This window comes from Brienomyrus brachyistius, chromosome 2, assembly GCF_023856365.1.
Source record: "Brienomyrus brachyistius isolate T26 chromosome 2, BBRACH_0.4, whole genome shotgun sequence".
Classification (NCBI taxonomy): Eukaryota; Metazoa; Chordata; class Actinopteri; order Osteoglossiformes; family Mormyridae; genus Brienomyrus; species Brienomyrus brachyistius.
The window spans coordinates 1,182,698-1,320,085 of record NC_064534.1 but is presented as its reverse complement, the minus strand read 5'-3'; the positions used below and the strand labels follow the sequence as shown (position 1 = coordinate 1,320,085).

At 48.0% G+C, this 137,388-nt stretch overlaps 15 protein-coding genes and 2 long non-coding RNA genes across 79 annotated transcripts in view; 2 read left to right on the top strand and 15 right to left on the bottom strand.

Annotated features, from left to right (window-relative positions):
* The window catches only part of LOC125723615 (paxillin-like), a 42,981-nt gene extending 25,744 nt beyond the window's left edge, over positions 1-17,237 (bottom strand). Inside the window, 1 exon segment of the mRNA XM_049000373.1 lies at positions 16,585-17,237. Coding sequence (XP_048856330.1) covers positions 16,585-16,597 — 13 coding nt within the window. The 5' untranslated portion in view covers positions 16,598-17,237.
* Positions 17,238-17,381: 144 nt separating this feature from the next.
* Positions 17,382-20,147, bottom strand: ctu1 (cytosolic thiouridylase subunit 1 homolog (S. pombe)). Its single transcript, XM_049000725.1, has 3 exons — positions 19,993-20,147; positions 18,489-19,020; positions 17,382-18,303 (listed from the first exon to the last, which is right to left on the bottom strand). Exons 2-3 carry the CDS (start codon positions 18,982-18,984, stop codon positions 17,768-17,770), a joined length of 1,032 nt encoding a protein of 343 aa, XP_048856682.1. The 5' UTR covers positions 18,985-19,020; positions 19,993-20,147; the 3' UTR covers positions 17,382-17,767.
* A 4,600-nt stretch (positions 20,148-24,747) lies between these two features.
* On the bottom strand, positions 24,748-42,292 carry LOC125723870 (uncharacterized protein KIAA1671-like). Of its 3 annotated transcripts, none has more exons than XM_049000716.1 (9): positions 41,807-42,292; positions 38,238-38,363; positions 29,832-29,944; positions 28,543-28,690; positions 28,255-28,429; positions 27,926-28,059; positions 27,566-27,708; positions 27,352-27,433; positions 24,748-27,070 (listed from the first exon to the last, which is right to left on the bottom strand). In XM_049000716.1, exons 1-8 carry the CDS (start codon positions 42,290-42,292, stop codon positions 27,358-27,360), a joined length of 1,401 nt encoding a protein of 466 aa, XP_048856673.1. In that variant the 3' UTR covers positions 24,748-27,070; positions 27,352-27,357. The 3 variants fall into 3 exon arrangements, with proteins under 3 accessions (XP_048856673.1, XP_048856674.1, XP_048856676.1); XM_049000717.1 differs by having other exon boundaries at positions 28,255-28,426; XM_049000719.1 differs by lacking the exons at positions 38,238-38,363; positions 41,807-42,292 and adding an exon at positions 36,762-37,080.
* Positions 42,293-42,848: 556 nt separating this feature from the next.
* On the bottom strand, positions 42,849-44,423 carry LOC125723623 (trichohyalin-like). Of its 50 annotated transcripts, none has more exons than XM_049000441.1 (4): positions 43,987-44,423; positions 43,579-43,908; positions 43,386-43,517; positions 42,849-43,331 (listed from the first exon to the last, which is right to left on the bottom strand). In XM_049000441.1, the coding sequence occupies exons 1-4, from the start codon at positions 44,421-44,423 to the stop codon at positions 42,851-42,853; spliced, it is 1,380 nt and encodes a 459-aa protein (XP_048856398.1). In that variant the 3' UTR covers positions 42,849-42,850. The 50 variants fall into 50 exon arrangements, with proteins under 50 accessions (XP_048856398.1, XP_048856575.1, XP_048856604.1 ...); XM_049000618.1 differs by having other exon boundaries at positions 43,579-43,662; positions 44,143-44,423; XM_049000647.1 differs by having other exon boundaries at positions 43,579-43,632; positions 44,143-44,423.
* A 44-nt stretch (positions 44,424-44,467) lies between these two features.
* Positions 44,468-57,910, bottom strand: LOC125723608 (uncharacterized protein KIAA1671-like). 2 transcript variants are annotated; one of them, XM_049000352.1, is made up of 5 exons: positions 57,276-57,910; positions 50,775-50,861; positions 48,658-49,934; positions 47,864-47,957; positions 44,468-44,992 (listed from the first exon to the last, which is right to left on the bottom strand). In XM_049000352.1, the coding sequence occupies exons 3-5, from the start codon at positions 49,917-49,919 to the stop codon at positions 44,468-44,470; spliced, it is 1,881 nt and encodes a 626-aa protein (XP_048856309.1). In that variant the 5' UTR covers positions 49,920-49,934; positions 50,775-50,861; positions 57,276-57,910. The 2 variants fall into 2 exon arrangements, with proteins under 2 accessions (XP_048856309.1, XP_048856316.1); XM_049000359.1 differs by lacking the exon at positions 57,276-57,910 and adding an exon at positions 50,939-52,404.
* Positions 57,911-58,836: 926 nt separating this feature from the next.
* rnf10 (ring finger protein 10) lies at positions 58,837-68,032 on the bottom strand. Of its 2 annotated transcripts, none has more exons than XM_049000334.1 (17): positions 67,470-68,032; positions 65,427-65,620; positions 64,972-65,177; positions 64,523-64,613; positions 64,087-64,271; positions 63,859-63,995; positions 63,289-63,449; positions 62,927-63,046; positions 62,623-62,788; positions 62,298-62,431; positions 61,361-61,478; positions 60,413-60,514; positions 59,929-60,069; positions 59,716-59,807; positions 59,391-59,448; positions 59,138-59,305; positions 58,837-59,043 (listed from the first exon to the last, which is right to left on the bottom strand). In XM_049000334.1, the coding sequence occupies exons 1-17, from the start codon at positions 67,630-67,632 to the stop codon at positions 58,964-58,966; spliced, it is 2,316 nt and encodes a 771-aa protein (XP_048856291.1). In that variant the 5' UTR covers positions 67,633-68,032; the 3' UTR covers positions 58,837-58,963. The 2 variants fall into 2 exon arrangements, with proteins under 2 accessions (XP_048856291.1, XP_048856301.1); XM_049000344.1 differs by having other exon boundaries at positions 59,138-59,302.
* Positions 60,452-61,350, top strand: LOC125723906 (uncharacterized). The gene is made up of 3 exons (XR_007387037.1): positions 60,452-60,588; positions 60,639-61,046; positions 61,264-61,350. It is a non-coding gene; the product is annotated as an uncharacterized LOC125723906 (long non-coding RNA).
* Positions 68,033-70,009: 1,977 nt separating the features above from the next.
* Positions 70,010-72,915, bottom strand: pop5 (POP5 homolog, ribonuclease P/MRP subunit). Its single transcript, XM_049004462.1, has 5 exons — positions 72,849-72,915; positions 72,197-72,339; positions 71,712-71,861; positions 71,479-71,562; positions 70,010-70,415 (listed from the first exon to the last, which is right to left on the bottom strand). Exons 1-5 carry the CDS (start codon positions 72,866-72,868, stop codon positions 70,309-70,311), a joined length of 504 nt encoding a protein of 167 aa, XP_048860419.1. The 5' UTR covers positions 72,869-72,915; the 3' UTR covers positions 70,010-70,308.
* A 3,101-nt stretch (positions 72,916-76,016) lies between these two features.
* LOC125720344 (uncharacterized) lies at positions 76,017-83,024 on the bottom strand. The gene is made up of 8 exons (XR_007385421.1): positions 82,924-83,024; positions 82,579-82,598; positions 78,985-79,171; positions 77,726-77,916; positions 77,004-77,096; positions 76,767-76,922; positions 76,393-76,610; positions 76,017-76,114 (listed from the first exon to the last, which is right to left on the bottom strand). It is a non-coding gene; the product is annotated as an uncharacterized LOC125720344 (long non-coding RNA).
* A 3,508-nt stretch (positions 83,025-86,532) lies between these two features.
* On the bottom strand, positions 86,533-90,184 carry si:ch211-170d8.2 (uncharacterized protein LOC571755 homolog). Its single transcript, XM_048992274.1, has 3 exons — positions 88,459-90,184; positions 87,967-88,102; positions 86,533-87,256 (listed from the first exon to the last, which is right to left on the bottom strand). The coding sequence occupies exons 1-3, from the start codon at positions 88,865-88,867 to the stop codon at positions 86,908-86,910; spliced, it is 894 nt and encodes a 297-aa protein (XP_048848231.1). The 5' UTR covers positions 88,868-90,184; the 3' UTR covers positions 86,533-86,907.
* A 125-nt stretch (positions 90,185-90,309) lies between these two features.
* On the bottom strand, positions 90,310-100,042 carry hps4 (HPS4 biogenesis of lysosomal organelles complex 3 subunit 2). Of its 6 annotated transcripts, none has more exons than XM_048992265.1 (13): positions 99,672-100,042; positions 99,130-99,274; positions 98,881-98,971; positions 97,342-97,485; positions 96,654-96,761; positions 96,360-96,476; positions 96,037-96,131; positions 95,586-95,655; positions 95,144-95,280; positions 94,147-94,786; positions 93,731-93,860; positions 92,434-92,560; positions 90,310-92,160 (listed from the first exon to the last, which is right to left on the bottom strand). In XM_048992265.1, exons 2-13 carry the CDS (start codon positions 99,159-99,161, stop codon positions 91,989-91,991), a joined length of 1,863 nt encoding a protein of 620 aa, XP_048848222.1. In that variant the 5' UTR covers positions 99,162-99,274; positions 99,672-100,042; the 3' UTR covers positions 90,310-91,988. The 6 variants fall into 6 exon arrangements, with proteins under 6 accessions (XP_048848222.1, XP_048848205.1, XP_048848212.1 ...); XM_048992248.1 differs by having other exon boundaries at positions 99,127-99,274; positions 99,672-100,041; XM_048992255.1 differs by lacking the exon at positions 99,672-100,042 and adding an exon at positions 99,490-99,664 and having other exon boundaries at positions 99,127-99,274.
* A 90-nt stretch (positions 100,043-100,132) lies between these two features.
* LOC125718459 (cytochrome c oxidase subunit 6A, mitochondrial) lies at positions 100,133-101,897 on the bottom strand. Its single transcript, XM_048992318.1, has 3 exons — positions 101,770-101,897; positions 100,761-100,903; positions 100,133-100,431 (listed from the first exon to the last, which is right to left on the bottom strand). Exons 1-3 carry the CDS (start codon positions 101,867-101,869, stop codon positions 100,342-100,344), a joined length of 333 nt encoding a protein of 110 aa, XP_048848275.1. The 5' UTR covers positions 101,870-101,897; the 3' UTR covers positions 100,133-100,341.
* Positions 101,898-102,220: 323 nt separating this feature from the next.
* On the top strand, positions 102,221-107,503 carry LOC125718429 (hepatic lectin-like). Of its 4 annotated transcripts, none has more exons than XM_048992301.1 (9): positions 102,221-102,388; positions 102,629-102,778; positions 103,476-103,662; positions 103,761-103,844; positions 103,950-104,045; positions 104,408-104,440; positions 105,218-105,357; positions 106,293-106,402; positions 106,814-107,503. In XM_048992301.1, the coding sequence occupies exons 3-9, from the start codon at positions 103,545-103,547 to the stop codon at positions 106,944-106,946; spliced, it is 714 nt and encodes a 237-aa protein (XP_048848258.1). In that variant the 5' UTR covers positions 102,221-102,388; positions 102,629-102,778; positions 103,476-103,544; the 3' UTR covers positions 106,947-107,503. The 4 variants fall into 4 exon arrangements, with proteins under 4 accessions (XP_048848258.1, XP_048848265.1, XP_048848242.1 ...); XM_048992285.1 differs by having other exon boundaries at positions 102,222-102,388; positions 106,290-106,402; XM_048992308.1 differs by lacking the exon at positions 104,408-104,440 and having other exon boundaries at positions 106,290-106,402.
* Positions 107,504-114,954: 7,451 nt separating this feature from the next.
* Positions 114,955-117,268, bottom strand: LOC125728228 (phospholipase A2-like). 2 transcript variants are annotated; one of them, XM_049005270.1, is made up of 4 exons: positions 116,924-117,268; positions 116,330-116,480; positions 115,721-115,854; positions 114,955-115,627 (listed from the first exon to the last, which is right to left on the bottom strand). In XM_049005270.1, the coding sequence occupies exons 1-4, from the start codon at positions 116,970-116,972 to the stop codon at positions 115,509-115,511; spliced, it is 453 nt and encodes a 150-aa protein (XP_048861227.1). In that variant the 5' UTR covers positions 116,973-117,268; the 3' UTR covers positions 114,955-115,508. The 2 variants fall into 2 exon arrangements, with proteins under 2 accessions (XP_048861227.1, XP_048861236.1); XM_049005279.1 differs by having other exon boundaries at positions 115,721-115,891; positions 116,330-116,413.
* A 2,211-nt stretch (positions 117,269-119,479) lies between these two features.
* On the bottom strand, positions 119,480-124,703 carry LOC125728238 (phospholipase A2-like). The gene is made up of 4 exons (XM_049005289.1): positions 124,653-124,703; positions 122,537-122,687; positions 119,927-120,060; positions 119,480-119,832 (listed from the first exon to the last, which is right to left on the bottom strand). Exons 1-4 carry the CDS (start codon positions 124,699-124,701, stop codon positions 119,714-119,716), a joined length of 453 nt encoding a protein of 150 aa, XP_048861246.1. The 5' UTR covers positions 124,702-124,703; the 3' UTR covers positions 119,480-119,713.
* A 5,484-nt stretch (positions 124,704-130,187) lies between these two features.
* Positions 130,188-131,690, bottom strand: LOC125728221 (phospholipase A2-like). The gene is made up of 4 exons (XM_049005258.1): positions 131,588-131,690; positions 131,097-131,247; positions 130,515-130,648; positions 130,188-130,407 (listed from the first exon to the last, which is right to left on the bottom strand). Exons 1-4 carry the CDS (start codon positions 131,673-131,675, stop codon positions 130,289-130,291), a joined length of 492 nt encoding a protein of 163 aa, XP_048861215.1. The 5' UTR covers positions 131,676-131,690; the 3' UTR covers positions 130,188-130,288.
* Positions 131,691-135,069: 3,379 nt separating this feature from the next.
* Positions 135,070-136,077, bottom strand: LOC125718355 (nematocyst expressed protein 3-like). Its single transcript, XM_048992163.1, has 2 exons — positions 135,826-136,077; positions 135,070-135,723 (listed from the first exon to the last, which is right to left on the bottom strand). Exons 1-2 carry the CDS (start codon positions 136,075-136,077, stop codon positions 135,103-135,105), a joined length of 873 nt encoding a protein of 290 aa, XP_048848120.1. The 3' UTR covers positions 135,070-135,102.
* Between the last annotated feature and the right edge of the window lie 1,311 nt (positions 136,078-137,388).

The following is a 137,388-nucleotide window of genomic DNA, read 5'->3' as shown; positions in this document are numbered from 1 at the left end:
TAACCAGGTAGGATTATAAGACACTGAGGCTACCTCGAACTCAGAACCCCAGCATGTGCAGATCATTACTGGAACCTGCACTGCCCTTAGCCTGCTGAAAGTGGCAGCACTGAGCCAATTTGTGAAGAGCACCAAGGTTGCAAGAACATTTTGGGGCACAGCCAAGGGGGAGGGAGGATTAAAAATAAGTTATACTTAAGGGCTACAAGCCAACAGTGCTAACAGGCAGCACGTTAGCAAGCACCCATCCTCATGTGAGAGTTACACAAACAGGCCTTTCACCATAATTACATCACCAGCTTATCACATTATATATGGATATAATCTTGATCATTTTTGTGGCAATTTTTTTTGGCTAATTATTTGCTTAGGAATGAATGTCACCAGCATTTAGTGGCTGCGTCTGCATGCTGCCCTCTCATCTGCTCTCCGCGTGACAGGCGTCTGCATGCTGCCCTCTCATCTGCTCTCCGTGTGACAGGAGTTTGCGTGCTGCCCTCTCATCTGCTCTCCACGTGACAGGCGTCTGCGTGCTGCCCTCTCATCTGCTCTCCGCGTGACAGGCGTCTGCGTGCTGCCCTCTCATCTGCTCTCCGCGTGACAGGCGTCTGCGTGCTGCCCTCTCATCTGCTCTCCGCGTGACGGGCGTCTGCGTGCTGCCCTCTCATCTGCTCTCCGCGTGACGGGCGTCTGCGTGCTGCCCTCTCATCTGCTCTCCGCGTGACGGGCGTCTGCGTGCTGCCCTCTCATCTGCTCTCCGCGTGACGGGCGTCTGCGTGCTGCCCTCTCATCTGCTCTCCGCGTGACGGGCGTCTGCGTGCTGCCCTCTCATCTGCTCTCCGCGTGACGGGCGTCTGCGTGCTGCCCTCTCATCTGCTCTCCGCGTGACGGGCGTCTGCATGCTGCCCTCTCATCTGCTCTCTGCGTGACGGGCGTCTGCATGCTGCCCTCTCATCTGCTCTCTGCGTGACGGGCGTCTGCATGCTGCCCTCCCATCTGCTCTTCGCGTGACGGGCGTCTGCATGCTGCCCTCTCATCTGCTCAAAGCGTGACGGGAGTCTGCATGCTGCCCTCTCATCTGCTCAAAGCGTGACGGGCGTCTGCATGCTACCCTCTCATCTGCTCTCCGCGTGACAGGCGTCTGCATGCTACCCTCTCATCTGCATGCTGCCCTCTCATCTGCTCTCCGCGTGACAGGCGTCTGCATGCTGCCCTCTCATCTGCTCTCCGCATGACGGGCGTCTGCATGCTGCCCTCTCATCTGCTCTCCGCGTGACGGGCGTCTGCATGCTGCCCTCTCATCTGCTCTCCGCGTGACAGGCGTCTGCATGCTACCCTCTCATCTGCATGCTGCCCTCTCATCTGCTCTCCGTGTGACAGGCGTCTGCATGCTGCCCTCTCATCTGCTCTCCGCGTGACGGGCGTCTGCATGCTGCCCTCTCATCTGCTCTCCGCGTGACGGGCGTCTGCATGCTGCCCTCCCATCTGCTCTCCGCGTGACGGGCGTCTGCATGCTGCCCTCCCATCTGCTCTCCGCGTGACGGGCGTCTGCATGCTGCCCTCTCATCTGCTCTCCGCGTGACGGGCGTCTGCATGCTGCCCTCTCATCTGCTCTCAGTGTGACAGGCGTCTGCAGCCCCAAATGTTCATACTTCAAGCAACAACGTGCCAGACGACGGTGTACTTTGGTGTCAGACCAGGGGTGGCGCTGTAAGGCAAAGCTGCTCTTAAAGGTCACATTTATGAAGGGGGGTATGGATGATATGAGAATAAAAATGAATTTTATTAAAACTAAAGCAAGGAAGCCAGGGTCATGAAATAAGATGAAAGTAAAATAAATCGACAGACAGACAGATGGACAGATAGAACTTTATTGATTCACGGGAAATTTAGTCTAAATGAAAACTGTGAACTTCTGAAACCAACCGAAATACAATTAAAACAACCATCAAATACTTCCAATTATCATTTATATACTATTTAGCTAAAGTAATGACTGGTTCATCTTTGGGCCTCTAGTGCACTTAAACCAGAAAATCACTGGCATTCTGCAGCAGTCAGCAAATTCCTGTCACTTTCAGCCCATCCCTATGAATTAAATTACTAAAACGTAAAGTAAAATATGTAACAACTACATAGATTTACATCTTTAAATGAAACACTAAAACTAAACCATATTTCAAAAGAAAAAAAATAATAAGCTCGAAAAGGTGCTTATATACAATCTTTGATTCAGCTACGTTCTGACTTCCTGCTACTTTCCCCCTGGCCAAAGAGCCCCCAAAGCTGGTTTGTGTCCCCTGTGGAGCCTCTCCAAAAGTGGGTTGCCTGAATCTCTATATCTAGTTATTTGGTTGCGGGGTTTTTATTTATGTTTTAGTTATTTAAGCCATTTTTTGACATTCCAATTCAAAAGTTTGGATATTCTGAAGAATTAAAAGTTCATTGCTGTTTGAAAAGGTGCACTTGCATTATTACACAATTATATTATCTTAGGGGTGGAAAGTTCCAGACCCAAGTTACACTTCAACCAACCAACTGAATATAAAGAGTGACTCTTGTACTCTGTGGCTGTGACTCTTGTACTCTGTGGCTGTGACTCTTCATACTCGACTGGTAGGTTGAAACAAACTCTAGGTCTGGATTTGTACTTTCTGAACACATTAGTGCAATTCATGAACACTATCCGTTTTCACACACATTGCAGATTAGCTGAGCAAACTTTACAGATACCACCCCCCCTTCCTGCAGCATAAACTACAGCATGTCCTCTTTCAGGAAGCACTACCACTCAATACAGTCATAAGGCGCTCGAAGAACATGCCATCCTGCAGGTGCAAATACCAAGAAGAGGAAGGGAACGTACATAAAATCACAAGCTCCGACTCAATAAACACTCAAAGCAGACTTGGTACAGGTGCATTCAGGAGCACTGGAGCGATGGATCCCGATGGAGCTGAAAGAGCAAGACAGCAGCAGAGAGAAAGACCAAGATGAAGAGCATCAGTGCCTGGTGAAAAGCAGTCGGCTGTGGGCGACTGTGTCCTAGTGCACAGAGCGCCAATGAGGGCTACAGGCCAAGGGGTTCAGCCAAATCTAAGCCGCTTCACGGTAGCAGCTACAATGCAGAGAGGCAAAGCACCACATCACTGCTGCTGCAGTACATACAGTGTCAGTGCAGTGCTGTACTCGCGCCATGTGAGACACAGCACTGCACAGTGTGCGATGCGGCCTTGGGGTAGTATCGCAGGCACGTGGGGAGGTGGCAGGGAGCTGAGAGTGCCTGAGCACCTGCCTCTTTTGCCCGATCAACTGACAGAGCCCCCTTTTGAGTTTCTAAGTGCCACTTAGAAACTGATGCACCAGGCGGCAAAATTTACCCCCCTTGTCAGCAAAACTTACCCTCATGCACCTGCCCCTTTACACAGCACTGACATATCCAGTCAGGAAAGTCTGCTGCTATAACCCCACTACTTTATTGGTACTGCATCAAATCCGAGAGACGACAGACCCTGGCAGAAGAGCAGGGACACTAACATTGTGAACACGGACCTGGCCAACGATCCAGGGTAGAATAACCGAAGGTCACTGTGCCCTTGCGGAGACTGACCAAACCCACATGAAAAAAAGTGAGCTTCACCGTAGCAGGATGTGAATAAAGCCTATTGTCTTCCTTTTGAAGGGCTTCCTGAAAGAATAAAATGCCACCACCTGCACTTCGAGCAGGACAGTCCAGTATTTCTGCGTGATGCACTTTCAGCAGTGTATGCTGTATCCTATATGATACTATAGTGCTGTGGTACAGGATTCTGTTGCTACATAATACTACATATGCAATCACATTTTCACCCCCGCTGTCCCACAGGCTCTTAACAGCATCTGTCTAAAAAGGAAGGCCAATAGGGCGATGGGGTTTCAGCCAATGAGGTTTCACTGCGGGGGGGGGGGGGGGGGGGAGTACTGTCCATGGCCTCATTTCGGACCAGATAGACATAAATGGGACAGTTTTCCCCACAGCAAACAGGCAAAATGCATCTGGATTTCTGTTAAACCAGGGAGCTACATGCATCCCTCCACACCGGATCCCAGAGATGTCCCAGCATACCTGCGGGGGACGGGAAAGCGATTGGGGAAACACTGAGGAGAGCGGCTCTGGCCTGCACATATAAATGCACATCTGCACATTAATGGACTAACACCAATCTGGGCATTTTTCACCATGACCCTAATTCCCCCCTTAAAACTACAGATGGCCAACACAGCCATGGAAAGTGAGGCAGGACCTGGGAGACGGGGGTCTTCAGGGCAGGCAGGAAAACAGGGCTTATGGGTTTCTTCTCTCAGGTGGCCATCTCTAGCGCTCATCGTCATGCGACCAGCTGTCACACTGTGAGTCATCGCTTTTCAACAGGAAAATGTTTCATGTTCAGGGCGGGTTATTTATAGGGGGTCATCGCCACCACCACCCTCGCTGGAGGGCCCTGGCTTGCCCCCCCAGCACTCAGATATCTGCTAGAGAGCATAGTCTTCACATGCTATGTTGTCTAAGCACCTTCAGGCAGTCATCATGTGGCTGTTCCAAACGAACACAAGCACCTTCAGCCACGGAGTCATCATGTGGCTGTTCCAAGTGAACACAAGCACCTTCAACCACGGAGTCATCATGTGGCTGTTCCAAACGAACACAAGCACCTTCAACCACGGAGTCATCATGTGGCTGTTCCAAACGAACACAAGCACCTTCAACCGTGGAGTCAACATGTGGCTGTTCCAAACGAACACAAGCACCTTCAGCATGGAGTCATCATGTGGCTGTTCCAAACGAACACAAGCACCTTCAGCCACGGAGTCATCATGTGGCTGTTCCAAGTGAACACAAGCACCTTCAACCACGGAGTCATCATGTGGCTGTTCCAAACGAACACAAGCACCTTCAACCACGGAGTCATCATGTGGCTGTTCCAAACGAACACAAGCACCTTCAACCGCGGAGTCAACATGTGGCTGTTCCAAACGAACACAAGCACCTTCAGCATGGAGTCAACATGTGGCTGTTCCAAGTGAACACAAGCACCTTCAACCACGGAGTCGTCATGTGGCTGTTCCAAGTGAACACAAGCACCTTCAGCCACGGAGTCATCATGTGGCTGTTCCAAGTGAACACAAGCACCTTCAGCCACGAAGTCATCATGTGGCTGTTCCAAGTGAACACAAGCACCTTCAACCACGGAGTCATCATGTGGCTGTTCCAAACGAACACAAGCACCTTCAACCACGGAGTCATCGTGTGGCTGTTCCAAACGAACACAAGCACCTTCAGCATGGAGTCATCGTGTGGCTGTTCCAAGTGAACACAAGCACCTTCAGCATGGAGTCATCGTGTGGCTGTTCCAAACGAACACAAGCACCTTCAACCACGGAGTCATCATGTGGCTGTTCCAAACGAACACAAGCACCTTCAGCATGGAGTCATCCTGTGGCTGTTCCAAACGAACACAAGCACCTACGGCCACGGAGTCATCATGTGGCTGTTCCAAACGAACACAAGCACCTTCAGCATGGAGTCATCATGTGGCTGTTCCAAGCGAACACAAGCACCTTCAGCATGGAGTCATCGTGTGGCTGTTCCAAGCGAACACAAGCACCTTCAGCATGGAGTCATCGTGTGGCTGTTCCAAATGAACACAAGCACCTTCAGCATGGAGTCATCATGTGGCTGTTCCAAACGAACACAAGCACCTTCAGCATGGAGTCATCATGTGGCTGTTCCAAACGAACACAAGCACCTTCAACCACGGAGTCATCATGTGGCTGTTCCAAGCGAACACAAGCACCTTCAGCATGGAGTCATCATGTGGCTGTTCCAAACGAACACAAGCACCTTCAGCCACGGAGTCATCACATGGCTACTCCAAACGAATTCAAACGCATTCTGCTTGGAGTTATGATGCAGTTGCTCCAAATGAATGCAAGCATGTTCAGCCACAAAGTGTCTCACTGAGAAGATGGTGTCCAAAATGACCCTTTTAGATTTTTTCACTGCTTTTGTCATCTGGTTTTAGTTAGGATCGCTAGAGCACCGCCATGACCTGGGCTGAAAGTGACCCCATGTGCCAATATTATGAGGCAGCCTGCCTTAGTCCTGCTGCCAGCACACACCCGAGCTGACAGGCGTGAGGCCCAGCTTTTCAGCAATGTCATCTTCAAAAACAAGACTGCAAGACTTGCCAAGTTCACTGGGGTACAAAACCCCACAGGAACACCAAGCACCAAGTGAAGCAGGTTAAAATTCGCAAATTCAAAAATCGTCACAGTTACTGGTATACAGACAACAGTGGGGGAATGGTGCCCACGCTCCCCCCCTGTGCCATAAGTCTCAAACAGTCAGCTTTACAGGGGGCAGAGCAGCGGTGAAATGCTGACTGTCACTCTACAGACTGAAACCTGATCCGTCCACAGCCAGGGGTCTTATTTATATGGCCGGGGGAAAAGAGAGACTGTGAAAAGGAGCAGGGCCAAGAAGCAAGTTAGAAAAGCGAGAGGGAAGCACTCAGGACCGAAGGGAGAGATTTAATGGTGGGTGAGGGCCACAAGCACGAGGGGGGGCTGGACAGGCAGCTGCCTTTATGCCCCTTTTCTACCACTCAAAGGGTGAAGGAACAATTAGAAAACAAACTGTTATGCCGCAAAGGATGATAGGCCATTGGCCGGGAACGACAGCCCCTCCACACGATGATGTTCCTAAATAAATAAATCAGCAGGATTCAAATTTTCAGTCATGTTCACTGGTGGACTCAGGGCGGAAGGAAGGGGGGAGCAAGTGCCCCCCCCCCCCCCCCCCCCCCAGTGCCCCTATGGCTGAAGAAACATCGCTGAAGTGCCGTTTTGAGTGGCAAAAATGCTGCTATTGGCTGCCCTTCACATGATTTAGCCTTCATGTGAGGAGATGTGCCCTACAGAGCAACACAATATGATGATGTCTTAATGAGAGCTCTTCTCGTGGAGAGAATGTGACACGATGAAGTGCCTCTGCAACGGTCTAAGCAGCTCCTACGGATACCCTTCTAATGGAAAAGGGTGCGGTTATGAATTACCCTTATAATGGAGAAAAAAAGCTCTCTGATGGCTGACCTTCCAGTGAAGAAGATGAGATATGGTGCCCCAGCATGAGAAGCAGTTTCCCGTACATGCAATAAAAGACGCAGATGAATAATGTATCCTCTGTGCTCCTAGGCATAGAAAAGGTGATGTCTAGGTTGCCTCTGTAGTCCATAAAACATTAGTTGAACAAACTTAACCATGGACTACGTCACCAGACACAGAACATCACAGTACATGTTTGGGAGGGACACACATCATGCTATGGACGCCCTCCAATCAGCCAGTCTGTCAGTCTGTCACTGCTCAGACTGTCATTAGAACATGTTCACTCTGGGATTTGGAATGAAGACGTAATGTTCCCAGGAATGATTTCCATCGGAGGAGCCACTCCTGCTCTGTTTCTACGATTCCAGTCCCAGAAAGCGAAGCTAAAAGCAGCATGCAGCCTGCACGCCCCATACAGGCCAAAGAGCAGGCTAACAGCCCCCTGAATTCCCCACGCTGACACACCTGATTAGGGGTCCCTGAGAGTGACCCGTGGTCACCAGAACATGAGAGAGACGCAGATGATGCTCATCGCAATCAACGCTGACTGATTACCGATACTCAGCCCTGTCTGTGTGCTTGTGGAAAGACAGGATAGATCACAGGGGACACAGAACCAGCTGTGCACGCAGCCACCTTGCACCCCGCTCACTGTCTGAGGGACAAGGCTGAGCTTCACCTTGGACACATAAACCCACATAGACCGCCTTATTCAGACCTCTACACACTCAGACCTCCGCCACACACACTCTGACCTACACATACACAGATACACACACATAGACACTCATATCTCCACACGCAGACACACACTCAGACCCCCACATGCACAGTCACAGTCAGACCCCCCTACACTGTCACACACGCACACACCCCCCCACATACACAGTCACAGACCCCCTCACACACAGACACTCAGACCTCCGCACACACACCCCCCCACATACACAGTCACAGACCCCCACACACACAGACACTCAGACCTCCGCACACACACCCCCCCACATACACAGTCACAGACCCCCACACACACAGACACTCAGACCTCCGCACACACACCCCCCCACATACACAGTCACAGACCCCCACACACACAGACACTCAGACCTCCGCACACACACCCCCCCACATACACAGTCATAGACCCCCACACACACAGACACTCAGACCTCCGCACACACACCCCCCCACATACACAGTCACAGACCCCCACACACACAGACACTCAGACCTCCGCACACAGACACTCAGACCTCCGCACACACACCCCCCCACATACATGGTCACAGACCCCCACACACACAGACACTCAGACCTCCGCACACACACCCCCCCACATACACAGTCACAGACCCCCACACACACAGACACTCAGACCTCCGCACACAGACACTCAGACCTCCGCACACACACCCCCCCACATACATGGTCACAGACCCCCACACACACAGACACTCAGACCTCCGCACACAGACACTCAGACCTCCGCACACACACCCCCCCACATACATGGTCACAGACCCCCACACACACAGACACTCAGACCTCCGCACACACACACACCCACATACACAGTCACAGACCCCCACACACACAGACACTCAGACCTCCGCACACAGACACTCAGACCTCCGCACACACACCCCCCCACATACATGGTCACAGACCCCCACACACACAGACACTCAGACCTCCGCACACACACCCCCCCACATACATGGTCATAGACCCCCACACACACAGACCTCCACACGCACCTAGACGCAGACACACACACATAATCACAGGTGGCTTCAGTGCTAAAGCTGAAATGCAGATCGCTGCACTGTATCAAAGTCCCTGCAGGACAGCAGCTCCTTAAGTCATCAGAGCTGCTGACTGGACACCCCAACCCGCCTCGGCGAGCCTAGACTGGTTACTGTAAAGAGTGGGGTATTAAAGAGTGGGGTATTAAAGAGTGGGGTATTAAAGAGTGGGGTATTAAAGAGTGGGGTATTAAAGAGTGGGGTATTAAAGAGTGGGGTATTAAAGAGTGGGGTATTAAAGAGTGGGGTATTAAAGAGTGGGGTATTAAAGAGTGGGGTATTAAAGAGTGGGGTATTAAAGAGTGGGGTATTAAAGAGTGGGGTATTAAAGAGTGGGGTATTAAAGAGTGGGGTATTAAAGAGTGGGGTATTAAAGAGTGGGGTATTAAAGAGTGGGGTATTAAAGAGTGGGGTATTAAAGAGTGGGGTATTAAAGAGTGGGGTATTAAAGAGTGGGGTATCCACCAGGACGATGTGCGTTGGGGGGGGGGGGGGGGCAGCTGGGCAGAGACCTTGAAAGCAGTGTACTGATCTGCTATCACTGAAACAATCAGAACGGTTCCAGAGCCAGGGACCCCGGTCAATGACGGAGGGGGCGTGTGTGGGGGGGGCTGTGGGAAGGACAAAGGGGCAGAGCTAGCAGAGGTCGCCTCATGCTAATGACACACTTCCTGTTTTTCATGTAATGTAACGGCCAACAACGGCACACAGCCTGAGAAGACATGCAAACAAACTGATTATAAATTGCATGCTGTGAATGTTCTATACATTTACGGCTGGATTTCCAAGGGCCGATTCCTCCACTGTTTTCCCAGGATGCAGAGCTGGCAAACGCCCTCTCAGAGCCCAAGGCGCCATTTTCCTGTTTTTTCTGGAGGGGGATTCCAAGATGACTCATTTACTGAAGGCTGTTTCTGCGCCCCCGCACCCCCGCGCCACCTCTGTTACCCCCATGCTTCCTGACCGGACCCCCCCTGGACATCAGAGACCTGACCTCGCTAGGACACCTTTTCTCTGGCACAATGACAACATGCTTACCAGGGGATCAGGAGGTCCACTAAAAATTTCACTGTACTGACTACAAGGAAATTGTGCAGCTTAGGGGTCAAAGGTCACTTTGTCCTGCATAACAAACGAGGCAAAACGCTTTTTTTTTATCAAGTAGAAGAGGAAATGAAGAATAAAGACAGAAGCTTCTGCACTGGGCAGGAAAGCAGCCACTCCCTACATCAGCAGCCACACCAGCAGACACTTACAAGCACTCAGGGGATCAAATTCCAAAAGTAAAGCAGCAGCGATGCCCCTGAAAAATGCGATTTGCATCCACGGCATGAAAATGTCAAATAAAACATTGAAAAGCAGCAAGGCAGGGGCAGAGCAGAGAACTGCTGGGGAGGGTAAGAGAGGGAAGGCAGGCAGTGGCAGTCCGTTAACCACCGCGCTACCTGCTGGATATCGTGGGTCCTGTCAGTGTTCTGGAAGCGAGTAACCAGGGGGCTTTTGGACAGGAGCCGCATACGGTGGGCCTGTGCAGGACAAGGGCGCAGCATGGGAGGCGCAGCATGGGAGGCTAGCATGGGAGGCGCAGCATGGGAGGCGCAGCATGGGAGGCGCAGCATGGGAAGTGCCACATGGGACGCGCCGCATGGGAGGTGCCGCATGGGAGGCGCAGCATGGGAGGCGCCGCATGGGAAGTGCCGCATGGAAGGCGCAGCATGGGAAGTGCCGCATGGGAAGTGCCGCATGGGAGGCGCAGCATGGGAGGCGCCGCATGGGAGGCGCCGCATGGGAAGCGCAGCATGGGACGCGCCGCATGGGACGCGCCGCATGGGGTATAGCTAGATCCAGCGTTCATGCAACGACAAAATAAAAACAGAATGCGGCTCTCCCAGAAAAGCGGAACGACCATCGTTATGAATGAAAACATCGTCTCTTTTTCAATGGAAACGGGGCTCAGGCTTCTGCTCAGTGACAGGGAGTCGGGTGGCTGCGACACCAGAGCCCTCGCAATCATTTTAGTGACCAGCCAACCTCAGGCTCAACCTAAATATAACCCAGCGAAGCTTGATACCAGCTTCCCAGAATGGATTTTATAAATTAGAGGAAAGACACTGACAATTTTATAGGTAAGAAATAGCTTTAAGTATAGCGGGCATATGAAATTTCATGAGCTTGTTTTTTACCACTGGAGAACGGTTATTTAAAGAGCAGTATTGTATTTACCCGAGATGCCTTACCTTTTAAAACAGCTCCTGGGCATTATGTAAACCAGGTAGAAAACAAGTCAGAAAGTGTCAAGTTTGAAACTGAGTTTTTAAAATACCCACCCATTCTAGAAAATTAAACCTTTGCATAAAAATGTCGATTAAAAAAAAAGCTTTACACATCAGGAAAATAATTCCACAAGTTCCCTGCAAGGGATGTAACGACACACTCAACTCACGATTCAATACGATTCACGGTGCAATTTTCTCACAATTTTTTTTAGCAGAATAAGCTGCAGACAAATTTATTCAAAAATATTCCTTTATTTATCTTTCTAAACTGTACAAAATGTGTCCGCTTCTTAACAGTGCAACTGAAATTGAATAAAATACTGTTTTAAAAAAAATGCCAAATCAAAATAAGTAAATAAAAAAAATCTTCAAATAAACTTGCATGTGCAGCTCTTTAGCGTGGTTTGCCCTTTTAATAATCTCCGCTCTGGCGGAGGTGAATTGAGCTCACTGTGGTGCCAGTGGACATGCTGAAGCGTGTTCGCTGTGCTGTTTGTGTTTGTTATCAGTCTTCTACAATGTCTGCACACAGTGATTGTCCTGTCTCTGCTTTTCCTTTGTGATGACCGGAAAGCTGAAATGCTGCCACACCGCCCATTTAAGATCAGGTGTTGCGTCCATCCATCCATTTTCTGAAACCGCCGAATCCCAACTGGGGCTATGGGGGGAGGGGGGGGCTATCATGGGAACAATGGGTGCATACGGGAACCAACCCTGGGCAGTCGCCAACGCACCACAGGGCGCACGCACTCACACACACGCACCCACACACACGCACTCACACAACTACAGGGCCAATTCACCAATCAACCTATCCTGCACGCTTTTGGACTGTGGGAGTAAACCGGAGGCCCTGGTGAAAACCCACACGAACACGGGGAGAGCGTGCGAATTCCACACAGCAAGGGCCAAGACCGAAGCCAGGACCTTCTTGCTGTGAGGCAGCAGAGTTAACCACTGTGACACCGGACGGTCCTCAATTTCAAATTCGCTCACCATCTCACATTCGGTCAAAACCAAAAACTAACGTACGACGTGGACGTGATATGAGGTGACATCTGACGACAAACTGACGTTGTGAAATCAAATGTAACATTACACTAGTTTTTCTGTTAAAGTACCGTGAAGTTCTCCTAAAGTAGCGATTCGTTTTCCTCGTCAGCCGGTTTAAATCGTCGTACATTTGCATCGATCTTTAACTGATTCGCGATTCATCACTACATGCCTATTCCCTGCTCTTCCCCCAAAATAACTTATTCATGACTCATTCAATAACTCAAACATTTCTGTTCCACCGGGTACCTAAACCAGAAGGTTGTGGGTGCAGCCTGCTCTGTTCGGGACACGCCTGCCCCCCCCCCCGCATGGGAGCAGCACAGAGTGAGGGGGACAATGTGGGCGGCAGCAGGGATCTGCTCCACATAAGGTTCACAGGACGACGTGACGGACAGCTGCTGCCTGGAGGTGCTGCCTCAACACCGCTAACATTTCCCAGGTGGCTCTGTCACCTGTGTGGGCTTTACCCTCCCCAGGACCAGCAATGCAGCCTCTCTACATCAGTACTTCTGCCAAGGCCATCCTGGTCTGATGGAGCTCGTGGCAGAACCAGAAGCACCACAAGAGGGAGGATCATCATAGGCTGGTCCACAGAGGGGTCTGCAAAAACCCAGCAGGTCTTCCTTTAAGAAGACAGAAGCCTGCAGATCAACTGAAGGACTGCAGCCGGTACACAGACTAGAGGCGCATTTACACCAAAAGGGCACAATTCTGGACATTTCTACCAGTCAAAGTCACCACAAATGGGCCGGGCTTGGACACTGAACCCAGATGTGTTCAAACCCCAGCACCAGCAGAGTAATGTCATGCTGGGCCCCGGACCTGGGCCCTAACCCTCACTGCTCCAGGGACAGGTCGACCCGCTTTCGTTTTGGACAAAAGCGTCTGCTAGATAAATGAAACATATTTAGAATTTGGCAGAAACACAAACACGAAACACACAGGTTGGTTCCATAGCAGAAATATTTCAACCATGGGCCTTGATATTGATTACATGCAGATTTTGAAATAAAATCTACAGATCTAAGTACATAAAAGGTCTGCAGGTGTCACCACTGAAAGGGGCTGCTGTGCACATATGAAACGTACACCTACCTCTCACCAAGCCCAGTAGCGTCACCATCGATCTGAACCTCATCTAACAGAAAGGCTAAGAGCACACTGAGGACAAGCAGCTATTATGCTGCTCTGAGTTCCAATACAGCAAAGGAGAGAAGGAGCCAAAGGCAGAGTGTGTGTGTCTGTCTGTCTGTCTGTGCGTGTCTGTGTGTGTGTCTGTGTGTGTGTGCATCTGTATCTGCGTGTGTGTGCATGTGTGTGTCTGTGTGTGTGTGCATCTGTATCTGCGTGTGTGTGCATGTGTGTGTCTGTGTGTGTGTCTGTGTGTGTGTGCATCTGTATCTGCGTGTGTGTGCATGTGTGTGTCTGTGTGTGTGTGCATCTGTATCTGCGTGTGTGTGCATGTGTGTGTCTGTGCGTGTCTGTGTGTGTGTCTGTGTGTGTGTGCATCTGTATCTGCGTGTGTGTGCATGTGTGTGTCTGTGTGTGTGTGCATCTGTATCTGCGTGTGTGTGCATGTGTGTGTCTGTGCGTGTCTGTGTGTGTGTCTGTGTGTGTGTGCATCTGTATCTGCGTGTGTGTGCATGTGTGTGTCTGTGCGTGTCTGTGTGTGTGTGCATCTGTATCTGCGTGTGTGTGCATGTGTGGGTCTGTGCGTGTCTGTGTGTGTGTCTGTGTGTGTATGCATCTGTATCTGCGTGTGTGTGTCTGTGCGTGTCTGTGTGTGTGTCTGTGTGTGTGTGCATCTGTATCTGCGTGTGTGTGTATGTGTGTGTCTGTGCGTGTCTGTGTGTGTGTCTGTATGCATCTGTATCTGCGTGTGTGTGCATGTGTGTGTCTGTGCGTGTCTGTGTGTGTGTGCATCTGTATCTGCGTGTGTGTGCATGTGTGGGTCTGTGCGTGTCTGTGTGTGTGTCTGTGTGTGTATGCATCTGTATCTGCATGTGTGTGTCTGTGCGTGTCTGTGTGTGTGTGCATCTGTATCTGCGTGTGTGTGCATGTGTGTGTCTGTGCGTGTCTGTGTGTGTGTACAGTCGTGGCGTACAGTCCAAACTCCATGCAACATGCACTAGACACCATCTCTAGTCTGTATTAATCTTTTGGTCTTCAGGTCAATATGAAGAAAACTGAGATTATGGCTCAATTCATCACTCACCCCCCTTCACTATACAGCTTCCATATTCATGGCTGCCCACTTAGCCTTGTCCGTCACGTCACCTATCTTGGTTCCACGCTCACATCCGACTGTTCTCTTGTGATGGAAATAAATCACCACATCAGTAATGCTTCCTTTGCTTTTGGGAGACTAAGGAAAATGGTATTTGACAACAAAAAACCTGAAGATCAGCACCAAAATTGCAGTCTACAATGCAGTCTGCATCTCCACTTTTCTCTATGGGGCAGAAACATGGACCCCATACAGGCGTCATAATTCAATATGTTGTTCCAAAACAGTTTGGAAATGTTTCATATTAGGTGCCTGTAAAAAATTCTCACTCTATCTTGGGAAGACAGAGTCCCTCACACGGACATTCTGTCATTAAGCAATACCACCTGCATGGAAGCCACATCATTCATGTGCCCAGCCATCATCTTCCCCGCCAAACTTCCTACGGGCAGCTATACTCCAAGCGGGCTGCAGGTGGCCAAAACAGGCGCTATAAGGACTATACTAAGAAACTTCTGAAGCGCTTCTGAACATCGACCCGAGCCAACTTGAATCACTAGCACTTAGTAGACAAACCTGAAAATCCATCTGCATCCAGGCAACTGAAAAAATGAATAACATTTTTCTTCAAAAAAGAACAGAAAGACACACCGAACGGCACCAATGGGTGGCTGGTACCGGCCCAACATCAGGACCTGTCTGCTCTATCTGCGAGCGAATGTGTGGTTCCCGAATCGGCCTCCATAGTCATATGAAGTGGCACCAACGCCAAAACCATTGTCCCCCCCCCCCAATCCTGCCCCCCACTGCCTGGAGCAAGCGTCGTCATCGGACACGATGGATAGCTAAGAGTGTGTGTGTGTGTGTGAGTTACAGACTTACACAACTGGATCATGCACTTTTTTACAATAGAGAGAACTAGCAAGTAAAACATGGCAGTTAAAGCGTTTTTAAATTTACAGACACATGGAAAAGACTAAATTTGTTTTTGTCTGAAGTCATTTAAAACTTAATGTATAAGGCACGCGCACACACTCACATACACACACGCAAAACCTCCTATAATCGTTTCGGTGATCTCAGTGATCTTAATCTTAAAGGAAATAACCTCTGGACAAAAAAAAGGGCAAAGAGTATTACATTTTTGTTCCACCACATCCAGGCGATTTCATACTTGCAGATACATCAGTGAATATATATTTTGAATAATTAGTATTTCAATATTAATATATTATCCTAATGCATTGTCGCAGTCCGGAGTGGGACGTCGCCAGACTAAAATACTGTGTTTTAGGGGTTAGCGCGGTAAGAAACCCCCTAGGCGTTTAACCAACAGCCACACATCGTAAAAATGTTTAATCAACAGGGCATTTATTCCCACGGTGATGAAGAGCAGGAGGCCGAGCTCGGGGCAGCGCATCGCGCCAGGGGGGCGCCGTTTTTACGGTGAAACGCCGCATGGGTCCGCCTCCCCTCACGGCCGCGAAGAAGCGTCCAAGGCTCGCCGGTTACGGGCATAATTGGAAACGGGACGTGGCCGGTCCAGATAACTTACTTTGTATAAGTTAGGTTAGTGAACTGGACGACGCATCCCCCCTTCACACACGACTCTGTGGCACATTCTGCATTTTTGGGACCGGCCACAGTCCGACAAAGCAAGGCAACGGTGCCGAAGGGAGCGCGCCCACGTCCGGCCACGACGCTGGCCGTGGCCCGGTCCGGCAGAACCGGCGGGAACCCGATCGGGTGGGTCGGATCGAGGTGGGCGAACTGTAGCCCTAGATCAGTCAGAAACCCGCAGTCATCAGCTGTGCAGAAATGTGGGATTCCTGCTAAACTTACGATTAAAACGAAGCGCGGTCCAACCAGCCCGGCTGGGTTAACTGCTCACCCGCATCCCCATAGCCTTCCTAAACTAATACTGCACAAACATCCCTGCTTATGCTTATTTATTGGAATAAAAATAATGTGACTGGGAGTTTATTATTCGCATATCCACACCCCCTATTTTCCGCTATCCAACCATCCAAAGGACATTTTAAAAGAAAAGAGCCCCCGCGGCACGCAGTCTTACCGAGATCATCCATTGTAGTTCGGTAAAAGGAACCGGGCCGGCGGTGCTGCTCGCTGCTGCCTCTCTATCCTTTGCCTCCACGTAAACCCAGTGCTATCAAACCCTTATGATCTTAGCCTAGGGCAACGTAGAAGTTTCATACAAGTCCCGTGTGCGCGCGCGCATCCCCGCGGCGCGCCGCCGGCGGAGCTCCCGGCGCGGGGTTGGTGAATGATGACCTCTAGCGGGACTATCGGGAGCGTTTTGAATCCGACAAATAAAACTATTCACCTTAAATGTGGATCCATTGTCCTGGTTTGACTGACAAGAAGCATATGGAAACGTGTTTGGACAGATCGCTGACGTCTTATATATTTTTTAAAAAGACCCACTTGCTCAAAAACTGTACTCAGTCATGGCATGAGGAATGTGGGGGGGGGGAGCCGTGGTTAGACAGTGAGGCTCCTGGGTTTAGTTACAAACTGCTGTAAGCTGAGCCTTTGCTAACAGGGCTGGTGAAAAAAGCGTGTCAGAAGGCAGAGGGCAGTGACCCAGGGCGGCCCCTCGGACCGAGAGCCCTGGAACCGCAGTGCGTGGGTGGCAGGATATTCATGGCACGACTACCCCCCACCACCGGAAGACATGTTGCAGGCCCACCCAGACCGATGTTGGCTACCTGAAAGCCCTGTGCTGAACACAGATTTAACTTGCCACTTTGTCATGGAGGAAATTCAAACGACATCAAAGGCTATTAATAACAAGGGAAAAGCCGCTTCCATACTTCTCGTCATGCCAAGAACAGAATAACTAGACCTTCCTTTAAAAACAAACGACACTTTATTAACTTAGGTACCAAGAGCTTTTGCCCACGCAGACACACCAGGATCACGTTGTGTGGGAGAAATTCTTCCCAACCACAGTTAAAACTTCAGTGGACATTCAAAGCACTTATTTGCAATAACAAAATGAGCTGTCAAAATCCTAACAACAAAAGGGCCGCACTGTCTGTGAGACATGCCATTTAAAATAATTTGTAAAAAAATCATTTAAAAATGCTGAATATTTAATCTTTCATTATCCTAATGTGAACAGCATTATTCATTTGTTTATGATTTTAGGTCATTTTTCAGGTAGTATTTCCATCCCAGCCGGAGGACTCACATTCACATTTAAAGCCCTTAAACTAAAAGCAATCAGAAAGCAATCAGAAATCCACTGCCTTGAGCTTGCGCTCCTCCTCCAGGGTGAGCGGCTGCTGGGCTAGGATCTTGCCGTGAAGACGGTGGTGTTTTCCAATGCCCAAGCGTGGGAGGCCACGGTTCAGGCCCTCCAGCAGCATGCAGGACTTGCAGAGCGCCTGGCTGGAAATGTAGCCGCAGCGGGTGCAGGTCCCCTGCACTGGCATGCGCACGCCCTCGCGCACAGACAGGTTCTCCCCGGAGTGGATGACATCCATTATGGCGCTAGGCCGTACAGCCTCCAGGTCCTTGAGAAAGGCACGGGCGTGGCCCCGGTACGCGTTCGGGGAGTAGATGCACTCTGTGGAGAAGTAGTCCAGCTTCTTGAAGTAGGCGTAGAGCACAATCTCCTTCTCGTAGGTGTACTTGAGGGGCTTGCAGCGAGGCACGGCTCCCTCACCCTCACCCGATGTGCAGATTGCTGTGCAGCGGCGAAGTCTTGCAATGTCACCGCGCAAAACGTTCATCAACACAGTCTCAGCGATGTCATCCGCATTATGACCTAGTGGGAGTGGAATTGGGCAAAGTCAACTGAGCAGGTTCTAGCTGAATATCGTCTAGTATGAACGGCCCACTTCTGGCTCAATAATATGCCAGATATTACTGATTAAAAGACAGGGTTTTAGACCAACATTTTACTCACGTTACTTCCATAACGAGAACCACCCGATGGGCAGAGAAGCTTACCTGTGCAGATCTTGTCCACCTTGAGCATCATGGCGCCACGATCGAGGGCCTGGCGGCGAAACACCCCGCAGAAGGTGCAGTTGTTCTTCAGGCCCACCTGCTTGACGATGGCATCCATGGTCCAGCCATACAGTTCCTCATAGGACACGATCTTCAGTGGCAGCTCATACTGCCTCTGGTTCCTCCGCACGGTCTCCAGGGAGTCATCGCGATAGCCAGCGATGCCCTCGTCCACTGATAGCAGAATCAGCTTCAGACCGTAGTCGTAGCGACCATTGAGCACTTTCAGGACATGTGCCAGCACGGTGGAGTCCTTGCCGCCTGACGCCCCGATGCCCACCGTCTCGCCGCGGTTGAACAAGCTCGCCGACACGATGGTCTCATGCACCTCTTCCTCGAATGCCCAGAAGAAGCACTCCCTGCAGAGCGAGTGACCCGTCTTCGGCCGCTTCAGCATGGCGCGAGCCTGTGCACAGCAGCTGCACAACACCGGCATGGCCGTCGCCGTCGTCCGCCCGCCCTGTAGTGCAACCTGGGACATGCAGGTCAAAGCAGAGTCACAGGAATGACGATGTGACTCATGCTGAACAGCCTCTAACAGACTCCCTTTCACATGCCACTATCCCCCAGATGCATCTGCTAAGACTCATATTCATACACCCCCACACCCCTAACCTCCATCCGACGACGACCACTAAAGGCAGCAACATCTGTCAACAGACAAGCTCAAACATTATAAAACCATTATGCTGCCCTTCTGAAAGAAATGCGCTGATATGACAGATTAGGATGGCAGGTATCATATCAGCCGATTCACTGATGATGCACCCGAAGCAACGAGATGGTTGCAGATCCATGGAAAATTGCTTTGTAAACTGCAACCGACATTTACATGTATTTGACAGTCAACTTTCTCTCCTGTTTTAAGCAGAGTGATTTGCAATATTTCCCACAAGCTACTTAGTTGTCCAACAGCAACCAACAACACATTTCATTTAGCAGCAAAGTCCACCTGGCTGTTAAATGAGTAAAACATTGTTGAAAAGTAAAACGTGTTTAGTGCGTCGTAACAGCGACATTCACAAATACTCCATCCCCGGATTCTGGCACCTGCGATACTGTCATGTACTGAAATCCATGACATTATATGCGTACTTACCTTAAGGACTGGAGAAGATACTTAATTTAAAAAACATTCACATAACTACACACGACAGCAACCTCTTACATAAATGACTTGACAAGGTCCTGATATTCTACATATTTGCTTCCTATCAGAACATACAATTAATTGTTTTGGTACAAACACAAATATACTTATTGTACATATATAACATATTATAGTGGGTTAGTCAGAAAAAAAATATGACACGTAGTTGTCCAGCATATAATTCATCTAGAAACGAATCCTTTCCTGTAACAGGCACGGAGCTCCTAACTTAACGCGACTTAGTGTACCGGCGATTTAAAGATTTAATTTTAAAGTATAATACAGTAGTGTTACCTGAGCAAATAAAATGCTTTTAAAACGCAGAAACTGAGTTAAGCAGAAGGTGCGACGCTCGCAGGTGAACGCGGAGAGCTCGTGCGAGCTACAGGGCGCGCGCCGCCATGATTCGACCACACGCACTTCCTGCTTCCGGTGTCGCGAATCCTGACGCGCAGTATTTACACCGACTGCGTCGCTGGCTGTAGCTTATATGCGATGTCCCCGAAAACTATAAAGCTTAATTTGTGTAATTGCTGGCTAATAATTGTATGACGACATTGTACAGCTGTACATGGATTACCTAATGTTCAGTGTTGTGAAACTAATTGTATTATGGGCTACCACAGTGATACTGTCTTTTTCAGAAATACAACTGTACCCTCTCTCATTCGATACAACTGACAGGAGACAGGGGGCTTTAGCTATTGGACAGAGATAAACAGGAAGCTAAATGAATGGAAGTAATGAAGAGATAAATCTACAGAGATGGAGGAAGTGAAAACAATGGAAGGGAAATTATAACTGATAAACATCAACAACAACAAATTTATTTTTATATAGCGCATTATCACAACATTACATTGTCTCAAAGCGCTTTACAGCATCTGCACCCAAAGCCCCCAGTGAGTAAGCCATAGGCGACAGTGGCAAGGAAAAACTCCCTAGAAGGAAGAAACTTTGGGAGGGACCAGACTCAAAGGGGGAGCCCAACCTCCAGGGGCCGGCAGGGATAGTCAAATAGAGAGATGGTTGAGTGCCAGAGATGGGGAAGCGCCAAGTCACATTGTCCCAATCATAAGATTTGGGAAATAACTGGAGAGCAAGGAAGATGACAAGCCAATGTCGATGCCGAGTCTCCTTCCAATCGCCAGGCAACCAGAGGTGAGGCAGCGGGTCATACATGGAGGATCAGAACGGCGAGCTGACATCATAGTTCATCCATCCCTCCATCAATCCAGTTTCTGTAAAAGCTTATCCTGTTAAGGGTTGTGGGATACAAAATGAATCAGCTGTTCCTGGAAGAAGAGAGGCTTTGAATCCATGAGTGGGTGGGATTTATTTGGGTGCTGCCATATGATTGGTTTAACTCACATTCCATTTAGCGCTGGGCACACTGTCCTCCACGACAGTATCCTGGCTGACTTCTGCCAGAGAGGTGCAGACGGGGGCAGGACTTGGGGAGGAGCTGAAGCAGCAACATCTGAGATGGAAAATCGCCTAGTGACCCGAGCACCGGGGCTGAGTGGTTGGCCTGGTCCTGGAAGGGAGGCCATGGAGGTGACATGGCTACAGCCACAGGAAGGGTGATGCAATGTGCTGAAGCACTAGATTAACAGCGTGGATACAAAGCAGCATGATGGCTAAAGTGTTTCATCCAATAATTATCCATTATCCCAGTGCAAAGCAATTTAATTAACTGTGATCTACAGGAGAGTAATCAGCCTTAAGACAAAATCTGAAGATGCAAACTCCAGTCCAAAGACATGCATGCGATGTGCCGCATGTTAACATGCGACTGGGAGATGCAAATTCCAATCCAAAGATATGCATGTAATATGCCGTATGTTAAAATTTGACCTGGTGGTGCAAACTCCAGTTCAAAGCTGCAGCTTTTGATATAGGGTCCATTTTTCAGAACCGTCTCAAACTCAAAGTAGTATTCTGGTGTGATCATAACATATACTTACTAAGTGAGTAAATGCTGTTGCACGGTTAGAGCAGTGACATGAAATTCTTTGGTTTCGAGTTAGTTATGAAAAGAAAATATGGTTTTGTTGTTACTTTGCTGTTTTATACTCCCTTAATTTCATAGGTTTTCTTCAGCCCACCCATCTCACTTGCCCCATCTTTCCTCACACCCCTCCTCCAAGTGGCACCCCGTCAGCCCATGGTTTCCCATGTCATTCTGGGTGGGGCTGGGCTGCTGCTGTCCACAAAAAAGGCCGCGGCAGTAGGCGGCCATGTTGAACCAGATCAATTGTTGGACAGGATGTCAAGAAGCAGGGCCGGCAGGATTTGCCCATTCATTCCAACCACGTTGTCTCATGTAATCAGCATTTCTTGATATGGTAATACTCTGCAAAGCAGGACACACATATAGAAACTCAAACAGTCACATCATCTGCTCAATTTCAGCACAACAGAGGAAGGTGCATGAGAGTGAAGAAACAAGATGCAAACAAGCCTGCAAAACTGTCAGTGCTAATGCTAATGTGAGAGCATCTCCTCAGGTTTCAAGTTCCAATGTGCTGTTGAAACATGGAGCTCATACAAGGAGCTAGACAGACAGACAGATGCTGTACCCTCATCCAGTACCTGTACCCTATACCAGTGGTCTGGTATATACAGTCAGGCCCAGAGGGAAAACCCTTCCAATGCTCCATTGTGTACAGGCTGCCTTCTGGATAAACCCCCATTAGGTGGTGTGGATAGTAGTGATGGTAATGAGACCACCTATATTGAATCCAATTCAAGATTAAGTCCAAGTCAAGACCAAGACTTTGGATGGCTGAAACCGAGTCAAGACCGAGACTTTGGGGGGGGGGGGTCCCAACCTGGTCAAGACTGAGACTTTGCAGGGATCGAGTCCGAGTCAAAACTGACACTTTTGGGGAGGGGGGGGGATTGAGACTGAGTCAAGACCAGACTTAGGGAGGATCGAGACTGAGTCAAGACCAAGACTTTGGGGGGGTTGAGACCGAGTCAAGACTGAGACTTTGTGGGGTATCAAGATTGTTGAGACCATGGTTTTAATTAAACTTATTTACAATAATCATCACCAATGCTAATATTAAAACACAACATTTTATTATTTACTCATAATAATCTGTTAATCTCAAATATTAGTATTTAATCTGATACACCAAACGCTAGGCAGCAGAGAGAGCAGAGGGACACAACAGAAAGGGACGTCTGGTTCAGAGCATCCGGAGCAGAAAATGGCCTTTTTGCCTTTCAGTGGACCTGACAACATAAGCACCACAAGCTATCCGAACCCCGGCGAACTGAGAGAGTGTTACGTAATCTGGATACAATAAAAAGTAACTGTATACATGCACTTTACACAAAGTTGCACAGGCACATCAGTTGCCAGCATTTCAATACTACTTCTACAAATTAACGCAATACTGTACCATACTTTAGTTTTATTTGTATAGCCCAATCACAAGAATTCAGTTTTATTTGTATTGCCCAATCACATGAATTCAGTTTTATTTGTATTGCCCAATCACATGAATTCAGTTTTATTTGTATTGCCCAATCACAAGAATTCAGTTTTATTTGTATTGCCCAATCACAAGAATTCAGTTTTATTTGTATTGCCCAATCACATGAATTTAGTTTTATTTGCAGAATTGCAATTCAAATGGACAACACACACGACCCCGTGTGTCCTTAACACCCATATAGGACAGGATCATTTCCTCATTGCTGTCATTATTATTAGGCCAAACTGCATTCCATTGTATGCACCGTGTTCCGTTGTTCTTTACTGTGTCTATAGGGGAAAAATGCCATGTGGAGACGAATGTGGACACATTTTTTTCCTAACGTTGTTCCATAACAATGTGTGCGTGTGTGTATGTGTGCGTGTACAGCAATACTAATTAGTATTACTATTTCTTTTTTTGACACACGTTCTGTTGCCTAAGAAAAAAGTGATCTTTCTGACATTTCTTTAATTAATTACTATTCTGTTCCTGTTGAGCAGATATCTTTTTAGAAGACCAATTGTTGTCCAGCATTTCGAATACATTCCTCCTTTGTCAGATTGTATGGGCCTGTCTGCGTCGGAATGCCACCTTCTTGCGGTCCTTGCTGCTTTCGAGTGTTTCTGAATCCTGGCAGAGTTAGGAGAACTTTCCTACGATGAGAAAATTAATAAAACACCCCTACTCTTAAAAGCAGGACCGAAAGTGCGTCATTCTGAGGCTTTTGGGCCGCTTATGACCTTCTTCCAACTCTGAGACGCTTTATAATTATGGCCACTGATTACCTTTTGAACTGAATCATATAACAATAGACAGAATGAGCTGAAGTTTAACAGCCTTGATTTCATTTCCGTGTGAGACGTATCATCAGCCCCCGGGTAGCAGGGAACAATTATGGCCACTAGACCAAACTCCTGTCTGATCACTAATAATAACATTTGTTTGTGCTGATGATGTCTTCAAGGCAGAAAAAAAGCTAAAATGAAGGGAATGGAGACAGGATCATCCTTCTGGTAAGAGGGGGACAAGTGGAGAAAGGAGGATGTCAGAGGAGAGGAAGGGAAGCCTAGGATGGGACAGGTGCTCCACCATCTAGCCTACGGGTGGCCCCACTGGGAATCTAACACCTCTTTTTCGGGACAGCAGGAGAAGTGATAAAGTGCCAGCACGCCTAGTGACACGGCCCTGGGCCCCGCGTCACGCCTACCGCGGCGGACTGAGCCTCCCAACACGGCCCTGGGCCCCGCGTCACGCCTACCGCGGCGGACTGAGCCTCCCAACACGGCCCTGGGCCCCGCGTCACGCCTACCGCGGCGGACTGAGCCTCCCAACACGGCCCTCGCAGAGTGAGTCATCTAAGTCACATACTGTCCCTGTGAATCTTTTGCTGCATTTTGGGACATTAAGAAAAAAAACTTAATGTTAAAGAAGGCAGAGCTGCACTCCGGCAAGGTGCAATTTGGACATAAGGATGCAGAGCTGGGCTCTACTGGGCCACGTCTGTATTTAAACTCTGTTTAGGAGCGAAGGCTGAGGGCAAGCAAGTCACTACAACAGACAAAGTTACAGGAAATTTTATTTAGGAACAGACACATTTTGTAATATCACAAGGTAAGGAAGTTTCCCCCAGACTGACAAAATGGCACTAAGGAGTAAAAACACATAAGTTATACATGCGAGACGGACCACAAACTCCAAAGGGAAAGCAAAACACATTGGCAAGGCGAGATTGTCAGCATTCCAACACCTGACGACCAGCAACATGGAAGGCGGGATATGCTGCTGAAAGAAGACTTGGTCACTTCTGTTGTCAATCAACAGCTTCAAAGTGCTTACTGGAATTTTCAGAGCAGGAAGGGGAGGATCTGCAGCTGTTTTCTTTGGAAAGCATAGCAGTAAAGTCAATAGTCAAGAAAATTAAACAAGGCAGCAAAACAATTAGAAGTTAGTTTTAATCCCAGGCCATCAATCTATACATTTCTTTTGGACAGATATTCAAGGCATTTCTCTCTCTAAACTTTATGGTAAACTTTAATAATTTATAGCATTCGTACTGCACCCAGTAGCAGTCAGCATATTATTTTGCAAATAAGTCCCTGACAATGTAGCCTTTTCCCATCCAGGAGTTACAGCAGTCTGGAAGTCTTGTAGCTCTAACACAGACTCCGTCATCGCCCGGGTGCTAATGACGCACCGTGATTAGACGCTCACAACCGCCCGCAGCCTGATTCCTGCCATCCACTCCCTGGTGCCTCTCAGTCACGCCTCTGCTTATTAAAAAGGATAGTAACAATATACATTTTGACATCAGGCAGTGCGTACAAAGGGTGGCCCACTGGTAACCCAGCCAGATCTGTGCATATTGTTTAGCCCATTTATTAGACTAGCCACTAGGGGGCTCTGTTGCATAATCACCAAGGACACGATTTGCTCGCTGTCAGCTGATGAACCCTAAGTGCAGTAACAGACCAAGAGTTAAGGCCACAGCTTATGTCAGTCCTATGGCCCTGTAAACTAGTTCCTAACTCTGTGGTCCGAACTCCTGCCATAGCTTCCCTTCAGATGTGGTTTACTGTGTCAAATGGTTTCACATATATTCTTTATGAGGGCAGCGCATCGTGAATTTGGAATCATTCTGCAGTATAAACTGCAGCAACATGATCATTGCCTAATGTCACAATCACTTAATTTTCAAAGAATGTTGCTATTGCCTCCACATCACCACTTTTGCTAAACAAAAATTACATCCAAGAGCAGGCAAGAACACACACTGCCACCTGCTGTACTGGGGTGGTAACACACATGATCAAAGCCAAGATGCAGAGTGTCAAGCCTTCCGCTCACTATGGGTCACATTCAACTTCCCTGTGAAATAACGTCACAGCACAGGTGTAATCCAAACCTCACAAGCAGCCCCCATACTCATGTCTGTATCATGGAAGAGCCTCTGAAGCTGTCCAGACGCTGTGCTCAGCTCACCATTCTCCATCTTAGCTAGATTCCTAAAGGAATAACAAACTGACCAGGGTCCCAGCATACAGCTCTTTATTTCTCTTCAGAAGCGGAATCAGTTCATGACAAGGCAGCCATTTGCTTCTTGTACTAAAGCTAATTTTGCTTGGTTGCATCTGAGCGATAAAAATCACTAATTCCTACTGCGACAGTTACAATGACTGCTATGGATGGTTCCATTATAAACGTATTTCACTGGCTACATTTTTTTCTGCATTTGAGTAACATTTACACTTTTAAATCAGCAAAAAATACACATACAAAACAGCTGACAATAACAGTTATTACATTTTGCTGAACGCCAGGTTGTTATGCCGCTGATTTCTTTCTCTATGACATAATAAAAGAGACTATGGCAACTTGGTGTGACCATTCGCTGAACAGGCCAACTCTCACCCACGAATATACACCAAATGTGCACATTTAAATCAAAATAGAAAACAAAGTTTTTTAAGTTTCTGGAATGTGGTTCCAGTTTGAGGAAGCGCTTGCGGGGGACGTGGCATCAGGGCCTTCAAGCAGACCTTCCAGAACTGCAGGCATACGCAGACAGGAAGTGGCTCAGCCTGGTCCTCCATCCCACACGGCGAGAGAGCAAAGTGGCTTGGAGATCCTTCCCATAGTAAAAGGATCAAGGAGATTCGGCGTGGAAAAATAAAAGCAGTTTCTGGTTTTACTCCAACTTATCTCGTCAAAAAAATATATCTTTTAAAAAAGGCACCATGCACGTATTTCAGACATCCGACAGGAAGTTAAAGGACATGGAGGTCACGTCAGCAGCAGCACAGGTCTGTTCACATCCAGGTCAAAGGTTAAGGCTTCTGATGTCACTGTTCTGTAGCTTCTGCACTCTCTAGTTTTAAGGCAACCTGAAAACATTTCATTAAAAAATGAACAACACACGCCGATAAGATTGAGGTAAATGTACAAGTTCACACATAACCTAAGAAGAGATACCTATAGCAGGCAATGGATGAGCAATTTACACAGGTAAGTCTCTGAAAACATTTTTTGATAAATTGCTCACTCATCTGAGGCTGCATTCATTGAAATGAAGAGACCGCAAGTGGCGAGAAAGCCTGGTGCCGTAAACGGAGTGACAGGAGGCGGAGGAGCTCGGAGAGGCGGTCGGAAGAGCGGCAGAGCTCACCGTCCATTAGGCCTCATTTTCGTACTGACTAAAGCGCTTCTTCGACTTCAGCTCCTTCAGCCACTGTGGAGAGGACTCCTCCCTGCAGCACACACACAAACCTCAGACGTCAAAAATGATTCTATATTTTGTGTCATTTGACAAACTCAGTTTAACCAGAAGGACTGAATTAGTCCTGATAATAAGTTAGACAAGATCCATCTTAGAGGCATACTCATTATCTTTTCCACCAGCAGGGGGCAGCACTCTGGAGGCCCGGGGGAGGAAGGGAGATTTGGGGGAACGTGACAGCTGAGAAGGGGCAGGGGTAGGCCCATCAGTCTGATTGTCAGGGTCCCCGCGCTTCTTGAGCTGAACCTGCAAGACAAAGGCCAGCAGGGGGCGTTGAGGAGCACAGGAATTCTAATGAAGTGTGGTGATGAGAGTGAAGGCCCAGTGCAGCGTCCTGCATGTATACCATACATCTCAAGAGCTGATTAGCAGCACAGATCAGAAATGCTAAAGCCAAAACCAAAGTATGGCAGACTATGACTGGGACTATGGAACAAAGCATTTGAGTGGTGTGGTGCCGCACTTTGAGAGCAGAGGGGTCCATGCCAGGGAAGAGGGCTGCTCTGTGGGGCTGGGAGCTGGGCGTGCAGGACACTGTCGGCCGGAGCGGCTCCTCCGCGGCAGAATCTGCTTGCTTGGACCGTTCTGCCTTTTCCTCTGGGGGGAGATGAAGGACACTTATGACCACAAAACATGACTGTAGAGGTTACATGGTAATATACATGAGGTTACATCATCATCCCCATCATCCTCCTCAGGTTGGCTCTTCTGGCTGCTCCACCATGGGCTGTCAGTCAGGGAGGGGCCCCAAGACACCTTATTACCGCCGGCATTGCGGGAGTGCACCCTCACCAGTGGAGTCGCGGTACATCCAGTCTCGGCTGAGGTCTGAGGCGCCCTCCTGGACCATGGACAGCGTGGCGCTGTGCCGGGCTGCGCGCGAGGGGAGGGTGCGCCGACTGCGCCGTTTGCTCAGCTGCACCCGCGAGCGCAGGGCGCTGGAGTCCAGCAGAGTGGTGGAGGCCTGCTGGACACGTACGTGCACACGCACAAACACAGTAACGATGAGCAAATGACCTGAACAAACACGCCAACCACCAAAGGGGGAGCTTGGAATTATGGGACAAGGGGTTGACTGACCTCAGGGAAGGTCAGAGGCTCCGCCTCCCCCTGGGGGGATGCTACTGCTGCAGCAGTTGCGTTGAGCTCACTGGGTGTGTGTGGTGGGGTGGGCTTCCGGGGGGAAGGGCTGGCGGTGCTTTCGGAGGTGGGGGTGGCGGGAGTCAGGCTGCGGGGATGGGGAGGGAGACCGCCAGACAGTTAATAACGGCAAAGCAGCGGACAGCAGACAACTCACTGAATTCCAGGTGCAGGAGGCAGTGTTCAGCATTAAGTGCATGAGTGCCGTTTAATGCACGGCCCGTTGGAGCTGCATGTCATGAGGGCCGAGCCCCCGTATAAACAAAGACGAGTGCACAAGGACAGTGCGGAGCATCACACTGGGCATGACAATCTGCGAAACTGATATGGTCACAGGAAACCGTGCCGTGATCATGTGACCAAACACGCAGCTGAGGCCCAGGCGAGAGGCATGCGTTAATTCCAGAGGGACGGCTGCATCCCGCCCAAGTCCCGTCGCACTGCGGCGCTTCGATTTCCCGTGTGCCGTCCAAGCAGGTCATCCGGGAGAGACCGCCCCGTCCTGCCCAGCGAAGTTAAAAACAGCAGCCCCCCAAGCCTGGCCAAGGCAGGGTCCATCTGACTGTCTAAGTATTTAGGAGCTAAAATAGAAAGGGAACAAACTAATGAGGCTGACAGAGGTTTAAAATATAATTTGCCATGGAAGAGCTACAAGCAGAACTGGTTGAAGAGCAAAAGCATTTTTGATTCAGTGCTGTGTCGGTGTGCAGTCTTTCAGGCTTTAACAGGTAAGCTTCTAAGCCAGTGGCTGAAGGTATGACACAAGGAAGACTAGGGGGCAGCAGACTAGCAGTGGAACTGCAGCAGATCGTGTGATGCCGGAGCATGGTCACTAGCTAAGCGAAGCAGAGAGACTGAGTTCTGGCACAGGGGGCCCAAACAGGAGCACATGAGATTAGGACAGATCCTCACCCTGAAGTGTGCAGGGCTCACTGGCCCCTTTTACTTTAGAGCGGCTCTACCCAAACCCTCACACGTCGAGGTAAGGCTAATTTATACATCTGAGTAGAGTCTGCACCATCGGTAGCCACGTACCAAACGCTGTGCGCCGAACGCCGCATACCCTACGCTGCAGTCTGCCTCCTGCACACACCCAGAGCTGCCCTGCTTCTGCCGACATGCCAGGTCACTGCAGGGAACCCTTCCTGCGTAGATATTTCTTCTGTCTGACACCTTGTCCAGAGCTGGCCTGTCTGTACTGCTGCACATGAGAGCGCAGGCCGACCCACCTGTCCTCTGTGTGCAGGCCTGTCTCCCAGGTGCCGTACTGGCTGTCCGCCTCACGGACCAGCGTGGTGGTGTCCCTGCTCTCCTCGCCGCTTGTGCACCTCTTCAGCTGCTCCTGCAGAGATGAAATGAAGTATTGTAGAGAGCGAGCCAACAAGGGGCATTACGGGAAGCAAAATGGCAGGAGTAAAACTGTGGAGTAATGCCACTGCAGCATTTGGTGGCCACCTCGGCCTGTTCAGGTTAATTTGGAAGCTGACAGGAAGTAGAGAGTTAAGCATCTGAGCCCGTGATCAAAAGGTCATCGGTCAGCTGGACAGTCACATCTTCGCTGGGCCCTTGAGCAAGGCCCTTAGTAAGCTGGATAGTTAGCCTGACCTTGCGTTCCGACTCTAAGCTTCGCTCTCAACTGTATGTGTGTGTACATCTCAAGGAGAGCAAAATAGGGCACGAGCAAAGCAGCAGGACAATGTACCTGTGCAAACAGAGAATCCCTCTGTGTATTGCATGAACCAATTTAGAAAAACGGGGTTGGGGGTTCCAGTTTAAGGTGTCCCTGATATCTCTCTCACACTCACACACACACACACACACACACACACACACACACACACACGTTCCTGCAAAGAGGAAACTTGACATAATACCATCATTCAGGTTGTAGCAATTGTGTTATTTAAAGGTTTCATTTCCTCTGTTGAGCTCTCCGACTCGGTCACAGAACAATACCAGGGTGGGAAGGGAACAGGCAACGCAACAGGGTTTTTGCTGAGAGCAACTTTCCCGTGTGACAGACTCCGTGGCACGTGGCAGCTTTTAACAGAGCAGGAGGCTGTTAATGGTGCCATTTCTTCCCAGCACGACATGGAAGAGCAAACTGCAGGGGCCAGTGAGCTCAAACACATGCACAGGCTCCTCCCATGAGACAGGGGGCGATAGCGGCCTGCAGGAACTCAGGGGCTTCGGTGACAAGAACCCCCACCTCAAAAGAGAAACAGAAGCAGGGTCACCGGTGCCCCACCCTGCAGTGACTAGGCAGGAGGGGCAAGAAGAACAGGAGCAGAAGCTCAGCTGCGCCAGTGCCCCACTGCCTGCTCGCACAGGAACAATAGATCATAATACCAGCTTGCTCTCCAGGGAGACAGGACATTTTAAGGAACGTGGGACAACACCAGTGACTACAAGCAGTTAAAGCGGTTCAGAACCACACTCGGGGCTGCGCGATGCTTGAAATAGGAGCCCAGCATTGCAGGGGGGCTACTGCCCCTCCCCCAAACCCAAAAAGTGCCTGAGTACTGCATTGCTGCAGGGCCATCTACCTGCAAAGACAGAAAGCAGCACTGCACAGGAGCTTCCGTTTTCACGGTTCTGTAAGCGTGTTGAGAGCTGGGCCAGTTGCCCCCGGAGCAAATTAGGGGATGGCTCAGGGACACAACAGTGACATCACTCCGCCATCCCAGGGAGAGACAGGCGGGCACCGCAAATCAGGAGCAGCACAGAAGAATCTGTCCTGATGTAGGAACATGCCAGATGTGGATAAACAAACAAAGCTCACCCACGTGCAGCATCCCCATAAGCTGGGGGGCCTCATGAGGAGCCAGACAACAGCAGGCCGACCTGAGCGCCGTCAGCCGCAGCATCATGCCTTGGCCATCGCAGACATGCTGGCGGGGGTGACACCGCCCAGCTGCGCTGACACTTCTGTGCGTCCACGTATAATCTTACTGAGGAAACGAAAGCACAGAGCAAGCGAAGGGAGGCAGTCCGGTGGAGGTGGGCCCTGTATCACACACACCCTCGCTGCTGGAGGCTCTCTTAGGACCTGATTCTTCACTGGGGACTGAAGAAAAACAACTTCTCCCTTCCTCTCCTACAGCAGAGCTCTCTGTCCTCGGTCACCCTCCCTTCCTCCTCTGCAGTAGTACTCCCTGTACACAGTCACCCTCCGTTCCTCCTCTGCCGTAGTACTCACCGCACAGTCAAGCTCAATTTCTCTCCTACAACAGAATTCTCTATATGGAGTCACCCTCCATTCCTTCTATGTAGTGGTACTCACAGTACAGTCACCCTCTGCAGTGGTACTCGCCAAACACAGTCACCCTCTGCAGTGGTACTCACCAAACACAGTCACCCTCTGCAGTGGTACTCGCCAAACACAGTCACCCTCTGCAGTGGTACTCACCATACACAGTCACCCTCTGCAGTGGTACTCGCCAAACACAGTCACCCTCTGCAGTGGTACTCGCCAAACACAGTCACCCTCTGCAGTGGTACTCACCAAACACAGTCACCCTCTGCAGTGGTACTCACCGTACACAGTCACCTTCCATTCCTTCTCTGCAGTGGTACTCGCTAAACACAGTCACCCTCTGCAGTGGTACTCACCATACACAGTCAACCTTCCATTCCTTCTCTGCAGTGGTACTCGCTAAACACAGTCACCCTCTGCAGTGGTACTCACCGTACACAGTCACCCTCTGCAGTGGTACTCGCTAAACACAGTCACCCTCTGCAGTGGTACTCGCTAAACACAGTCACCCTCTGCAGTGGTACTCACCGTACACAGTCACCCTCTGCAGTGGTACTCACCATACACAGTCACCCTCTGCAGTGGTACTCACCATACACAGTCACCCTCCATTCCAGCACTACAACAATACTCACAGTACTCGGTCACCATGCGTCCAGGTGTGACCCATCTAGACACCCCACCCTTCCCAAAGAACACTCTGCTTGGTGCATTTTACAGTTAAAAAAGAAAGATAAACCATCCTGAAGATTGAGTTCAGCACCAGAACCGAAACAGGCACACATGCCCCTTGGCAAAAGCGAACACCCCAGCAAGCTGCATGTGGAAGGCGGTATCCATGGTGACAGCCCTTCTCACATGGCCCGAGCATCCATCTGACCCCCCTCCCTGAAGATTTAGACCTGCTACAGAAGGAACACCAAACTCACAGTCGATACATTACCTACATTGAAACCCACTTTGCACAGTGACCTCAGCAGAGGTGTGATTGCATGTGTGTGTGTGGGGGGTACAGGATCCCCTGCAGGTTCTATGCATCACGCAGAAGCCAAGGTGCACATGAGGGTTCAGACACACCAGCACAAATGGCTTCAGCCTCAGCACCTCTAACAGAAGCCCAGTGTCACACAGTCTCAGTCACGTGATCCACGAGATCTGCCTGCCGGTGCATCTGCAGAATCCCGCGCTGATGTCAGAGCCCCGAAAATCACGACGAGCACACGCACACACGCACACACGCAGCTGTGTGCCGCGCCGCCGGGAGGGTCACGGCACACGGGGACGGCTGACTGGAAGGTGACCAGAGCAGGTCATGAAAAAGAGCAGCGATGCCATGAGATGGAAGGACGGGGGGGCGTGTTCCGGAAAGAACCGAACGGACAAGCGGGAGCGGAGCACGAGACGTTCGGGGGTCTTACAGGGGACAGTGCACCGGGGTCCTCAGTCGGGTCGGCAGAGCGCTTCCGTAGGGAGAGCCTCTGCTGGCTGCGGAGTGAGAAGCGCCGGAAGGACTCTCTACTCCGAGAGGCCAGGCCCCGCAGCGAAGCGGCCCTCTTGAACCCGCTGCCGTCTGGTGCCAGGCCCAGCGCCCCCTGCAGGGAGCGCCGCACACTGCCCACCCAGCCGGACACCTGCATGTGAGCCACCGACAGCTTGTCCCCGAGGTACTCCATGGTCAGGCTGGGGGGGTGGGTTTTCACCAGAGGAGGGGCTGCGCTACAGGTCCACAGATCCAGTTCAGCTGCACCGTAAAGCCCAGCCCACGATGCTGATCCAGAACGTGGTGTTCAGGAAGCAGAGGGAGCCCACAGTCCATGAGAGTGTGCAGAGTGGCAGGTGTTCACTCTCCCGGGGCCCAGGGTACGGGGCCGGTTTCCGCAGACAGAGTGTGACGCGGTCACGGTCTGAGCAAGGCCGCAGCAGGCAGAGTGGTCCTAAGGGTTTACGGTCCCTGACCCGGCCAGCGGTGTCCTTTTTCTGTGCGCACGCTCCAGAACGTGGCCCAAATGCACGTTCAGTCAGGGAATCGGGTTTAACACGCAGCTGTAGCCAGACCAGCAACGTCTGACCCCCAGAGCACACAGACGGGAGCACGTGCCTGACGCACGCTGCAGAACTGATCCTCTGACCCAACGGACTCGGCAGAGCACACGGGCTCCTCCTGGACTCGGTACGCAGGCTCCTCCCAGGAGAGCAGCAGCGGCTCTCTGTCACCCTGAAGAAATGCTCCTAGGTCGTCCTTTTTTAGGGTCCCCCGCGGCACAGACAAACACGTCAAGCTCAGATCCGTGCAGAAGAAGCCCGATCACAAAAACAGACAGCGGGACGAGGGATCCAGGCAAGTGGGCAAGCGAGGGAGGAGGAAGGCAGGAGGAGATGCAGCCTCAGCAGGGTGAGAGTCTGGCACACTGCTGCCAGAGCGGGCAGGTCCACCGCTACTGCGTCAGCACTGTGTTGCTCTGTTGTGAGTTCCACGGGGCTTAGGCTTGTGTGCGTGTGTGTGTGCGCACGCGTGTGAAGGGAAAGCGATATGCGTTTCCTGGCGATAACAGGGGTGGTGATGTATACTGGGGGTGCCTCTCTCTCCCTGCCTGTTTCCGAGCATCACTGTAGATTTTGCGGGGTGGGGGGGGGGGGGGGGGGGGGGGGGCTGCGACATGGGTTTCTAAGTCAGAAGGGATGGAGAGAGAGTGTGAGCGAGCGAGAAAGAGAGTGTGAGTGAGAGAGAGTGAGGGGGGAGGGAGAGAGAGGGGCGGGGGAGAGGGCGGGAGAGCAAAAGGGAGGGAAGGAGAGAGAGGGGATGAGAAAGAGAGGGAAGAAGTGAGAGGGTGAGAGAGACATAGAAAGGGAGGGAGTAAGAGGAAGGCAGAAGAAAAGAGAACAACATTTATGTAACGCTGATATTTATGAAAGATACTGAGAAATGGAGGAGGAATCCATCACAGCAAAAAGCCGTCGTCCCTGACAGGATGCAGCATCCTGCCACTCACTGCTGCCGCGTGCCGCTAACACTGGGATCCTCGTCCAGCCGGGTAACGCGTCACAGTGAAATGGAGCACAGAGACGGGGGGAAAGCTGAGCTCAGGAAGAGCATGCTGGGGGGGGGGGGATGTAAGAGCCCGGGGGTGAACCACAGCACCCACACCCCCCACCGATGAGACGAAGCTTCAACCCCAGGATACACCAGCAACCCCAGACAACAGGAGATGTTATTTCAGCCGAGTCGCAGTGCCGCACTGCCGCACTGCTACACGCTCACGATCGACAGGAAAACCTCAGCCAGGGGCGCCCACACAGAGGGGCACATATTACGAGGCCGCAGCCAAACCCGAGCCCCAGAACTGTGGGAAGAGCCATCGGGGGCAGCACCACCCCCCACGGACATACAGGCCACCATGATCAGCCTCACACCCTCTCGGATCACACATGTCGTCGTTCAGGGGGGACGGGGGCTTCACATCTGCAGCCTCCACCACTGGCTGATGTTGCAACAAAGTGAAAATGATACATTACTGATCTGCACGTACAGTGATCGTGGGCATCGTTAGCGGTGTACACCAACGTGAGATGCGTCCCAAATATGGGGGAACAGAGAATTTAGTGATCAGTTGTTGACACACCACAGCACACAATGCACAACACCGAAATGTGTCCTCTGCATTTAACCCATATGTGACATAGCAGGGGGCAGCTAATTCAGCGCCCGGGGAGCAGTGCTGGGGGGTGGTACCTTGCTCAGGGTACCTCAGTGGTGGTCGGGGATTTGAACCAGCGATCTTTCAATTACAAGTGCACTTCCCTAAACATCAAGCCACCACTGCCCCCAGTGAAGGGAGACAGAGGAACATCGACAGTTTTTTTCTTTTTGAGAGAACACAGCTATTATCGCATGACATTTCCCAAGCACTGCATGTGAAGTAAGAGTGTGCTCATCATGCCCGTAAGCTGGGCAGTCCCATCAGCTTCACAGGCCGAATGTCAGCTGCTCAAGTGCAACTTCCTGCGAGTGGCTGGGCACATCTAGAAAGTGGTGCTTATTAGCATTAATTCCCATTCAAGGGTAAATAGCAAATTCTATAAATTCATGCAACATCCAGTTTCAGTTTGTTTAACTCATTGTCGACTAACAGAATATTTTCGGTTTGTGTTAAATGTATTTATTTACTCATTGACAAATTTAATGTAGATCAGTGACTACTGAGCCAAATGGCTGATAAGGGTGTGTACTTCAGGGGCAGTGTTGGACAATATTACTGTTTAATTACACAGAGAAAGTTGCATGCCGGTCCCCATGATCTGAGCGAGACCCAGACTATTTCAGAGCCCCCCACCCCACCCAAACAGTGCCCCACAAAGACCACGAACGTCCAGGGAACACAAGGCCTTCGGCATTAAGCTGAGAGGATGTTTGTGGGCACGTGAGACACGCAGGCGGAGCGCAGCAGCTTCCCCTTACAGGACGCCTCGCACCTGCAGAGCCAAAGCTATTGTAACACGTTTATCTCCAGATCACCGGCGATGAAAGATCACAGCGGATATTTCCAGCCCTGCAAGAACCGAACCTGCTGCCTGGTGCTGTACAAGCTACGCCTGTCCACCCAGGAAAGGTTTCGCCAGCCGCCCGTATGCTGCACCCCACCCTCCCGATCTCACCCCACACCCTGAGGACCAAAAGCACTTCTCAGCATCATAGACCTTTCTCACAACATCCCAGCATCATGAAAACACTGTACACAAAGCAAGTACCTCCGAACAGCACCCCCCCTTTGGAGGTGTGAAGGAGACCAGCCTCACAAAAGCCAGGATAAAGACTTATTTTTAAACGGACCCCCCCGGGATCCCTCTGGTCCACCGTCGGGGGCTTGCCTGCCATTCAATGGCTCTCTCTCGCTCGCTCACTCACCCACAGCCGCTGTAGGGGCCACAGGCAGGCCGGGCATGCATAGTACGCCATCCGGCTGACGCTCTGTGCACCGCGCCTGCTATTCCTGCCTCTGCACGCCCCGTCGACCCTGCCCGCACGCGTCACCCTAGGGAACAGACACGCTCAGGCACTGACACCAGAGGGGCAGCGAACAGCGGGCTGTTCCAACTGAGGGCGAGTGAGTGAGAGACAGAGAGAGAGAGAGAGAGAGAGAGCGAGCAAAAACACAGTGATGCAAGGGAAGGATGTATAATTTAAGAGGCGCGTACTTCCTTTCAGAGACCACAGATACAGAGCGGCAAACTCATGATCAGGCGCGCGTACGTGTGTGTGTGTGTGTGTGTGTGTGTATGCGCACACACACACAGCCAGAGGACAGCTATTATCACGCAGAACAATCATTAATGACCTGATATGAGAATCACGAGTCACAGGAATCCAATAGGAGACACCTGACAATTACGCCAACCGACGACACCATCCCCTAAACTCAATCTGTCACAGATCGGACAGGACTCACGCAGATTGGACAGTGAGGAAATATAAGGCAGGAAGTAACTGCCATTATGCCCGTGCTGCACTTAAAGCACTCAGCATGCAAACTTCATTCTGGCTGGACCATAAATAAAATGCAGAGCCCGTTATATCTGAAGATGGCCAGCAGAGGGCAGCAGATAGTCACACGCAGCAGTAAAGCGGGAAGCCCACAACCTGGCAGCCATTCAGAGCTGCCTTGGCAGGTCTCCATTACTGGAAAACCCCATTAGCATGAAGTTGGTAGTCAGAGTGCCCCTCCCCGGGCGCGCTGGCCTCCGCTGGCCAGGACTCCGTAATCGGCAAACCCAAGGGGTCCAGGGGGCACGTGGAGTTCAGAGAACCGAGAGTGTGTGTGTGTTTGTACGTGTTTCAAGTCCCAGAGCTGACCCACGAACGCCATCCAGATCTGCATCCTGCCAACCCAGTAGCCAGTGTGTTTACTTGACCTCCCTCCACCCTGGCAGATCGGAATATTCCTCCATTGGCTGGACGTCTCTCCTTCAATGCTGTCCAGCTGCAGAGCATCTGAGCGTAAAGCTAGCAGAGGAGGAGGAGAGGAGGGAGGCCATGCCTATTGCTCAGCCACCATATGCAAGCGCATACACACACACACACACACACACACACACACACCAGTTTGAAAAGATGATTTTGTTTCCTTTGTATATATGTTTATCTCCAAACAGGAGTTAGAGGTTTGCGCATGCACACACACACGCACACAACACAGGCCACGTGGAAAAAGCTTGTTGACAAATCAGTTGTTGCATCATACTGCCCTCTGGTGGCAACATGAGATTGACGCAGCTGACACAGGACCATGGCTGAGTAAGAACAGCCACTGAAGTGAGTGGCCTGAATTGGTGGGGGGGGGCAGAGAGGGGGTGGGTAAGACTCTGAAGGCAGCCGGAAGCTCACCCAGGTGTGTTGGCCCCTCTCTCGGTGGGCACTGCGGCTCCTCATCCTGGATAGGGGCCCCTCTGGGCTGCTCTCCACTGGCGCCGACCTCCGCGAGACACTGCGGGATCGCATCCGCAATGCGTCCTGCGCACAGAGCCAGCAGTGAGTCCAAAGTAACCAACTATGCGGTACTTCAAGGCATCAGTTTTCTGCTGCCATAATAACTGGTACCAGTTGTTTTGTAGGCTACTGAATTTAAAAAAATGGCTGTAGAATATTACAGGGCCAGACAATATGCGATGTTAATGGCAACATCGCATGTCATGCACATGAAATTCTTACATCACTAGTCAAGATCAGGCTTTTTCTTAGCTTCATACTCTACAGAAATTGTAGTGTAGGGAATTTAAGCTTCACTAAAACATTTTTACTCTATCATAGAACAAAAGTAACAGCAAGTTTTGCAATTTTAATGGTTATTCCTTTTTAAGATTATCTAGTATATATAAAATCAGTTTAAAATTTACCTCCACTATTTGCATGAGCACAGCATGCATTCTGAGACAATCATAATCACTTTCATCCTTACTGTTTAAGTCAGTCCTAGATGGGTTTGAGAGCAATTTGCCGAATTCCTTTTTTCACTTTATAAAAACATCAATGTTTATTGCAACAAAATCACATTGTGATATTTTCCAACAAAGTGCTGTCCTAGTATTTTATACAAAATACCTCTTGTCATGCCACCCTGATATTGTATCTGTTCTTCTGACCAGACTGCAGTTTAAGCCTGGATCTCATTTCTCCACACATCCATTATTATTAGTTTTATTTAATTTTTTTACTTCATTTTCTGAGTTTGCACCTTTTTTCAAGATGACTGTTGTGTTTAGAAGCAGGCTATTTACATAACCAATCAACAATGAAGATGTTTGCAAACCCCGCCCAAGAGCACCAAAAGTACCACAAGTACCAAAGAAGTACCCCAGCTACTCTGGTACTTTAGGTACTGGAACTTTTGGTACTGGTACTTGACCGAAAGTCATTGGAAAAGGGAAAGTACCAAAAGTACCAAAAAGTGCCGGCAGTACCACTGCACAGCTTTGCAGAGGTGTTGGTTCATTTCTAAAAATGAACTAAACGCTTTTATAACACTTCACGTTTGCATGCTTTGTTCGTGTCAGGGAAAAACACCAGTGGTCAAACTTATGAAAATTGGCACTTGATCTGCCGACAGGTTGGGAGCCTCAATCTTACCCTCTAAAGTCAAGATAACCATGGGTAAACCACATTTCATACACTAACAGAGACAGGCCTGCAGAAAGAGCTGTCAGTTAATCCAAGGAAGCACTGACCTTGAAAGCCCATTTTTTGCATGAGCTTGATCCATTTTACAGACAGACTGACAACATAGGGAATTTCAGACACTGTATTACAACAGCTGTGTTCCGCCAATCAACTCTGAATTCATGACACTTAACTTTAATTTCAACATTTTCTCATTGATTTCAAGTTTCTCATTCACAAGAGCTGTCTGTCCAAATCTGTCCAAAGAATCTATGAGAGAGTGAGGTTTATTTCCACACCCCAACACTGAAAAGGACATTTCCAGTACTGGTTTTGTAAAACATCCGATAATAATCTGGGGCTTTGGCCTGGACAGAGGGAGGGTCACATTTTAAAAGCTCCTGTTTTCTTGTCATGCAGGAAAGTTGTTTGATAGGTTGTTTGTGTTGTCACAGAGGGTAACCAGCTGCGTGACTTGATGTAACGCCTGAGCTACATTAGTTTGCACCCTTCTCGTATCAAGTCCAGTTAAGATTGTAAGTTCCTCTACCCTCTGTGACAACACAAACAACCTATCAAACGCATCTACTGCTGATACCCGATTAATTTCCATGTCATCTGCTAAGGCAGAAATATTTACTGCAAGCTCTTCTGCCGCCATTACTCATTCTAACTAAACGAACAAATCCGTTGAATGGTAGCGAGGCCCTAAACAAGGAAGTGACGTCGTTAATGAAGGTCCACCTTGATGAGCGGTCTGACAGTTGGGAATTGCAAATTGAGTTTTCTCCCCAACATGCAATGCAATTCCCGGGGACGCCATTGCCATTTGAATAAAGAGGCAAAAAGCCCATGGCAAAACGAAATGCAATTCAGTGATTTGTTATTCTATTTGTTATTCAAAATATTTTTAAATGAATTAAGGATTTCATAAGCACTTTGCACATTGAAATGCCGATTGCAGAATGTATTTTCAAATTACATGCACAGATTAAATATTGAAATGACAAATGCATGCTCTGATTGAATATTGAATTGACAATTGCCAAATGAATTGCCATTTGAATAAAGAGGCAAAAAGCCCATGGCAAAACGAAATGCAATTCAGTGAATTGTCATTCTATTTTTTATTCAAAACATTATGAAATTATTTAAGGATTTCATAGGCACTTTGCACATTGAATTGCCGATTGCAAAATATATTTTCAATTACATGCACAGATCAAATATTGAAATGACAAATGCATGCTCTGGTTGAATATTGAATTGACAATTGCAAAATGAATTGCCATTTGAATTTTTGTGCTTATAATCTTCCATATGGGACTAGTTCATATCATTACAAAACAAAAAGGTGGTTTTACACTGTGCAAAATTCGATAGCATACTACACGGGCACCAGCGCTATGCACGAGCACCAAAAGAGAAAAAGCACTATTCTGCATGACGGAACGCTAGAATGAAAACCTTTTGTCCTTGCATCTGCTAAATACACTCATTATTAAAGCTGTATAGTCATCTGCCTGCTGTCTCAGAACCTCCATTGAATAAGTGTTTTTGAAAATGTTTAGGTTAAAATCTGGGCTTATTCTACACAGATTGACGGTGCCAGTGTGCGTTTGTGCTCATTAGGCTTCTTGGAACCCGTGTTGTTTATTGTAAACTAAAACCGAAACAAAAACGGACACTAAATAAAAGTAAACTTGTGAACCGAAATAAAAATGAAAACTTTTTTTTTTGTAAATAAAGTTGGACTTTAAATCAGCTAAATGTAGCGCCACACCACTGATGTCTTTTTACCTTGTTCATCCACAACATCCCCTCTTTTAAAAGAGGTTTTAGTTGCTGACCTGTCCCTTACTTCACCGCCACTTCAGTCACTATCACTTCCACGATTTACCAGAAAAACCGCATGCGGCGAGCTCCGCTAACCAAATCTAATAAGGATACGCCGAATTTATGCAGATTACTAACTTTTCAGTGTCACAATATGCATCTCATTAATATTTTAGGCATACTGCTAATTTGCTAATTGAACTGTGGGCAAAAATAATGTCTGCATAGATCTAAAAAGCTGGCGTCCATTATCCAAAGCCCTGCAATAACATTCAGTTTGTTGTCGTCAAAAGAAAATTCACTTAAACTATTTGATTTTCTGGAGGAAAATTAATCATTTACATTAATCGAACAATTGGTAATATAGTCAATAGATTAAACAATAGAAAAAGAGTCGTTAGTGGCAGCCCTAATCCCAGCATCTCACCCACCCGTCATCCATCCCTTCCTCCTCCATTTCTCACCTTAGCTGGAGAGTCCTGCTTTCTCTGGACACCTCCCTGCTCCACTCCCTTCTCTGTGGGCACCCTGGAATGTTCTGAAGTAGTATGGGTCAGCCGACCTGGCTTGTGAGGATCAGGGACCCTGGCTGTCGAGGCTTCCCAGCTGGGGGAGGAGTTGCAGTTATCCAGAGGGGCAGCTTCAGGTGTTCTGGAGTCCTCGAACATAGTAGACCAGCGGCGTTCCTGTGAAGCCCTTCCGCTCCCAGAAAACCTCTCAGTGTGCCGCTGGAGAAGATGCTCAAGGCTGAGCTTGGGGGCCATTTTGGCAGAAGGAACACGGGCCAGAAGGCTGCTGGGTGTCTTGCTGTGGGACATAGGAGACGATGTTGGTGCCCCCTCCACCAGTGAGGTCTTCTCTGCCTGCCCCAGGAATTCTATCTGAAATTGGGTTCTTGGGGGCTCAGATTCCCCTGTGGTTACAGCTGGCACACCTGGCTGTCTGGGCATGGTGGGCTGAGGCCGAGGTGCACTGTTCACACCTTGGATGTCGACTATGAGAGCTGACTGAGTTTGGCCCCGGAAAGAGTCAATGTCCAAGACGGCCACATGGTAGAGTCCGTCTGGATCAGAGGATGGCTGTTTCGTGAGCCGCTAGGGCTGCCCGCACAGTGCCGGTACGGGGGGGACATGGTGTCCAAGTCCAGCACCTGGGGACGCAAGGATGCAGCTTCACCTCGGCCCTTGGCCACTTCCTGCTGCATAGCTAGTACTCTCATCCTCTCCTTTTCCCAGCCCTTCTCCAGCTTCTCCAGTTGCACCAGACGCTGCTTGTCCAACTCTTGGAGCCGCTGCTTCTCCTTCTGCCTGCTGAGTTCCACCCTTTGCTCCTGCTGCTTCTCCAGATCCACATCAGCCTCTCTGTGCCTCTGTCGCTCCTGCTCCTCCTTGATGTGTCTCTGCAGCTCTAATAGTTTCTGCCTTGGCCTGTCCAGCTCAGCTTGTGCTACCCCCATGCTCTCTTTTTGTGATGGCCTCTCTGCCTCTCGTTCCATCTCCCACGCCACCTCACCACAACTTGCCAAGGCCTCGGACTCTGAATCCTCTGTCCAGCCGGCAGCCCACCCCCCCACGAAACGCAGCATCCAGTGAAGGGTTCCTACGCAATGAAGTCACCTTGTGTTGGGAGCCCCACCTACCAGAGCCAGTGGAAAAGTCATCAAAGGGCAGCTCTGTGCCTGCAGCCTTGCTATTCTCACTGTCACCCTGGGTTATGGGGTCCTGGATCTGTCCAGTTAGGGCGAAATAAGTGGCCCTGGGTCTGCAAGACTGCTCCTCAGCCTCCAACATTTTTAAACGTTTGGGTGCCCCAACATCCTCTCTTTCAGTTTCTGGCATTTTCTTCCACTGCTGCTCTTTCTGCCTCTCGATCTCTTGTAATCTCTCCTTCTCCAGTTCAATCTGCCTCTTCCTCTCCTTCTCCTGTTCAATCTGCCTCTCCTTCTCCAGTTCAATCTGCCTCTTCCTCTCCTTCTCCTGTTCAATCTGCCTCTCCTTCTCCTGTTCAATCTGCCTCTCCTTCTCCTGCTCAATCTGCCGCAGCCTCTCCTTCTCCTGCTCAATCTGCCGCAGCCTCTCCTTCTCCTGCTCAATTTGCTTCTTCCTCTCCTTCTCCTGTTCAATCTGTCTCTCCAGCTCAATTTGCCTCTGCCTCTCCTGCTCAATCTGCCGCAGCCTCTCCTTCTCCTGCTCAATCTGCCGCAGCCCTCTCCTTCTCCTGCTCAATCTGCCGCAGCCTCTCCTTCTCCTGCTCAATCTGCCGCAGCCTCTCCTTCTCCTGCTCAATCTGCCTCAGCCTCTCCTTCTCCTGCTCAATCTGCCTCTTCCTCTCCTGCTCAATTTGCCTCAGCCTCTCCTTCTCCTGCTCAATTTGCCTCTGCCTCTCCTGCTCAATCTGCCGCAGCCTCTCCTTCTCCTGCTCAATCTGCCGCAGCCTCTCCTTCTCCTGCTCAATCTGCCGCAGCCTCTCCTTCTCCTGCTCAATCTGCCGCAGCCTCTCCTTCTCCTGCTCAATCTGCCGCAGCCTCTCCTTCTCCTGCTCAATCTGCCTCAGCCTCTCCTTCTCCTGCTCAATCTGCCGCAGCCTCTCCTTCTCCTGCTCAATCTGCCGCAGCCTCTCCAGTTCAATCTGCCGCAGCCTCTCCAGTTCAATCTGCCGCAGCCTCTCCAGTTCAATCTGCCTTAGTTTCTCCTGCTCAATATGCCTCTTCCTTTCCTTCTCCTGTTCAATCTTTCTCTCCTGCTCAAACTGTCTGAGCCTCTCCCTCTCCTGCTCAATCTGCCTCTCCTGCTCAATCTGCCTCTTCCTCTCTTTCTCCTGCTCAATTTGCTTCTTCCTCTCCTTCTCCTGTTCAATCTGTCTCTCCAGCTCAATTTGCCTCTCCTTCTCCTGCTCAATCTGCCGCAGCCTCTCCTTCTCCTGCTCAATCTGCCGCAGCCTCTCCTTCTCCTGCTCAATCTGCCGCAGCCTCTCCTTCTCCTGCTCAATCTGCCGCAGCCTCTCCTTCTCCTGCTCAATCTGCCCCTTCTCCTTCTCAATCTGTCTCTGCCTCTCGGTCACCTTCTCCTTTCCTCCGAGCATCTCCCTGTCAGTCTCAGTGAGCCACTTCTGCAGAGCTCCCACCCTCAGAACACGGGGCTCTGTCTTGGGGCCCAGGGACAGAGAGGGTCCCTGTATCTCCTCTGACGTAGTGGGTTTGAGCAAACTTTCTGTTGCACCTCCCCGCGAGATCGCAGGGTCATGGCCTTCTCCTCCAACTGGGCTATAGACACGCGCTCACTCGTTGCTCTCCGCTCACCCACAGCAGGCACAGTGTCAAACATGTGATCCACACGGAGCGAGTTGTGAGCTCTTGCTTGTTCATCCCCGTACCGCAGAGAAAGGCTCCTCCGAGGCCGAGCTGCAAACGTGGGATCCTCCAGCACTCGCACACTGTGCCTCTCCACCACATTTTCAAACAAGGCAGCTCGTACCGTCTGAACCACAGTTCCAGGTATACCCGGCACTATTCTGCTCTCTGTCTGGCTGCCGCCCTTTGTCCCCTCAGCTGATAGTTCTTGGCGTTCCTGGAGGAGCCTGTCACTTGGATTAGGGAACCTGTCTTCCCCTTCCTCTCCCTCCATTGGATTAGTGCTGGCAGGGTCATCCAACTGAAAATAAAGAAATAAGAGGTTATCTAACTTCAGCCTGTTTCAAGTGCTCCAGGTATAAAGGCTGCAGCTTAAAGGAGGTAATTCACTGTATGGAAGTTTTGCTCTGTTCATTAATGATTTCTTATAAGCAACGTACTTTCATGCTACATCATTTGGTAGAGCAAAATGGCCAACTCCACAGGCACCTGAGGGATGGATGAAGCTACACATACAACAAAGGAGCGATCCTAGGGCCCCACCCTGATGATATGGCAGTCTGCGGGGGGAAAGGGGGCAGTCTGCGGGGGGAAAGGGGGCAGTCTTAAGGGCGATGCACTATTTGCATCTGTGGTAAGCCCTACTGACTGAAACTGGAGACAAAAGGTGGAGAGTGAAAAAGGAGGAGGCTGGGGGTGGGAAAAGGTGAAGGGACAGAGAGCGTGCAGACTGGACAGGAGACCAAAGACAAAAAGGATGGGAGGAACAAAGAAAGAGGGATTTAGCAGCACACAGACCTGGAAAACACAGATCCACCCTCTCTTTGTCAGGCCCATAAAAGTCTGGGTGTGGAGACACTGTAACCCAAGCAGGAGCCTGCTGACCTTTCCCAGCCAGTGCCAGTTCCCAGGGCAAACCAAACACCCCACCCCTGGTGCCGAAATGCTTGGCTGATGGAGTGCCTTGCTGTGTTTCGGATGACCCAAGCACCAGAAGTTTTACAGAAAACACACACCCTCCTAAGAAAAGTAAAGGTATGGGTGGCGGGAAGCCAACGAGAAAACTGAGACTGTAATCAAGCGGAGGTGGACTGGAGTATCGGCAGAATGGCTGTGGAGTTTCAGGCAGAAGGAAAAGAGCCAGTTGGTAAGTATGGGAAAAACAAACAGCCCCATGTGAGGAAGTGAACAAAAAAGAACTGCTGCGTTGTAGGAACACCAAGCGGGAAAAGCTAACGACAGCTAGCATCCTAAAAGAGCCAGCGGCAGCCTGTGACGAATGTAAAGCTGCACCGTGGAAGGGCTCAGTATGAGGCAAGCCTGATTCAGGTACCAGGGCATAAGGGCCTGGGCAGTCTGTGATAAGATAAGATAACCTAGGATTTCCTCTGGAACCAGTAGTGTAACGGCAACCACTGGACTGAGCTTCCAATGAATGGCTTTTAACAAGGGGAAGTTGGCACAAGAGTCTAACAGAAGCACTATTAAAATCAAAGGCAAAAATGCAAGAGCTTCAAGAGTAGTCAAGACCAGTTAAATCGTAGCAGATGAAGGCTGGGAGTGCAAGTGTTCCTCACAACCTACCATGGAAGTTTACAACAGGCATCAAAGGTTAGAGACAAAGGTCTCCTGCTTCAGTCCTACCTGGACTTTTAAAGTAAGTGTTAAGCCAAGAACCAGCCAATGGGAAAGGAGCATTGCACTGATATAATGGTTTATGGGACACAGAACATAAAACACACACCCAAAGATATATCCACCCAGCAAGGCAGAGCAACAAAAGCAACCGCAACCTGGGTTCGTGACACTGATACAAGAACAGTTTGCTATTGGAGAACCAGCACAGCTCCTACTCGAATTCCACTAGCAAGGTCAGATGCCGCTCAGACTGTCGATACATGATGGGCACACAATAGGGGCACTTGTGTGCCACCTACCCACAGAAGCATGGCGTGGCTGCCTTCTTCCCACTGCCTCAGCGCCACAATATTCCGCCACAGTACAGGGAAGCCACAGGAAAGCAGTCAGCTGGACAATATCTGACCTTCCAGCAAACCGAGCCTTCCCTGCTGACGACATCACCATCTCTGCTCAGATCTTTGCCTCCCTCGCCATCATTGCAGCCTACAGCAGGGATCATCTCCAGCTCCAGCTGTAAAGACCGGACTTCTTGTCTTCCCTGCCAGCGCGACCATCCACCGTGACATGACTGTTCGGCCCAGAACATCCACACTGTTTCCAACAAAGCCAAGCAGAAACCTTGGGGTAATGATATACAACCAGTCGTCTTCTGCTGGCCACATAGCAGCTAACTCCTGGTCTTAACTCTGATCATCTGACGTTGAGGACTTACTTATCGGCGTATGCAGCACATCTTCTTGTCCAGGTACTTCTCACAATTAGACTACTGCAACAATTTCTTAAAAATGCGGCAGCACGACAGATGTTTAACCAGCCTAAATACTTGGAAAGAGCCAAGGGGGGGGGTGTCACACGTCGATTGACACGTGTGTCAAGGTTCTTGGTGCTTCCTTTCAGAGCCATTAATGGATAGTGTCCATCAAGAGATTCTATAAGATGCATGTCCAATGGCGGCCTCTTTAGTCAGCAAACCAACACCACCCTCCCCCACAAGAGAAGTGTCATGCTTCTCATGTGTGGTTCTCCAGTGGCAGAATGAACCAATGAAGCACATCAGGTCATCAGATTCCCTCTCTACCTTCAAAAAACACCTCATTCAATCATTCTGCTGAATGATTCTTTTGTCTTATAAGGTTCTTGCTTTGTTTGGAAGATGTTGAGTAGTTCCTGCTCCAGTACTGCATACACTTATACCTCGGCATTCCTTAGAAGCTCAGCCTACCTACATATACGGTTAGCTAACTCAGCCTCTAAACGAGACATTGTCCAGCATCTGATCCTGGTGTTTTGTTAAACTGGGGTGTGAGTAGGAGGAAGAAGACCCCTATCAAAAGGTCACTACTCATATGTTACTTGGCCTTGTGAGCACATGAACGCCTTAAATTACACTGTTATTAATATGGAATAAAAATATGAAGAGAGATGGTCCAACAAGGAGGAAGACTGGTAACATTCAAAGACGCAGGAGTGCCAGGCCACTCCTGCAGCAGAAATGCAAGCAGCCATGCTGCCGTTCCTTCCCAAAGCTCACCTTCCCGTCGCTCCCACTGCACGGCTTCGGCATCTCCCTCCCCTGAGGGCTCGGTGGAGAGCAGCTCAACTCCTCCGACTTCTCCACAGCAAAGCTGGAGGGGACACATGGTTACAGTCACCAAAGCACATGCACAGTCATGCAGGTTCCCGCGTGCGCACACACACACCCACCCACACACACACGCACACACACGCACGCACACACACACACACACACAGAGACAAATGTACTCATATGTAACAGCATGACTACGTAAAGGTAACAAAGTCTTGAATGTTTGCTTAATTCAATAAAAATATTGCAAAGGTGTTTCTTTTTATAACAAAAATCATCACTTTATTCACATATGATTGTTTACATAATATATTACATTAGAAACAACCAGAAGTTTTAAGTAACACATTAATTTCAGGTAGTAATAAATTGAAACCCAAACTAATATTCTAAAAGAGCTGTTCTGAGTCTAAAAGTTCATTGACAAGCAGTTTAAATTAGTAACACCTTCGATAACAATAACATAAAACACGGAACATTTCTGTTTAGTATCTCTTTGGAAGCCAATGACAACTGCAATTAATATCAAAACAGCAAGAACAGACTGAATGGGTCAGTCAAAAAAATGAGACAAAATGTCTGTGCAGATACGTTAACCGCTGTTTGTCAACGGATCCAATAAATGAAACATTTAAGAATTAAGGAAGCGTCCCAAGACTTTCTGAGACCACAATATATGTAACGTATTTTAATCTGAAATGAAGATGGAGTGGCAGGAGGCGGCAAACTGTCCTTACCGTTTGGTGAGGTCGGGGGGTAGGGGGCGGGGCTTAAACAACATCCTCGGAGTGGGAGCTGGAGTGGACGGCGAGTCTTCGGTCAGCTTCTGGATCCTCTGCTTCACGCCCATTGGGGTGTTCGCATTCACAGCGGACTGTGTTGGGGTTCGAGGCTCCCCAGCAGGCAAGGACTCGGCAGCTGGGGCCGGGAGGGCGGAGTCAAACAGAAGGGTGATCCTCCTTTTTATGCCGTCACTTGTCCGTACCTCCTCTCGGATGTCCTCCTTCTCATTCTTCCTTTCAGGCAAGGAGGGTTTGGGTCGGTGTTCTGGGACAGAGGATGTCACAGACTCTGCCCCTTTCTCACACTCCCCCCTCCCTGAGGGCATGCTATTGTCCTCACTGACCCTCTCTGGAGTGTTTTCCTTGGCATCGGTTCTGCTGGGTCGTCGGTGCAGTGAGAGACCGACAAACTCGAACTTGGCAGTGAGGTCCGTGGACAGAGGCCGCCTACCCTTCCAGCGGGGAATGGGATCGGGGGCTATGGTTTCTGCCTGGGCCTCTGCTGGCAGCAAAATGGCAGAGATAGGCCGTGGCTTAAGGTTCTTCCAGGTTCCTGACCTCACTGAAGTCACACCCTTGGCTGAGGAATCCTCAGTGACCTGATCTTTGGCACTGTCCCGCTCCAGATGCGAGAGGTAGCCCATGGACTTGGCTCTGACGATGGGCCGCTCGCGACTTCCTGGCTTCTCCAGTGCCTGCCCCCGCTCTGTGGTACCGGACCACTCTGCTGAAGTAGGAGCCTTGGCCTTCGGTTGTCTGAAGTCTGCTCCCTGCGGCCCAACCTCTGCTGAAATAGAGGTTGGCCTGCTGAGGACATGAAGCCTCGGGGTTTGTGTGAGGCCAGGCTTGGGGGTGGGTGTCATCGTAGCTGGAGCAGGGTAGTTAGCCAGGGATGCTGAGGGTTTAGGGGTGCTGGGCAGGTCTGACTTGAGGGAACCAGGTTGGGCCAAGTCAACCCGAGTCTTGGTGTTGGGCTTGGGAGCAAGGATGGGCCTCACTGTGGCAGTCTTCTCTGACATGTAGGGTTTGGGAGTGAGGCGTGGCTTAGGCCCCGGCACAGGCTTAGCTGACTCCGGGCTGAGGATGAGGGAGCCTGGACCAGAGCCCTCCACGGGGTTCTTGTTGCTGGAGTCCGCCAGGGGACTCAAATGCAGACGCCCCCCAAGACCTCCGGCTCTCCCCACATCCATTGACTTGACTTCCACCTGTGTGGCCATCACCTGACTCAGCACCTGGAACAGGAGGTACGTGGGTCAGTTTGTGTTGGGAGTTTGCATGTTCTCCTTAGGGTATGCCAGTTTCCTCCAACAGCTCAGAAATGTACACTAAAGGGAATCGGCGACTTTGAATCGTCCCATTTGTGCCCTTCGACGGACCTTGTCAGTGTGCTCAGTGCACTGGGGAAAGGGACCAACTGTTTACAAAAAAATGCATGAATGCAGAATGTTAGGATGGTGAGTGAATTTTTGGATCTGTTTAGAATGGAGTTTAGAATTGCTGAATTGCTAAGCTACCCATTGCGACAGCCCCCCCCGTCTCACAGGCTTCTCAGAGCATAACAGCAGCCAGCTGAAAACAGAACACAGTAGAATACAGGAGGAGCAGATTAACCGGCACCAAGGAGTAAAGGGGAGTGTGAATGGTTCCCAAAAAGTAACAGAAAGTAACAGAAACACAAGCTGATTGGCCATTTATTTAGGTTGATCCCAGTTCAGCAGGAACCATTAGGGATCCAGAGAAAAGCTGAATGACCTCCCCCCGGGGGCCACATCAGCACCGGCATGCCACCTGCCTGAGTGCCATCACTGTCTCTATAGCCAACATCAACTAGGTCAAATTGTTCCTCTGGCAAGATGCATGTATTGGCTGGAATCCAGAGATTTAGGATCAGTTCTGGGCTTGTGGAACATCTGGCTTAGGCAACAGGTTGCCAGGCTCCGTGCCCACATGACCTGGCCAGGATTTCACCTCAGAATGGGCATATGCATACCCTAGCCATACATACACATGCACAGGCAAACCAAATCTGCCCCCACACCACTCCACATTCCCCCCTGTAATATCCCACCTACCTGGACATCAACCGTCTGCACTGGGACGCTGGTTTCTATGGTAACAGCACATCGATGTCATCACAGTAAGCAGAAAGAGACTGTGTCCTGAAAGGAAGGGATAATGTCAATATCTCTGTTTGATGCCGTATTTCCCAGGGACCGAGCCAAGCGGGATACCTCACATTAATTCCAGAAGTGCTGGGTCTCTGGAGAACCTCCTCTGTCCCCGATCCAAAATGATCCCGCTCCCTTTAATTACTCCACCTCTCTGTTTAATTATGTGCTCTCCTCTGTGGCAGCAGTCTTTTAGAACCTGGCAGCTCCCTGGTTCTGAAAGCTCCTGTGGTATTGCGGAGCAGAGGAACCCTGATTACTGCCTATATCATCTCCGACATCATCAGGTGCCCTGACCGAATGAGTCCCGAGGAACGTCTGGCTGCTGAAATCTTCTGCAGAAACACTTTTTTTTTAAAAGTTGAGCCAAATGCAGTTACGGCAGACCGGCACCAGGCAATACCACACTTCAAGAAGCAAAGGAGCTGCACCTTGGAATCGGCAGAACCGCCCAGCCCGGTTCTCAGAGCCTGATTAGACGTTCCAGCAGCAGGCTTGGGAAAGCCTTCCGTAAGCGAAGCGTCAAATCACCCTGTAACCTATCAGATGCGTGACTCAGCCTTTGTCCGGTTACTACGGCCCCTCCCAGCCCTTGCAGCCAAGCCCGCAGCTGCGGGTCGCGGCACGTGAGTCTTTCCGGCACAGCAGCATTCCCGCACAAAGGAAAACAAACAAGTCTGACAGAACTCGGCAGAACTTCCGTGAGCATCCCGAGGGAAGATACCGCTGACAGCTGCGCTCCCTGTCGAGGGCCAGCACGCGCTGAAGCAAGGCCGGGATCGAGAGGGATGGAGACAGCAGCGGGAAGCAGAGATCAGGCGTGCAAGTCTGCCAGGGGTCTTGTTGACAGGAAATGCCTCCGCTAGGCTGGAATGCCAAACATTCGCTGTGGGGTGGGCAGCCTCCACACAGGCCTTCCCAAAACCGCTTGGATCACCCCCTGGGATCACATCGAGAACACGGCATGATGGGAAGACAGCTGCCTCTGGACAGCGAGCCTGCCCACCAAGTCAGCATGTCCCATCCAAGAGAAACAGAGGAGACAGACTTTTTCAAATCTAGACACAGCACATACCTCACAGTAAAACGTTCCAACAAAGCAACTCAAGAACCTCATGTAAGATATACCTCCTAGACTAGGACCGGCTGGTTGGCAGTCCAGTTACTTAAACCAAATAAATGACTGTCAGTTAAGCGGAAACAAGTCGATGTTGGTAAATCCCTAAAAAGCTAAAAGAAATCCTGAACGTTTACCCCAGTAAGCAGCTCGCGACCGCTGCCGAATATGGGCGTCGTTATTGCGGCGATTACAAGGACGCAGGCTTCCTGCAAGTGCAAGGCGGCCAACCGGCTGATTACCAGCCACTGTCCCGTTGGCCTGGCAACCACATTTACCTGACCTGACACATGGCTTCGCTCACTCCCACGCACACACGCCTCCCCCCACACACGCACGCACACACACACACGCGCACACACACACACACACACACAGGATGAGATTAACACCCCGCTCAAGCAGGCGGGTAACATTTCCTCTGGTCCTCTGACACGAAATGCGGGGAAAAAGATAGAAGAGGACAAAAGAAGGGGGGGGGTGGAATGGAAAGGGTATGGGGGGGGGCTGACACATAAAACATGCATGATCTTGGGGACATTCTCCTGACAGGAACTGAACTGACACGAATAAGAGGCAGGGGGAGGCAGCTAGGAGGGTCTGGACCAAGTCAAAGAGCAAAGGAAGGAATGAGGAAACCAGCAGAGAGAAAAACGAAAAACAGGGAGGACAGGACTGGTTTTACAGAACAATTAGCTGCCCTGAGAGGGACATTATAGCCCCGTGGTTAGTTCTGAAAATGATTTACAGCATGAGTTTGAAAAAGGGGAGAAATTACATTAGCAGTGGATAATAAAGGAGGAATGAAAAGGGAAAGAGTACCAGAGAGATTACAAACAAACACACAGCCAGGCACAAGCACACCAGCACAGGCACACAGACACAGGCAGACAGGCACAGGCACACCAGCACAGGCACACAGACACAGGCAGACATGCAAGCAGACAGGCACAGGCACACAGTCAAGCGTGCAGACAGGCAAACAGACAGGCACAGGCACACCAGCACAGGCACACAGACAGGCACAGGCACACCAGCACAGGCACACAGACAGGCACAGGCACACCAGCACAGGCACACAGACACAGGCAGACATGCAAGCAGACAGGCACAGGCACACAGTCAAGCGTGCAGACAGGCAAACAGACAGGCACAGGCACACAGACACGGGCAGACAGGCAAGCAGACAGGCACAGGCACACAGACACGGGCAGACAGGCACAGGCACACAGTCAAGCGTGCAGACAGGCACAGGCAGACAGGCACAGGTATTTCGCACAGTCAGTGAAATGAGAATCAGGGACACTGTCTTTGAGCTAAGCCCCTCACAGACAGTGGGAAGACTGATGGCCACAAGGTGAGCAAACTTCCCGGGTCAAAGCGCAGGTCCGTGATTCCACAAGCAGGCCCACACCCTGACTCTCTGATTATCTGCCATTTATCTTTTAGATACTCCGTTTCTATTCTATAGGTCCTTGTTGAACTTTGCTCTTTGCAAATCAGAGCAATAAAGTCAATGAGGGCCGCGGTTATTGGGGGAAGAGATTTGCCCAGAGGGGCTTCCTGGGGTCCAGGGAGCGCAGTTTCCTCACAGAGTTTAGCTCAGGCTCAAACGAGAAATGAGACAAAAATTCAGTGTTTAAATTCTTGCCCAGTGTGACATTGCTAAAACTGGATGCCATAAAACCTCAACACAACAAAGCCAGGAAACAAATTTGCATGACGTCCAACAAAAGCAGCACGTTAGCAGCACCCAGGAAGACAGCGTGCAGGATAAATGCAGAAAAACCTGATTGCTTTTGACATTAAGTCACAAGACTTTTTAAAATGACAGCAAAAGCAACACTATGAGAAAAGCCCCTTAAGCACAATGTGTCTGTTGCTAGAAATTCCACATTTAAATCAATATCTGCTTTTATTGGGCTCTTTGAAATAATACAATGAAATCAACCTTAAGTCATTGAGATAGAAAATATTCATGATAGAAAAGCTTGTCATGTTTCTGATAATTGAGATGAGATAGGATCAGATAACCTCAGCAAAAAAAAAAAAAAACAAGCAAAAAACTGAGAAACGTAAAGTTTCCCAACGTAAGCAGCCTTGCATAAGGGCTACAGTCAGTTGAGGTGGATACGCTGAATGGCCTCACCCATCCTCTGTACTACAAAAGGAGCAAAACAAGACACTGAAATAAACCTTCAGCTGTACAGAATCTACGTCAGCAAGATACACAATAAGCTGCTGTTTCACATCACGAGTGGGTGGAGAATTAGGAGGCAGCCATAGAAAAGGCTGAAAGCAGAGCTTTTGGGGGAACTGCCTTCCCAAAATATTGTTTAATAATATAATGGGACTGCAGCGTCAGTTCAAATGTAGTGAGACAAACAGCACAGATTCACATTCTACAGGTGGCATGTTTACAATTTGGGCTTGTTTTGTAACTCAATTTTGCCTGAGAACAAAAAAAATAAATCACTGAGTAAGGAAAGCAATAAATCTGAAAGGTGAACATCTTTAAGAAAAAGACAATGTCCAGATAGCCTTTTCAAATCAACAGCTAGCTGAACACATCTAGGGAAGGATTTGTTACGTAGTTACAAAACTGTTAGACCTTGCAAGCCAGAGACAACACAGATGTCCACCCAGATCATCAAGGTTATAGGGTGCAGTGGAATGAATAATGGTTGTTACTGCACTGCCCGTTCCACACGTTTAACCGACATTTTTTACACAAACCACACAGAGAACATGGGCACGTTAGGCACTGAGCTTGCGCCGCAGATTACGCTACAGCCTCAGATCTATAACTATTCCATTGCTTTAAAAAAAATAAAGCAATATATAAAACTGCTGCTCAGTCTAGACATTTTTTGAACCCAAAGTGTAGAGGCAAGCAGTTGTATCTCTTGGTAACAAGCAAGCTCAGCTAGACCAATCAGAGCCGGTGATTCAGCTACTGGGGTACGACATACTTTATAAAAGGAGCAGCCAAGTGCAAACGGTTAGTGTAGCCATATAATGAAGACCAGACAGCAAAATCTTAGAATACCTGCCCCCCTCCCCCCCCACCACAACAGAGCAACAATCAAAGGAAGAATTAGTAAGCATAAATCAGCTTCATAAAGGCTTGGAAGACTATTCCTCTACCAGGCTGAGTAGAATCTAATAAAAGAAACAAGAAACCAACTAGTGCAAAGGTAAGCATGCTTCACACAAAGACAGGATACTGAGGAATATTACATTCAAAATTAAACAATCAAACAAAAAACTGGTTCATGCGAGACACATGCAGCAGGCATGGAGCTTCATTGCTAACAAATCTATAAGCTCTCAGACTAAGAATGCTTAAAGCCCCCCCGCTCAGTATGGCAGGAGAAAGTCTAAACGGATTCATGACGGACAGGCAAACAAGAATGTAAATGAACAGCTCTGGGAAATCACTGCACGCAGGGATCTAGCCGGCACCGAACCCACTGCGCTCTCTCGGCCCCCTCCCTGGCTGCTTTGCCTGCCGCCTCAGTGGACTCCGCTCCCTTCCGAATTCATGCAGGGGTGATCCAGGGCTTCCCCATGTTGTGCCCATCATCATCGTCACATATTCCAAGAGATGCTCTTGAAGTTACATGGGCTGCTTTGAGGATCCTTCCCATCCCCCAACCGAGGAAGTCAAACTGCTTGACTAAAGAAAACACTGTTGGTTTTACCTTTGCATCAATGGCACAGATCCAAAGCTCTGTGTTCAGGACACAGCTATCCGGGCTTCCAGTGACTCCACACCAGCCCTGAGTCTCCAGACAGACATCTTACGCTTTCAAACGATTAAGAGATAGTGTATGATATACTGCAAAATGAGTATACAAAACTAACGTAATGTTTCACGTTTTACATATCTAATGCGAACAGTAATTCAGCAGTAATCAAAGCTTAACTGACAGCTTACATCCATAAGCACATGTCATTTTGACAGATGTTTACAATCTCTAATCCCCTGACAGCTAAAAAGGGGACCCAGATCTGCGGTCAGAGGCACACGTCAGCCCAAACAGCCGGCAGCGACCCGGAGTGACTGCAGCCACAAATGCTTAATGCTTCCAGAGACCAGAGACATTACTGCTGCTGGGGGAAAGCAAAACGTTGTACCACTGCACAAAAGGTCAACTGATCAAATTCGGTTTTGCTAGAGTGGGACTGCAGTCCAGGCAGTAACATCACCCCCCCATCACTGGTTTCACTGTTTCAGCACCCGCGACCAGCTCTGACAGCGACTTGCCAGTGGTGTTCGGCGAAGACGGCTGGCAGGTGACACATCCCTCTTCACGTGAATTTCCATATGTGCCACACACACATACAGACACTCTGGTTTTGTACAAAATCCTGCTTGAATAAGGAAAGGCTGAGAAAGCCAGAGAGGATAAGGCGATTCAATAGTCTGTCCCCATAACGGCGGTGACAATGATACTCGGCTCTGTGTGTGTGTGTGTGTGTGTGTGTGTGTGTGTGTGTGTGTGTGGGGGGGGGGGGGGGGGGGGGTTTAAAAGCCACTGAAAGATAAAGCAGCGCCTTTCAATGGACCAGGGGCCAGTTCAATTGCCGAACGTATCCCAGTACATAATGCTCGATAATAGCATAAAGACAACTACGTGTTGCATTGGGAATGGAGAGATGGCGAGAGGAAGCGGGGAGACAAGAAGCAAGCGGGGATGAGCGAGACGTAAACAGCGGCTGGAAACCTGCATTAGCATCAGAAAACAAAGGGCGTGAAAGGCAGCGCTGCCTTCCGGAGCATACAGAGCCCCAAATGACACGCAAAGGGCCACACAAAGGCCCCCCGGCGCCGCTCTCGGGGATGAGACCGGCGCATCATTTCCCAAGTAAATCAAAGGCGACGACCGCCGTCGTGACTTCAAACAAATGGCACGAATTGGTACATTTTCCTTCGCTCAGGAGGGTGACCTGACTACGAACATGTCGCTCGAATCTTTTTTTTCTGCGCTGCCGTCGCTGACCGAGGCCCGGTTCTACAGCCCCGGAAAAGCGACGAGAGGCGCCCAGTGTCCGAACTCGGGGTGCGGAGCGTCGGCTCCACGTCAGGCTCAGATCACGGCTGAAACTCACAGCCAAGCCGCCGAGCTGCGCTCCGGTCCAGACGAGCAGCGTCCGCCTCCGCCTCCGACTTTCTTTGTCCCATTGTTGCGGTGATTCCTTTGTTTCGCCCCGGCAACAGCCCCGAAGCCGGACCCAGCTCACCCCGGTCCCGTAAAGGCGGCCGCGCGAAGTGCAAGTCTTACCTGACAGGAGCGAAAAGTTTCTGTTCGCTGCCTCCTGCCGAAGTCAGAAAGTACCGCGACGGGCGGCCGGTCAGCACCGCCGCTCACCGAGGTTGGCCGACGGCACGCACTGTCCGGGCGCCGGAGAGGAGCGGCTCGGCTTCTCCGCCGTCTTCTAGCTCCAGTGAGACATTGCCGTACCTGCCCGCTACCTCCGCCTCTCCGGCTCGCCTCTCCCGTGCCAACGGCCTCGCTCCTCCGCCCCGACGCGAGGAGGCCGGTCCTGAGCGCTGGTGGCGCCTGGCAGAGGGAGGATCCACCAAAGGAACAGCGCGGCCCCGCGATCGCACCCGGGGGCGCGGTGCGAATAAATACTTATAAGGCGGACGAGGACTGTTCAGCGCCGACGAGCGGGGAAGCCGACGGGGGAGGGCGCACGCGGGCTCCGTGGCCGTACTCCCACCCACTTCATGCCGCACACAAGCCTGTTTACGGCCCGCCTGGCCAATAGAGCGCCAGCTCAGCTGCGCCCAAGACAAGCTGCTTTGTTTTGGTCTCCAGCCCGGAGGCAACCCGAGGAACGCCGGAGCGCAGGGCAGGGCGGCGGGGGCTGGGGCCGCGCACGGCGCCCCCTGTGGTCTGTCTCAAACCCGCAATTCAGAAAGCGAACCGGCAAAGTTCTCTTTTTTTTGTTACGTTTCCACCATTACAGCACTTAACATATTAAAACGATTCGCTGTTATAAGCAAACATTCCTTGACTTCTTCCTGGAGCCAACAAATGAAGAGACTGCTTTTGATTGCGCACAATTATTTATTCAGACTTTCAGCCGTTTCTTAGCTTGGGGGAACAAAAAAAAAACCCAAACACTTGCTTTAGAAACATATTTTGCTTTACATAGCAATATTTCACCTGGGTATTATGGTACAAACGAACTGTTCAAGAATCGGCGATTCTCAAGCTCCAACTATGTTAAAATATCTCCGCAACACTTAGAGACCAGGGCGAAAGGTTATGAAGCGAACTCTACCCTTACCTATACGATCCTGGGAGGGGTAAGAAATAAATGAAATTCAGAAATATACACACTCGGGCCATATAAGCTTTACCCATACAACCCCCCCAATACGTTTTTCCCCCAGTGTCTGCCGTCGGGGGCTGAAGGCTGAAAGGACTAGTGGGAGTTTAGACAAACGAAACCAGGATCAGAACAACCTGTCATACTGCTGCTAAATAAATGCAAAATGGCTAGGAACATTTAGCTGCAAATGAGGGCGCTGCTTGTAGAAATGTCACTGTAAATGATTCATGGTTCAGGGACGGTTGAGGTGTTCAGGGTGGGGACCAGAAGGTGCATTGTGAAGCTGGAGGAGACCTGCAGCTGGCTGACTGCTACCCCTAAATCAATGACACTTCTGGGGGCAAACTGTGGTAGGACATTAAGCAAGACATGAGGTTGCACACCCTACTGGCAGGGGCGTAAAATTCAGACGGTTTAAAGCACCATCTCTTTATGTTAGGTTTCCAAGGTGTTATACGATGCATTTGTAAACAGATTCCCTTTGAGGAAGTGACAGCAGAAGGGGTGGGGGTGGGGTGTTGACTGCTTTGGCAAAACTGAGCTGAGCTTAAGGCTGGGACTGATTAATGTGTCAAACGCTAAGAAGAGTGGGAAGATCGCATGTGGCAGACGTTTGCTTCAGTGTCGGCTACTTGGTGTGGACCATGGAGGTGCTGAATAGGAGCTTCTGCTTCTTCTTCTTCTTCTTCCCTCCTCCCTTCTCCTCAGCTGGTAGGATGAGAAACCGAAGAGGGCCAAGTTAGGCCAGAGAAGGTTCATTCTAACACGGCGAGCTGGTGAGCCGCGGTGAGTGCTCACTGACCAGGGATGAGGACGTGCTCGGGCGGGCCGGCCCGGCCGTGGTCCAGCTGCAGGAGGGCCTCCTCGAAAGCCTGGCTGAAGGAGTTCTGGAAGCTGGGCACTGGGACCCGGTCCGAGCTGTCACTCTCCCCGTCACTGTCGCCTGCTGGGGGGGCCAGCATCGTCTCTGCTGGGGGGGGAGGGGATGGGAGGTCTGATGTGAATGCGGCGCGGACGCAGGACACAGAGCAGGGGCTGCTGGCACGTTGACTCACCTTTCTTTGGGACGGTCTTGGACCCAGGGTCAGCTCGAGCTTTGCCGTCTCTCAGCATCTAACAGCAGATCAGGTGGGAAAGGCCACATTTCATACAGTCACGTATCCCGGCTGGTGAAACAAATCACACGCTAATGACAGTTATTTAGGATGAACCCATATTAACACATTTACACACCTTCAGTATTGTTAAGCCTCAAATTGTCAAATTGCCTTCACAGACAACCTCCAGCTTGCAGGTGTTGATTACATCATAGCAGTTCATGGCCCTTTAGAGTAACTAGTTCACTGTTCATTACTCAGAGCACCGGTGCTGCACACTGACCTGAGCGAAGGAGAGGCAGTGGGAATCGTCGTCGACACTGCTGATGCTCAGGGCCGGGCTGGATCCACTGAGGGACGGAAACATGACGCCATCTGGGGGGAGGGGGGGGTACAAGTGATTTACTGGCTAGAAGCCAGCTTAAGACTGCTGAATTCCTTCCAGCTACACTAGACCATTTCTCACTGTCCACATCGGCGACAGCAGCTCACTCACCGGAGGCAGGGCTGCCGCTCAGGGGGGAGGCCGACGGTCCCAGGGAGAGGTCGGCCGGCAGCACAGGGTCCCCACTTTGGAAGGGCGAGCCGAAGGCCGGGAACTGCTGCAGGTTCTCAAGGCCGATGTGCACCTCCGGGTCTAAGGGGACAGCGGCCCAGTCACGCAGCACTACTGGGGCCCCAACCGAGTTTTAAGCCTTCCAGGGTGCCCAGGTCTCGCACTAACCGCACTCATCATCTGTGATCTGTCTTTACTACAATTACGCAATGGCACATTTATTTAACAGCTTCTGTATTGCCCAGTTCCCTATTTACACTGCAGGCCACTGCACCCTTCAGATCACACTGCTCCCTCGCCAGCAGGCTCACTGCACGCTTTCTCTGCATTTATCCCGGTATAGCTGGGGTGTCTTACAGAAGCTGATGAGGCCAAGGTCACGCTGAGACAGCGCGTCCCTGACCCCCCCCATCCCTCTGCTCACATTTGCCCTGTTTCTTGTTCTCCTCCATCTCAATGCGTCTCTCCCTCCTTTTCTCCTCCCTCGCTTTCTTCTGCCGCATGCGCCGTCGCTTCTCCAGTTCATCTGATGGGAGTACAGGAGATGTTCAGAGTGAGGAGGCACCAGGAAAACACGGGGAGACACGCCCCAGAGGGGAGGTGATGGGGAGGTGACCGGGAGACACGGGGAGACACGCCCGAGAGGGGAGGTGACCGGGAGACACGCCCGAGAGGGGAGGTGACCGGGAGACACGCCCCAGAGGGGAGGTGACCGGGAGAAACGCCCCAGAGGGGAGGTGACCGGGAGACACGGGGAGACACGCCCCAGAGGGGAGGTGACCGGGAGACACGGGGAGACACGCCCGAGAGGGGAGGTGACCGGGAGACACGCCCCAGAGGGGAGGTGACCGGGAGACACGCCCCAGAGGGGAGGTGACCGGGAGACACGCCCCAGAGGGGAGGTGACCGGGAGACACGGGGAGACACGCCCCAGAGGGGAGGTGACCGGGAGACACGGGGAGACACGCCCCAGAGGGGAGGTGACCGGGAGACACGGGGAGACACGCCCCAGAGGGGAGGTGACCGGGAGACACGGGGAGACACGCCCCAGAGGGGAGGTGACGGGGAGGTGACCGGGAGACACGGGGAGACACGCCCCAGAGGGGAGGTGACGGGGAGGTGACCGGGAGACACGCCCCAGAGGGGAGGTGACGGGGAGGTGACCGGGAGACACGGGGAGACACGCCCAGAGTGGAGGTGACCGGGAGACACGGGGAGACAAGCCCCAGAGGGGAGGTGACCGGGAGACACGGGGAGACAAGCCCCAGAGGGGAGGTGACCGGGAGACACGGGGAGACAAGCCCGAGAGGGGTGGGGAGGCCACAGGAACCCCCAGTCCCCACCCCGCAGGATGAAGCAGGTAGTGGCTCACCGGCGAAGATGTCCAGGGTCTCTTTGGACAGAATTGGCGGCTGCAGTGCCAGCTCACAGATGCTGAACTCGCAGGTGAGTGGCAGGTGGGACAGGTAGCGATGACGGCGGCGTACCTCCTGGGTGGGGGTGGGGTGGGCACTTAAACTCTCACACAACACTGACTATTATAATACATTTTTACATATAAAGACTTATTTTTATTTATTCAGCGGCATATTTTCCAGAAGCATCTCAGGCATAACAGACTCAAACTGACCAGTCAGGTTACCAGACCCACTGAAATGAAAGGTTCTCTTTTCTGTGAAGTAACATCCAGATTTTTTGAAAATACAGATGCTCCTCCGCTTACGATGGGGCTATGAATCCATCGTAAGCTGAAATATCGTAAACTGAAAATGAATGATAGGACGCATAAGTAACTAGCGGGTGAACATTTTAAAATAAATTTCAGGAAGCACTTCCTTACACAGCGTGTAGTTAGAGTATGGAATAATCTTCCTACTAGTGTAGCGCAAGCTAAAATCCTGGGTTCCTTTAAATCAGAGATAGATAAGATTTTAACAACTCTGAGCTATTAGTTAAGTTCTCCCCAAACGAGCTTGATGGGCCGAATGGCCTCCTCTCCTTTGTAAATTTCTTATGTTCTAACTATGTGATACATTGTTAAACACTGTATGGGATGTTTACACTCACAATCGCTAGAGAGACTCGGCATCAGCAGAAAGTCTCCAGCAGAACCGTACAGCACATCACCAGCCCGGAAACAGAATTCAAAGTTTGGTCTGATGATTACTAAGAGTCATCAGCTATCGCAGCACCGTAAGGACGAACACGTTAAGCCAGGAGCATCTGTACTCATGATAAGCACCTCCCTCAAATGTTACAGATCAGAGGCCAGTGCACAGCTGAATCTGCAGCGCACCCCCGCTTCGCACCTCAGTGACGGTGTGGCCATCGATCTCCACCACCGTAGCAGTGATGGACTGGGGACTGGCCTCCAGGCTGCCGTACTCGCGCATCAGGCAGCGCACGTTCACCGGGTGCAGGAACAGCTGCTGGCCGTCTTCCGCTGTGAAGGGATGGGGGGCAGGGAAAGGTTAGTTGGCCAGATAGCCAGCAGCATGAGCCCAAACACAAACTGTGACCTCACTCAGAGGACTGGGGGGGGGCTGGAATAAACCAACAGCGCTCTTACTATAACCAGCCCTGCGTCTGGGGTTTATACACAAAGACCTGGTGGCTGGGGGGAGTGCACCGTACCCTGGTAGAAGTAGTAGCAGGGCCCATTCTCCACGTTTTGGGGGGGTGTCATTTTGCTCGGGCTGGAAGGGGTGTCCTCCGAGGACTGGCATTGCAGTCTGGGGGACGCTTTGGGTCCCCCACCGTCCCCAGTCTGCCCCACCTCTCCAGCCAGGACAGACGAGTTCTGCAGTAGAGGGGGGGGGGCGTGTGATCACAGCCATCTAGCTGAAGCACCCACCCATTTACAAAGACCCCTAACTTTCCCAGTATCTAACAGAGGGTGGCAGACGTCAGTCTTTAATGGGCCCCACCCCTGACCCACCTTCTTACTGCCAGGCTGGGCTGGCGGCTCTGCCTCTTGGCTGGGGGGGCTGCACAAGCTCAGGCGGCCCAGGCTGAGGGCATCCTGGGGGCTGGCCTTCCTCAGCGCCTCTTCACGCTCCTGGAGAGCACCACAAGCAAAGGCTGTGACAAGGCCTCACTAACAAGTTCCTCCTACAGAATACTATGACACATCACTGGCAAAAAGGTTTTAAACACAGTGAGTCACAGTCCTGCCCATTTGCTACGTCGCTGGAAAAATTATGTACTGGGACTCACAACCTACAGGTCAAAGTGCCTGCTACGTGCCATAACATGACAGTGACTAGCAGCCCTGTGACAATGACTGTGAAGATGGCACACCTGGAGCAGCTGCAGGGCGGCCTGGATGAAGCAGGCCTGGGCCTCGTGCTCGTCCTCCACGCAGAGCTGGGCCTGCAGCGCCACCCGCTCCTCCCGTACCAAGCCCAGAACCTGCTCGCGGGACGCCAGCAGCAGCTTAGAATAGGGGCTGAGCGGTGCGTCTGCGGCACAGGAGAGCGGGGGAGACCCCAACATGCCACATCAGACCGTGTTATAGCCAGCCAGCATCGTTAACAGTGGGGTGGAAAATCCAGCCGATTCGTGGCATCGCGTCACCCAAGCCGCAGACTGATAAAGGCTGTGTCACCCGAGCAACGTCTCTGCCACTCAGATACCTGCCGGCCGTTCAGCACTCACCCAGAGTTCATGCCTGCGGTCTGCTTTATGCCTCTAATTGGACAATGGGAGCCTCACAGCCAAACAGTTGCACACACTGCGCCCTGAGGCTGAGAGCTGACAGCACGCAGCGCAGCCAGTCACAGCTGCTGGACAAAGGCCACAAAGCCCGAGGATCCGGCTGCTGCGTGCCGGTGGGGAGCGACTGTGTACGTGTGCGCATGCGGGTCTCACCCCCCAGCTTAATGGGCTCCTCCAGCTTCACCCACTGGGAGCTGGGCAGTGCAACCAAAGCACCCTTCTCTCGTCGCATGAGCTGCATGGTGATGAGGTCACCCACCAGGTACTGCCGGGTCTCCATGGCAACCACACTGCGGAGAGAAGAGATCTGGGGGGTCACAACAAGTCAGCAAAGCAACCACGGAAGACAGAGCGGAACCCAGAGACGGCCATCCTGCAGACCTCTTGAGGTCGCCGCCGTGCACGGCCTCATAGCAGATGGGGCACTTGGACCAGCTCTTGTCGCTCAGGGAGAGGTAGTGCAGCATGCAGGACCAGCAGAAGATGTGGCCACAGCGGGTGATGTGGGCAGCCAACGGCGGGTACAGGCAGATGGGGCATGAGGGCACCTCATGGCTGTAGATGCGCTAGACAGGGGAGAGACACGGGGGCAATCAGCATGGCGGGGGCCGGAAAGCCAAACACCACACTAACACTACACCAGGCACCACTGCGTACAGCGGAAGGGCCTCTTTGGGGTCTGAAGGGGCTTGATGCTGCACCCCTGGGAAAGGCACTGAACCCTGAGTACGGCACACAGCTAAACAGTAACAGAAGCATGCTGTAAAGGACGGGCAGAGTGGTGGGGTGCCGGGCCGGGAAACGACAGCACACTCACCACCTGCTGCACACAGTCCCAGCTGACCAGCGTGTCCGGGTCAGTGAAGTGTGTGCTGTAGTCCTGATCTTCAGAGACCACAAACTGGCAGCTGGAAGGGAAGAGAAGACGGGGCGAGATTAACACTGGATTTTCTAGCCACCCCCCCCCCCCACCCCGCCATCCTCCATACAGTCATGCTGCAACAGCTGAACCTGGGTGTACGTATGTGCAACAGATATTATACTTAAGTAGGGTGCATGGCCCCATGATATGGAAACACTGCCGGGCTCTAAGAGCAGGAAGAAGGTCTGACTGGTGCCAGGTTTTATCAAACAAGGACCAAACCTCTGACTGCTCCGTAAGAGGGAGCGAGTAAGCTAAGTCTCTACATTCAGTTCCAGAACATTCTGCAGGACTTAGTGGACTGAGACCGGTGGAGGTGTATGGTTCTAGGTCAGTGCTCTCACTTGGCTTGCAGAAAGAGCTCCTTATTGAAGGGCTTGTGCTTGTGGCCCCACTTGTTGCGGCGCCCCCAGCTGGTGTGGCCGTCTCCACCGGCAGCACCTCCAAGGCCCCGCGGCTCAAAGGTGAAGTTGAGCAGGTGATTGAGACTGATCTTCTTGGGTCCTGCAAACTGAGCCGGGCTGAACTCGGCCCGGCGAGCCTCTGCTACCTGAGAGGGGAGCAGGAGGGGGGGGGGGGCACTCAGATTCAGCAGGAAGAACGCAGATCTAAACTACAGTGCATCTGGAGACAGTGATGATTGATAAAATGAACTAACAGGCATTAATGTCAGTGCCATCCCCACATCCTGTCTGAGAGGCTGAATGATGAAGCAATTAAATGTCTCACAGCAGCGATGTAGCTAACCGGGCATTTCCAGCGGAGAGCTAAACACACAGTGAACCTCCTGCTTCCTCACCTCTTCTCTTCTACCACCACCTGTGCCGCTGTACTGCTTCCCATTACCCCCTCCTCCTCTCTGAGGGGGTCTCTTGTCGAAATTCTTGCTTTTCTGTGGATTGGGGCGCCGTGGGCCGAGGAAATTGTCACTCTTGGGGAAGGCGGGCTCGCGCTTGCGGTTATAGCGCTTGGGCCCACCACCATTTTTAGCATCTGGAAAAGAAAAGGGCACAGAAATGTGGCCTGTCGGTGCCGTTCATCATGCACTGGACCCAAGCTGCCCAACCAGCTCTTTGAGCTTTGGTCTGTAGCCCTGAATTCAACACTGAACACTGGAAAGGCAAAGTTAAACAAGACTGGTCACACATTAGAGAACTTTTAAGATGGAGCGATCAAAGTAGCGTTGGTTCAGTGAGCCAATATATTATGGAAAAGCCAGAACTTAATTTAATATACGAGTGTAACACTACGAACATAAACTGCTTAAATTGTAATTAAAACTATTTTTGGTTTCACAGTCAATAAAATTAATACTGTCTGAATATTCATCTAATAATTTTTTTAAAACAAGACAATTTAAACTAACTGTGTGTGTGTGTGTGTGTGTGTGTGTGTGTGTCCACGCGCATGTTTCCTCTCACAATCAAAACACATGCAGTCTGGGTGTATTCAAGACTTGACACAGGCTCTGGGCCACCTGATCATGGCAGGGAAACCATGAACAGCAGCTGTAATTAACAGCTGCCTAATGTTAACATCCAGTTATGCTACAGTTAGTTTGGAACCACATTCAAGGTTTTGTTTAGGATGACATATAACAGAGTGACAGGGCTCATTTAAAATGTCGGAGTCCACAGGGGATTAAAATGTCAGCCTTGGGTGTGGTGTCGAGATCTTTATGACTACTTCCCAAGCACACTGACTTGATCTTGCCGTTCACATTTATCAGTGAAACCCAAAAGGGTGTGAGCCTCACGCATGCGAAGATACTGAGCCCCTGCAGTCAAAACAACAAAGTCCCAGCTACCCGGGTGGCTCACATGCATACAAGGCAGACATAGGCATTATTTTTAATCACTGTATAATGCAGGCATCATCCCTCTCGTCACAGGCAGCCAACCCATAAACTGCTTTGCAGCTGCACTACTCAGCCTTAATGGAAGTGCTGTATCCAGTCACAGCCCTGGCCAGTTTACCTCAACTCCCTAATTGAACTAAAGGCTTAGCCAGCAAAATATATACATGAACAACAGCCAAGCCTATGAAACAAAGACGAAACTGGAAAATTCATTTGCTTTAACATTTTATGAAAATTACTACCAGGAGACTTCGTCACCCTGTTTAAAAGTGAAAACTATTCAGAGAGGGGAAAGAATCTAACCCCCCAATGTTATTAGTTACTTAAATGATCTTACATTAGTGGTTAGTGTCCCAAAAGCTGTTTTTTTGTTTTAGGGTCTCTGCTTTTAGAGAAGCTGGGAAAAAACAATGAGACAGACAATACGGGATTGTAATAAAATATGCCCGCGCTGAATGTTACTCAAAATAAAGGGGCTTGCTGCTTTGGTACGTGACAAAACAGCAGACCGTTATTGCTCAATTTAAACAAGTGATTTCTGTTGACAAATGTAAAACAAAAAAAGGGGGTTTTAAAGCACGGATACTGCACTGAATAAAGGATCGAAAAAGCTTGAAGGTGAAAGCCGTAAATGACATGATCCATGCAGGGAAAATAACGTTTTAATAGAACAATGTGTTCAGAAATCAAAGAATTGAGTTCTACTTTTTATATTCAAGAATGAATAACGAATATGCCGAGGGGAAAGTAAAGGGATGGATGACATTACAGCAGCTTTAAAACGTACAGAAACTGATCAGCAGAGTATGTTCGCTAAAACCAGCTTCTGTCACAAGAGGTAAACAATCCCGCCAGTAAGGGCCTGGCTGCGCTGTCAAGCCTCGGCCTCGAGTTGTCGAACAGATAGGGCAGCTGGTACCTGCTGTGGCACCTGCACGGCAACTTATCAGCAACAACGACGCTTCCCCCCACCGACATAACTACCTGCTTTAGGTTTAGACTCGCCAGGAGTTGGGCCGGTCGAACCAGAGCGAGGCGGTCCCTTGTTGCTGGCGTTGCTGCTGGGTGTTTTCTCCATGTTGGCGCTGCTGCTTTGCGGATGCACGAGGCCGGACTCCGGGCAGAGAGCGTCCGAGCTCTCTAACATTAAACGGGGAACGGGGGGAGGATAACGGGCTGCTGCGAGTGCGGGTCAGGCGGCTAAGGCCCTGGCTCATTTCTGTCACACGCGGAGACTCCATTACGGCGACATCTTGAGAGCAAAACAAACCGAGAAAAAAAAGAGACGGATCAGGCGTCTCAGTGCAGGAAGAACCGAGGCGGTGGCGACGGAGTAAAGGAGCGCTCACGCTTCGGGGCCGACACCCCGAGAAACCCGAGCGTTTCCCTCGCAAGGGAGCACCGAGTCCAAAGAAAAGTTGTTAGCCGCTCTCCAGTGAATGGAGAACGGGCAAATTGTCGCGTTTATTTTTTTAATCGTCCAAAGAATACCCCCGTAAGGACGAGCAAATAGTAATGGCGACGAGTCGCCAAAGTGGAACCACTGAGACCCGGATGAAGCTTTTATTTATAGAGTTTGCTGTCCGTGCATTATGGGAAATGAAGTTCAGCATGCTCGCTTTTGCGTTATGGATAATGTAGTATGATGCATTGTGCCGACCATTTAAAGCCATCTGAAACAGACGGGAAGGGCGCCAGTGATGTTATACGTACTAAAACAAGAGGCACACCGAGCGCCAGGGAGATTACCGGAGATTACCCAGTAGATATGTCCCAGAAATGAACTGAACAACAACAACAGTTTAATTACGGTCTAACTAAAAATGAAAAAGATCCGCTCAGCTTCCTCAATATTAATTAAATTAGTGCCCAATCTTGTTAGCAGATCTGTTCAATCTCTCAAATTGCTTGCAAATTGTCTATCAACTGCAGTTTATAGTTTTGCCACAGACTCCCAGTTGGATTCACATCAGGACTCTGGGCCATTCTAGGCCGCTCGCCCCAGGGATGCGTGGCCCGTTACGCCGCTCCCACCCCGCGTCAGCGTGGGGACGGCCGCTCGCCCCCAGGGATGCGTCACGCCGCTCCCACCCCGCGTCAGCGCGGGGACGGCCGCTCGCCCCCAGGGATGCGTCACGCCGCTCCCACCCCGCGTCAGCGCGGGGACGGCCGCTCGCCCCCAGGGATGCGTCACGCCGCTCCCACCCCGCGTCAGCGTGGGGACGGCCGCTCGCCCCGGGGAAGCGTTACGCCGCTCCCACCCCGCGTCAGCGTGGGGACGGCCGCTCGCCCCCAGGGATGCGTTACGCCGCTCCCACCCCGCGTCAGCGTGGGGACGGCCGCTCGCCCCCAGGGATGCGTTACGCCGCTCCCACCCCGCGTCAGCGCGGGGACGGCCGCTCGCCCCCAGGGATGCGTCACGCCGCTCCCACCCCGCGTCAGCGCGGGGACGGCCGCTCGCCCCCAGGGATGCGTCACGCCGCTCCCACCCCGCGTCAGCGCGGGGACGGCCGCTCGCCCCCAGGGATGCGTTACGCCGCTCCCACCCCGCGTCAGCGCGGGGACGGCCGCTCGCCCCGGGGAAGCGTTACGCCGCTCCCACCCCGCGTCAGCGTGGGGTTCTGCTTTACCTGGCTGATGTACTGTGTTGAGTCTGTACCACACATAACACTTTGCATGAAATCCAGTCTCAGCAGCCCACAGAGCCTCTTCTCATTTTGCCCGATTACTCTGGTGTTTTGTTGCAAACACTTTGGGTGGTGAATGTTTCAGTGGGCCAAGTCTCTGTGCTTGTTAATAGAAGGTCACCAGTTTGAGCAAAGCCCTTGACCCCCCAGCTCCAGGGATGCTGATTCTGCACTGTGACCCCCATCCTATGGAGAGCAGGGCAGGGCAGTTGGAGATAATTTTCAATGTCCCCGATCTTATACAAGTAAAACGGATGTTCTCTTTGTTGTTGAGATGGGTTTTTAAGCAAGATCCCCTTCTTACAAAAACACTGTTTTAAAGATGATTGCATGGCACACATTGTCTCTCACTAAATTCAATGGCTCAAGTGTTCAAGGATTCAATGTGTTTCGTTTAAAAATCAAGATATTATAAAAAAATCTTCATATTACTTTCAAAAAATAAAATCTGATAACCAAACTAAGCTATCGAATTTCTAATCATATTTCTGACCAACATGGCCAATCAATCTGCTCAACATTGAGTAATCTATGTAATGATGGGGTTTGTGGCACCACGTGATGACATCATCAGGCAATGACATCATAATATCGTTTAGCAGATAAAAGAAAATTGGCCACTTCCATCATAAACCGCTCTTGCTGATTTCCAGATCAGGCACCCCAAGCTTGAATTATGTTGAAATACCTTTGATGTAAAATAACTAATAAAATTCACACAGTTGCCAACCTCCCAATTGCCATATTTAGAAGACATATTTTCCATCATATATAACTCAGTTTTAAAAGGTGAGTTAGTCTCTTTCATCAAGCTTCATTAATGGACACATCTCTAAGTCTCTTCGAATAAAAGCATCATTTATTTAGGTGTACAGACAACCTTGATACATGCAATAAAATACTTGTAAATTAAACCACAGAAGTAAATGTCAGATTTGTATTCTTACTGTAAATACAGAATAAGCATCTTATGTGGACACAAATACATATATACTGTATACGCACCGTGGAACAAAGTTCTCAGAAAAAATATGGAATACTAAACACAAAAAAACTCCCTTTAAATACAAACTTCACACAAATGGTCAAGTACAACCAGGAGCACATTGAGGGTGACACTATTCTGCCGAATCTGCTTACAAAATTGATTTATCTTCATCCCACTGGTCCTCCTCCTCTTCCTCGCGTCTGCTACACTTAAGAGAGCAGCTTTGGACTGCCCTCTGCACCTCCAACCGCTCAGCTGTGGAGTCAAAGAAAATACTCAAGATACCTCAAGTCATCGATCATTAATGGCATTTTACTTTGCTAAATCTGTATTAAACCTATGAAGTGGAAACCGCTTATAGTGGTTATAGTGATCAACCTCTTATGGATCAAAAAGCTGTCTAAATAATTTGCTTATAGTAATCAAGTAGTCCGCTCAGTGAAATGAACAGCATTCATTTTGGGCCTTTTTATACTTGACAACATATAGAAAAAAATTTGAATTACTGTATTTTTTCTCTACTTTGATAAGCCTACTCTGCCTAGTGGTAATGACCCCATCTGCTTCTGGTTAGCTGCCTGAGGCTAATGCCGTGTGCACAGAAAACATGACGGGAAAAAGAAAGTCATTTTCTCTCAATGACGAATATACACTCCATCCATCCATTTTCTGAAACCGCTTATCCTATTAAGGGTCACGGGGGGTCCAGAGCCTATCCCAACAACTCAGGAGGGGGCGCGAACCCATCGCAGGGCACACTCACACACCATGCACTCAAACACTCACACCTATGGGCAGTTTGGTAACTCCAATTAGCCTCAGCACATTTTTGGACTGTGGGGGGAAAGCAGAGTACCCAAAATTTTCCTGTTTATTGAAAGATTTTTTTGCCCTATATAGCCTACAGTGACATTGTTTCTCATGTTTACGTTTGTTTTAAAACACAGTGCATAACGTTCAGCACATTCAACTTTAATTCCATATGAAGAATAAAATGTCATACGTCGCCTTCCAGTAATAAACAAACGGTTGGCAATTCATGATACTCACTCACAATATTTCTCCAGTGCTGTTAATAGTTATTCTTATTGCTATACGTGTAAATAAATAAAGCTGCACAATTAATAGAACACTATTTAAAAGTTAAATGTCTTTTGAACATGGCTCAGAAAAGCCTGATGGGAGCTTCCTATTCCTATTACTATTTAGCCCATAACCAATGATATCCCCCCCCCCCCAGTGATTACTTAACCAGAAGGATGCAGTGTTTAGTCTGTAAAATTCACATCTGCTTCAACTTGCACGAAGCACTGCTCACCTTCGTTCCGACAGCGGGGAAGCATGCGATGGAGCTGCTCAGTGTTGTAACGGATCAGGAACTTCTGGCATGTTCTAATCGTTCCTGAAAGAAAAGAAAAATCATTTTCACAGTGCCTTTACATTAACATTTCAATTTTTATAAAGCTGATCTATCACATTCCCAAGGACGTAATCTGACAGACACGTGTTACATCCTGTGCTTATATCCAAGTCAGCAAACTCATGTCCCACCTCCTACATGTAGGCAGTTGAAAAAACAAGGGATTTTCTTCCCTCGACTGTCCAGGCTGGTGATGAAGGCCAGGGCTGACCAAATCAGTCGATAGTATTTCTTTCGGCAGCGCAGAAACACCACACCAGTGTGAGCGTTCACGTACTTCACTGGGGAGACAGGGACATACAGTCACGAGCCTGTCTGTGACGTCAGATCGTTCTTATCCGCAGTGTTCAAAGCCCGGGACAGGGAGGCTAGCTGTGCACTTTCAGTCTACCTGCATGATCGAAAACAGCTATTGCATAATTTGGACCTGTTTAGCTTTCTGGATATCGTGTCAGTCCTGAGAGTGCATTCATACAAACTAGGTATGCCGTTTTAAAAATGTGTCTATGCCAAGTAAGTCGCAGAGACCCCAGCAGACAAGTAAAGCCATTAGTTCTTGTTTCCCGTCTCGGACTTTGTATAGACCCCATTCGGTGGTCTTTTGTTTTAGTAGCACCTGCGAAAGAGATGCTGGAGAGCGCGGCGCCGTAGTCTCCGTGGGCCCGGCATACGGCCGCTTTCACCGCCGTGTACACGGCTCGTTCGTCCAGCAGCTGCAAGCTGGCTGGCTCCGGAACGCCAATCTCGCACAGCAGATACCTGGAAAGAGGGAGCAGCTGGAGACGGGGGTTGATGCACTTAGGGATCGGCGTGGAGTCTCTGAGTCTCCCGGGGTAGTGGATACGGACAAAGTGCGCTTATTACACCAAACGCTTAAGGAATAATTCAAATATGGAATTGGTCTACGTTTGATTTATAAGACTGTACATAGCTGTAATGCAGTTTACACGTAAAGATAACCCAAACATGCGAATGTTTCCCAGTGATCAGTGTCGCTTCCGATTCTGTTTTGTCCTAATACTCCTCAAGCAAAAATATGATTATGTCATCATCGCGACTGAATCCGAACCCTTTATCCCTAGAATTTAATCATTTTATGAACCGAGCTTCTAGCAAATGTTGTAAATAACTTCTTTCACTTTTAGCACACTTGCGATTTATTGCTCACTTTACAAAATTACTAAAGGCGACTCAGTGTTTAATTGGCTCTACACGTTCAGTAACTACTAGTAACTATGAAATACAATATAAATATACAAGCCCCTCACCTGGCTTTCAAACGCACCATACTCACGTGCTTCCCGTCCTGACCAAACTTCCGCTTCAATGTGTAGTTCGCCCAATAATTTCCGACAACGACTCGTGAGGCGGGCTTAAGCATTGATTGACATCAGAATGGACCAATTATGATGAAATCACCTTTGTGCTCGCTTATAAAAGGTTTGCGGAACCGAACACACTACATAATATCTGTTTATTGTCATTAACCTGTGAATTTTCAGTGGAGCAAAGTGTCTCAGTCCTGCCTGGAAATCCTAACATAATGACAACTAATGTGTGTATGAGCGATCTTACCAAGCAGACTTGAAGATGAAATATACTTTGGGCCAGACAGGACACAAGTGACATTACTTGCAGGCATCATATACTGAAGTAAGTTTTCACTGGTCAAAGCATTTAATCCCTCGAGTCATGACATAATAACAACCAATGTGTACACGTGCAATGTTCCAAGGTGATTTTAAAGGTAAAAGCAGCTTTCGGCCAGACAGGTAACGAGTGGAATTACGTTCAGATATCATTCTGAAGCGAATTTTCAGGTGCCAAAGCCCATTAAATTCCTAGGCTCCTGCCTGGAATCATCATATAATGTTAACCTTATGAGAAGTCATGTTTTTATATAGATATATTATTTTATATAGATAATATTCTGTCTGCAGATATTCCCCAGATAGCAAAAATCATTTGGCCCAGATCTGGCCCAGATCCTTCCTAAGTTCTGGGCCAGATCTGCACAACGGACTTGGGCCGGTGTCCTTTGGCACAACGGGCCAATACCGGCGCGGATCCGGTTTTCTTTACCTGGACCAGAACTGGGCCAGCTCCAGACCAGATGAGGATTCTTTTATAGTGATTTGGCCCAAATCTGGGCCAAATGTGGACCAGTTCTGTAGTGAATCTGGTCCACATTTGGGACAGATCAGGGCAAGTCTGGTCCAGATCCGTATTGAATCTGGACCAGCTCATTTCGTGGATTTTATAAATACTTAATATTACTAGTAAAGCAAGTAGTAGCATACATTTGCTGAATGTCAAGCTAATTTTATTATGCCACTAATTCAAATTAGTAACTAAATCACCACTAGGAACTAGATGCTTGAGGAACAAACTCCTTTACGACAATAAAGTGGCAATTCTGGGAATTTAGCAACATGACAGCACCACCTTGTTAAAATACATTTATATTTCAGATTGGAAACGTAGCATTTCTGGCATTATGAAATATGACTCAAGAAATTTGAACATTTGAAATTTATTACAAACAAAACTATACAAAATTACAATGGTTTTACATAAACATTTTGTTTCCCAACGTAGTGCTTAATCCCCAAGAGGCATCTGCAAACAAAAAGACCAAGAAAAAAAGCTGTTAGTTGAATATTAAAGATTTCAGCCAAAAACAATAAAATTTCAGGGCTTCTTAAGTTTCAAAAAGTTAAATTTAAGACTAAGATCTCTTTAGACCTCTTTGGAGACATTTCACATTCATACTGGCAAAAAAGTACAAAGGCTATGAAACAAAAGTGATCTGAAGTTTTAATCAAATTTGATTTATAGGTGACATGAGGGAGAGGTGGGTGATTAACCGATGTTCAATCATTTCAGGTAAATGAAGTTTTGATGTCGTCCAGCTCCTGTTTCTAAAAGGGTTTACACGGGTCCTTAAGTCTTAAAATATCTTATTTTTATAGTTCTTAAATGTATTGATCATGTCTTACGAACATGCTTTTTAATGTTATGTAAACTTTACCTCTATAATGTTGCATTAAATGACGTGACACCTGTGAGCTAATTCAGGCAGCCACACCTGAATCCTGCACTGTGCACTGCATTCACATGGCACTTCCTCTCACTGAAACATAAAACATCAAAGCTCATTAACCATGGCAGCCAGGTAGAGCACTGGTGTTGCTTTGTCACCCGGGCCCAAGATAACGGTGCATTTTGCTGGTCCACAATACAATTTACGGTAGGCTAAAGTTTCGCTCAGTGTCAAGTGGCTGCATGACCCAGCTACAGACAGCCGTTTAGGAAATACATTTTGTATGGTTATACTGTAATATTATATCTTGCCATACAAATGTGCTGCAGCTGCATTCAGGGAGCACTGTTATTGTAGCAGGGTATGACATTAAATGCTAAATGTCCTTTTCCTTTTGGAGGTCAGCACCTATTGCTCAGAATATGATTCCACATACTTACTGTACTATGTTGTGAACACGAGTCAAGTCTAAGTCTCAGAATAACCAAGACAACCCAAGTTACATTTTTAAAATTGAACCAAGTGCAAAAATCAAAGCTAAAAAAACACACACTGCCATAATGCTTCTTCCATAGAAATTTCACCTCAGTTGATGCCTCTTTGGCTCTTGCACGTTCTTTCCGGCCACCTCCACGGTCAGACGCCAGGTTAAACCAACGGATGGTGTAAGAATCGACCTCACTATCTGCTACACCGGAGGAAGACTGGTTCTTCCTTACAGCTCCTGTTGAGAGAAAACATGCAACACTTGAGAAGCATCCCCAAAACCCCAAGCTAATAAGGCCTTGATTGAAAGCTCTGGTGTGATGTAGATCAGGTAAGGAAAAAACAGCTATGTCAGTGATTAAAATATAAATTTTAATTGATCAAAATTGATCACATGATGCGCAACTTGAGGAAATACTACACATGATGAATTACTACATGCTGTGCCTTTCTGTTTGCAAGGACAGAGTTAGAGGTTTATGGACTCGGGTTGTTTTGCTCTCCAGGGCTAATTCTTTTGGCAATGAGTTGGTTCACTATATTTTACCTGTACAGAAACTCTGTATAGAAATAGAAACTCTCAACCATCAGTCAACTCAAAGACATGCATAACCTAATGCTGAGACAAAACAGAGCTGCCCAAGAAACATTTATAGCCAATTGTCCAATTATTTGAGTTCTTGCAATGTTGAAATGTTTAAAAGAAATACTAACTTGCATAGTTAAAAAAAACTGTTTTAAAAAAGTAGCATCTTTGCCCCATGTACCATGAAATTCACATCTTTTATAACAGTCCTGCAAGAAAGGTGTCTAATACCCAGCTTCTCTGTATATACCATACTTACTGATCAACAGACTTCTTGTATGCATTTCTTTAAAGCACTTTTTCCCATTAACTCCTTTCCAGTTAATTTTTTTGGCTACTGCATCTGAGAAAAGCCTTGAAAGTATGTTCCATGTGACTCGTTTAGCGTTTTGTCCTCCTGTAGCACCCAGAGCAGAAATCTGAAAAGACAAAAATATTTCATATAAAAAGGCAAAGATAAGTATACATACTAACTGAAAACCAACTGTAGAAGATCCTGATCGTACATCAAATCATGTCATACAAACAATTCAGGGTTTATTAAACCTAATTTATTATTCGGTTTTGCTGTTTTCATTAACTATGTTAAAGTTAATCGATGTAAGAAGTCAGTTTTCAGAGATCTGATACAATAAGCAGTATATTGGCCCAGCAATGATTGTTTTATTTAAAATTAAAATTTAAAAAGTTACAATACCATGTTTTGCTTAGCCTGCGAGTTTCTTGAATCTTTAAGCCACTCCTCCAACTCCTCAACTTCAGACATGGTGGCCAGTGGCAAACTGATATTGGGAGGCATTTCAGCCACAGCAGTGTCTGTCGCCATACGTGCAGCAAGATTATTAACGATAGCAGCAAGCTGCATCTGCTGTTCCTTGATATGTTCCAACAATGTTAGGATGTGCAGTTGAGCGGCTACAAATAGTTGGGAAAGTATTTAATTAAAATAGTTGATTTACATATTTTTTATAATGTGGTCACAAGGTCAATATTATCTACCAAGTTCTCAATATTTATTATTTTAAACATCGTTTAGTCACAGACTCAGTTTCCAAATTAAAAGAATTTTACCAGAGCAAGGAATAGGTCCAGTGCCTGTCCTCCCCAGTCTAAACCTGGGGTTAAATGAATGGTCTTGATGTTCTTCAGAAAGAGGTGTAGCAGAGACCTGGCTCATAGAGCTTGAGGGCATGTGAGAGATGGGGGTGGTAACTGCATGCACTGGAGCTGGAGAAAGGAAAGCAGAATGCATGTAAGTGATCGCTTTCATGAGCAAAGCCTTATAAAGTAATCATAAAAGTATAGTACCTGTGTAACGGCCATGTTCAGAATGTCTAATGGAGAAGTGGTGAAGAGGACTGGAAGGCATGCCAAGTGTCGTAATGGGGGCAGGTGGCACAGCTGGGAAAAATGACAATCATAATTTTTATGTAAATATTAGAAATAAACACAGCTATCCATCCATCCATTTTCCAAACCGCTTATCCTATTGGGTCGCGGGGGGTCCGGAGCCTATCCCGGAATCAATGGGCACGAGGCAGGGAACAACCCAGGATGGGGGGCCAGCCCATCGCAGGGCACACTCACACACCATTCACTCACACATGCACACCTATGGGCAATTCAGCAACTCCAATTAGCCTCAGCATGTTTTTGGACTGTGGGGGGAAACCGGAGTACCCGGAGGAAACCCCACGACGACACGGGGAGAACATGCAAACTCCGCACACATGTGACCCAGGCGGAGACTCGAACCCGGGTCCCAGAGGTGTGAGGCGACAGTGCTAACCACTGCACCACCATGCACCGCCCCTATAAACACAGCTATTCGTATATAAAATAATTCACTATCATAGCAGTAAATTAAGTTTCAATGACTCATCTGACTGAGTTCTGCTAAGCACATGAAATTACAGTAACTGTCAGTCCTTCAGAACTAAGGTGACTGAATAGTAATATTAATGTTTAATAGGTGGATATTAGCATAACCGGTGCTTACAGAATAATTCAATGAAAACAGAGGAACATACTCGTAAAACAGGGATATTCAGTATGCCTCAGGTTTAGCAGAGGTCCAGTAGAGGTCTGGCGAGCTGAATCAGAGGGTATGTCAGGAGTAGGTGGAGGAATAGGTGGTGCTGGTGCAGAGGAGATACTGCTGCATCTCCTCTTTTTACCCACTTCTAGTTCATTGTCCGAGTCTGTATCACCAAAAACGTGCCTAACAAACAAAACAAATCAAAATCAAGCACAGTTAATTTTTTGGCACGACTAAAAACAGTCAAAACCGACAGAGACTCCTTGTATCAGACTGTGTTCAGTTTGTTTAAACTACATCAATAAACTACATTAAAATGAGTAAGAATTGCTTAAATTCAACCAGGCACTAAATATTCAGTCTACTCTATAGATCTTGTCAATGAATCCCTGTGTCATTTGAAGTTGTGCAGAAGTAATAACCACACTACAAACTACCTTTTACTTAATTATTTGATAATTAGGGAAAATTACCGTAGCAGCACAACATATCAGTTTTGCAACACCTAGTATGTCCTCTCTGGTTAAATATATCTGCCAAATTGCCTATGTCTCACATATCAAACCTTGGCTTAATTTTTCTTTTCCTAATCACTTGTTCCTCGTCGTCTGTTTGTAACTCAGACGTGTTACAGGTCAGTGAGGCCCTCAGTTTCTCTCTTGCCTTTCGATAATCACCTGATCAGAATTCACAAAATGCCAATAAATGCAAACTCACACATAAGAAATGCTTAAATGTATCACTTTACACAAAATACACAAGCAGTTCCATTTTGTGGCATGATCTGGCCCTTTAAGTAATGCTGTTTTCATGCATGCGAACTCCAACATGAAGGCTACAACCTTACCTGCTGTTGTGTCTTGCAAAGCAGATTATTTACACACTGAGCTCTAGTTGAACTATTATTTCCTATTGGTCACTATACTAGCTAAGTAGTTTATTAAGCAGAGTACATTTTTAAGATTCCATTTAAAAAATAATTTACACTGCTGTCATTTTCTCTTCTTTGAAAAGAAACTAATGCCAAGTTTATAGCAAAAAAAATAGTATGTGTTCCAACTCAACCAAATGCAGACTTAAATTTATGTAAATTAAGGGATACATTAACATAGTAACAGACATTTTTATAAACCAAGTAAGCAAATCTTGGTAAAGCAAGTTCATAATTAGAATTTTAATTGTGTTCATAATGGAGTCCGTATATTTCAGAACACAGTTGGGTTGAATTTTGTCTCTACAAGAGATCCTTACCAGTTCTTGAGAGGACTCGAACATCATACTGTTTCCAGCCTGTTCTTGGTTCCTCACACTTTTGTACAGCTCTGTTTATGCGTTCATCATTACTATAATTTGGCCACCAAGTGACACCATCCTCAAACCATGACTCGGCTATAATATTAACAGTCTTGGTTTCCAGAAATTCAACAACCAAAAACATCTGAAAAAGAAATTGTTATACATTTAAATACACAATCCATAAAATATTACTACCCCTTTTGAATCTATGCTCAAACCTTTTTGACCAAACCTCAACATTTTCTTTCAATAGTCATTTCATGTCTTTACATTCTGTGACGAATTCTATTACAAGCAGAGTCTGCCTTTTGTTGCAAAACATTCAAAATGCACACGTACAAGGAATTGTACAGTGTAATCCAGTGTTATGGTACATAATTTAATCTTATGGTTAGAAATCTTTATCACTTGCTGTCTTTCAGTCACAACAGGGTTAAGGTACAGTAAAAGCAATGGAGAATGGGCTAACAAATAGCACCAGCTTACTCTCACATCAAGACCTCCTCCTGTACTAAAGATATGGTTGATTAATAAATGTATGAAGTGCAATTAATAATATTGATTTTGCACAATATTACCCAGCCCCCGTGTGATATTACCCAGCCCCCGTGTGATATTACCCAGCCCCATAATGTTTCAACATGATCAACAAGATTTACATATATTATTATGTATAAGATTTAACATATATTAATTGAAAATGTCTCAAATGGGCTGCAGCAGCTAGTTTTGGCACCACTTTTATTATTATTCACTGGGTATACTCACATCATCAAAATGCACATACATACAGAAACTTTGTGGAAAAAAACAGTTAATCTTCAGTTCTTCAAAAAGTTAAGTCAGTTGTCAGTCAACATAAATTTTGTCGCCCACTACTCTGCTCCCAAACATAAACTTTCCACAACTCCACCTATAACCTAGTACTAGAACTGTTGATATGTAAGAGGGGCATGACAACAAACCTCTCTTTATAAGGCAGAAGCACACACTTATGAGAGACCTGTGATGCTTTGGCCACCTTCAATGGCCCTGTAGGTTGAGACACAATAAATATTCTGAGAAAATCAGAGCTCATCGGGTAGTTGAAGAAAGTTTCCATTTGTGTAAAAACTTTAATTACTACATATATTCCGTCCACAGACTGAATGATGTTATGTATGACACAAATGTCTCCATCTATAGCAAAAACATTATCACCTGTGGAAACTTTCATTGACCATTGCTCAGTCTGCAGCTCCCTGTACTGTGCTGTTGCTTGAAGGCCATCAGGAACAGGTCCAACATAATGTTGCATCCTTAAATTCCTACAGGGCATCTCAATAATACTGATCTTTTTAACCTCAGATAACCTTCTTATAATTTGTGCAAGGGGAAATTCTGGCTTTCGTACAAACCTCTTCAGTTTACGGAGATAATTTTCATATGGAAAAGCTGAGACAGAGTCCAAACAGCCATGCAGTTGGGCATCTGCAGATAGGTGGACCAATGCATGGACGTTATACACTAAGGCATCCTTGCCATAAAGTTCCCCAAAATGACTTACAGATGTTGTAAGTAATGTGTTTGCATAGTTACAGTACAAGGAGCACAGCTGAGGACTGACAAGGATGCAAATACCTGTATAAAATAACACGAAATTGTTATATAAATTACTATCTAAATGTGGTGCCAGAGCAATAGAGCCAGTATCCAACAGAAACTGCCTTAGTTCAGTTGCTTTCCAACGGTCTCTCTCTCTTAGAGACCTTGGCTTCCTTGCAAACTCCACTGGTATATATGTACACATCTGAATCAGGCTTTGAGAAGTTCTATCAACGACATTTGAGGATAAGCGAAATTTCAAAGGCCCCCTCAGCCAAACATTTAACAATCTACGTGTGACACCTAAACATGCGAGGTGCATGTAATCTAGAGGGAATCTAGTTACCATACCAACATCTAGACCAGAAAATCCATGTGGTCCATTGTGGTGATGGTCCTCGTCAACTCTGTCTGAAAATGATGAATCATTGCGCAATACAAAATTATTTATGGGGTTTGTCATTCTGTTGTTAACGTAAACACCTGGCTGGCAACACTTGTCACATCCATGATATGCATTGTGAGCCTTTGTGTTTTTTACAAATGCCCTAGCAGGGGTATCACATACAACCGAAGCCAGTTCAATGAAGACCTTTTTCCCTCTAAAATTAAATCCTTCCTGCAGCTGCTTTAGCTCATGGGTAAAATCACTTAAAAATTCATCAGGGGCATTTGGTTTTTTTGTACCACAAAAAAGGCCAATAACAATGGGTTCCTTCATCGGGACACTTAACAAAAGTCCTAAAATGGGCCATAACTGTATATTTGTGCTCTTGAACAATGGCAAGCCATCAATATTTATCTGTAATCTAAAAGTAAAGCCATCTGCAACATTCTTAATTAGCTGGGTTAGTGTGTCATGCAGTGCTGTCAAGATACCTCTATAATGATACAAATCACCACATTTTTGTTGGATTTTATATTCAGTGTTTGTTTGAAGGATGGTTCGAGCATCCTTGGGCAGTTCTGGGTGGTACACTCTCAACAAACTAAGGAGGGCTGTGAGTGCTACTAAAGAAACTCCAAACTGTACAGACCAATTGGCTAAGCTTGCAACAAGGCTGACTGGCTTATCAACAAACTGAGACTCTGACTCAGAATCAGAATCTAAAGCATCTAGTCTCTCTGCCTCTCCTCCAGTATCATCTGTGCAAAGTGCATCTAAATGGTCATCTATCGGAGAGAGACTTGAGTCACTGCAGCTATCAGTGTCATTGGTGGTGAACTGAGAGTCAACTCTGTCAGCTGTTGTTTGCTCTGATTCTATCAGACAGTCTTCTGCAATGTCATGCAGTCGTTTTTCTAAAGAAATGCGAGCCCTCTGCCTGACTCCAGAGCTTGTTAATGGAGGTTCCCTCCTTTTCATTGTCTCTAAAAAGATTTAAGAAAAACAGCTTTACAGTGCATATGTACTGCAGGAATATGTTGCCACTAGCCAGTATAATTTAGCTGCACGTGCCTTTAATGCGTGTGTGTGTGTGATATATATCTCAATGACTGAAGTCATTTTTACTCTGTAAAAAAATTTTTCACATTCAACTAAATGAGCAAAGAAATATGAAGAATAGAAAGCATGAAATATACAACTATGGTACAGTTACAGAAAAAACGTGAATGGCTTTTTCACTCAGAACTGATATCACAATTCTCTCACGATTCTGCCTCGAAACGCTAATTTATAATGTTCAGTATAAATACAGCCTTCAATACATGTCTGTATGATTTCTGAAGGTATATGCGAGTGGAGCATCGGTTTGATTCACAGGCGAATCTAGCCAATAATACTCAAAACAAAAACCAAATGACACTGAGACACTGACCGTGCACTGAGATTCTGACCTATTCATTAACGTTTAAATGTTTCCCCCCTAATTTGTATTGTATAATTATCAGACAACAGTTTTACACGGTGGTATTTCTAATTTTTCCAGATAGCTAGAATATTACAATAAAAAAAACACTTACCCTTGGATATGTGGTCGAACCTAAAACGGAGAGAGTGTGCTATTGAATGTCAAATGTCTGCACTTTCTCTCGATTAATCTACTAAATCACCCGAAGAACACAATTAATTGAAATACATAACATATTTCATGGTATTATAACTCTCAGTTACCTTTTATTAACCGACCCACGCTTATTTTAGTAAGAGCTATAGCTAACAGTCAGATCAGTTGCCGGTTAACAAACTATATAGCGACAAAAGTCACACATTTTAAGATTAACTTAACAATTAACGACCCACCATAATCAAAAAGGTATTAATTTACTTCTAACACAGTTTAACCGCACTGTGTGTCTTGTATGTACCGGAATAAAACTGTTTCCTCAAACTTTTCCTGCGCCTCGACCCAAGCTGCGGTGATCCTGTCAGATTCCAGAAAATGAAAATTCGCGCGCTCGTTCCCCGGATCCGGCGCGTAGCTGCTTTGATTCTGCTGACATTATTGCGTTCCCGCCACTGAAGCCTAGGTCCGGCCCTTGTCCGTATCGCAGATGTAAAACGGATTTGACTGTAACGCGGATTTGCCGGCTTAGATGCGGATCCGGATCGGAGTCAGCTGCTGTCTGGGTCAGGTCCTTGGACTTTTACCTGGATACAGTGAAGTAATGAAAACCATGCAGTGCATATATAAAGGCACCACACCCCGTAATGGCTAAAGATAAACAGAATTAAGTCATATTTTCGTATGTAATTTCCTATTATGCTTAAGTAAATTTCTGTTTGCCCACAGTATTTTATTCCTGCCGGCTCCTGCCAGGGGGTCTTCACATTAGAGCATTTAAGTCCTTCGTTCCATGTCAATTTCATATGTAATGTGGAAATTAACATAATAAAATGTTATAATAACCAAAACGTTTCTACACAATGGTCTATGGTGTCTCTAAGGTTAAAGATTATTTTTGTTCATCTACAGAATAATGAACTATATACTATAAACATTTGTGTTAATTAGCGACTGGGCTGATATTTTGCAGATGAAATTTAACATAAATAAATGTAAGGTAATCCATGCAGGGAGCAGAAATATAAAGTACAGATATTTTATGGGTTCCACTGAAATAAAGGTAGCTGACTACGAGAAAGATCTCGGTGTGTATGTTGATGCTTCCATGTCCCACTCTCGCCAGTGCAGGGAAGCAATAAAAAAGGCCAATAGGATGTTGGGTTACATCTCTAAGTGTGTGGAGTTTAAGTAAAGGGAGGTGATTCTAAGATTATATAATTCCTTGGTAAGACCCCACCTAGAATATTGTGTGCAGGTTTGGTCACCATACCATAAGAAGGTCATTGCTGCCTTGGAAAAGGTGCAACGTAGGGCTACGAGAATGATTCCTGGTCTTAGAGGAATGTCTTATGAGGAGAGGTTAGCTGAGCTGAATCTGTTCAGCCTCGAGCAAAGGAGACTAAAGGGGGACATGATCCAGGTGTATAAGATTCTAACAGGTCTGGATGCTGTTCAGCCAAATGGCTATTTCAGTATTAGCTTAAATACTATAGTTCTCGTGGCCATAAGTGGAAATTAGCTGGAGAATATCTTAAAACGAACTTGAGGAAGCACTTCTTTACACAGCGTGTAGTTAGAGTATGGAATAGTCTTCCTGTTAGTGTAGCGCAAGCTAAAACCCTGGGTACCTTTAAGTCAGAGCTAGATAATATTTTAATAACTCTGAGGTAGTAGTTAAGTTCTCCTCAAATAAGCTTGATGGGCCGAACAGGCTCCTCTGGTTTGTAAATTTCTTATGTTCTTATGTTCTCCTCATAAAGTTCACACACTGTCACTGGGCTGTGCCCTCAAGGTTCTGCCAGTTGTTCCCAAGCTGTAGGTAAATGTACTTTTTAGTCTAATTTAAGATAGAAATGGACTGGAGGAAACCCCACAAAGATACAGGAGAACATGTCAATTCCACACACATGGAACCCTGGTAGAAAATCAAACGCAGGTCCAAGAGGTGCGAGGCAACAGTGCCAACCACTGCACCACCGTGCCGCCTCCCAAATGAACTTATGAAGGTAAATTCAATAATGCCTCCCCCTACAGGTGCAGTCGCATCATTACATTTGGCTGCGCAGCAAATAAGGTGGACAGGAAAATCGGAACAAGGAGCCAATTTCCTGTATTCCTCTCCAGCCTTAAACATATTACAATAAGTAGCAGCAGCTCAAACACTACTAATAGGATGTTCAGCAGAGACTTCGACAGTTGTATCTTTTAAATATGCAGTAATCCGATTTCTCCCGAAGGCCCCGGGAAATTGTTCATCTGCGCTCATTTCCTCAGCACTTGTTAATGTGCGTGTGTGCATTGTTCGAACAGTAAATGCATGCAGCGCATTTTTAGTCAAAACAGTAGCGCTTCCAGACCATTTCTACTGGGGGGCAGATGCATTTGATCTTAATGTCCTCCAAGTATCATACACTAGATTGCCAGCATTAAGAAAAAAAAGTCAATTATGAAAACCGAAAGCAATGCTTTGAGGTCACATTTTACAGTTTTTACAAATATGTAACTAACTCCGATGTCTTGATTAGACTGTCTTGCTTCCACAGGCTTGATTATTTTGTCTGTCGTTAACCGCGTTTCCGATCACCCGGCGCAGTACGTAAAGAAAACGCGCTTGTTTTCATACACGAACCAATGGGCTCATTTATACACATGTCATATAAACGATATAGCAGAAATCATTTTGTGATTTATAATTGAACAACGTAAAACATATCCTGAAAAATTTCGCACATTTACGAATGGTGCAGAGCAGTCGGTCGAACGTTTTGGAGGAAACAGAAAAAGCGACGTCTAGAGTTCAGATATAATTTTATGCATCTAAAAGTTGCATTCGCGGTTAGTTTTGGCGCTTAGTGAAATGTTAATAAAAGCAGGAACATTTTGTATTATATCTGACATAAGGCAATATATCTGAAAAGGCAAAGTAAGTACAGGCACCAACGTGTGTGCACCCACATGCACTGACCCCTTCACGTTTGCGGTTCACTGCCCTTATTGTGCATTTTTAGTGATGGGTCCAAATCATGGTGCTCCCAGTGAGTATAGTAGTGTTATATAAAATGGTTTAGATAGGAAATTACAAAGCAATTGGACATGCAAACTGTACAGTACAATACTGCTTGTTCAGACATCGCTAATAAATAGAGTTTTATGCTAATTTTCTGGCTAGCAGATAAAAGCTACAGTCATGCTGCCATTCTGCTTTTTGTCACACCGGCAGATGCGCTACCAGACACGCAGGTTTGGCGTTCCTCTGCTTTGGACACTATAGTCTGCACTTCACATTCTGAGAAATTCCCCTTTTCCCTCTTGTTTGTTGCCCCATTGCCCCAAGTCTCCTGCTGGAAATTTCAACATCTACTTTTGAATGTGTACCTTCAGCTCTATAATATACGCGTTTCAATCAACAGGTCAAAATAGACATGTAAATGTTAAAATTGATTTTCAGTATGAAATACTCAGACCGAAAGAATTATTTCGTTACGGAGCAAGTTAAACGACCAGCAGTCTAAAGCTATACGGACATTAAATAAATACGATTTAAAAATGAGGCTTATGTCTCTTTCTAATACTTGACAGCTGTGCCCCTGCATTATAGTTCTATATATAACTGATAGCTCAGAGCTGTGTAGAGTGGAAATTAGCGGGTGAACATTTTAAAATGAATTTGAGGAAGCACTTCTTCACACAGCGTGTAGTTAGAGTATGGAATAATCTTCCTACTAGTGTAGCGCAAGCTAAACCCCTGGGTTCCTTTATATCAGAGCTAGATAAGATTTTAACAACTCTGAGCTATTAGTTAAGTTCTCCCCAAACGAGCTTGATGGGCCGAATGGCCTCCTCTCCTTTGTAAATTTATTATGTCTTGTGTATGTGTGTGTGTGCAAAAAAGGTCCAGTAACATATACCATTTAATTTCTCTTTTTAATAAAAGTTATACAAGAGTAGAGTTGATATAAAATTATCCAGATTATATACATGATTTACAATTTCCAGTTAAAGCACTGGGAAAACAACAACATTAAATATAACTTAACACATTCAGCTATGAGAGGAAGTGCAGAGCGTCCAGGCATATCGAAATATCGGGAAGGTTACACCAGCAGCAGCCACAGAGGGCAGCACACTCCCTGATAGGGGATTCATTGTCCCGCCCCCTTTAGCTGATAGCCCTTCTGTGACCCTGGTCGGCAGGGTGAGTGGAGGCAGCTCTTCACACAGCACAGTGTGCTGGGCTGCTAAGGCTTAGGGGGCAGATGGGGGGGGGGGGTGGCAGGGACACCCCCTACTGGTAGGATATGGCAAAGAAAGGTGTGTGAAGGAGGTGCACTCCATTGTTTTCGCAGGGCACGGCTTCCCCTCCCCCCTCTCTGGTGCACTGCAACACCAGGCCGAGCTCCAGGGCCCAAGGCAGGGGGCCCTCCCACAAACCAGCGTCCGTCTCCTGAGGAGAGGGGCCAACCTGCCCCACCCTGAGTCCTGCCCCGCTCTGCCTCGCCAGGCCCCCCACTCTGCGGAAGTCTACCAGGCTGGACCCCCCCCGAGGTCCACCGATGGCCTCTTGAAGGCCCTGGAACAGGAAGAGCAGGTCGAGCATGAACTCCAGCTTGCCGTGCCCTGGCCAGACGCGGTATCTGCAGGGAGAGAGCGGCGCCGTCACATCACCGTCACATCGCCATCACATCACCGTCACATCACGTTACAGCACAGTCCTGTCTTATTGATTTACTGTACTATTGCCCCCCGGTTTTTAGCACCTTACTTTGCGTTTAATTTGTGTTTACAGACGGCAGGAAGGATAGGCAGAGCGAGGTTTACCAGCAATATAACAAAAATGCTATTTAATCTTGAAATGAGACAGAAGTTACACAAACACGAGAGCAGGTGAGGCAGTGTTACAAGACGGCGTACGAGGCAGCGTGCAAGGCAGCATGCGAGGCAGCATTACGAGGCAGCGTGCAAGGCAGCATGCGAGGCAGCATTACGAGGCAGCATTACGAGGCAGCGTGCTGAGGCAGCATGCGAGGCAGCATTACGAGGCAGCGTGCTGAGGCAGCATTACGAGGCAGCATGCGAGGCAGCGTGCTGAGGCAGCATTACGAGGCAGCATGCGAGGCAGCATTATGAGGCAGCGTGCGAGGCAGCATTACGAGGCAGCATGCAAGGCAGCATTACGAGGCAGCATTACGAGGCAGCATGCAAGGCAGCATTATGAGGCAGCGTGCGAGGCAGCATTACGAGGAAGCGTGCGAGGCAGCATTACGAGGCAGCATGCAAGGCAGCATTACGAGGCAGCATGCAAGGCAGCATTACGAGGCAGCATGCCGAGGCCCCAGCCTCTTACCGTGTGGGACGCTTGTGTGTCGCCAGCCGTGGCTCCACTCTGAGGTGCAGCGGATTGGAGATGTGCAGGTGTACCTCTGCTCTCGTCACCGTCGCTGACAAGACGTCAGGACTGAGCAAAAACTCCACCTCAGAGTCTGAAAAACAGTTTGATAATAAATGTAAAGCACAGACTATTTGTTATAGAACAAAAAGCAGAACATTTATCATTTTTGTCTCCTGTCTAACTTAGCACCAAAAACTTGAGACATACTAAAGCTCATAGTCTTGATTATTGTCATCTTATAAATGATGCTATATGATGCAGGAGACACCCACTGAAATGAAATATCTATTTCGTATATTACTGAGGACGACAGAATATATTTCCAGTTGGCCAATAAAATACGAATGAGGTGAAAATTATACCAAGCAGACACGCAGTATAAATACGTTGCGGGATACCAGGAAGGTAGGGCGTCATGCACAGGGACACCTCGGAAGAAGCGCTCACCCCCACTCAGCTGGCCCTGAATGCCCTTGATGCTCCGGCAGAGGAATCCCATCTGACAGCACCGGTAAACCCGCCTGACGAAGCCGAACAGCGTCTGTTCAGGGAAGACTGCGCGACGCGGTCCCTCCTCCGGTAGGGAGAGGACCCTGAGACGGTACTGATATCCGCGGTCCCCGCCGCCTCGGGTCTCCTTCCAGGGCGCCGCCAAAAGCGCGCAGTGTTCCCGCTGCATCTCCATGCTTTCTCGGCGCCACGTCCCGAGCGCGATGTCCCTTTCGCTGGCAGGGAGCAGCGCGGGCGTGTGCGGCATTGGCAGACACTGGCCTCCTCTGTTCCAACTTATGCACAATATGAAGACCACCCAAGGGCAGCAGCGCGCGGCCATGGCGGTAAAGTTTTGCGGTCGCATGACCCGGTGGTCCTTCGTGTTTATTCCTATAAAAACTTGTGCTTTGCGATCGTGCCTCCGAGACTCCGGCAGCGCAGTTTGATGCAGGTCGGTTGCCTGGCGCGGCAGTTATATGGTTACAGGTCTGCTCTGACAATGACCAGTTTTTGCTATTTTAAATTTGAATTCTCCTGGCCCATTCCCCTCCCCCCGTTTTGTTCGCCGCTCAGTCTTAACCATTCGCACCCCCGCAGACACGTACAATGTGCCTACATAATAAGGCGCCCTAAACGCATCGACTCCCACCCATTGACATTCAGCTGCCGTCTTAATAACCCCAATTAAGCTATATCTGGACCATTAGGAATGAACTCATTTGCAAGAGAAGAGACGCCAGTTGTAAAAGATTATAAACCCATGGGTCTCGGCATTTATGTGCTGTTACAGCGTCGTTGTCAGCGAGCTATTTAACCCACCGCTGACACTAACTTCTGACCAGTTCTTAAATTTACCCCCCCCCCCCAAAGAAAATGCATTGTAACACACAATCTGTAGGCGAAATTGGGTTTCGAATTAATATTTAAATAGCACAAGTAGTGGTAGAATAAAAATCCATTCATCAATTTTCTGTAACTGCTCGTTCTATTCAGGGTCCTGAGCATATCCCTGAGACTACAGGCGCAAGACAGGGAACAACCTAGGATGGAGCGACAACCCATCGCATATAGAATACATATATACTCTGGAAGTACTTATGCATTTTCTTCCCTGAGGATTGATAGGTTAATTACAGATTGCGAGGATGGTCTCGGTCTGTAAGTAGATCTCTCACACAACAGCATGTCTTATGCACATAACGCATTTGGAAAACAACGTTGTAATGGAGCAGTGGTCTCATTGCCCCAGACCCATTTGTACGATTCCCAAGATGAGTCTCCTGAGAGGTGGGTTATGCACCCACTCTGAAATTCCCAACAAGCCTGCTGCAGAGCTCCAACAGATACAGTACTTGAGTCTCATCTGGCCCTGAGCTGCATTTCTGGCAGATGGCATTACAGCGAGTTTATGCATGGTCTGCGAGTACAGGGGAGCCCCCAGGCCCTGCTGGCTGCACAGCCAGACTGCAGGATGTGTTAATGGGCCACGGCATTCCTGCATAATGCGGCAGGCTGCCGTTAAGCACCGGGACCGTCCCACTGGGGCGTTCCCCTCGTCAGCACAGCGCAGTGTGTCCGCATGACCGCCGGCATGCATGGGCAGCTGGAGGTGCTACCATCCTCTGATTAACCCACATAACAAAGGCAGCCTGAGACACGGCAGGCGAACCTCCGGCGCTCATGGCTTATTACACAGTAACACTGCAGCCAAGTCCGGGTCTCTCACCTCCAGCCCCGAATCATCAGTCTCCGAGACTGAGTGCAAGCATGAGGTCAGACACATAAGACGGCAGGAACACAGCCAGCGAAGATGTGACAATGCTGTCTTTATTTGCAGCACACAGAGGGAATGACACACAGCTTTGGAAGGCCAGATTTAAAGAGCGAACATAAAGCTGCTTTTAAATACATCTAATATTGACAAAGGAGTGTTAAAACAGGGGCCCAGTCACTTCAAGTGACTGAATAAAAATGGAGACTGCACAATATGCACGTGCGCAATAATCACAGCCCAATTATTGGCACGGTTTTACAGCAACCATACAAACTTATCTGGCTTGCTCTGTTGGTAGGTAACTTCCACTTAGCTATAGTCTATTTTAGATACTTTTCATCTCCTTTTTGTTTTAAAAATATTACTCAGAGACATTTCAGCTATTGATATGCAGCTGTAATAAATGTCTTTACAACACGTTAGGTCACTGTACTATTGACTTTTCCATGTACTGATAAACTGTAATACATGTTGCTAATGTTTTCTAATGACCATGGAACACCACAGCCAAGTATAGACCTTCAAAGCTGCAATAATTGGGAAAAGGCTGGATTAAATATATTAGGGTGAGACCTCTGAACGGAGGCCACAAATTTTTCAGTTCAGGCAAGATGAAGTCAGATGAAACCCAATGGCTGAGATCTGAGGCTTTTTTGGCCTGGATTTGGGAAAACTGTGTTATTTCTGTTTCACCTCATTGGCACGAGTCTTCCTGTCTCCGGCTCTCCTGCCATTTATCTGAGGGCATTTACAGAGTTTGCCGTTTTCCACCGCTGATTATTCATACAGGTCATTAGTTTACAGAGATGATTCAGCGTAAGTATATGTGCCATTGTCCTTCCACAGCAGAGCATAAAATTACTGAGGCTTTACCTGATCAACCAATCAGCTACTTCATCTGCAGCTTCACATAAATACTCACATGATATAAACATCAGCGTGCTGTGTCTCTCTCTATGTAGCAGGTGAACAAGGACAGCCAGAGCGAAATGTATGTATGGATTAATGTTTGTGCGTGTGTGCAGGCTACAGTGGTGATTGACAGTGAAAAGGTCTGAGTACAGACTGAGGGTGTATAGACCAAGGAAGGGGATTTGGTCATAGACTGAAGGAGTGAACAGTGTAAAGACTGAGGTGGTTTTGATCGTAGACCCAGGAGGTGAACAGTTGTATAGACTGAAGAGGTGGATTTGATCACGGACCGAGGAAGTGGATTTGATCACAGACAGAGGAGGAGGATTTCATCACAGAAAGAGGAAGTGGATTTGATCACAGACCAAGGAGGAGGATTTGATCACAGACAGAGGAAGTGGATTTCATCACAGACCGAGGAGGAGGATTTCATCACAGACAGAGGAAGTGGGTTTGATCACAGACCAAGGAGGAGGATTTGATCACAGACAGAGGAAGTGGATTTCATCACAGACAGAGGAAGTGGGTTTGATCATAGACCAAAGAGGTGGATTTGATCATGGAGGTGAACAGTGGCCTGTACTACGAAGCAGGGTTACTGGCTTATTGGGGTAACTTGTCGGATTTAAGGTAGTCTGTGCAGAATGTAAGTGAACGAATATGAAGCCCATTTAGACTGTGGTACCTTAAATCCGACGTTACCCCGATAAGCCAGTAACCCCGTTCCATAGTACAGGCCACAGGTGTATTACTACTATTATTATTATTGCTATTGTGAATAGGCATTGCAGGGAGACGGTCACAGCAGGTTGAGCCCATGCTTCAGCAGCTTGTGTCTGGCCTTGGTGGGTAAGGAGAAGGCACTGTCCTGTGGGTTGGGAACCCCAGAGTTCCTCACTGTTGCCCCCTGCTGAAGAAAATAGGTCTCCTGGGCTGAATTGCAAGTTCCGTACACAGCTGATCCAGCGTTCCTACCAAAAAGCAAGCGAAAGAAATGCCTGAAAGATGCACCCCCATGACACCAGCATTACATGAGTCACTCAAAAATATAACCCATATTCCAGTCAGTAGCAAAGCTTCCTAACTGCCATGCTACCAGGTGACCCAACCTTGCTGATCTGCTGTATTCTTAATATTAATAACGCCACACTCACAGACAGATAATAAAAAAATGTAAGAGCATGTATTTGAGATTGGTAGAAGGCACAATAAAATTTCAAAGTGACGTGAAAGGCCACTCTAACCTGAGGATGACCTCCTGCAGCATGGCATCCTGGGAGAAGTGTGTGTGAAGGATGGCTGCAGCTTTCACAAGCACGGTGCCCTGGGCTTCCCCCGCTGGGACCGAAGGGCCCGCGAAGGGCAGGTTGGCTGCAGATGACAGCAATCATTGTTATGGAACTGGAATTAGCAACAGCTTTAAATTGTACAGGGTACAGAAATGACAGAGAGACAATGGAGTCTCAGCGGGATACGGAAATGACAGAGAGACAATGGAGTCTCAGCGGGATACGGAAATGACAGAGAGACAATGGAGTCTCAGCGGGATACGGAAATGACAGAGAGACAATGGAGTCTCAGCGGGATACGGAAATGACAGAGAGACAATGGAGTCTCAGCGGGATACGGAAATGACAGAGAGACAATGGAGTCTCAGCGGGATACGGAAATGACAGAGAGACAATGGAGTCTCAGCGGGATACGGAAATGACAGAGAGACAATGGAGTCTCAGCGGGATACGGAAATGACAGAGAGACAATGGAGTCTCAGCGGGATACGGAAATGACAGCAACATGGAGAGTCTCAGCGGGATACAGAAATGACAGCGACATGGAGAGTCTCAGCGGGACACAGAAATGACAGCGACATGGAGAGTCTCAGTGGGATACGGAAATGACAGAGAGACAATGGAGTCTCAGCGGGATACGGAAATGACCGCGACATGGAGAGTCTCAGCGGGATACAGAAATGACAGCGACATGGAGAGTCTCAGCGGGACACAGAAATAACAGCGACATGGAGAGTCTCAGCGGGATACGGAAACGACAGCGACATGGAGAGTCTCAGCGGGATACAGAAACGACAGCGACATGGAGAGTCTCAGCGGGACACAGAAATGACAGCGACATGGAGAGTCTCAGTGGGATACGGAAATGACAGCGACATGGAGAGTCTCAGCGGGATACAGAAACGACAGCGACATGGAGAGTCTCAGCGGGACACAGAAATGACAGCAACATGGAGAGTCTCAGTGGGATACGGAAATGACAGCGACATGGAGAGTCTCAGCGGGATACAGAAATGACAGAGAGATGGGGAGTCTCAGCGGGATACAGAAACGACAGCGACATGGAGAGTCTCAGCGGGATACAGAAATGACAGAGAGACGGGGAGTCTCAGGGAATACAGAAATGACAGCGACATGGAGAGTCTCAGCGGGATACAGAAATCAGAGAGACGGGGAGTCTCAGTGGGATACGGAAATGACAGAGAGACGGGGAGTCTCAGGGTGAGACTGTGGCAGGCATGGGAATCCTCACTTGCAAGCGTGTTCTGCAGGCGGTCATAGTACACGAACGTGTACGGGCAGCCCTGTGCACTGGAGGGCTCCAGGGGGGTGCTGCACAGGTGAGCCTCCAGGCCGTTCAGAGACGCCAGGCTGCTGTGGTACTGGGGGGGGGGGAGGGGGATTCTATAGGTAACTCCTGCAGTTCTCTGTTCTGTGTCCCTGCATTTACTGGACCCACCCCAGCCTTGTCCCCCAGGCTGTGCTTACATTTTCTATCCCATTGGCTAATGGACAAATAGACAACACCAAGCTTAAACGCCATGTGCGGCAGACTCTGTTGTCTCTAATGAAATTACACACAGAACTGGCAATACATCACAATGCAGTGTGACATCACATGCTGGCTGACACAGACACAGACGCCCAAACGGATGTCCCCAGCCTCACCACCTCCTCCATGGCAACGGCATCGTTCTGAAAGTGTGGCTCCACCAGCAGTGCCAGGACCAGTCCTTGGACCCTGTGACGATACAGGGCCATGGCCACCAGGGGGAGCTCTTCCTTCACTGGCTCAGAGGTCACGGTTGTGTGGTAATCCTCCTGATTGCCCTTGCCCGACTCCTTTGTCCCCCTCGTGCCATCCCTGTCCTCCACACCACTGAGCTTCTCCAGCTGGTTCCCCAAGCCCCCTTTCTCTGCGGCCCCTTCACCCTTTTTCTCACAGCTCATGCTATCCTTGTATGTATGTCCTTGGACGTCTCCTTCATTCCTCAGATCTTCGGGTCTGGGAAATGGCAGCCCATTGGGCGATCCTGCGTGATGGGGCTCTTGATTGGCCAGAAAGTGAGGAAGGGCCTGGCCCTCAGACCAAGAGGCGGGGCTGGGGAAGTGATGACGGGCGGGCTCTGGTGAGACTCTGGGAGCAGAGCCGCCCTCGTCAGACAGGGAGGAGTCGGTGGAGCAGGGCATTGCCTGATAAGACGCTCTGGGAGCCACTAAGCCTGTGGGCTCAGGTATGTCGGACAGGGTGCGGGATAGGAGGCGGGGCTTGCCGGTGCAGGTGGTCTGCTGGAGGGGGCTGACAGACCTACAGGAGACAGGGCAGCAAAAGAAGCTATTAACAGAAGGACCTCATTCTAAACAGAAGCACATGCTCAAATGGGAATGACCAAAAGGGTTATGGTGAGCTGTCCTGGGAATCCCCAAACGACCAGGCTGGGAAACAAACATATTCCAACACTTTGCTCATCCCTCCAAGCTCTGAAGATTTCTCCATGTGTTTAACAGACGTATTATAATGGCAATTGATCATGTAAATGTAGTGTTATATATAATATAGATAATTAAACAGATCTGGACAAAATGTCCAAAGGCTAAGCAGGAAGGCTCTACCACCATTCCCGGGGGTTGGGGGTTGGGGGAACATAGTGACCGACAAGGAAACCTGTGTACCCGGTCCACCGGGGGGTGCCGTAGAACATGGAGCTCAGCGGGGGACAGGAACACAGCTGTGGAATTCACACTGGCAGATGGAGTTTGGGGGCCACCAGAACCGAGCCCATTGACCACAGGTGTAAAGTCCTGTGAACATAAGCAGACAGTCATTATTAACGGCACACTGCTTCTGTTTATCAACCCACATGAAAACAGCCCAGAATCCATCTTTTGTAAACTTGCACAGGGCAGTGACCCTTGGTGAGATTCCAAACCACTACATCAATATCATTCCTCATTCATAAAATTCTGTGTACATGTTACATGTGAAAAAGATTCATGTTTAAAAGGGATGTATGAGACAGATGAGCATAAAAGTCTAAAAGGTACAAGATACATGTAAAACTATAAAATATGGAAGTCAAAATGAAGAGTGACCTTCCTGGACCTACCAGGTTCTGATGGTCCCGCTGACAAACCACCATAGCTGTGAGCTCAGGGGGCATCTGCGTGCTGACCACCCTGTTTGGGATGGAAGAGAAAGCCGGGCTGAAGTACAAGCGCACTTTGGATGGTGCGGGACATTCGGGACAGTGCGGGATGCCCCGGGACACTCAGGATGGTGCAAAACGACCCAGGGAGGGGTGGTTTCAGGCAACAGGCCCTTTCAGTGACCGCCACCACAACACCCAGCACATAAAAGCGCCATTATGCCCCCACTGCCCCAGTGAGCACTGCACGGTAGCCCCTCCCACAGTCCACCTCCTGAGCATTTCTCTTTCCACCATTTCATTCCCTAAATCCCTCTTCCCGGACCCCGGCAAAGCCCCTGTTTCTCCCCTTCCCCGTGTCACGTGCTTCTGTCCACTGTTCCGACTGGAACGAGCCTCTCAGACAGTTTACCTGCCATGGTATGAGATGCAGCCAGCGACCACTAAGGGGCAGCGTTGGCAGGCCTGCAGAATGAGAGCAGCCTTGAGGAGAAGCAGAGGGTCGATCTGAGAAAGAGACAGAGAGACAGCAAGCATTGACATGATTTGCAGAGTAATTGAACAAGAATGAGTGGGACAAAGAGGTCAATCATTTCAAAGTGTTCTTTACATCAAAATGGCTGACAGTCCAGACGTCTATAGACCGCCCTTTCTGAGAGGGACTAGGCTTTGGTTTGTGTGTCTCACTGCATCCTTCCCTTTACTCTACCAAATGGTTTCAAGGCTTCTACTTACATGTGTCGAATCAATGGTGTGCAAGGCGCTGAAGATGTGGTGGAGCTCGCTGGCGCCACCCTGCAAGTGATCCAGGTAATGCGACCACTGCGACGCCAGCTCTTCCTTACTGCGTAGCTTCACATGTGGTTTTCAGGCAAACAAAGAGTGCAGACAGCAATTGTTTTTTTAGCATCTAGAGACATTGCGATGAATCATTCTTTCCTTCATTGCCTTGCAGACAAATCCCATCCCCCCGACTGTGGGGCCAACAGGGTGCTCAGGCTCCTGGCTGCCCAACCCAGAAAGTTGTACCTGGTAGCTCTGCCGTATGGAGCCATTGTAGAAACGGAAAAGGCCGATGAGATGATCCAGAAAAGCCCAGGCGCTGACATCTGGAATATCCAGGGTACAGCCCAGCGCCTGCGAGGGAACCGCGGGGAGACGGACGAAAGAATCAAGGGATCGAGTAAAAGGACGACAAAAAGGGGAAAAGTGAGAGTGAGGAGATGGCAGATGGCAGGGTAATGAAGAAATCTGAAATACCCACACGGCATAGATGGGAAGCCAGCACCTCACAAGACACCCCCACACTCACTGTGACAGGGACACCACACCAGTTCACACAAATGCATGTCTTTCTTGGACTATCAGAGGACACATCTTTCAGAGATAGCACACACAGACAGAGAAGTCCCCCCCCCAGCCCTCACTCACCCACAGGAAGCCCCCCCCAGCCCTCACTCACCCACAGGAAGTCCCCCCCAGCCCTCACTCACCCACAGGAAGTCCCCCCCCCAGCCCTCACTCACCCACAGGAAGTCCCCCCCAGCCCTCACTCACCCACAGGAAGTCCCCCCCCCCAGCCCTCACTCACCCACAGGAAGTCCCCCCCAGCCCTCACTCACCCACAGGAAGTCCCCCCCCCAGCCCTCACTCACCCACAGGAAGTCCCCCCCAGCCCTCACTCACCCACAGGAAGTCCCCCCCAGCCCTCACTCACCCACAGGAAGTCTCCTCGCATGTGGATGGCGAACTTACGCCTGCGCAGGCGGACCAACCTTGCAGGTGAGCGGGACATCTCACGGATACACCTGCAGACACCAGCCAGCTGCCCACACAGCAGCTCCTGCTGGTCTAGTGGCGTCTGCAAGGCCGAAGTGGACAACAGTCAGTGCAGACAGACCTCCCATGTGAATCCAACAGAGACACAGCAAACCACTACATCCATACACATACACTTTAAGCACAAAAGTATTGAGACTCACCACTTAATCTGATAGTTCATTCAAACCAATTGCCACAGTCATGCAGTGAGGTTTACAAACATTTGTGAATGAACGGATCGTTCTAACGAGCTCAGTGAATTCAAGCATGGTGCTGTCATAGGATGCCACCTTTGCAATAAGTGAGTTCATGAAGTTTCTGCCATGCTAGATATTCCACGAACAATTGTAAGTGGAATTATTGCAAACTGGGAACTTTTAGAAACAATGGATACTCAGCCATGAAGTAGAAGACAAATTACAGAGCGGGATCACCGAGTGCTGAGGTGTATCGTGAGTAAATGACATAACTGCACAATTCCAAATTTCACGACATTAACCCCAGCACAAAAACTGAGCTTCATGGAATAGGCTTCTATGGGCGAGCAGCTGCATGCAAGCCTCACATCACCAAGCGCGATGCCAGGCATCCAATGGTGTGTCACTCTTCTCTGTCTGGAAGCCTGATGGATGAGTCTGGATTTGGCGGATGCCAGGAGAACATTATCTGCCTGACTGCATTGTGCCAACTATAAAGTTTAGTAGAGGAGGGATAATGGTATGGGGCTGTCTTTCAGTGGTTGGGCTAAGCCCCTTAGTTCCAGTGAAGGGAACTCTTAATGCTTCAGCATACCAAGACATTTTGGACAATTCTATGTTTCTTTGTGGGAACAGTTGCCCCAGTGCACAAAGCAAGGTCCATAAAGACATGGTTGGGTGAATTTTGTGTGGAAGAACTTGACTGGCCCACACAGAGCCCTGACCTCAACCCCATTCAAGACCTTTGGGATGAATCAGAATGGAGATGGCAAGACAGGCCTTCATGCCCAACATCAGTGCCTGACCTCACAAAGGCCCTTTTGTAAGAATGGGCAAAAATTCCCACAGACACACTCCAAAACCTTGTGGAAAGCCTCCCCAGAAGAGCGGCAGCTGCAAAGGGGGACCAGCTCCATACCAATGCCTATCGATTTAGGATGGGATGTAGGCCAGGTGTCCCGATACACTCTACGGACAAAAGTATCTGACTGAACAGCTAATATCCCCTGATAATCGGTGACATTTAAAACCAACATGCATGGATTAACTTATCAGGCCCCGGGCTGACATCAGCATGGATGCTCAAATGTTGCCAATTTAATGAACCGTTCCATATTTTCTGAAGCGTGACCTGACACTTGCCTTGCAAAGCCCATTAATCCACACTTAAACTTATCTGTTTATGTAACAGATTTATTATCTAATGCTGCTTTCCCCTCTTTCTGGCGTCATCATACCTCCTCTGGGTAGAAGTAGCAGATGCCAGCTCTGGTAGGGTCACCTTCTTCTGTGACCTTTGACTCATCATACAGAAAGAAATAAGTGCACCTACAAATTCAAAGATTTTACAATAAATCGTTTGAAGAAAAAAAACTCAACAAAATCCACTATAACACAAATAGTCATGGTGTATTTACTTAATATCAAAAACACAATCTTCCTTTACAGCTTTGTACTAAATCCTCTGACCGTGGTCTTCTTACCACCTGGGCTCGAGTGCGGTGGACTCGGCCATCATGGACAGGAAGAAGTCACTCTCATTGGTTTACAGGCAGTCCTGCTTTGCTCCGCGCCATCTCCCCCATCTGCCATCCCTACGATCTTGTCAAGACGGCCATAGTCGTACCACAGCTGTTGTGGTCAACCAGATGTATTTCACATATATGTTTTAAAAAAGTTACGAAAGCTTAAAGAGTCTGCTCTAAATGTTGTATAACGTAAAGAAATTAGACACTACCGTATAGTGAACTACAAAAAGCCAAATAGAGCAAAAGCACTTGCTTTCACTTGAGGACACTTTTTCTGCAAAAGAAACTCCATTAATAGTGATGTCAGTTGATTATTACCTCTAATCTCATTTAAATGTTTCTCTTTCGACCAGTAACTGTACTGCCGCAAACTTTTAGAAAACAGTTTGTCTTTTTCCTCATAAGGGAACAACGACCTATCAGTTCCACATAGTTATACGACACAAGCCTGGTAGACAGGGCAGCGTAGTGTCTTGGTGGAAAAAAAACTCATTATTTACCTTTTTGTGACCAAACGATTCGCGGTATTAACAGGAAACGAACACGTTTCAGACAGAAATATAAATGCGGTTGTTTTTTTCCAAAACTCTTCGTCGCATGAAATTTAAAAACGATCTCTTTCATCCATTTCCCCGTTCTTTTCCGTCATCCGCAGACTTAAAGCCGAGTAGTTAAGTAATGCGGATCACAAGCGAAGTCATGTGAAAATATGCTGCCAACGACGGTGAGCGAGTAGGGACAATTAGAACGGCGCGCTTATCCGGCACTTACATCGAGCTCCTTTCGCGAGAGAAACGCGGATGTGGTTCATCGCATTTCATACTCCACCGTCTCAATTTAGTACTCCCCATTCAAAGCTATCCAGCACAGTACACCTCTGTATACTATGTACACTGAAATTCCAACTACATAGAAATTACATTTTAAAAGGTGTGCATTTCATTCAGAAAACAAACGAGAATTTAAGTAATAATCTTTATTAGACAGGTTTAAGAGAACATTGAATTCAATGGTCCAGTAAGATGTGACTGCATATGATGCCCAGTATTTAGGGCACTGAAGCAGAGAGGTTATTCCAGAGGGGTAAACAGTAGAAGGTGGCCTAGTCAAATTCTGGTCATTAGGCCCAGGATTCCTGGTCCCACACGCGGGGGCTGATTCCTCAGACGCTCAGTGGTCGTGGCCCTCGTATCCATCAGGGAGGGGATTAGCGTGGGAGTTGTGGAACAGAGATTTGTTCCCATCACCCCAGGGAAAGCGCTGCGCAAGGGCAGGAGAAAAGGCAGCATTAGTATTTACATCTCTGGTCAGGGACCCAAGGCTTCAACGGCACAATGGAATCATCAAAAGCCCACAGCCGAATGTAGCCGTCCACACGAAAGGTGCGGAAAAACACCTGTAATAAACAGTTTCAGTAATTAATCTGCAATCACAAAGTCTTTAATCAGGCTTCCCTTAACACCACCTGAGTGTGTAGCAGTTAATGTTCAGCAAACCCTTCATAGCAGAGGTTACATATTCTTCACGAACCACAATCAGAGAAATGTTCATGACTGTGGGCTAAGAGTAGAAGCCGCTGAAAGGCTGACCTTGCTGCGAATGCGCAGGTGGGTGTAGGGGATGAACTCAGGCTGCTCATGGCTGTGGTGCTGAGCCTTGAGGAAGGCGTTCAGCATGCACACCCCCACTCCTGGCAGGGCCACAACAAAGCTCAGTATCTTCCATGTGCGGGCTGGCAGGCAAAGAGAAACATGAATCTGGTAAGACACTTAAGCAACCAGTGGAGTTAACCAACATTATTCCACACAGCTCCAATTCACCCATCTCCCTGCCCTCCGCTCCCATTAACAAAATTCAATCTGAATGGTTACCCTTACTGCCCAAACCCTCCAATGAACAGAGAAAATAGAGCAAACACATTGTTCTATTTAAGTAGACCTTGTAAAAGTACTTAAAACCTCTAAGGACTAAACATACCGCCGGCATTCAATTCCAGACCATCATTCAATGCCATATTTAGTGCTTAGGCATACTGTAAAGCGCACGTGTTAAAGCATTCCTAAAAGGTCAGAGCCTTAAACGTATTTGGAAAAATGTATACGGAAGGCATCCAGGTTTAAATTAAACACACTGCCTCAGACATTACATGGTTACCAGCTCAAATTACCAGTCTCATGATCAGTATTACTACTTACCAAATGAAAATAGCCTAAAAATAGGAAATTTTACAAAGATACTTCAGCACATGCACCACAAAAATCCGGCCAGGTACGGATCATTCCCCCCCCCCCCCATCCGCTGAATTCGCAAAATGAAGTGCGTTAAAAGCAAATCAAGACACGGTAGGCCGGAGCTACATCATTAATACCAGGAAAAAAAACCCGAAGAAGCAATTCTGTTTATAAAACTACAGGTAAGAAGGCTGGTTTGTGGTGCTATTTACTTGAAAGCAAACGATGGCCCGATATCTCAACACATTAGTCCCTTAAAACATTGGCTAGCAAGGTCACACTAGAGCAGTGACACTACCGCATAGCGCAACTAAAACCTTCACAACTGGATTAAACTTAACCCTCGGCCTAAAAACGCGATACGCACCGGACTGGTGCTGCTCGCCATGGGCAACCGCAGATAGTTGACGACTCTGGTTGAAGGAAGACCTCAGAACAGCCTGAGACAGACGCCTAAACGCCGCCATCTTCTCTCCAATCTATCGGACACTGGACAGGAAGTTCGGGTTTATTCCTTCATCGGCGCCAAAAGACCTGCGACTCTAAGCATTACTGCCGCCTACTGGTGCGGAGGGCAACGCACCTCTCCAGGGGACATGGGTCAGCTTTTATCCCGACAACTGTGTCCATTCACGATAGGGTGCCAGCTTTAATTAATCAGACATTTTCAACGGTCTTTGTCCAGTAAAAAATACGTATATTTCCTGAATCGTAGTCGAAAGTCCGAGAAATGGTTCGAAACCAGATAGAGGCAAACAAAGACAAATCGATAGGCCAAACACAAGCAGGAGGTACAACAGTCACTAAACATATAAAAACCAATAAACAGGGCTGCCAACTCTCACATATCTGCCGTGACACGGTTTCTGGCTGTTACGCACACTCAAGAAATCTTACGGCAAATCTATATCATTCCATTATAAGCCTAAAATTAGTTGCATCAAAGGCGTCGGGGTAGTTTGCAAACCAAGCGGACTATTTACAAGGTAACTATTACATACATGTAAATGAGTGTGTTGACTTGTGTCGAATTGAAAATCTCACGCCAGCCAGCTAACCAAAGTTGGCAACACTTAAGCAGTAAGCAGGAAATATGAGTGATAAGTAAAAATCCCAGTAACATTACTGGAAAACCAATTAGGGGAGTAGGGGGTCCAGCAGGATTGTACCTCTCTGTTATGGGAACATTTCTCTCCGAAAACGTTCACTTTGATTGTCGCATTTAGATAGAGAACCTCGGGGCATAAAAGAGATCTGAGCAGTACAGTTTTCCGCAAACGGGCGGCGGATGGTCGGTCGAACGAACGGACGGACAGACAGACAGACAGACAGACAGACAGACAGACAGACAGACAGACAGACAGACAGTTTAGAAGGTAAGTAGAGAAGAATTAAAATGGAATCCGGCATTTCTATTGGTTAATAGGAACAACGGATTGCCCTCAAATATCATTGGTGTTATTCTACAAAAAGCTGAAAAAAATTACGTCCATCGCTTTATATTTTATTATTTATTTATTTATTTATTTATTTATTTATTTATTTATTTTATTATATATCCACCAAGTTAGTTAAATTCTATAAAAGGTTTGTAGCATATTTTCATGTTTTAATGACTGTCAGAAAGTTATATATACCCATATACAAAGGAAAAAACCGTTAAGAAACATTTTATTTATAAAAAAAAAAAATCGAAGGCTGATGTGGCAAAAGGCAATAAGATCTGTGAGTAGGGATTATATGTGAGCGATCTGTGAGTAGGGATAGCTAATTGTTAAACAGTTCTATGTAATTGGAAGTAAATGTTTCTGTCTGGGTGGTGATTCAATTATAATAATAATAATAACAATAACAACAACAATAATAATAACAATAATAATAATAACAATAATATTTATGAAAGATTTCCAGTTGTGGATTTGACTTTCCCAGACGTTAATCGTTTTGGCTAGTTAATATTTACTACAGATGAGCAATGTCCTTGAAGCAGGATTACAGCTCGATTGTATACTGATTTGCACTGATTTGTCTCCTTTTCACCTAATTCCTCCCCTGGTTTTAATGCAATCACAGCATCTAAAAAGAGAGAGAGAGACATCTGAATGCAGTTTTGTCTCCAAGAGTCTTAAACAACCTACAGTGATGAAAAATCGCACAGGCCTCAGTGAAGATTCAGTGATGGATTCAGCACCATACAGCAGGTTCAGTGGATCTGACCCAGATGACAGTTTTCAGGGACCAAAGTTCACACTACGTCCTGGTAGGATTGCACAAAACTTTATTTTGGCCACCGGCAGTGCAGGGTTGTTTTGAGAAGGAGGTACACCTAGACCCCTCTGTCCTTTTTCTGTCCTACAGGCAGGCGTGTGAAGTTGATGATTCTGCTGTACTCAGTTGTACTATTCCTGCTGCTGGTCCTGCTGCTGGTGTCTGCAGTTAAATGTATGATTTGGATTGCAGCGATTCCTGTTGTCCTCTCTGCATACATCTGCGATATTCTGCTCCTCACTTTACTCACCCCCTTCCCACGAACATTGCATCCCACAGTCTCTCAGCTAAACCAGGAGATGTTGAGTGTGAAGCTCTTCCTCATCTCCATCAATTCTTCACTGTTGCACGTAGGGGAAGCACCTCCAAAGGCAGGTTTGTGAATGCACGGAAATTGCTCTCTGCATGCTTTCCGCATCTGCAGTTCACGTGCAGCATGCTAGGGGACTGTAAGTTTTGCACCAAATCGTTTTTAGACTGTTCTGCTGTGAAGCAGTTTTGCTGGATCTTGTTTATTTCACTTTTTCAATCAGAGCAACTTTAAGCCTGTGCATGCTTAAAATAAAGTATTCCACCGAAGTAGTTAGAGTTACACAGAGTCGGTAGAGGTACGAGGTAGAGTACATTCACAAGGGTGCAGCAGCGAATCCCCTCGTAAACTCATGAAGCCGTTTATGCATCTGTCACCCAGCTGCATACTGAGTCTGATCCCTTTGTCTGTCACTCTGCCGTAACAGAGCATTACACCGGTGGACTGACTAATGGACAAGGTGAGAACGCAAACCCAAACGCTGTCGGTTCATTGGCCCCTCCAAGTAGGGGCGGAGCTATTGGGAGGCCCTACCCGATTGGCTTTTGGTTATAATATAATAAATGTTATTTTTGTTGTAGTATATACATTTTTTATTTTATTGAGTTATTTTTACACCCCAGTATCTTTGCATCATTTCAGCCCTGCTCATATAACATCTAACTGAAGGTTTTTTTGGTACATCTCTGACATGAAGTTTAAATGAAGGAAGATCTACCTTCATGACCTATTGCAGCAGTTCACAGAGATGTTATCAGTGTGCATTAGTGGTGATACCATCCAATGCCAAAGTCAGGCGCACTGATAGCCATCCTGATATTCAGTGCCTGTCCAACCCTGATGATAAAAACTGAGGGGGGGGCTGTTGATGAAATTAGCTGACTGGGTGGGGTGGTAAGGGAGCAGCAGCAGATCGGTTACCCCATTTCACTAGTCCCTAGTGTGCAGGCTGCTGAAAATCCTTCCCTCCCTGTCCCCTGCTTGGTCGTAGTACATATGCTAATAATGCTAATAATATAATGTATGTTCATGTGCAAACACTTTTTCCCTTTTTGCTGGGCTAAGGGGCCTTAAAAATGGTTAATTCTGCTGTGAATGTTGTGATATTTGCCATTTTTACCACATTGTCACTGCCTTTGGATGTTGGGTCTGTGTTTTGCCCCATTGCCACCCCAGGAAAATCACTGGGTTGAGCTCTGGCTCTGCCTTTGCCCCCCCCCCCCCTAATTACCCCCAGGCTCCTGTAAAGACAGCTGGGTGTCCTTCCGGAGCAGCTGTTACCAGATTTCCACCAAGAGGCTGCCATGGGAAGGTGCTGAGAGGAAGTGCGTGGAGATGGGGGCACACCTGATCGTCATCAATGATGCCGAGGAGCAGGTAAGGGGCACAGAGGGGGGGTTTGGGCTGTGCTGTCATACCTCTGTGGTCCAATGATTTACTGTGAAATACGCACCCATTTAAACTTCCACCCTGAATAAACATACATGGCAGTTATAACAATAAAAGGAGAAATCATTAATCTATTTACAGAGTTTGTATTCTCTCCCCATGTTTTTGTGAGTTTCCTACAGGTAGTGTGACTGTGTGTTTGTGTGAGCGTGTGTGTGTGTGTGTCTGTGTCTGTGTCTGTGAGAGTGTGTGCGTCTGTGTGTGCATGTGAGTGTTTGTGTGTGTGTGTGTGTGTGTCTGTGTGAGAGTGTGTGCATGTGTGTGTGTGTGCGCATGTGTGTGTGAGAGTGTGTGCGTCTGTGTGTGCATGTGAGTGTTTGTGTGTGTGTGTGTGTGTGTGTGTGTGTGTGAGCGAGCGGGTATACCTATCCTTATGGGGACACAATGTCCCCATGATGTGATAAATATCCATTTTTTTCCCTTATGGGGACTGGTTTCCTGGTCCCCATAAGGGAAACTCTATTTTATAAAAACCGGTGACTGCTATGAAATAACTAAAAATGCAAAAACTCTTGTATTTTGCTTGGTTACTTATGGTTATGGTTAGGGCAGGGTGGGGGTTACGGTTGTCATAGTTAGCGTTAGCATTTTTCCCATAGAAGTGAATGAGCGGGCCCCATAAAGATACGTATACCCTACATTTGCAGGTGTGTGTGTGTGAGCGGGTGTGTGTGTGTGTGTGTGTGTGTGTGTGTGTGTGTGCCCTGCATCCCATCCAGGCTGTCTGTTATCTATCAGGTGTCACTGCCTTGCACAAAGCACAGGAACATCATCTTTTCTGTACAGCAAATTAGCAAGTAGGTGTGAGTGTCAGATTGGTGCTTGTTGGATGATGTGTGGCCTGCCTTCCTGCTTCCCAGAAGTTCATACGTGGAAATGACCTTGCAGAGCAACTTTGGATTGGGCTGGTGGAGAGAGAAAATGAGGACAGGTGGACCTGGGTGGATGGCACTGACTTTACCACAACTCTAAAGTGAGTTTGTGGGCGGGGCAGCCCACTCAAGCATAGAATTGTTGAAAATGTCTTGATATGCTGAAGTATTAAGAGTTCCCTTCACTGGAACTAAGGGGCCTAGTTCAACTTGTGAAAAACAGCCCCACACCATAATCCCTCCTCCAGCAAACTTTACAGGTGGCACAATGCAGTCAGGTAACGTTCTCCTGGCATCTGCCAGATAGAGAAGCGCTATTGTTTAGTCTTGACATACAGAGTGTTGGCGACTTTTACACACCATGTGCAACTAAGTACATGAGCCTTTCAGTTTAAAAGCAGTCTGTGAAACCTGAAGTAGCCGACAGTGTCCCCCCTGCTATGGATTATCTGGTCACCCTACCTGGGGTATGTCACACATCCCCTCTCTCCGTCTCTCACCTTCGCTCTCAGATTTTGGGACGTTGGCCAACCGGATGACTGGTCTCAGAGGGAAGACTGTGGGCAGCTTCATGGAAACGGGCTGTGGAACGACGCCGACTGCAGCTCCCATTTTAAGTACATCTGTGAGATGCCAGCCAATTAGCCTCCCCCGCTGACCTCCCCGGGACAGAACAGTGCTCAGAGGCTCCAGGAAAGGTTTTGCCTGCAGTTTTTTCATTGGTACTCTGGAATTACACAGTAGGCAGTCAATTCTAAATGATAAAACTGTCTGTTATTAAGAATCAGAGGTGGATTGTTCAGGTCCAAGATTTCAAGTACAAATCCAGACCAAGACTTTGTTACAACCAACCAGTTGAGCATGAGGAGTCAGTCACAAAGTTCTCAGCTGGTTGGTTGAAATAAAATCTTGGTCTGGATTTTTACATTCTAGATGTGAACTATCCACCTCTTTTAAGAATTAATGTGATTCTGTAATTTTGCTTTGTCTACTAAAATTAATTCTGTGTATGACTGTGTTTTTTTTTTTTACTAACTCAAGATTAGCACTTCAGCTGTTTATCTCTGAACCTTATTTACTGGCTTTTGAAGATCGATGTCAAATAGTTAACGCTTTCCTATGTTTCAGTACTCTGCAAACGATATCACCAGTATTTATACAATGGTTGGAAAAACTGTCATTAAAAAAAAACATGCAACCTGTGTGGATGGATTCAGTCCCCATTTCCCACACTTCCCTCCACCTAGTGTCTTCACATCTTTCCAAGACAAACTCAGATGACAGCATTAGTATTTCTTTATGAATCATTGCATATTTATTTCCTTGTTGCTCATTGGCTGAGTGCCAGGGTGCCACGCCCACCGTCTTTCCCATAAAAGGGTTCTGAGATCCATACCCACCGCCCCCATATTTATGTTCATATTAACCCTTAATTTTTTTTATTTCTTTGCATGAATTTGCGCAGTATCACAATGCTGTGTATTACCATTTTTTTCGTAAACTTCCTATTTGCACTATTGTTTTCATTTGCAATACTCCGTCACTGCTGTTGTGAACTTGCATAAATGTTTTCCACTGTCTCTGAGCCACACACTCAGCCCGCTGAGCCATGTGGCGGGTGAAGGAATAGAGAGAACATAGGGCTGAAGGACGAGAGGCAGGTGTGCATCTGCATGGACGGTGAGGAGAAGACTTTTGTAGGATGGTCCAGTGTCAAGAAGGGCAGCAAACAAGCTACTTCTCTCCAAGAAAAACATCAGGGACAGACAGATAATCTGCAAAATATACAGGGACTGGACTTCTGAGCACTGGGGTAAAGTCATTTTCCTTCATGAATCCCCTTTCTGATTGTTTGGGGGATCCGGAAAAAAAGATTGTCTGGAGAAAAAAAGGTGAACTCTACCCTCAGTCCTGTGTCAAGACGCTTCTCAGCCAAAGGAGTGGCTCACTCACAATTTTGCCTAAGAACACAGCCATGAATAAAGAATGGTACCAAAACATCCTCCCAACCATCTAAGAACAGTTTGGTGATGACCAGTCCCTTTTCCAGCATGATGGAACACTGTGCTATCATGTGGTCTTCCAGACCATGACTAGATGGGAGGTACTCGCTCACAGTGTGTCTAATGATCTCGCTGGCAGTCACTCAAGCACTCCTGAACCTCAGAGGCAGTCCATTTCCTGCTTGTTTCTAACTTGAATGATGGTGCCTATGAACAGAAGGTCACCGGTTCAAATCCCAGAGTCAGCAATTTCACCTCTGGGTCCCAGAGCAAGGCCCATAAACCCCTATTGCTTCAGGGACCCTCATTTCTCAAAAAAATACATCACTGAGGAAAAACTGTCCATTAAATAAATAATACATAGATGTTATATAACCACTGTAGGGAAGGGATAAATATTTGCTCAGCTAGAATTCGGTGGCAGCAACATGTTTAAAAGAAGTCAGGGGCATGTTTACCACGTGTTGCATCACTTCTTCTTTTAACAACACTGTAAATGTTTGGGAACTGAGGAGACCAGTTGCTGGAGTTTTGAAAGTGAAATGTTGTCAAATTCTTGTCTGATACAGGATTTCAGCGGCTCAGCAGCCTGGGGTCTCCTTTGTCGTGTGTTTCGTTTCATGATGTGCCACATGTTTTCTGATAGTGTGCAGCAGCATGGGCTCAGGCAGCAAAAAGGAGACGATCCACTTAAGGCTCAAAGAAAAACAAGGAGTTTATTAACAAACTGAATACAATGGAGAAGGAACAATAAAAGAACCACAAGAGGTCAAAAAACAACCAGGGAAAACAAGAATTAACCAAACAATTCAGCTAAAGAGCAGAACAACAGAGTGAGCAGGACAAGACTTAGGAGACAAAGTAACAACCACACAGTAACATAACACAACGACTGACTAAGGAACTGAACACAGGCAGGCGTACAGGAATACCAGGGCAAACGAGGAACAGGTGCAAAGCATAATCATATTAGCAAATCGAATAGAAGTCGGGAGAACAAAGAACAGATGGGGCAGATTAAATGAGCAGGGAACTAAGGAACCTTAACATACAGCAAAACTAGAAACTAGGAGGCATATCAGAGAGGGCTGATTACACTACACAGAACCCAAAATCAAATAGGATACAAGCAAGGCAAACCAAACAAGGAAGCAAAACTACAACACAGACTAGGAACAACAAAAAGAACATGAGGCAGGGTGGAGAACAGGATAACCAGCACCACCTGCTGGCCAAACGGGGAGGAGACACAAAGGACTGGGCTGGACAGGCGCCGATCCTTACAGTTTCCATAGGAGACAGATCTGCAGACTGCAGGCAAACCATCTAGCACCCGGACTCTTCTACTAGGAGACAAGCTGTTGTAATATGTGCAGAGCCATTGTCTTCCTGAAATATACACGCCGCCTCTGGAAAAGACGTCGTCTGAGTGGCAGCATGTGTTGCTCCAAACCCTGTATATATCATTCGGCATTAATGGTGCCTTCCCAGATGTGCAGGCTACCCAAGCCATGGGCACTACTGCACCCCCACACCATCACGGATGCTGGCTTTTGAACTGTCCGCTGATAACAATGAATGAGTTGCATTTATATAGCACTTTTCAAGATACCCAAACGCTTTACAGAACCAATGGGGAGCGACTTCACCCACCACCACTGTGCAGCCCCTACCTGGATGATGTGATGGCAGCCATTCTGTGCCAGTACACTCACCACACAGTAGCTAAGGTGCTGAAGGGGCAGGAGAGAATTCACCAGTTAGAGGGCAGAGGATAATTAGGAGGCCAGTTCTGAAAGGGCCACGGTGGTCAGTTTTAGCCTGGACATCAGAGTATCAGCCCTGCTCTTTCAGAAGATGCCCAGGGATCTTTTATTACCTCAGAGAGTCGGGACCTCGGCTTTACAGTCATGTGAAAAAATCAGGACACACCATTAAATACTTAGTTATTTATTAAGAAGTTGTAGATAAAGGTGACGTAACTGCATCACCTATGCAAAAACAAGAAAGAAATTCACTTATTTAACAGAAGAAATTAACTATGATGCCAATTTCCACTGAGGAAAAAGTTAGGACACCCTCACATCCATTACTATTCATTACTATCTATTACTTCACTATTTAAATGTCTAGAATTAGATTCTGGTACAACACATCAGGTGAAAATGATTAGAACATTGTTACAGAGCTTTTTGGAATCAGCCATTACACTGTCTGGAAAATAATTTAGAAGTAAAGAACATTTAAAACAACTGCCAACATGGTCAGGGCCGGCTGTCCTAACAAGTTCAGCCCAAGAGCAGACCGCAAGATGCTGAAAGAACCTTCAAAGACCCTACAATGTCATCACGGGTCATACAGGAAGCTCTTGCCACAGTTTATGTCAAGATACATGCATGTAGCATCAGAAAGAGACGCACAAGTTTGATTTACATGGGAGTTGTGCAAGAAGGAAACCTCTGCTGTGAAAAAAACATCTGGGCAGCACTGAAGTTTGCCAGAGACCCACCTAGACCAAGACCGGGACTTTCGGAACAACGTGCTTTGGACAGATGAATCTGAAATTGAATGGACAGATTCAGAGCAAAAGAACCTTGTACCAACTGTGAAGCATGGGGGTGGAAACGGCATGATTTCGGGTTGCTTTGCTGCAGCAGAACCTGGCCAGCTCACCATCATTGAATCCACTATGAACTCTTCATCGTATCAGAGGGTGCTTGAGGGTGCTTGAGGACAATGTGAGATCATTTATCTAGAAGTTGGTCAGTGGACCATGCAACATGACAATGACCGAAAACATTCCAGTAAATCTACCAAGAAAAGGCTTAGAAGAAAGAAATGGAGAGTTCTGGTATAGCCAAGTCAAAGCCCGGATTTGACTCTTATTGTGATGCTGTGGAGTGATTTGACACAGGCTGTACACGAGAGACAGCTTTCAAACATCACTCAGCTTAATGAATTCTGTATTGGAGAGTGAGGAAAACTTTGTTTCAGTGATTTCACAGACTGATGTATGGTTTCTTAAACGTCTCATTGAGGTTATTTCAGCCAAGGGGGGAAATACTAGCTATTAGGGCGCAAGATGGGCTCTCCTGTTGGCCACAGTGTTCCTGTCACTGCACTGGCCAATTGGGATCCACACAGACCACAGGATGGGCTAACCTGTTGGCCACAGTGTCCCTGTCACTGCCCTGGGGTATTGGGAACCACACAGACCACAGGATGGGCTCCCCTGCTGGCCACAGTGTCCCCATCACTGCACTGGGGCACTGGGATCCACACAGACCACAGGATGGGCTCCCCTGCTGGCCACAGTGTCCCCATCACTGCGCTGGAGCACTGGGATCCACACAGACCACAGGATGGGCTCCCCTGCTGGCCACAGTGTCCCCGTCACTGCGCTGGGGCATTGGGAGCCTCACAGACCACAGGATGGGCTCCCCTGCTGGCCACAGTGTCCCCGTCACTGTGCTGGGGCACTGGGATCCACACAGACCACAGGATGGGCTCCCCTGCTGGCCACAGTGTCCCCGTCACTGCGCTGGGGCATTGGGAGCCTCACAGACCACAGGATGGGCTCCCCTGCTGGCCACAGTGTCCCCGTCACTGTGCTGGGGCACTGGGATCCACACAGACCACAGGATGGGCTCCCCTGCTGGCCACAGTGTCCCCATCACTGCACTGGGGCGCTGGGATCCACACAGACCACAGGATGGGCTCCCCTGCTGGCCACAGTGTCCCCGTCGCTGCGCTGGGGCATTGGGATCCACACAGACTTCAGGATGGGCTCCCCTGCTGGCCACAGTGTCCCCGTCACTGTGCTGGGGCATTGGGATCCTCACAGACCACAGGATGGGCTCCCCTGCTGGCCACAGTGTCCCCGTCGCTGCCCTGGGGTATTGGGATCCACCCAGACCACAGGATGGGCTCCCCTGTTGGCCACAGTGTCCCCGTCACTGCGCTGGGGCATTGGGATCCACACAGACTACAGGATGGGCTCCCCTGCTGGCCACACCAACACCTCTTCCAGCAGCAACTTTCCTGAAATTTAGATTCAGATCACAGGACAGTTTTCCATTTTTCCACAATCCATCTTAAATGAGCTCAGGCCCAGAGAAGTAGATGGTGTTTGTGGGTCATGTTTAGATATGGTTTCTTCCTGCATTTGTGGTTGCAGCAACAAACAGTGTTTAGACAGTGGTTTTTGGAAGTGTTCCTGAACCCATGTAGGGATTTCCAAAATAGAATCATGTCTGTTGTTGCAGTAGCGCCTGAGGACCTGAACATAAAGCTATCCAATATTTGTTTTCAGTCTTGTCGTTTGTGAACAGAGATCTCTCTGGATTCTCTGAATCTTTTAATGATATTATGTTCCGTAAATGATGACATTCCTAAATGCTTTGCAATATTACAATAAGGAACATTATTAAATTGTTGCACTATTTGCCCATGCAGTCTTTCACAGAGTGGGGACCCTCTCCCCATCTTCACTGCATAGAGTGGTGAACCTCTCCCCATCTTCACTGCATAGAGTGGTGAACCTCTCCCCATCTTCACTGCACAGAGTGGTGAACCTCTCCCCATCTTCACTGCACAGAGTGGTGAACCTCTCCCCATCTTCACTGCACAGAGTGGTGAACCTCTCCCCATCTTCACTGCACAGAGTGGGGACCCTCTCCCCATCTTCACTGCACAGAGACTCTGCCTCTCTGGGGGGCTCTTTTTATACCCAATCATCTTACTGACCTGTTTCTAATTAACCTAATGAATTGTGAAATATTCAACCAGGGGTTTTAGCATCACACTTTTACACGACTTTTCCAGTCTTTTGCCCCCCCCATCTCAACGTTTTTGAAGCTTGTTGCGGGCATCAAGTTCAAATTCAGCATATATTTGTTATTAAACAATAGAATTTTTCAATGTAAACATTTGATATGCCGTAGTTGTTATATTTTCAGTTAAACATAGGTTTATATAATCTGGAAATCATTGTATCGTAGTTAATTTGCATTTTACAGTGTCCCGACCTTTATGGAAACAGGTTGAGTTTGGCCCCAACCCAGACCAATCCAGTTTTGCCCCAAATTAATTAGATCCCCTTGCCACTTGAGGCCCTTGGAACCATCCCTACTTTCCACCACTTCATGGCACCCATGCCCGTCGCCAGGCTGTGGATGATGGCATTCCAAAGCTCAGAGGTGAACTCTCAGCCCCATAAGACGCCCAAATGAGCAAAGAAAAACGAGTGACCTGCATGCTGGTGAGGTCTGTGAGAACCCCAATGCCCCTCATGTCCATCATGAATTCATCAACAGCATCATCTGCTTTTCATCTTGGAATTCAACAATTAACATCCATCTGAGTGCCCATAAGGCACCATGCACATGTGCTCCCCTTCCCAGCTCTCGCAGGTTCACTCATCCATCACTCATCACTACCATCAACATCAGCTGCAGACGTGGCTCAGGCATGTAGTGCCGCCCTCACCTGAAGATCGTATTCGCATTCTAAATAGCCGCATTAGCGCATATTCAAATTGTATTCGCATGGTGATTAGATGAACAATGCAATGGTGAAACGCGATCCAGATCCATCCCCATCAGCGCCAAAGGGGGGGGGGGGATGTGGCCAGGTGTGAATGGCTCATGCATACACATGAAAGTTGCTACATATTCAATGAAAGGAGCCCAGAAATAGTGACATGAGTTTGGTTTTTCTTATTTATTTATCCAATTGAATGTTGCAACTACACCATTTAGTCATCTTCATGTAGCCAAGACTTTGGTGATCAGATATCTGGGATCAAAACAAATTGCCACCATTGCTTACTATGTACTTTTATAATGTTTCTGCAAGTGTTCCAGACTGCATACTTTGATGTCAAATTACAAGCAGTCACATATTTACAAAGTGCATTTAATAAAGATGAGTTTAATGCCAAAACAAATATATAAGAAATAATTTATTTGCCATGAAATAAGTTTATGATATTGAATGAAATGTGTGACCATGCCCCCCCAGTCAGTGAGGGCGTGTCCCCTCCCCCTAGACCCCAGAGGGTTAATAGCAGGGGCATTTTCAGACTCCAATGCTTGTTTTCAGCAAGGGGGGGGTTTGAAGGAGATTCACCGCTCTGCTAGAGGTAAAGCTGTTCAGCGATGCGCCAACATAGTAATATTTAGTGGTGTCTTGCATAATTTCCCAGACCGTGAAGTGAGTTTCTGTTTGTTGGAACCAATCACCGTTTGTCAACATGTTGTATGAGCCGCTAAAGCACTTTGGAAATATCTTCGGGGTCACGACTGTAAGGGTTTGGATACAAAGGCAAACTGAGTTGGAAATTGCTGGTATCATGGAAATCCCAAATGGGAGCTTTTATTTTCTGAGACAGACAAAACAGCGAATCACTTTTGGCTGAACCCGCCCCCCAAGATCAGGTGCATACATCACCACGTCGCCATGACTACTTAAAGGGACCGATTGCGTCAATGAATCGTTTAGAAAAACCCAATATATACAAATGCATATATTGTATATATATGTATATGCAATGTATACATGTATATGATATATGTAGACATTATGGTAATTAATTATTAATAAATGTCTGATTTAAAAAAATATAATCAATTATAAAATCTCTTGGGAACGTATTTCTTACCTCATCAAATGCAAATGACAACAGGCAAGTAGGGATGTGTGGAACGATACTGAATTATCGATGCTTTCAGTCTGAATGTTTTCAACTTGAGAGTCATGCTAACATATAAGTGTCAGATCTTTACCTAATAATGCATTTTTATATTATAGAGAGTAGAATACGAGGTACTACAAGGTAGGGCTGCCCACCAGGAAAGCAGTTTGGCAAAAAAAACGTTACCATCAGCACCTCCCGCGTCCCACAACGAGTTTTATCTTCAGGTTGGGGCAGCACTGAATATTGGTATCGGCAATAGCAACCTTGGGTCAAATGGAAAAGAAGGATCAGTGGCATCGTCTGTGTCTACAGGAGAGAATCAGAAGGGGGGGCAAAGGAAACAAAAAGGGGGGGTTCTTGGGAAACGCCTCCCAGTAACGTCAGTACAGCAGATCTAGTTTATTATAAAAGACATCAAAATTAACAGAGTTGGAAAAAATATCCATATATTTGTGTAATTTCACTGTACACCGTCTAACCCATTTCACTCAGTGGCTGCTGCTCGGCTCACTTGCAGAGCTCTTGGTTCATGTTCTGGTGCTCCTTGTTGTAGCCCGCCCCAGCAAAGCACATGGCTGCATGCTTGTCGCATTCACAAATAAACATCTCGCAGGCATTATTCTTCCCTGTCAGAGAGGGGGGGGGACTTGCTGAGTAAAGCAGTGCACAGGTTCACTCTTGGGGGGGTGAGAGGGTCACATGACAGCAGAGACTCGTACCTGTGCAAGTGATGATCTTGTTTGTGTTGTCACAGCTGTACGAGTAGCTCTCGGTATACGGGTTGTCCAGAATGGACAGACAGCCCCCAAGGCGCTTGGCTTGGGAGTAGCAGTCATCATGGGTCTGGCAACACCTGCACAAGCAAAGAATGAGCCCTGAGCTGTGCAGCTCTGCTCATCAGATAAAATATCACTGTGAAGAAGCCACACATATCAATCCCAGCACCGGTAACTGAACATGCACACGTCCAGGAGAGCATGTGGGGGTGTGATGCACCCCAAACCTAGTCCTGGCTGTCCTCAGCTTTCTCCAACCATCAAGTTCCCTTTAAACTCCATAAAAATTTAGGTTAAATTGTTTAAATTAGCTTGGTAAGTTGCTAGGTAAAATAAGTTCTGAGAAGACTAAGACAGTGCCAGACAACCCATTAGACAACGTAGGTGGCCACCTAGGACAACATCTTCTGAGGGGCTGCTGACTTAACAAGCCACTTTCACTTTGCCGGTGAGGCTTGCCTGGGGCACCACTCTGGTACCACCACAGCCTGCCCGAGTCAGATAAGTAGAAGCACACACTCCTGTTAGCATCCTCCCTCTGTGACTCCTGACCTGTCCAGGTCATCCACGGGTGTCCCAGTGCCTCCCTTTCCACAGTAACAGCCGTAGTCTGTGTAGTCCAGCAGAGGCCTGCTGCTGGGAATCATGCAGATGATCATACGTCTGAACTGCCACAGCGCCCTGTAGTCCGGGTCCATCATTACTGTGACACAGGTAGTTGAGTCAGAAAACTTGCAACATGTTTTTGATCGCTGCTGTATAATTTCATTCGTTTTTTTATTCCCCTACTTGCTCACTTTATTACTGTCTTCACACTTAACGTAAAAGCTCCATGTACTGTCTTCACACTTAACGTAAAAGCTCCATGTCAAAATCCCTGATTTTTAGCTGATTCAGCTAAAATCCCTGCTGGTTCATGATCTTACCAGCTGAATCAACTGCTGGTTACCCGCTGCTGGCTCTTTGTCGTTTATTCCATTCAAGGAGCTCATCTTATTAATTAATTATTATATATATATATATATATATATATATATATATATATATATATATATATATATATATATATATATATATATATATAATAATTAATTAGGACATGGGGTGTTCAGATGAGTGGCAGCAGGGGAATGGTGGGATACTCACCGATGGACAGGCTAGTCGTTAACAGAAAGAGAGTCTGGAGGGTTTTCATCTTCCCAGTCGCATGGAGCAGCCCCAGAACCTCACCACTACTTACAGCAACTTTCTGATCTTGAAAGCAAGATGTCTTTAATGCTACAGACTACAGCTGTAGTCAAATCCGGGAAGCAGGAGTAAAAACCAGGCAAGCTAACAGAGATCAAGCTGAAAACCCAAACGCAGAGAAGATAATGGAAACTGGTCAAAAACAGGTAGGCAAACAGGCTTTTAAATAAAGTCCGAAATCAGAGACGACAAAAGACAAAGAGGTCAGGAAGAGGCAGCCAAGCAAAAGCAGGGAAGGCAGTCATGGCGACATCACACGGCACCTCAAGGCAGGAACTGGGAAAATATATCTGCGGTCCAATTACCAGCAGGTGATCTCAATGCACAGGTGAGGCACAGTGTGGGAGAGCTGAGCTGGGAGTAGTGGAAGTGCTGGGCTGGATGCTGGACCTGGATTCCACTGACATAACTCTCGCTAACCTGAGAGACACACCTCAAAGTGCTATTAGCTTGAAACATACAGAAATGCAAATACTATACAATCAGTGCCTTATTTGAATAAAGTGTGGGATTTCTGTAACTTCTTAAAATGTTTAATTTTTGCAAATGTAAGAGCTTATTTACTTGGAGAATAAAGGGCATCTTGTTTACAGCACGTCCAGCTCTGACACTTGCAGTCACGTGGTAAGAGGGATGTCCTGAAGGGCTCATGACCTGGATCTTCAACATAACCAGCCAAATCTCCTTGGTCATCTTAAATGATGTTTTAAATACCCCACTCAAGCAGTTCCTGTTTGACAAGTTAATTAATTTTTTTTAGTAGTTTCTTGTGAAGTGTGAAGGTGGATCTGTTTCTGCTCTCGGCCATTCGTGGGGCTGCACCACAGAATTACGTCCTTGTGCTCCTCTTCCACGAGGTGAGGTACACCCTCTGTCTCGGTAAGAGAGTGAGGCTTTAGACCAGTATAATGATGAAGCACTAGCCACTGGGTTCATTACACACTCTACCTCACCTGCAGCCTCCACTTTCTTCTTGGTGTAGACTGCTGAGCTATAAATGATGCTACTGTAATGTTCTGACATCCATTTCTTTAAGTCAGGTAGTTCTGAAACTGATAAGAGAGGCTCAAGTTTTTACAAAACTTGACCTTCACAGCAAATACAATCTCATTCACATTAGAAAGGGTGACTAGTGAAAAACCACATTTATCATCACTATGGGGCACTATGAATACCAGGTAATGCCGTATGGCTTAGCCAGTGCACCTTCTGTCTGCCAGTCGTTTATGAATTAAGTGTTCCACAACATGACTAAGTTCTTTATGAGATACATAAATTACATACTGATATATTCTCCTAGCCAAACATGTGCAGGCTGTCCTACGAAGGGTGCAGAATATCACCTTCATGCTAAACATGAGAGAATTGAGTTCAATATGCCCACAATTTCCTTCTTATGGTATGTCCAAAGGGAGTTAAAATTGATATATTAAAGGTTAGAACAGTTTGTGATAGGTTCAAATCCAGACTTACCATTCACCAGGAAAGTAGGTTCTTTCCTCCAATGAGCTGTGAAACATAGACTGCAACTCACATTTTAAATATCATTGAAATCCTGGGGAATTAGCCCTGTGCCCTGGCTATACCTGGGACATCACAGCGCCCAGAGGCTTCATAAAACATTTAGTTTCCCATTCTTTCAGCGCTTATCAAGGACTACTATGTACCTCGGATATGCCCAATTTTCTATTCTCACTCCCAAGAATACCGACATCCTCAGTCCTGTGATTACCAAGCACTGTGTATCGATAGTCGGCCCACTGTGAGGAACTGACTCATGGGCGATTACTGAGAGTTCTACTGCCTTGTTGTTTTCTCTCAAGATTCTGAGTTTCCTACAGTGCACTTCTGTGTGTTTTCAATCTACGATACCCTGCCCAGTGGGTATGTCTCCCCTTGCCCACATCTGTATGTGTGCCTGCCTTTCCCTGCGGCCCAAGGAAGACCTTTTACCTTACTGACCCCAACTCTTACCACTGAATTTGTTTCGGAATTTTGTTTGCTCTGCATCTGAATCCCCGAACCCCGAGGTTTTTGCATTATAGCTACACTGCAGACATTCAATTCTAAATGATAACTCTGACTCAGTGATAGACAATGAATGTTATTCTGGGATGTTGGTTTTTGTACTAAAATTCATTCTGTGTAGGACTGACTTTTTATTTTATCGCGTTTCAATTACATGCGGCCCTTCAGTTGTTTATTAGTAAATCTTGTTTATTAAAAGCGCTTGAAGATATGAGATTGTTAACAGTTTCCCATTTCAGAACCTTCAAATGACAGTTCTGTTTGCAGTATTACTAATTCAGGTGTGCAGTGTTTGGAAAGATTTTCATAAAAAAAAAAAAAAAACATGCAACATGTGTGCATGGATTCAGTTCCCATTTCCCACACTTCCCTCCATCCTGGTGTCTTCACTTCGCTCCAGGACAAACTCAGATGACAGTGTTAGCATTTCTTTATGAATCATTGGATATTTATTTCCTTGTTGCTCATTGGCTGAGTGCCAGGGTGCCACGCCCACCGTCTTTCCCATAAAAGGGTTCTGAGATTAGTATTTCAGTATGAATCATTGCATATTTATTTCTTTCTCGCTCACTGGCTGAGTACAAGGGTCCCACGGCCACCGTGTTCAGGGTCTGACAGGGATGACAGACAAGCTGTGATGACATGGAGCTGCTGCTTGGCTCACTTGCAGAGCTCTTGGTTCATGTTCTGGTGCTCCTTGTTGTAGCCCGCTCCAGCAAAGCACATGGCTGCATGCTTGTCGCATTCACAAATAAACATCTCGCAGGCATTATTCTTCCCTGTCAGAGAGGGGGGGGGGACTTGCTGAGGAAAGCAGTGCACAGGTTCACTCTTGGGGGGGTGAGAGAGTCACATGACAGCAGAGACTCCTACCTGTGCAAGTGATGATCTTGTTTGTGTTGTCACAGCTGTACGAGTAGCTCTCGGTATACGGGTTGTCCAGAATGGGCCAGCAGGCCTCAAGCTCCATGGCTTGGGAGTAGCAGTCATCATGGGTCTGGCAGCACCTGGACAGGCAAAGAATGAGCTGTGCAGCTCTGCTCATCAGACAAAATATCACTGTGAAGAAGCCACACTGATTGGTCCCAGTGGTGGCAACTGAATGTGAAGATGGATCCCGACTGCTTTTCATGGCCACGCCCCCTCGCCCAGGTGTATTCAATGGAGTACTGACAGCTATGCAGCATTGTGCTGGAACCACTTGGGCTACATAAGCGGTAGAGCCACTCTAGTTTTTGAGAGAAATTGCAGATATATGTGACTATCAAGTTATTCTGCCCTACCTTATTTCTACTGCTTGCTTTTCCTCCTGTGTGGTTTGGTGCGAGTGTATTTCCTGACCCCCAGCCTGCTGAGTGTGTGTCTGACCCCCTTCTGAGTGGGATGGCTTGTACCGATGCACCCATATCAGCATGGGTGTCTCCCTCTCCCTTGATTCCCCAAGATAGACTCCCGAGATTTTTGATCTCAGCATCTATCCTTGACTTTGATTCTCATTTAGCTACTTGTCTGCTCTGCATTTGGGGTCCCCTGTTCTTAATCTGTCCCATGGCGGAGTTCCTCCCCTCACAGTGGATCCAGCAGAGCTCTTGTGAAGAACTTGTCACCCGATATCCCTGACACCAGCCCTGTGGCTGCACTGTTTCTGGGATTTCCTTTACCTAAGAGAGGGTTCAGCCCATTACGTTACCAGAGTAACAGGCTATGGAACAGAATGTTATGGAGGTGCTGCAATTAATGTTTATTCGACCATCCACTTCTCCTGCAGTGTCAAAGCTTTTCTTCATGGAGACGACGTTCCTGTATAGATTATCTGGCACTGAATTAGGTCAGACGTTTAGTTTTCCTCTTCGTCTTATTCTAGCTGCACTGAAACAGGGGCAAGCGGCACATTTTTTCACCAAATGGGACCTTAGGAGCACCTATGACCTAGTTCGGATTTGGAAGGGTGACAAGATTAAGAGCACATTCTTGATGACTTAAGGACATTATGAATACCAGGTCATGCCTTACGAGCTCGCTATTGCTCCATCAGTATTTCAGTCTTTTATGGACACCATGGTTTGTGACTTAGTTGCTGATTGTATCACTAAGAGCACCACACTGTCCAAGTGGCCAGAGCCCAAGACCAAGAAGGAACTACAAAGGTTTATGGTTTTGCAAGCTTCTACAGATTTTACAGTCTATCTGTAATTTTAGTTCCGTTGCAGCTGCCCTCAGCCATTCTTCACACCAGTTGACTTCCTGGATCCCCAAGGCCAAAGTCCATTGACCTGACTCCAAGTGGCCTTTCATTCTGAAGGTGGACCCAAAGGAAACTGGAGTAGGGACAGTCCTCTGTCAGCACCACGGCCCGCCTGCCGAGTCACACCCAATGCACCTTCTTCCTCCACAAGTAATCTGAATGGATTTTTGATGTGAGGAACTGGGAGACTTTCTTACCAGCTGAAACACACACACACACACACACACACGCGTGCGTGCGCACACACACACACACATACGCAAACACACACACACATATACATACGCAAACACACACACACACACACATACGCAAACACACACACACATATACATACGCAAACACACACACACACACATACGCAAACACACACACACATATACATACGCAAACACACACACACACATACACACACACGCGTGCGTGCGCACACACACACACACATACGCAAACACACACACACATATACATACGCAAACACACACACACACATACGCAAACACACACACACACATACACAAACACACACACACACGCAAACACACATGCACACACTCACGCACATGCAAACACACACACATGCACACACGCAAACACACAAACACACACAGACGCAAACACACACACACGCAAACACACATGCACACACACACACAAACACACACACACACACACATGCAAACACACACACACACACACACACACATGCACACACACACACACACACACAATAAACATGCAGGCACCCTGTCTTCCAGAAAAATAAAACATTTCAAAAGCATAATTAGGCATTCGGCATCTTCTACCCCCTCAAGACAAGCAGGTCTATAGGCATAGTAACAGTAAATAAACCCCTGTTAATTTCACACTTACCACTGGTTGAGACAAAAATGACTTCAGAAGTCTTCAAAGTCCAAATTTTGTAAACAGGCTACAGCTATTCTGAACAGTCAAAAGCTCCCACTGTGCATTTTTAGTCTTTATTTCCATGACGGACATTAGATAGCTGTCATAGAATTCCAGTCTTTCCTGTTTCCACCTGTTACAGCGATCAGCAAATACAAGATAAAGCCGTGATGCTACAATGAGCCTGAAAAGATCTGCCTATCATTTTAGGTCTCGTCGGGCCCCTTCAGGCTTGCAGACCTATAACTGTCAGTACATGCACCACACAGACTTAAATTCACAGAAGTACATAACCACACACAGGAATGCATCCTGTTTCTATGAATGCCGACCTGTCCAGGTCATCCACGGGTGTCCCAGTGCCTCCCTTTCCACAGTAACAGCCGTAGTCTGCGTAGTCCAGCAGAGGCCAGCTGCTGGGAATCATGCAGATGATCATACTTCTGAACTGCCACAGCGCCCTGTAGTCCAGGTCCATCATTACTGTGACAGAGGTGGGTGTCAGAAAACCTGCAACATGTCATTGATCGCTGCTGTATAATTTCATTCATTTTTTACTCCCCTAGATTAGAGGTTTCATTTATGAAGGTTTGTATGAACGAATTAGCAGCGAAACTTTCGTATGGACATTTTTACAAGGATTTTGGGATTTGTTAAGGAAGAACAAAAATGAAACAAACCCTGCACATTTACGACTGGTCCAGAGAGGTCTAATTTACACCCATTTACACCAAACACATGGAGAAGAGGAACGCCGGTTTAATGGATGTTAAATGCGGGAATTTTTTAATTCTGTCTCTGTCCAGCTCTCAACATCAGCTGTTACATGTCGCCATTCTGCGACAGTTTTCATAAGAACATTTCCTCTCCCACCAAAATATACAAACATTTTTTTTTTATAAATGAACCCCTAGCTCCCCAGAACAAACCCAGTCTGCACCCTGTATGCCCCAGTGCGGCTGCCTTTTGTTGTACTTTCACATTATTTTCGTAATTCTATTGTATTCCCATATACAACAGTTATTGGGGTTTCATTTTTTGTATGTAACCTGTTACAATTTTTATTTATTATTATATTTGATACGGATGCCTTTTGTTGTGTCTTCTTCTGCATTAAATAAAAAAGAAAGTCCTGCTGGCTGACTGAACACACGGTGCCCCCCAGCTGACTCAGCTAAAATCCCTGCTGGCTGAATCAGCACATTGCCCCCCAGCTAACTTGGCTAAAATCCCTGCTGGCTGAATCAACACATTACCCCCCAGCTGACTTGGCTAAAATCCCTGCTGGCTGAATCAACACATTGCCCCCCAGCTGACTCGGCTAAAATCCCTGCTGGCTGAATCAACACATTGCCCCCCAGCTGACTTGGCTAAAACCCCTGCTGGCTGAATCAACACATTACCCCCCAGCTGACTTGGCTAAAATCCCTGCTGGCTGAATCAGCACATTGCCCTCCAGCTAACTTGGCTAAAATCCCTGCTGGCTGAATCAGCACATTGCCCTCCAGCTGACTCAGTTAAAATCCCTGCTGGCTGAATCAACACATTGCCCCCCAGCTGACTCAGCTAAAATCCCTGCTGGCTGAATCAACACATTGCCCCCCAGCTGACTCGGCTAAAACCCCTGCTGGCTGAATCAACACATTGCCCCCCAGCTGACTCGGCTAAAATCCCTGCTGGCTGAATCAACACATTGCCCCCCAGCTGACTCGGCTAAAATCCCTGCTGGCTGAATCAGCACATTGCCCTCCAGCTGACTCGGCTAAAATCCCTGCTGGCTGAATCAGCACATTGCCCTCCAGCTGACTCAGCTAAAATCCCTGCTGGCTGAATCAGCACATTGCCCCCCAGCTAACTTGGCTAAAATCCCTGCTGGCTGAATCAACACATTGCCCTCCAGCTGACTTGGCTAAAATCCCTGCTGGCTGAATCAGCACATTGCCCTCCAGCTGACTTGGCTAAAATCCCTGCTGGCTGAATCAGCACATTGCCCTCCAGCTGACTTGGCTAAAATCCCTGCTGGCCGAATCAACACATTGCCCCCCAGCTGACTTGGCTAAAATCCCTGCTGGCTGAATCAGCACATTGCCCTCCAGCTGACTCAGCTAAAATCCCTGCTGGCTGAATCAGCACATTGCCCTCCAGCTGACTCAGCTAAAACCCCTGCTGGCTGAATCAGCACATTGCCCTCCAGCCGACTCAGCTAAAACCCCTGCTGGCTGAATCAGCACATTGCCCTCCAGCTGACTCAGCTAAAACCCCTGCTGGCTGAATCAGCACATTGCCCTCCAGCTGACTCAGCTAAAATCCCTGCTGGCTGACTGAGCTCACAGTCCTTCTACCCAAATCAATTTTTTTTACTCAGTCCTTTAAGCAGCTGGTCTTTAGTGAGTTAGAGAACATGGGGTGTTCAGATGAGTGGCAGCGGGGGAATGGTGGGATACTCACCGATGGACAGGCTAGTCGTTAACAGAAAGAGAGTCTGGAGGGTTTTCATCATACTGGTTGGCATGGAGCAGCCCTAAGACCTCGAGACCATTTATATCCCCTTTCTGACCTTGAATGGTAGTGATTGAGATAAACACCTGGGTTAGGAATAAAAAGGAACCTGCAGGTGCAGATGTATGTACAAACACTCATGGGTGGTTGTGTTCACCCATAAAAAATGACTGTCGGCCAGCCTTCCGGGCTTCCTGCATACCTGGTTGGAGTCACTTGAGTATGGTTTGAAACCAGAGGGTACCTCTCCAGCTGATTGGTTCCCACAGACAGCCATTTCTAGTACCTGCACAGTGGAAGGCATGATGGGTAAACATTCCCTGTTCCTAACCTTTGGTATGTATCTGGTGGAAAAAAGTGATAAGGTGGAGATTGCAGGGAGATTACCTTAGCAGCTACCAGGAATTTGAACAGAAATAGACCTGCTTCGAACTGCTAATTAAAATCAGTCAGAAGGCTTAGTCTATAAATGAGATGAATTTACACTTTAAGTTACTGATAAAACCCAAAAGGGGCGTGGCTGTGCTGCAGGTGGCGGCTCAGGGCTGAGCCTATCACTTTAGGGTGGTAGGGAGGTTGTCCCTCATGACCCATCCACAGAGCTATGTCACCTGGTAGGGACATGTCACAGCAAACTGGGAAAGAACAGAAAAATAAATTTCCTGGTTGGAATACATTATCTGGGTCTAACCCCTGCAATATTACCAGAATGTGGTCTTGACAGGCAAGCACCTGGTGGCTGAGCTACCCACATTAGTTGATGAGGTTCAGCCCAAAATGACTATGTGGAGCAATTGGGCTTATCACCCACAAGGGGGCAGATGAGGCTCAGGTTCATTACTGAATGTAGTGTGATTATAGAATGTTGCCTGTCTGGCAGACACTGGGCTAGTGCAGGCGACAGAAATGTATAGACTAGATACAGTGGATACTTCTATTCTAAGTGATGGAGTCCACATAACTTGAAAACATGATCGTTTATGAGTCATGCTGTGGCCCTGGCATCATGTAACTTGGTTAGGGGAACAAAGTTACATGTCTTGTAGAACCTATCAATAATGGTCAAGATGACTGTATTGCCTCTCCAGGATTATAACCCCATAACAAAAACCAACGACCTGTGGTCGGCACTGAATGGGTACAGTGGTTGGAATAGTCTGCCCAAGAGGTAGAGTGGATGGAGTAGACTGCCCAAGAGGTAGAGTGGTTGGAGTAGACTGCCCAAGAGGTAGAGTGGATGGAGTAGACTGCCCAAGAGGTAGAGTGGATAGAGTAGACTGCCCAAGAGGTAGAGTGGATGGAGTAGACTGCCCAAGAGGTAGTGTGGATAGAGTAGACTGCCCAATAGGTAGAGTGGATGGAGTAGACTTCCCAAGAGGTAGAGTGGATAGAGTAGACTGCCCAATAGGTAGAGTGGATGGAGTAGACTGCCCAAGAGATCAGAGTTATGATTCTGGGCACAAACAGTGTAGGATTAACATAATCTCAAATATCCTCCTTCATTTGCCACCAAAAGTGTTGTATCAGCTGTGCAAACGTGTGGTTAATTCCTGAGTGGAAGGCTTGATTCGAGTCATGTGCCCAGAATAACACTTGGTCTCACCTGGTCTGGGACATTCAAACAACTATCAGGGCAAGCTGAGCATGACGGGTTACCTTAATTCACTCTCCTGAGCTCCTGAACCAGTGGGAATACAATGCATAGGGGTGCATCTTACCATTCTGACCACTATCTTGGATGCAGTGACTGCTAGGCTATATCACTGGTCATTCTGTGACTGCAGGTACCTTCTCCAGGTCCATCTTGATCTTTGCTGTTGAGACAATGTATCTCAGGTATGATGTTTTACTCTAATGGAAAACGTACTTTTTGGCTTTAACAAACAGCTATTTTCAAGCAGTATTATCGGCATTTCACAAATATGTTGTTGATGAGACTGTGGATCCTTAAATTGCATCAAAATCTGGTTGAGGCACATGAAAAAAAAGTGGCTAGCTATGTTACATTAATCATACTCGGGAAAACAGCAGGTGCATTAGTTAACCCGATAAGCATGACTAAGTATTCAGTAATGCCCAGTAGGTGTCTTGAAGGCGTATAAGTACCCCCCCTGATGGATGTGGATTAGATGTGGACCAGGCATTTCTGAGATCCAGCTTGGTAAAAATCTGTGCTCCCTATAAAAACTCAACCAGAAAGTACAGACCACGTAAAGTAACTGAGCGGGGTTGTCCAGTGCTGCGGTACATAGTGCATGAAAGCCGCCAGCACTCTGTTGACTCAGTAACTGCAAAGTTCCACACTTACTGTGTGCCAGGAGCATCATGGAATGGGCTTCCATGGCCGAGCAACTGCATACAGGCCTCACATCACCAAGCACAATGCCATTAGATGGAGTGGTGCAAAGCGCACTGCCATTGGACTCTGGAGCAGTGCTGGAGGAGGGATAATGGTATGGGGTTGTTTTTCAGTGGTTGGGCTAGGCTCCTTAGTTCCAGTGAAGGGAACTGTTCTTCAGCATACTAAGACACTTTGGGAAATTCTATCCTTCTAAGTTTGGGGAAAGACCCCTCCTGTTCCAGTATGACCATGCCCCAGTGCACAAAGGAAGGTCCATTTCGACATGGTTTGGTGAGTTTTGTGTGGAAGAACTTGACTGGCCCACACAGAGCCCTGATCTCAAGCACTTCAAACACCTTCGAGGTGAACTAGAATGGAGATGGTCCAACTTGTCCAAAATCAGTGCTTTCTGGATTTATGGGCAAAAATTGCCACAGACACACTCAAAAACCTTTTGAAAAGCCTTATAAAAACAGTGGCAGCTGTTATAGCTGCAAAGGGGGGACCAGCTCCATATTAATACCTATGGATTTAGGATGGGATGTCATAAAAGTTCCTGTAGGTGTAATGGCCAGGTGACTTTTTATTTGAATGGTTCATTATAATAGTCTTTTTTGGTTTTGCTTCAGTAGTATGTATGTTTGTAATGTGTTTTTAATACCCAATCTGCTTCACTTGAAACATGTCTTGAAGGTTCAAAGGGAATCTGATGACCGCATGGCAGCTTATTCCTCCATTAGGGAACCATACATGAGAAATGCCTAGAGTGACATTATGATAACCACATGATAATCTCTATGCACTGTTGGTTTACTGACCAGAGTGGCAAGATAGAGTGTAGGTCTCGAGAAGCATCTTCGTGGAGATGAGTTCCTGTTGTCCTTAGTCCTATGTCAACTTTTTATTCATTTCTCTTATGTTAGATTGGTGGGTGCCGACCCGTGTCTTAAGTCATCCATAACAACCCTCAAAACAATTATTTATCATCCACTTTGTTTCTTACCTCTTGGTTACCTTGTTAGGCTTCCTTATCCATGAAAATGGTTTTAATATTTTTGGTGTGGCTTTCTGGACCTTTCTTTGACAGCATACATCTCGTTTAAAAGAAAATAATAATGGTAAAATAAACCTCAAGAGAATTATATAAATAAATAAAAGTTTTTTTTTTTAAATAGAACTTTAATACAAATACAAAATAAATAGCAGAAAAGTAATAATACAAGAAGTAGATTCGCAAGGTCAAACAAACAACAATCACTCAAGCAAATGAAACCTAGTTCCAAAAAAATGTGTACAGTCCAGCAAGAAGAAGAAGACCAATGTAAGCATCCAGGTGTTCCTCATCAATGTCATGCCACACGTCGCTGTAGACTCCAGCTTTGTCATACCAATGATGACTTTTTTTAGTGGTATAAATAGATCAAAACAAGTCTTGATGTCACTTAGTCTCGTCACAGCAAACCTTGTGATCCCAGGGGCCGTTTTCATGACATTTTCAGCAGCTGTCCTGCCATGTACATCAGGAGGTACTGAGCTCCAACAGACGTTACCACTTTTGGATTTGAATGTGGGAGCAGCTTCGGCACCAGTGACCTCCTCAGACCCATCAGGTGTGTCTGTGTCTGACTGATACTCCACAACATCTTCCTCCTCAGACACCTGCTCATCCATATCACTGTACTGCTCTGTGTCCCCTGCCTCACTTTCAGCTAAGACATGGTCCATTTTCACAGGCTGCAAACTGGAGATGTGCACTCTGCAATCACCAGCTCTAAACTGAATTGGTCTTACCTTGCCTTGCATGTCAGGGCATGCCTTGCCTTTGGGCGTTTGTTTTCCTTGCTCGTCCAGGGAGAGACAGTGTTATTGAGCTGACAGTGAGTTTATGATTTCAGTTTGGGCACTAATTGTTATTTTATAATCTTATTTTATAACTGGGACCCGATCCGAACACCATAGCTGTTATAATTTTGACCAAAGCATTTATAATTTAGTGATTTGTTTTAATTTTATTTTGTTTAAATAGAGGTTCCTGACAAAGCCAGAAAGCCTTGATGCAGTACACAAATCTATGTGGAGCTTTTATGCATTTGAAACTTAACACCACAGATGTCTCTGAAAGGCAGCCACTATGGACTTCAGCTTTACGCAAGCATCTATAGGGAGCTAATGATGAGGGGTGTGATGTGACAGCATTTAAGCTAATTAAATGCCAGAGATGCAGCCAGATTTGGAATTATTTGCAGCCATTTGACAGCACAGGCTGTAAGATACGAGTTTCAGTAGTTGAGTCATGAGATGACGAAAAGCTTTTCCCACATGCAGGAGTGAGGCTGGGGGCACTGACTCTGAAAGGCTTCAACTGTTGGCAGTGGCTGCAAAGGACTGACACTGTATCGGAGTTGGTGTCTGTAATGATGGTGACCCTCTATGATCTACTAATGGACATCTGTGATGATGGAAACTGCCAAGTTAACGAAGCCTTTTGGGGCAAGGTTTGCAACTGAGAAGTAGCAGTAGGCTAGATGGGCTACAGCACAGTCAGTTGCAGAGGCAAAAGTCTGCATTAAAGGATTTAGAGCAGGTGCTCATGGAAAGAGGGAGGAGTTATGCGATGTGGAACCATTGCTCTTTGGATTGCGCACAGTCAGCTGAGATTGTTCGGCATGAGGAAACCATCTGGTCACCTCCCAAGGAATGATCTGAATGGAGGCCCAGGGCCAACCTAAGAGGGAGATTATATCTTCCAGCTGGCTGCTGAAGTTTTGGGAAATTGCCAGAGCAAGATTTTATCAAAGAATTAATGTCACCAGCAGGCCTGCAGCCAGAAACAGATTTCTGGGGGCATTAGGTAACCCCACTGATCACTTTCCATAGGAGTTCAAACTCGTAAGTTTGCTAACTGAGCAGGTGCCTGATTGATATTGTAAGATATGTCCATCAGCTTAGCCTGATGGTAAAGAATAATTTATTGTCATAATAGTTTATAATAAGTGAGCACATTGTGCATAACCATACATACAGCACCCAGGGAGAGAGAGGACACAACATGTGAGCTCTGCATTGTGTATACATGAACCATCTTTGTGTCCACACATTTTTTCAAGTCAAACTCAGATGACAGCATTTGTATTTTTGCATGAATCACTGCATATTTATTTCTTTATAGCTCAATGGTTGCATGCAAGGGTCTCGTGAAAAAGACTAACAGACAAGCTGTGATGAGATGGAGCTGCTGCTCGGCTCACTTGCAGAGCTCTTGGTTCATGTTGTGGTGCTCCTTGTTGTAGCCCGCCCCAGCAAAGCATATGGCTGCATGCCTGTCACATTCACAAACAAACATCTCGCAGACAGTGTTGGACTCTGTCAGAGAGAGAAGAAAGTAAAGCAATGTCTGTGTGAGTTTGTGTTTGTACACACATACTTACGGGAAGCTGTCAGGTTAATATGATGACGGCAGAGACACTTACCTTCGCAGGTGATGGTCTTGTTTGCCTTGTCACAGTTGTAGGAATAGGGTAGGGTATAAGGGTTTTCCAAAACAGGCCAGCAGGCCTCAAGCTTCATGGCTTGGTCATAGCAGTGGTCATGGGTCTGGCAGCACCTGGACAGATAAAGAATGAGCCCTCAGCTGTGCAGCCCTGCTCATCAGACAAAATATCGCTGTGAAGAAGCATGTGAAGATCAATCCCAGTGGTTTTAACCGGAAAACACACGCCCAGGAGTGGAATGTGGTTGTAGTATAAAAGGATGATGTTTGATGGTATTAAGATTATTGGTTCATCTCCTCAGGCAGTGGAGTAATGGCCTCTAGCTTTGTACCCTAGTCCTGGCTGGCTTCAGTATCCTCAGACTATCATGTTCCCTTCAAACTGCAAAATAAATGTAAGCCCTAATTGTTTTAATTGCCTTAGTAAATTGTTAGAAGTTGCAAGTACTGAGAAGACTAGGAAGTGCATACTTTGGGAGGTATCACAAGTGTTGCAGCCTGCCTGAGTCAGATAAGTAGAAGCACACACTCCTGTTAGCATCCTCCCTCTGTGACTCCTGACCTGTCCAGGTCATCCACGGGTGTCCCAGCACCTCCCTTTCCACAGTAACAGCCGTAGTCTCCGTAGTCCAGCAGAGGCCAGCTGCTGGGGATCTTGCAGATGATCATTTCTCTTAAGCCCGACAGAGACTTGTAGTCTGGGTCCATCATCACTGTGATGCAGGGGTGGAAAGGCAGGATGCATTCAGTCCAGCCAGGTAACAGAGACTCAGATAGAAAACACACTCACACACATGATGGGCCCCAGCCAAGTAAACTGCAGGTGAGAAATTAGGGCCAGCTTTAATCCAAATCTCATTTCAAGGTTGAAGAATGCTGATCTTGCCATTGCAGCAGGTGACTCCATGTTCCACCTCTTCAAAGACTCAGCTTAGGCACCTGTCTACACCTGCTGACTCGTCTCTCAAGTCCGCCATCTAACGCTTGCCAGCAGAATCGACTCCCTGCTTATAGACACTGACAGAGAAATAGAGGACATACTGGAACACTTACCGATGGACAGGCTAGAAGCCAACATGAGGAGAGTTTGGAGGGTTTTCATCTTGGCGATCTGTACGAAGCCCCAGGATAAGGAGACCATTTATAGCTCCTTCTAACCTTGAAAAATGTGTGGCCCCGATAAACACCTGGGCTAGGAAGAGACCTGCAGATACAGATTGTGAAGGTCAGACAGAAAGTCCTGCGTAAGCAAGTTGCTCATGCTTTCTCTTCTACTACAACTAAACAGTCTGGGAGACAATTTACCCATAAACTGAGATCAAAAGGAACCCAAAAAGTTGATGTGCTGCAGCAACTGTTGCATATGTCCTGGTGTTGGGACCAAGAGATTATTGCAGGTATAGGCAGGATCTCACTACATCTGCAGTCCACCTCTGTGCCCTGGGACTGGGGAGAGGCCAGGAGACCCAATCCAGTGCCCACCTGTTCCTCACCAAACTTGATGCTGAGAATGACATTAAGGTGTCCCTCACCAGTGAACCACCAAGAGACCCGGAACCACCCTTCCATGCTGAATGAGCCCATGCACATCAAACATGGCTTGTGATCCAGCCCCAAAAACTGGCTTAGCTGTCTGCAGGATCCACCAGGTTGTACCATTTACCACATTCCCACCTTGTCCAGCATATCCAACATATGCTTGATCGGATTGAGATCTGGGGAATTTGGAGGTCAACACCTTGAACCCTTTTTCATGTTGGTCAAGCCATTCTCGCAGAGCATATTTTCCTGCTGAAAGAGGCCATTGCCATCAGTGAATACCATTGTCTTGAAAGGATGCATTGGTCTGCAACAGTGTTTAGCTAGGTGATATGTGTCAAACTGACATGACAGCCAGAACCCAAGGTTTTCCAGCAGAACATCGCTCAGAGAGAGGATCACCCTGCCTCCATCTACTCGCCTTCTTCCCATAGTATATCCTGGTGCCTCCATCTACTCGCCTTCTTCCCGTAGTATATCCTGGTGCCTCCATCTACTCGCCTTCTTCCCGTAGTATATCCTGGTGCCTCCATCTACTCGCCTTCTTCCCGTAGTATATCCTGGTGCCTCCATCTACTCGCCTTCTTCCCGTAGTATATCCTGGTGCCTCCATCTACTCGCCTTCTTCCCGTAGTATATCCTGGTGCCTCCATCTACTCGCCTTCTTCCCGTAGTATATCCTGGTGCCTCCATCTACTCGCCTTCTTCCCGTAGTATATCCTGGTGCCTCCATCTACTCGCCTTCTTCCCGTAGTATATCCTGGTGCCTCCATCGACTCGCCTTCTTCCCGTAGTATATCCTGGTGCCTCCATCTACTCGCCTTCTTCCCGTAGTATATCCTGGTGCCTCCATCTACTCGCCTTCTTCCCGTAGTATATCCTGGTGCCTCCATCTACTCGCCTTCTTCCCGTAGTATATCCTGGTGCCTCCATCTACTCGCCTTCTTCCCGTAGTATATCCTGGTGCCTCCATCTACTCGCCTTCTTCCCGTAGTATATCCTGGTGCCTCCATCTACTCGCCTTCTTCCCGTAGTATATCCTGGTGCCTCCATCGACTCGCCTTCTTCCCATAGTATATCCTGGTGCCTCCATCGACTCGCCTTCTTCCCATAGTATATCCTGGTGCCTCCATCGACTCGCCTTCTTTTCATAGTATATCCTGGTGCCTCCATCTACTCGCCTTCTTCCCATAGTATATCCTGGTGCCTCCATCGACTCGCCTTCTTCCCATAGTATATCCTGGTGCCTCCATCTACTCGCCTTCTTCCCATAGTATATCCTGGTGCCTCCATCTACTCGCCTTCTTTTCATAATATATCCTGGTGCCTCCATCTACTCGCCTTCTTCCCATAGTATATCCTGGTGCCTCCATCTACTCGCCTTCTTCCCATAGTATATCCTGGTGCCTCCATCTACTCGCCTTCTTCCCATAGTATATCCTGGCGCCATCTCTTCCCCAGGTAATGGATGCACTTGCACCCAGCCATCTACATGATGTAACAGAAAACATAACTCATCAATCCAGACCACCTTCTTCCATTGTACCATGGTCCGGTTCTGATGCTCATGTGCCCATTGTAGGAGCTCTCAGTTTTGAATATGGGTCAGCCTGGCCATTGTATTTATTCTGTGGTTACGCAGCCCCATACACACAAGCTATGATGCACTGTGTGTTCTAACATATCATAGCCAGTGTTAACTTTACCAGCAATTTGGGCTACAGTAGGTCTCCTGTGGGATCAGACCAGACGGGCTGGGCTTCACTTGTCATGCTCGGACTGGGGAAGCAGCACAGAAGCCCTGGGGTCAAATAAACAAGCGATTTATTTGGACAATACAATTAGGAACACGGAGCAACACACAGGACTGACATCAAGACGTTAATGACTGGACTGGGGAAACATACAGTACTCTAACGCAGAGTACACAACAACAAACAACATGACTCGAAACAGCTGGTAACATGGGGATTCCGCAAGAGGTAATGTTGGGGGCATAGTACATAGGAGGATCAGCATGAACAGGGCATGACAGAACCCCCCCCAAAGGCATCCATTCCGGGCGCGGCTAAAGGAACCGAGGGGACGAGACCGGGGACATGACAGCACCTGGGGAAAGTAAAGAAAAGACATCTACGGGGCAAGGGAAACAGCACAGACACAGAACAGGCACAAGGACAGCAACCATGACAGCAACTGACACACTAAAGGGAATGCAAACACATACAAGGGCACCAAAGAGGAAAACCTCAGACCGGAAAAGCACAAGGAAATGACGAAGGGGGAACACAACCAGGGGACAGACCCACAGGAGGGACAGTTGACGAAAGGAGGAGGGAAGGAACCGGGAGGGAACAAAAGTGGAACAGAGAGACGGGGAGCAAACACAGGGAAACCACCGACAGGGGGAACCACACCAGGGGGCAAGGAGGCAAAGGGTGGGAGGAACCAGGGAGCTGAAGTGAACCTCAGTGAATGGAAGGCCGGAGCAGCAGGGGCTACAGGCAACTGCGATGCCGGAGCTGGAGGGACCCTCAGCGACCGCAAGGCAGGAGACGGAGGGGACATTGAAGGAGGTGAGGAGGGAGTTGGAGCCATGGCAGGCGACAGTGAAGCCACAGCCGGCAAAGGCATAGGTGACCGATGAGGTAGAACTGAGGGTACCGCAGGCAACCACCGAGCAGGGGCCAGGGAAACTGCAGGCAACCACTAGACTGAAGCAAGGGGAACCAAAGGCGAGCCAGGGGGCAGGGCGGGTGGGACCCGACCCCAGCGCAGGTGTCCTCTCCCTTTGTGGGACACCGAGAGATGGAGACCTGACCAGGATCTGCCATGTTGGAGTGGTGTCTGGGGATGACCCACTGGAGGGGTTCAATGGAGCAGGAGTCAGGGTGATTCCCAAGGGGTCCCATTCGAGCTCCTCCTCCATCTCCACCAAGGGGGGAGGAGCGGTGGTCCAATGATCAGGGACCTCCTCGGGAACAGGAACTGGGGACACAGGAACGGGGACTAGAGCAGAATAGAGGAACCTATGCCTCAGGTGGGGGCGCCGCCTCGGGGGAAGGGGCTGCAGAGACTTCGGGCGCCGCCTCGGGGGAAGGGGCTGCAGGGACTTCGGGCGCCGCCTCGGGGGAAGGGGCTGCAGAGACTTCGGGCGCCGCCTCGGGGGAAGGGGCTGCAGAGACTTCGGGCGCCGCCTCGGGGGAAGGGGCTGCAGAGACTTCGGGCGCCGCCTCGGGGGAAGGGGCTGCAGAGACTTCGGGCGCCGCCTCGGGGGAAGGGGCTGCAGAGACTTCGGGCGCCGCCTCGGGGGAAGGGGCTGCAGAGACTTCGGGCGCCGCCTCGGGGGAAGGGGCTGCAGAGACTTCGGGCGCCGCCTCGGGGGAAGGGGCTGCAGAGACTTCGGGCGCCGCCTCGGGGGAAGGGGCTGCAGAGACTTCGGGCGCCGCCTCGGGGGAAGGGGCTGCAGAGACTTCGGGCGCCGCCTCGGGGGAAGGGGCTGCAGAGACTTCGGGCGCCGCCTCGGGGGAAGGGGCTGCAGAGACTTCGGGCGCCGCCTCGGGAGAAGCGGCGTCTCCTGCTGAGGAAGCTTTCTCCTTCTTCCTTAGGTGGAGCAGCTTCCTCAGCATTTCCTCTGCTTTCTCCAGATCCTGAGGTGGGGAAGCTGGAGTAAATTTAGAAAATTCCCCCCAAAACTGGTTAAGGAGTGGGGAAGCCTTAGACAAGCCCCACACTGTTGGATCATCCCTCACCCGCCAGTAAAAGAACTTCTTACTCAGGGTCTTAGGCACAGGCAAAGCAGCGGGGAGACGAGGCATGGAAACTGAGCATGCCAGGAGGTGTGCCTCTGGGACTGACGTAAGGAGGAGGAGTGCCCCGGGAGTCAGCTTTGCAGAGATGGAGGCTGTGATTAACACAGCCGGGTCGAGGACCGTGAGGTAAGCCCTGCCAGCAGCCACGGCGAAGCAAGTGTTGCGTCTGTTGCTGCTGGACAGTGAACCCATATTTGACTCCTTAGGCTGCAAGACTCCATCAGCCAGACAGGATTCATGGTCATACCCATTAAGCACCACCAGGGGCTCACCGGTGCCCAACACTGAGGTGCATTTTTGGATGGGGTCCAAGAAAAGAAGATTAAAGCCATCCAGTCTTTTCCTAACCCTGTCACTGAGAGCCAGGTATGAGCTTTCTTGGGATTTGCTGGGTATTTTTTTTGGCTTGTTGCTGGGTTCTACTCTCCAGCTGCTCCCTCTCGGGTCACACCTGGCAGGGCCAGCCTGATAGTATCCAGCAGACTAGAAGAGGCCCACAGCACTGAGCCGGTGCTCTGCATCCCTGATTCTGAGCCGCCCACTTGGCTCTTTGATAACATCTCAGAGGTTGGGATATGTCCTTTCTCAGGGTTTTGAAACCAAGAAAGACCCCCTGCTGTATGAAGCTCACCTGCCACCGGACAATAACAAACTGCTGTGGAGCAAGGAGGTCATCCACAGGTTGATGTGTCACCTCATCAGGTGGTTCTCCACTGTCGTCACAGATCACGCAGTTCTGCCAGGGCCAAGGACGCGAATGCCTGAGTGATCTCTTGGTTTCTTGTCCGCTGAAACTTCAGTTTTATAATACAGCACCATGCCAGATCATCCCATAGTGATGTGAATGGTCTCTCCCTCATGCACTGCATTTGGGCAGGTGGGTTATAAACCGCTGGTGAGGAATGTTACCAGGGCATGGCTAGCAACTCCTAAATCCCCAAACCAGAGGAAAAGGTCAGAAAGCATATTCTCAGTAAGCAGGCAAGAGGACGACCAGCCTGAGGTGACCATCACACAGTAGCGCAAAGCGCCCTGTGGTCACCTGCTGAGTGAAGAGCCCCACCCCCCCCCTCAACCATAAAACTTTTTCTCTGTTTCATTACAAAACCCTTGCCCTCCCAGGGTATGTTTCATGCACCCAGTGTCTCCCATGGCTCCTTATCCACCAAAAGATGTATGAGGAAAGACACATGTTTGTACAAGCACATGCATGCAAACATACACACATGTGCAGAGATTGGGTTTGATGTTCCCTGAGCAGCACAGTAACATGAACATAAGAAATTTATAAAATGAACAAAATCACAATATACATTCGGCCCATCAAGCTTCTTTGGGGAGAACTCAATAAATAGCTTAAAGCTGTTAAAATCATATCTAACTCTGATGTAAAGGAAGCCAAGGTTTTAGCTTACACTACAGGAAGACTGTTCCATAGTCTAACTACATGCTTAGTAAAGAAGTGCTTCCTCAAATCCAGTTAAAAATGTTCCCAAACATGTG

Coding starts and splice junctions, on each gene's coding strand:
- ctu1 (XM_049000725.1), bottom strand. CDS start 18,984: ATGCCGGTGTTGTGCAGCTGCTGTGCACAGGCTCGCGCCATGCTGAAG. Junction 18,304..18,488: donor GGTGGACAAGATCTGCACAG/GTAAGCTTCTCT, acceptor CACTCCCACTAG/GTCATAATGCGGATGACATC.
- LOC125723870 (XM_049000716.1), bottom strand. CDS start 42,292: ATGCCCAGACAGCCAGGTGTGCCAGCTGTAACCACAGGGGAATCTGAG. Junction 28,430..28,542: donor AGCCTCTGACCTTCCCTGAG/GTCAGTCAACCC, acceptor GTACGTGTCCAG/CAGGCCTCCACCACTCTGCT. Junction 27,434..27,565: donor GCTGGTGGAAAAGATAATGA/GTATGCCTCTAA, acceptor TGTGTGCTGCAG/GGAGGAGTCCTCTCCACAGT.
- LOC125723623 (XM_049000396.1), bottom strand. CDS start 44,423: ATGCTCGGAGGAAAGGAGAAGGTGACCGAGAGGCAGAGACAGATTGAG. Junction 43,518..43,578: donor ATTGAGCAGGAGAAGGAGAG/GCTGCGGCAGAT, acceptor GGAGAAGGAGAG/GCTGCGGCAGATTGAGCAGG. Junction 43,278..43,331: donor ATTGAACAGGAGAAGGAGAG/GCAGATTGAACA, acceptor GGAGAAGGAGAG/GCAGATTGAACAGGAGAAGG.
- LOC125723608 (XM_049000352.1), bottom strand. CDS start 49,919: ATGGCCACACAGGTGGAAGTCAAGTCAATGGATGTGGGGAGAGCCGGA. Junction 47,958..48,657: donor CCCCCCGACCTCACCAAACG/GTAAGGACAGTT, acceptor TGTCCCCTCCAG/CTTTGCTGTGGAGAAGTCGG. Junction 44,993..47,863: donor GCAGTGGGAGCGACGGGAAG/GTGAGCTTTGGG, acceptor CTTTATTTTCAG/TTGGATGACCCTGCCAGCAC.
- rnf10 (XM_049000334.1), bottom strand. CDS start 67,632: ATGTTAGAGAGCTCGGACGCTCTCTGCCCGGAGTCCGGCCTCGTGCAT. Junction 65,621..67,469: donor CGAGTCTAAACCTAAAGCAG/GTAGTTATGTCG, acceptor TTTCTTTTCCAG/ATGCTAAAAATGGTGGTGGG. Junction 59,306..59,390: donor CAAGACCGTCCCAAAGAAAG/GTGAGTCAACGT, acceptor CTCCCCCCCCAG/CAGAGACGATGCTGGCCCCC.
- pop5 (XM_049004462.1), bottom strand. CDS start 72,868: ATGGTGCGTTTGAAAGCCAG. Junction 71,563..71,711: donor CAACTGCCTACATGTAGGAG/GTGGGACATGAG, acceptor CTTTTCTTTCAG/GAACGATTAGAACATGCCAG. Junction 70,416..71,478: donor TCCCCGCTGTCGGAACGAAG/GTGAGCAGTGCT, acceptor TTGACTCCACAG/CTGAGCGGTTGGAGGTGCAG.
- si:ch211-170d8.2 (XM_048992274.1), bottom strand. CDS start 88,867: ATGCGACCGCAAAACTTTACCGCCATGGCCGCGCGCTGCTGCCCTTGG. Junction 88,103..88,458: donor TCAGGGCCAGCTGAGTGGGG/GTGAGCGCTTCT, acceptor ACTGTTTTTCAG/ACTCTGAGGTGGAGTTTTTG. Junction 87,257..87,966: donor ACACACAAGCGTCCCACACG/GTAAGAGGCTGG, acceptor CTCTCCCTGCAG/ATACCGCGTCTGGCCAGGGC.
- hps4 (XM_048992231.1), bottom strand. CDS start 98,951: ATGATGAGTCAAAGGTCACAGAAGAAGGTGACCCTACCAGAGCTGGCA. Junction 98,081..98,880: donor GCTACTTCTACCCAGAGGAG/GTATGATGACGC, acceptor CGCCAAATCCAG/ACTCATCCATCAGGCTTCCA. Junction 93,861..94,146: donor CCGTTGCCATGGAGGAGGTG/GTGAGGCTGGGG, acceptor CCCCCCCCCCAG/TACCACAGCAGCCTGGCGTC.
- LOC125718459 (XM_048992318.1), bottom strand. CDS start 101,869: ATGGCGGCGTTTAGGCGTCTGTCTCAGGCTGTTCTGAGGTCTTCCTTC. Junction 100,904..101,769: donor TGGCGAGCAGCACCAGTCCG/GTGCGTATCGCG, acceptor TTTGCCTGCCAG/CCCGCACATGGAAGATACTG. Junction 100,432..100,760: donor ACCTGCGCATTCGCAGCAAG/GTCAGCCTTTCA, acceptor GCCCTTGCGCAG/CGCTTTCCCTGGGGTGATGG.
- LOC125718429 (XM_048992292.1), top strand. CDS start 103,545: ATGAAAAATCGCACAGGCCTCAGTGAAGATTCAGTGATGGATTCAGCA. Junction 103,663..103,760: donor AAAGTTCACACTACGTCCTG/GTAGGATTGCAC, acceptor TCTGTCCTACAG/GCAGGCGTGTGAAGTTGATG. Junction 104,046..104,407: donor GGAAGCACCTCCAAAGGCAG/GTTTGTGAATGC, acceptor CTGCCGTAACAG/AGCATTACACCGGTGGACTG.
- LOC125728228 (XM_049005270.1), bottom strand. CDS start 116,972: ATGAAAACCCTCCAGACTCTCTTTCTGTTAACGACTAGCCTGTCCATC. Junction 115,855..116,329: donor CCCGTGGATGACCTGGACAG/GTCAGGAGTCAC, acceptor TTGCTTGTGCAG/GTGTTGCCAGACCCATGATG. Junction 115,628..115,720: donor CAAGATCATCACTTGCACAG/GTACGAGTCTCT, acceptor CCTCTCTGACAG/GGAAGAATAATGCCTGCGAG.
- LOC125728238 (XM_049005289.1), bottom strand. CDS start 124,701: ATGAAAACCCTCCAGACTCTCTTTCTGTTAACGACTAGCCTGTCCATC. Junction 120,061..122,536: donor CCCGTGGATGACCTGGACAG/GTCGGCATTCAT, acceptor TTGCCTGTCCAG/GTGCTGCCAGACCCATGATG. Junction 119,833..119,926: donor CAAGATCATCACTTGCACAG/GTAGGAGTCTCT, acceptor CCTCTCTGACAG/GGAAGAATAATGCCTGCGAG.
- LOC125728221 (XM_049005258.1), bottom strand. CDS start 131,675: ATGGTCTCCTTATCCTGGGGCTTCGTACAGATCGCCAAGATGAAAACC. Junction 131,248..131,587: donor GGCTTCTAGCCTGTCCATCG/GTAAGTGTTCCA, acceptor CCTGCATCACAG/TGATGATGGACCCAGACTAC. Junction 130,408..130,514: donor CAAGACCATCACCTGCGAAG/GTAAGTGTCTCT, acceptor TCTCTCTGACAG/AGTCCAACACTGTCTGCGAG.
- LOC125718355 (XM_048992163.1), bottom strand. CDS start 136,077: ATGGGTTCACTGTCCAGCAGCAACAGACGCAACACTTGCTTCGCCGTG. Junction 135,724..135,825: donor AGAAGTTCTTTTACTGGCGG/GTGAGGGATGAT, acceptor TCCCCACCTCAG/GATCTGGAGAAAGCAGAGGA.